This window comes from Microtus pennsylvanicus, chromosome 5 (genome assembly GCF_037038515.1).
Source record: "Microtus pennsylvanicus isolate mMicPen1 chromosome 5, mMicPen1.hap1, whole genome shotgun sequence".
Taxonomy (NCBI): Eukaryota; Metazoa; Chordata; class Mammalia; order Rodentia; family Cricetidae; genus Microtus; species Microtus pennsylvanicus.
Genome location: NC_134583.1, coordinates 33,496,870 through 33,641,048, shown reverse-complemented (window position 1 = coordinate 33,641,048; position 144,179 = coordinate 33,496,870). Strand labels below are relative to the sequence as shown.

At 38.2% G+C, this 144,179-nt stretch overlaps 1 protein-coding gene across 7 annotated transcripts; it reads right to left on the bottom strand.

The window, feature by feature from the left end:
* Positions 1-36,060: 36,060 nt before the first annotated feature.
* Positions 36,061-135,148, bottom strand: Pkia (cAMP-dependent protein kinase inhibitor alpha). Of its 7 annotated transcripts, none has more exons than XM_075971466.1 (4): positions 134,896-135,091; positions 78,068-78,180; positions 42,646-42,823; positions 36,061-39,412 (listed from the first exon to the last, which is right to left on the bottom strand). In XM_075971466.1, exons 3-4 carry the CDS (start codon positions 42,794-42,796, stop codon positions 39,333-39,335), a joined length of 231 nt encoding a protein of 76 aa, XP_075827581.1. In that variant the 5' UTR covers positions 42,797-42,823; positions 78,068-78,180; positions 134,896-135,091; the 3' UTR covers positions 36,061-39,332. The 7 variants fall into 7 exon arrangements, with proteins under 7 accessions (XP_075827581.1, XP_075827585.1, XP_075827584.1 ...); XM_075971470.1 differs by lacking the exons at positions 78,068-78,180; positions 134,896-135,091 and adding exons at positions 46,132-46,263; positions 47,768-47,848; XM_075971469.1 differs by lacking the exon at positions 78,068-78,180 and having other exon boundaries at positions 134,896-135,049.
* Between the last annotated feature and the right edge of the window lie 9,031 nt (positions 135,149-144,179).

Here is a 144,179-nt window from a genome sequence, read left to right as displayed (position 1 = left end):
TCTCTTGCCATCAGAAACTTCAAATAGATTTTAAATTTGGTACTGCAAATCTATTAGGTGTTCATTGAGATCTCCCTATGTGCACATTAGTAGTCTTGGCATGGCAGGAAGTTTCAAATATGTGTCTCTGATCTTTAGGAAGTTCATACCAAGTAGAGGGAGTCCTGAATAAGACATGATGCAGAGCCAAGTCTTAGGTGAAACTAGACTCTCAAAAAGCTAAGAAATGTGGTAGAGCCAGCCACCAAAGCCACAGCTTTAATTTTATCCATATTACTTAACAGATTAAAAACTCTCCTTGTCATAAAATGACTACAGATATGCAATAAAGAGAGATCCAGATAGGAAAAAAAAACTATAAACAGTTTACAGTGTGTTTAAAAATATGCGTAAGCTTGAGAAAGAAAAGGAAGATGCTAGAGAAAATTCCTTTGAAAAAGAAATATAATCAGGTGTGGTTGCACACTTCTTTAATCTCAGCATTTAGGAGGCAGAAGCAGGTGGATCTCTGTGAGTTAGAGGCCAGCCTAGTCTACAGAGTGAGTTCCAAGATAGCCAAAGATATACAGAGAAACCCTGTCTCAAAAAAAATTAAAAATAAAAGAAATAGAATTTTTAAAAAGCCAAATAAAGATGGAAAATATACAGAAAGTCTGGATACTGTATGTTACTGTGGTGTCTCTGAATTGTTTGACTGCTGAGGAAGGAACAACAGTTGCTAAAATACATTTGATTATAGGTGTCACTGGATTAATTAATTCAACCTATATATTTTGAAAATGCCTTAACTTCAAAATTTAAGCCAAAAAAATATGTTACTTTAGAGAAGAGGTATTGCTTTAGTTTCCACAGGAAATGAGAGGCTATGGATTCATTCTGGTTTGTTCAATTAAGACCTCCTGACAAATCTCCAATAGGAGCAGAGGGCCCAGATGATCCAACATCTCACCAATGTCTGAGAGTTGCCTCTGTTGGAGTTTCCTCTGAGTTCTACATCCAGGAACAAGCTCAAGACTGCTGCCTGAGATGATCTAGGCTCACAGAATACTTTAACCATGACTTGACCATAATCCTAAATTTTCATTAGATACCCATAAGATTATCAGCACCCTGATCAGCAGAAAGTAGCCTAGAAAACTATGCCCACATTCCCAAAAACTGTATTATGGATATTTCTTTTTGTTTAGAGTCTTTGCTACAAGTTGTTTTGGATAATGGTCAGGAAAAAATTAAACAAAGGAGATTAGAATCAGAGTTCTTATTTTGAAAAGAAAAAGAAAAAAAAGAGGGAAGTGCTGTGGGACAATGGTCTTATACTCTGTAAAGATTTGTCACTTGTATTGTTTTAATAAAACACCGATTGGCCAGTAACCAGGCAGGAAGTATAGACAGGACAATCAGACTAGGAGAATTTTGGGAAGAGGAAAGGCTCAGTCTGAAGTAGCCACCCAGACGCAGAGGAAGCAAGATGAGAATGCCTCACTGAGTAAGGTACCAGGCCACATGGCTAACATAGACAAGAATTATGGGTTAATTTAAGTTGTCAAACTAGTCAATAAAAAGCCAGAGCTAATAGTCCAAACAGTTTATAATTGTTATAAGCCTCTGTGTATTTCTTTGTGATCAAATGGCTATGTGACTAGGTGGGACATAAACTTCTGTCTGCGTGGCAGGGAGTTTCAAATATGTGTATCTGATCTCTAGGAAGTTCATACCAAGTAGAGGGAGTTCTGCATAAGACATGATGCAGAGCTAAGTCTTAGGTGTCATGAAACAACTGCTAAAAGCAATTTGTTTTAGATGTTTTTATGAATGGAAATATTTGGAAGATTTAAAAGAGGCAGAAGTTAAATTGTACTTTGAAAAGTATCATTGGAGAGATAGGGAGCATTAAAATACAATGATATAAGCCTTGTTAAAAAAAAAACAATGTCAGCCTGGCATATTCTGAGAAATAAAGTAAAGAAACAAAGATTTATGTTCATGTTTACTATTGTGTAGTATTTTTCCTATAGTTTAGGTAATAGAATTTATATGTTTTAATGTCAGATACAAGGAATTGAATTGATTCTACATTCTAATATATCTTTCTAAAACTTTTATAATTTTGTCATTCATTCTCTTTTTAACTCAGTGTAAAGCCCTACCCCACTATGGACACAATTATACTGCTTTAATGCTCTAAAGCAGTGGTTCTCAACCAGTGGCTTGTGACCCCCCCCCAATACCATCAGAAAACATAAATATTTGCATTTCAGTTCATAACAGTAGCAAAATTACAGTTGTGAAGTAGCAATGGAAATAATTTTATGTCTGAGGGCCACCACTGCTCTCAAGTCATAGAAACCTGTGGGTATGAGTGATCTCTTCAATCAAAAATGGTGCTGTTTCATGTGTTTAAGATTTTGATGTATGTGAGATTTACTATAGATTCCTGTTCACTTATAATTTTTTATTTTTAAATTTCCTTTTGAGACAGTGTCTTGTTGAAGCCCTGTCTAGCCTGCAATTACAATGGCTGATGCTATCCTTGAGCATCCAGTTCTCTTGACGTGGTCTTCTGTGTGCTAGGATTGAAAGTATTCATCATGACTCCTAGGTTTGATTTTCATTTTTGAATTAGAAATTTTAATGGATGCCCAGAGATTCACAAGTATGAAATACTGCTCCTTCTGAGTTGTGGACAGTAAGTTACCTATGTGTGTATCACACTTTTCCTTCCCATCCCAGCAGTAAAGAAGAGTCATTTGCTTCTAACTTGCTACTACAATGAACATCTTTGTGTGTGTCCCCTTATGAACCTGGACTCGAGCTCCTCTTGGATGCATTGCTGGGATAGATTACTAGCTCATATTTGTTTCCACTCGTATGGCCAGATTGTTCTCTACAGTGCTGCTCCTGTTAGTGTACACTATTTTCAGTGGCACATGAAGGGTCCATATCCCTACGGCACATTAATAGCTGCTTTAACTCTAATTGGTGTCCAGTTGTTGAAAGTTATGGGTTTATTACTTCCTTATATATACGACAATTCTGATTTGACTTTCAACACTGTCCAGTTTGACTTATGCAGTTTAAGTATTTAAGCTTAGCTACTTTATATTATTTAAAATATTTTTTTCCAATTTATTCATCCTGCCTTTGATGATTCATTGAAAAGAATTCTTTTAATGGTGGCTCAGTCAGATCCATTAACCTAGCGGTCTCCTATATGCACAGGAGATAGATTTCAAGATCTCACTGGATGTCTGAAAGCACAAGTAATACAAAATCCAGGATTCTATGCTTTTGTCTTATATATCTATGCCTATGATCACTTTATTTTATAATTAATATCTATAAGAGAGTAACAATAGGTCAGATATCGCAATATACTATAATGAAATTGCATAGTCTCTACTATTATTCTATTATTAAGTAAGATGAAAATTGCTGAAACATAAAGTCATGACACTGTATCTCATAATGATGATGGCTACTGAATGACTAATTAGTGCATGTGATCTTCAGTGTGGTGTGCTCAACAGAGGGATGATTGACACCTGGGTCAGGACAGAGAAGAGCAGTGTTAGATTTCATTATTTGTAGTTGGTTGTTCTTTTACTCTTAACTCTTTGCTCTTTTGGGGACCTGACACCCAACTCCCAAATAAAGCACACAGAGGCTTATTATTTCTTATGAATGTCCAGCCTTAGCTTGGATTGTTCCTAGACAGCTTTTTAAAAATTATTCCATCCACCTTTTGTCTCTTGGCTTTTACCTTTCTCTAATTCTGTATATCTTTTCTTTCCTTCTTTTGGCTGGCTGGCTGGCTGGCTGGCCCCTTCTTTTCTCATTTCTCTTCTTTTTTTGCCTGAGACCCAGCAAAAATCACTTCTCCCGAACTCATCCCAAACCAAAAAGAAAGCGTGAAACTCCAGGTCTGGCGCATTGCCTGCCTGTAATCACATGAATCGGTTGTTTGTTGTTTCTAAGAGACTTGAGATTTCTTGAGCCTATGTACATTTGTGTTTCTTAGCAGCCAATGGATAAACAAAGCAGAAACAAGAATCTTACGACCTAAGTGCTTACAACACATAACGTGTATATCAGCATAAGAATTCTAGATAATAAATACTGGCACTCAAAGCAATTTAATTTACCTATAACTAATTAAACAACAATTTTTGAAAAATAAGAATATTTTGAAAACTATAGTGGCTATTATTTTATTGAATTTTTGAAAAATACTTGAAATTTCTTTGCTAGTTAGAAAGTTCTTAACCCTTTTTACCTCTGTTATTATGAGCAACAATTACCTTTATTAGCCAGTGTTATTCTGTACCTCTACTGTCCCTTACTCAAAGGTGTTCCCTCAATGTTGACTAATGATCAATAGTTGCATTCTCCTCTAAAGAACTGTCTTCCTTCTAAGGCCAAGCTGAGAAGGTATTGCACACCCATCAAAGTGGAAACCATTGAACAGTGGCTGACTAGCTCACTAGACTCAAGTATATTAAACCACAATCCTCAAGAAAGACTACATCCCCATATATTTTTCTTTTGCCTTACAGATTGAACTTACCCTGATCATGTAGAAGGAACCATTTATTAATAATAGCTTCTACAAGAATTCTGCCTATTTCTAGTGTGTTGTAATTTATTTAAAAACACTGCAACATGATGTGGGATTCCCCTCTGTATGCTGTGAATACGATTGGTTAATTAATAAAGAAACTGCCTTGGCCTGTTGATAGGGCAGAATTTAGGTAGGCAGGGAAAACTAAACTGAATGCTGGGAGAAAGGAGGCAGAATCAGAGAGAAGCCCATGGAGCCATGCAGGAAGCAGGGCCGCAGGAACTTTACCCAGTAAGCCACACCCACATAACGATACACAGATTACTAGAAATGGGTTAAATTAAGATATAAGTGTTAGTTAATAAGAAGCTAGAACTAATGGTCCAAGCAGTTTTTTAAATAATAGTTTCTGTGTGATTATTTTGGGTCTGAGCTGCCAGGCGGCTGGGAAACAAACAAGCAACCTCCCTACAACAGCAACAGGGCTCACATAGGAGGTTTGTTGGAAGGAGAGAGAGAAGGGACAGAGAAGGGGGCAGAAACCAACCCTGGGGACAAGAGTAGGACAAAAGAGAGAGAGAGAGAGAGAGAGAGAGAGAGAGAGAGAGAGAGAGAGAGAGAGAGGCACAGGAGGTGCTATTAGTGGCTGTAGCTAAGGATGTTAAGGATGTATCCTGTCAGGACTCCAAGAGCTGGACATTACAAATGCCTGACTACTAACATAGTGTGACAACAACTGAACACACACACACACACACACACACACACACACACAGTAATTAGGGTGGTACAATGACCACCATTGTTTTTTCCCTGTTCCTTTGACATCTTGCTATCTTAAAATTGCTGAAACTCTTCTTTACTCACTGTTCTACTGCCTCAGCTTTCCAAGTACTAGGATTGGAGATGTATTGCCTAGCGATGGAAACACGTGTTACTAAGAGCAGTTGTAATTCTGGCATTGTACTTTAAAATTTGCTCTAATGTGTGATGATACCTTACATTAAAACTGTTGACTGCTAGATCATTCAAGGGGTTGACTGTGAGTACATAGCCAATCCGCTATCCACTCTTCACAGTTGATGTAATTCTCCACATTCTCTTAGGCCTCTTGGACTTACGATGAATAGTTTAATATTTCAGTTACTGACAGTAAATATTTGCTAAAATGCTAAGTAAATACAAATAAATAGCATGGATTTCTAAACATTTTTAAGTAAATAGATTTTATTTAACACACAATGAGTAGGTATATATAATGTCATGTATGCCATACCCCCATATAATTTGAAACAGTTCTTATAAACTATTATCAGGTACTATGACCCATTCTATGTTAAACACGTTAAGGTTTGTTAAGACTAAGGGATGGTTTTAAAGATAAAGAAAAGGTTAAGTTTTTATTACATAAAACTTTTCTAACTTGAAATCCCACACTTTTTGCCTTTTATTGAAATTAGATTTTTTTCACATAATATATCCTGTTTACAGTTTTCTCTTTTTCTGTTTCTCCCACTTCCTCTTCACATCACCTCCTGTTCAGATCCATTCTTTTTCTATATTCCATTAGAAAAAAACAGACTTCTATGGGATATTAATAAAATATAATAAGACAAAATAAAAACTTTTACATTGGAGTTGAACAAGCCAACCCAACAGAAGGAAAATAATCCAAGAGAAGGCACAGGAATCAGAGATCTACTTATTTTCACACACAGGAATTCTATCAAAACAGTGAACTGAAGGCCATAATATATTTGCAGGGGACCTGGTGCAGAACCGTGCAGGCCCTGTGCTTGCTGCGTCGGTGTCTGCGAGTTCAAATGATCTTTAATTGTGTGAATTTAGAGGGCCTGGTTTCTTGGTGTCATCCATTACCTCTGCATCTTACACTCTTTCCTGCCTCCTCTTCCTTGGAGTTTCTTGAGGCCTGAGGAAAGAGCTTGCTAGGGACATTTCATTTAGAGCAGAATGTTCCAAGGTCTCTCACTGTCTGCATAAATTCTAGCTATGGGTTTCTTTATTCATTCCCATCTGCTATAGGAGGAACCCTCTCTGTTGCTGTCTGAGCAAGGACACTGATCTACAATTATAGCAGAATGTCATTTTATTGATGATTTTTTTTAGAACAGCATTATCTAGCTTTATTCTAGGTCCGTGGGTTATCTAATTTCTGGTTCTTGGTCACCCAAGCAGTATTAGGTATGGGTTCTCTCTCCTAGAGTGGAACTTAAACCAAATCAGATATTGGTTGGTTACTTCCCAAACTTTGGGCCACCTAGCTTATCTTGCAGGGAAGACACCACTGAAGATAAAGATTTAGTGGTTGGGTTTGTAGTTACATTTAATTTTTAGTAGCATGTAGAGTACCTTCCCTTACCAAAGACATTAGCATGTTGGTGTGAAGGGCTCTATGCATGATCAATGAGTTGTGTATGTGTTGTCTTTATAAATAAGAGCTTACCAACCGTTTGTGAATAACAACTTCCACGATTTATGTTGCCAACCAGTTTTGGCAACAGCCTGGGTTGTTTAAGAATTCCTATGGGGGCCGGGCGGTGGTGGTGCACGCCTTTAATCCCAGCACTCGGGAGGCAGAGGCAGGCAGATCTCTATGAGTTCGAGGCCAGCCTGGTCTACAAGAGCTAGTTCCAGGACAGCAACCAAAAGCTACGGAGAAACCCTGTCTCGAAAATTCAAAAAAAGAATTCCTACGGGACCCCTTTGGCCAATAACTCGATTAGATGTAACTTGATCTCAGTACTGAAAACTTCATTTGGTAGCAAAAGGTGGCAAGTTGGGAATCAGTCTCCCCATTTTTTGTGATTTCATTTAGTTTGCCCTCATATATGTATATATTTTAGTAACATTCTATTGTATGTAGTTTTCCAGTCCTCAAGTGGATGTAATTTTAGCTGTCTCTTCCTGCTAGGGTGGTATAGCTGGATCTCATGGTAAGTCGATTTCCATTTTCCTGAGAAACTGCCCTACTGATTTGAATACTTGCTGTACAAGTTTTTACCACCAACAATGGAGGAGTGTTGAATGTTTTCCTTGTTCCACATCCTCACCAGCATGAGCTACCACTTGTTTTATTGATCTTCACCATTCTGACTGGTAGAAGATGAAAACACCAAGTAGTTTTAATTTGCATCCCTATTGACTAGAGATGTTGATCATCTATTAAGTCTTTCTCAACCATTTTGGTTTTCTCTCTTGTTAATTCTCTGTTTAGATATGTATTCCATTTTTAATTGGTTATTTGTTTACTTGATGTCTGGTTTTTAGAGTTTTTTATATATTTTCAATATTAGCCCTTAGATGTGTAGTTGCTAAAAAATCTTTTTACATTCTATAAGTTGTCACTTTTTCTGAGTGACAGGGTCTTTTGTCATACAAAAGATTCTCAGTTTGATGAGGTCCAGCTTGTTGATCTTAGTGGCTGTGTTAATGGTGTTCTGTTCAGAAAGTCTTCTCCTGTCTCAATGAATTCAAGGCTATTCCCCATTTTCTCTTTTGTCATGTTGAGTGTATCTGGTTTTATGTTGAGGTCTTTGATCCATTTGAGGTTGAGTTTTGTGCAGGGTTATAAGTATGGGTCTGTTTGGGTTCTTTTACATGTAGTCATCCAATGTGACCAGAAGCATTTGTTGAAGATGATGAATTTTACCCAATATGTATTTCTGGCCTTTATTTCTTGGTTTTCGATTCCACTGATACTTTTTTTGTTTTGTTTTGTTTTGTTTTGTTTCTGCCAATACCATGTTGTTTTTATTGCTATAGCTCTGTTACCTCCAGCAGTTCTTTAATGATTCAGGATTGTTTTAACTATTCTGCATTCTTTGAGTTTTCATATGAAGCTCAGAATTGAATTCTCTTTTCAAGATCTATGAAGTATTGTGCAGTAATTTTGATAGTGAGTACAATGATCTGTAGTAATCTGTAGATAGCTTTTTGGTAGGAGAGCCATTTTACTCTTTAATTCTACTGGTCCATGAGCACGGGAGATCTTTCCATCTTCTGATAACTTCTTCAAATTCTTTATTCAAAGACTTGAAGGTTTTTTTTTAATCATACAAGTCTTTCACTTGCTTAGTTCAAGTTACCCCAATAATATTCGTGGCTATCATGAAAGGTGGTGTTTCCTTGATTTCTTTGTCTATTTGTCATTTGTATATAGGAGGAATACTGATTTATCTATCTATCTATCTATCTATCTATCTATCTATCTATCTATCTATCTATCTATCTATCTATCTATCTATCTATCTATTTATTAAAGATTTCTGCCTCCTCCCCGCCACCGCCTTTCATTTCCCTCCCCTCCCCCAATCAACTCCGCCTCTCTCATTAGCCCAAAGAAGAGCAGTCAGGGTTCCCTGCCCTGTGGGAAGTCCAAGGACCTCCCACCTCCTTCCAGGTTTAGTAAGGTGAGCATCCAAACAGCCTAGGCTCCCACAAAGCCAGTACATGCAGTAGGATCAAAACCCAGTGCCATTGTTCTTGACTTCTCAGCAGTCCTCATTGTCCGCTATGTTCAGCGAGTCCGGTTTTATCCCATGGTTTTCAGATCCAGTCCAGCTGGCCTTCATGAGTTCCCAATAACCCCTATAATTCGTGATCCTAGAGAAGCTAAATAAGAAGGAGAACCCAAAGAAAAACATATAGTCATCCTCCCGGATATTAACCTTCATCAGGCGATGAAAGGAGACAGAGACAGAGTCCCACATTGGTGCACCAGACTGAAATCCCAAGGTCCAAATCAGGAGCAGAAGGAGAGAGAGCACGAGCAAGGAACTCAGGAATACTGATTTTTTGTGAGTTAATTTTGTATCAGATACTTTGCTGAAAATGTTTATCAGGTGTACGAGTTCCCGAGTGAAATTTTATGGGTATGTATACTTATGTACACTATTATAACATCTGCAACAAACATACTTTTACTTCTTCCTTTCCAAATTGTATTCCCTTGATCTCCATCAGTTGTCTTATTACTCTAGCTAAAACTTCAAGTATTATCTTGAATAGGTATGCAGAGAATGAACAATCTTGTTTTATTCCTGATTTTAGTAAAAATGCTTTGAGTTTCTTTCCACTTAAATTGATGTTGGCTGTGGTCTTGCTATAAACTGCCTTTATTTTGTAGAGGTGTGGCCCATTGTTGTGGAATATTAGTTTGAGATGTTACATTTGTTAATGTTGTGGAATATTTAATGATGCAAAGATGTGTTGTATTCTTATGCTGCATTTGTTTAACTCTGTAAAGCTGTGTTACTTTTCCTGCCTAAAACACGTGATTGGCTTAATAAAGATCTGAATGGTCAACATCTCAGTAGGAGAGAAAAATAGGCAGAGCTGGCATGCAAAGAGAATCAATAGGAGGTGAAAACTCGAAAAGTGGGAGAAGCAAGTAAAAGAGGAGAGGGGGATACCAGGGATCAGTTACCAAGTCACACAGCCAGCCATAAAGTAAGGGGAAAAGGATATATAGAATAAACAGAGGTAAAAATCCTATAGGCAAAATGTAGTTAATAAAGAGAAATGGGACAATTTAAGTTAGAAAACTGGGCTAGAAACAAGCCAAGCTAAGGCTGGGCATTCATAAGTAAGAATAAGTCTCCATGTATTTATTTGGGAGCTGGGTGACTGGTCCCCAAAGAGAGAAAAAACAAAAAAACCAACTACATCCGTTGCATTGCTAATCTCTATAGGACTTTATCATGAAAAAGTGTTGGACTTTGTTAAAGCTTTTTCCGCATCTAATGAAATGATCTTTGTTTTTTCAGTTTGTTTATCTCAAAAGTAAAATAAAGTCATTAAAAATAAGTAGATTTTAAATCTCATTGAGATTTAAAGGTATTTCTCTAGTAGGACTAGATGAACTGAATTTCTTGATGTTAGCTAAAACCTTAAATATCAGAAATTACATAATAAAGATAATGGTACCACATTAGACATTATGAGATTAGTAGGTAATCTTAATTACATTCCACAACATAGAATTTAAAGTAGGATTTTTCAAAACAAAAATCATTTCCTAAAATAAATTCTAGTTTCCTAATTTAAAACTAGTTATAACTCTAAGCCTGTAGCTTTGTTTGTTTGATTTTTGAATTATTTCATTTTCTTAATAAAGAGTAAATGATAATCACTAGACCTGTGGTGTTAAAGGTTTTAGCAGGGATAGGGCAAGTATGACAAAGAAAAGTCGTAATTTAGAGAGTTGTAATTTAGTTGTAACTAAGGATGGATTTTTGAAAAAAAATCCCTATAGATCAAACCAATAAAGTTACTTACTATCCCAGAAGGAAGCAATGATTAGACTCAATGTGTCAAAATTAAATCAAAACAAAACAAAACAGAGGAAAGGCCTGCAGGTGGGGAGGTAATGTTTGGTGGGAGGTTGTCCTGGGATAATTTACCAAAAACAAATAATTGAGAAATCCTGATTAAAAGGTACAGATTAGAACTATGGCAATCTAAGTCTTTCCTTTCAGTATTTATTTAATAAACTTTACTGGTTCGGCAAGATATAATTGTTAGTTCAAGGCTCTATCCCTCTCACTCCCCCCACTCAAAAAAAACATTGACATAAATAGCCTCTCATTCTTTCCAGATTAGTCATTAAATTCTTAGCTAGGTTTGTTGATTCTGGCTGCAGAAGTACTTTTAACTAAAGTTTGAATAACATAGCATTAACATTTTCTGTTTTCAGATTGCAAAAAAAAAAAAAAACAATCATGCTTGGATCTGGACTTGGGTATGGAGTCTTAGTATTAGGAACTTCAAGTACTTTTATTTATATATATTTATTTATATAATATTTTATTTCTAAAATATCCTACTCCTTCTACTATAGCAAGAAATTTCAATTAAATTAAATTTTGCTTTCAAATTAAAAAGATTGATCATATACAAGGGGACATAAGAAAAGCCAAATCGGAAAGCAACATGTTATACTTGGGCTAGAGCTTGTGCTTGTTCCTTTTACAAAGAGTGAAGTTGTTCAGAACCACAGCATGGTTCTTTAGAAACAACAGCAGAAAGACATAGCTAAATTACTTTCACTTTCTAGCTGAGTAATCACCTCTATGCCAAATAATTCTATGAAGGCTGCTGGGAAATTGCCATATCTTTTATATAATGCAGATCTGAGTTTTCTGGAGTCAGTCTGTCTCTAGGACGTTTAATTAAAATGACTGCTGGGGGCTTGTGTAAACTTTCTCACTCTGTAGACTTTGTAGTCCATGGACTATATCAGACTCCTAAGACACAGTTCTTGCAAAGCATCCTCTGTACACATGACCCTTTGTCTCCTCCCCATGTTCCACAAGGTCCTCTGTGTGGCTCCTCAAATCTTCCCTACATGCCACTCACATCAATATTGCATATGTCAGAGATTTAGAACACTATTCCTAAGACATTCCTCTGTAATAGGGAGTCACGTGTTCAGTCACACTACTGTTCATTGCATGTTTTTATAATCATAGTTCTCCCCGATTTGCTCCAGAAATGAAATATAACTCTATTCCTCCATTCCTCAGTCTGCTTTCATCACTTCTTTCTTCTTCCCCTTTTTTATACCTCCCTGTTCCTGCCGACTCTCTTCTCTCTCCTCTTCCTTTCTTTACCTTTTCTCCCTTATTCAAACTCACCCAGTTGCCACTTTTGAGGGCAGTAGCTATGTCTTTATGCTTGAACCTAATCCCTCATTGGATCCAGCACAGTGTCAGATCCTCAACATTGGTTTACATTCATTCCAATATTATTTATGATTGCATAAACATTTGTTGAACTGTCTTGAAAGGAGATAATTGAAGCAACATATAAGGCGTAGTTTAAAAGCCAGGAGCCCACAGTATGCAGAAGCAACCGACCTACCTGTGACAAAACATTAAGAGTACGTTGAAGGTGATCCACACTTTTCAACTTGTTCCATCAAAATGGCATTACTGTGGGCTGGAAAGGGGCCTCAGTGGTTAGACGTAATTGCTTACAAAGTGCTTGTACAAAAGATTGAGATTTGGTTCCCAGCACCAACACTTGGTGGCTTTCTTGTACACTGTAAAGATTTGCCAATTATACTGGTTTAATAGAATGCTGATTGGCCAGTAGTGAGGCAGGTAGTATAGGCAGGATAACCAGACTAGGAGAATTCTGGGAAGAGGAAAGGCAAAGAGATAGTCACTAGCGAGACACAGAAGAATCAAGATGAGTATGCCTTACTGAGAAAAAGTACCAAGCCACGTGGATAAACATAAATAAGTTTTATGGATGAATTTAAGCCATAAGAGCTAGTTAGTAATAATCCTGGGCTAGTTAGTTTGTGATCGGCCAAAGACTGAGAAAATTAACAGTTTATGATTAATATATTCCTCTGTGTATTTATTTGGAACTGAATGTCTATGAGATTGGGCGGGACAGAAACTTCCTTCTACAATGGCTCACAATTGCCTGTATATTCAGTTCCAGAGAACACAACACTGTTTTTCTTCTGGTCTCCACAGGCATCTGTATGCATCATTTTCACACACACACACACACACACACACACACACACACACACACACGTGCGCGCACACACACATACAAATGATATTGTGCTTTTTTGGTAATAACAACTGTACATTTTGTTAAGTAGGAGCTTTCTGCCAGGTATGTTGCATGACAAGTGGTACACAGTATCACAGCTAATCTCTAATCTACTTGAGAGGGTTCGCTGAGGCAAGTTTTCATAGGGTCACACAATTTTCATTTGATAAAGCAAAGATTCCAAATCCAGCATATTTACTAGATATGCATTATGTCTGAAATATAAATTGTTTAGATGTAAAAATCTGTGTGATCGGCCAAAGACTGAGAAAATTAACAAGCTGGTAAGTGTTTTTGTTTATTTGTTTGTTTAAACTGCTTTTTCTCTTGTCGTTGACTTAAATAATTTATTCATTTTAGTAAATAGAGTACAGTTTTACGTAGATGTCTGCTGTTTTTGGAAATGCCAATTTTCAATTTAAGTTTTATTTTACAAAATTCCATACTAAAATTCAGACTTCTGAAAGTTTAAAGTATTTGCTTATAATTATACTATAAAATTGGGCTACTTTTAATGTGAGACTATTTATTTATGTTATTAAGATTTTATGAAATAAACTCTATGGCAGTATAACTCTGTAAATAAGATTCCTACCAACCTGTGTGAGCATAATAATTATCATCATCATCATTACTTAAGTTCAAAAGGGCAGAATAGATCAGCAATAACAAAAAAGAAGCAAGAATCAACCTTTCTTCCCCTACTGTCTGATGGTTGGCAGGAGACATCTAGGTTTTCTTGCTCTCTCTGTTCCCAAGTGATCAGGCTTTTGTTCTTTATCAGATTAATATCAGCAGTGCTGTTTGAGAGAGATCCAGCCTACAGAAGGCAGGTTATAAAAAGTTCAGCTTCCATATTACAGAGATAATTCTGTATAATAAGTTTTATCCAAAAATGTATGTCTTATTGGTTCTGTTTTTTTCTTTGAGAAAATAACTCATTTTTACATTTGAACTTTACTCAGATTTTTAAAGTACTAAAAAACGCTGCATAAAATATGAAGCAAAATAAAAGATTTGGGAATATTTCTGAAATTTTTGTATTTAATTCAATTTTATAAAAATGGAAATATTCAAGAACTCAGATGGTTATCACACATTATGCATACACTACAAAAGAGGAAAGGGAAATGATGCTTAGCTGCCCCCTAGCAGTTTTCATTAGGAATCAATTAGGAGAAATTTCAGTTACATGAAAGAAAATCTACATGGAAACCTTCTTTTCTTTTATTAAAATAGTTGAAGTTATTGGGGATATATGATTAAATTTAACAATATTCCAGGGACTAAGTAAATCATTGCATAAGTAGAAAATAAAAGAATTTTATTTTATTTTGTTTAAAGTTAATTTACTTTAAAAGTTAATAAACTTTAAAAGAAAATTTTGTTAAAAGTTAATTTACTTTTTCTTTTGATAAAGAAAATGGGATGCTATAGTAAAGTGTATAGCAGTCTGAATCTGGCTTTATGACCATAAAAAGTTGATCATTAAATTTTTCCTATTTGAAAATATTACATGTAGTAATAGTCTCCTTTCATTCTGATACTGTAATCAATATAGATAATGTATTTATGAATCTGTGTCTTGTGATTCTTTTAATGAACCAACCACTCTATCATTTTTTTCCATGTACACTTACATTTCTCTTTCTTTTGTCGTTTTTTTTTAAACTTTCTAGTCACCCTTGTGGGTCACGCACCCAAATCCCCCTCATCCCCCCTCCCTTTGTAACTGCCCTTTGCCCTTGCAATTACCCCTTCATAATAAAATGAAATTTCAAAATTTTCCTTTTAAATATTGCCATGGAAGGAGTAGTGTGCACCCTCTAGTCCTTATATTTTTACTTGCAAATGTTCATTTCAGCAAGCCCTCGGTCTGGGTTAAGGCCTGTGGCTTCTGCTACGCTATCAATATTGATCATCACTGGAACTCCTTTGTCCTGGAGATCCTGCAGCTTTGGCTCTGCAGGACGAGCACCTTCATGTTCTCTGGCAGCTCACAGATGTGGTCGATATTGCAGAGGGCTAGCTCCTAGAACTGTTCTGGACCTGGGTGGTATCTGAGTTGGCCAGTCTGCCAACTCTCCCACATCCTCACCACCACACCCTCTCCAACATGGTCTCAGCTAGCTCAATCAATGTTTCAGGCAGCAAGAGACAGGGCCAGTCCTCACACTCTTGCCCTCTGGACTGACTCACCTATACCCACACCAGAAGGTTGCTGCATTTGGTAAGGAACAGGACCAGCTCTCCAGCTCTCATGTCTCTGAGACAACCAGCAAGTTAATATTTTCTTCAACTTTAACCATCATTGCACAAACCAACCTATACTCAGTAGCTTGTACATATTATCTACTACAGAAGTACATAAGATGTTTCAACAAATATATGATCTCCTATCAGTAGCTTTGACACACTGAAACAAAACCAGTTAGAAAATTTAGTGGAAGAAGATTCTATTTAGTGAGATAAAACAAAACTAACCAAATAATGATAGATAAATCTCAAAATTTGACATAAATTTAAAAGAATTGTCTTCAATATATTTGACCAATAGCATTAACTGCTTATGTAAGCTACAAAAGCAAAAATTAGAAAAAATGGAAAATAAACTGTGCTTTTGAAAAGAAAAAATATCATCAGAATGATGTCATCTCCTTCTCAGGTTTTCCACTTAACACAAGTGTAGTTAAGGTCCCTCCAGAAATTTTCTGGAGCTCTTCTCATTTCTTACAATGGTCACGTGAGAGGACAAACAAACCAGCCAGGAAAATCACTAAGTGAGGCTTGCAGCGGCGCGGGGCAGGGGTAGACTGCAGGCCTAGGCAAATGGCAAAGCATATTAGAAGAAAGCAGTAATTGAAGAGTGCTTTGCCTTTGCTTGACTAAACATGCTAAATATAGAACAAAAAACAATCTCCAGAAGTATCCCACTGCATATGGAGTTTAATAGACAGTTGTGACGTGTCAAAGTGTGAGGTCACACAAGTATTTAAATAAGTGATACTGAGACACTCAAATCTATGTCAAGATAAAAGTTCTTGTGATAAATTCTAAATGTGTCAGAGTTACAAAGTATTAAAAAGGTCAAGAGGATCAGAGAATGAATTAACAAATTACTTTACAAATTGGGAATGAACAAAAACTTAATGTTAGTTAGAAGAAGCAAATCTAAAAGGGCTATACATACTGTGTGCTCTTATCCATGTGCCATTCTCTAAAAGGGCTGTACATACTGTGTGATCTTATCTGTATGCCATTCTCTAAAAGGCAAACCAGGGATACAATAGAGAACAGCAGTGACTGGTTAGAGTTTTTTGATGATATATATACATATACTTATGTGTGTGTATTATATACACACACATAAGTATATCATTTATATATATATAATACACACATATATAATTTACGAAGCTGGAGGATCTGAGGGAAAGAAGGTAGACCATCAAAAAAAAACTTAATCAAAATTGTAGCTGCAACTACATCCTCATGGTGTTGGTGGAGAAAAAGGTGTTAATCTAAGTAACCCTGAAAATAAATGTTTTAAATAGAAAGGAACAATGCACATATGTGCTGGGCCCTAGTAGGTAGATGTATGTTGTATGTACATACAGAATTAGTGTTCTAATACAGCTCTATATGAACACTTAAATAGTAGAATTAAATAAATGAGGGTGATGTGTATGCCAGTTTCTCATTGCTGGAATGGGGATTTATATGTATGTTATGAAGGAGGGTAGACTATTGTCTGTAATGACGGTTTGAGTCAGAGAACAATATTAACATAGGTATATAGAGTATAGATGTGTTAGTTAGCAATATAGAAATACTGATAGATGTTCATTATACTAAAATAAAGTATCAGTGAGATCATGAAGGATCCACATCTTGTTTTTTGTTGCCATTCTTCATTAAAGAACCAGAATTTCTTAATTCTTTAATGGCTGAGTCCGAGGCTGGCCAGAAAATGTATGTGAATCCTCTGTTTCGTGGTAGTGTCAGGAGGTAAGAAAGCAAGGAAAGCATATTGTTTTGTCACGTGTCAGAGGGCTCAGAAACCAACTGAAGAAGGTTTCTATTAATTGATCTGTCACATTTATTAATAGTTTCAAACAGCATTTGATGGAGGAGGTCATTGGTTAAAATAAAAGAAGCTGCTTGGCTCTCATTGGTTAGGAGATAGGTGGGAGGAGTAAACAGAACAGAATGCCGGGAGGAAGAGGCAGTGAGGTCAGACTCGACAGCTCTCCTCTCCCGGAGCAGACACCTCAGAGAGAGACGCCATGCTACCTGCTCCAGGGAAGACGCACGCTATGAAGCTCCAACCCAGGATGGACTTAGGCTAGAATCTTCCCGGTAAGCGCACCTAGGGGCGCTACACAGATGATTAGAAATGGGCTAAATTAATATGTGAGAATTAGCCTAGAAGAGGCTAGATAGGAATGGGCCAAAGCAGTGTTTAAATGAATACAGTTTGTGTGTAATTATTTCGGGGCATAAGCTAGCCGGGCAGGCGGCTGGGGTATTGGGGACGCAGCCCCGCCGCCCCCATATTACTACAAATGGCGCCCAACGTGGGGCTCGAACCCACGACCCTGAGATTAAGAGTCTCATGCTCTACCGACTGAGCTAGCCGGGCAGGCGGCTGGGGTATTGGGGACGCAGCCCCGCCGCCCCATATTACTACAAGCATTGATTCAGATATGATGTATAAAATAAGTATCTTTCAGTCAACAAGTGAATAAATAAACTAGGTGAGAAGACACTTCCCCTTGATAAAGAACGGCAAATTAATTTTGTAGAAACTCTCCCCCTAGTGAAGGGTTGGAAGACTCGCCGCAGCTCAGCATGGAAGAGATACTGTATTTTCTTTCTAAATGACATTATATAGAAAGAGAAAAGAAAATAACTTTCAGAGGAGACCTTGACAAAATGACCTCTTCCTGATGATTAAGGTGATTAAGTCATTACCACCAGTGATGATCATTTTGATAGACTATGTCCCGGTGTGATTCAGTTAACAATGGTAGTTTGCAATTGTATATTTATACTGAAAACCTAGAATCCCAATATAATCATAAAAAATTGGAAAAGTATCAACCAGACATCCTACAAAGTATGCCATTAGTATCCATAAAAACTATGAAATCTTCACCAACAAGGGAGTTTAAAAAGTTTTTAGAGGCAAAGTTAACCTAAGGAGATCCAGCACTATATATAAAATTTTGTATACCAAGATTTGAAACAAACAAACAAATGCAGACCGTACGAAAAAAAAGGACAAGGAGCCTGGTATAACCCCACTACTCAGAGGCAGAGACAGGTAGATCTCTGAGTTTGTGGCCAAGCTGGTCTACAGAGTGAGTTCTATGACATCCAGGTCTTCAGAGAGAAACCCTGTCTTACACAAACAAACAAACAAAACAACAAAAAAACAAACAAACGTATGAAGAAATCTGATTATGAGTGGATTGTACTTAGTCGTCCAAGATTATCACTGCTGCATCACTTCCAATTTAGCCGCCATATTTTTGGTAGATGTCATCAACAAAGGAAGCTGTAAGATCTCTCTATGATCTGTTTAATAAATTTCCCATTACTTTTCAAAATGAACAATTTTACAAAAGCAAATTGCTTCCCTGGGTTTTAAGAGATAGAGGTATTTTTTTTTGGCTTTTGAAAATGTTATATAACTAAACTAACGTGGTGGCAGATGGGCACCCATAGAACTTCCAGGTACCACTGAGAGACCACAGGGGATCACCGTGCACCTTCGATTTCCTGTGCTGTAGGCAATCAATCACACATTCCCATCCTCGTTTTTTTTTTCTTTTAGATTTTCAACTTCACAGATGCTTGATAGGACCATGGAAATGGAAAACTTAGATGAGACTCCAAAACAGGATTATTATGGCTATACAGCCATAATAGAATCAACGAATTTCCTGTATTAGACTAAATGTAGTGATCTACTAAACTATAGTTATATCATCTCATGAAAGTATTCTAAGAATACTCTAAGTGCTAAAACTATCTTGGGTTGAACTGAGCTCTGAATCAGCCCTAAATTTCTAAGCAATGTGACCCTGACCTAAATGTTTACTGCCAGACCACTTAACTGTTCTCTCTTTTTGTAAACAACACTTGCTTGTTGCAGATATCCCGAGCTGCCTTTCTGTGTACTGACACTTGTGTTGTTTTGCCCTTAAAAACTCAAAGCAGCTAGAGGTCAGAGACTGTTTTCTACTAATCTGCTTGGTACAGCCCTACTGGCAGTTAAAAAAAGCTCCATTTGGCTTATTTAGGCATCTCAGGAGTTTTCCTCTTTAGTTATCCCATCACATAAGGAGAATCTCTCTAAATTAAAATGACTGGGTGTTTTCTAAAGTGGGAAAGATTAAAACAAATCTTGAAAACCTAGGTGAGTCACAAAGACCTGAATAAGTTATGAAGAAACCATCTACGAGGGACCTACCCCGTGACTCTAGCCACTCCAACAGCAATCAAAATGCCTAAAGACAGATACTGGTTCATTACTCTTAAGCTCATCCTTGAAGACTGTAAGGTAAAATGAAGTAAAATTCCCTAGACAGAGCCCAAAAGACAGATGTTATTACACTCATTGTTGTCATCAGCTGCAGAGTCACGAGGAGATTGAGAAAGTTCCCTTAGATAGTAACTACTAAAACCGACTGGTACCTACTTGAAAAGGATACTGATGGGCTTTCAGACTCCCTGACCACCATCTATAAAAAGAGGTTCAACTGTTGACAAAAGACCTTCAACAATATTTCTGAGATGCAGGGACATTGTCTACAAGGTACTTTAGAAAAAGTAGGATGCATCTTATCCTGACACTGTGGAACAATGGAGAACAAACCACCAGGCAGTTGATCAACCATGTCTTCTGAGAATATTAGTCTGTAACAAGAGGGAAAGTTGTCAGAATTAAAACAGTCCCATGCTTAGCATGTTGCCTTTGACTACAGACCCAGCCCTTGAGAAGCTAATAAAGTTTGAGGTCATCTTAGGCTTCATGATGAAATTGTCTCTTAAACCAATAAGTTGGAGCAGGTTGTGCCATCCCTCCCAAAAGCAATTAAAAAACAAATATGGTTTTGGTTGTGAGCCTAGCCTTTAATGGCTGAACCATCCCTCCAGGCCTGGTCTACAAGAGCTAGTTCCAGGACAGGCTCCAAAGCTACAGAGAAACCTTGTCTCAAAAAAAAAAAGCCACAAACAAACAAACAAAAATAACCTACACACAAATATTATGAAAAAATGTTTCTTATTCATAGCTACCTGACACTAACTATATTCTAAATTTAGTCCTCACTTGTATTCTGTTAATTGTATGTGTTTCAGACATAGAAATATTTCACCTCAAGATAGAAGTGTTATAACAGAGTATGTAACTGGCCTGTAAGAGATAAAGGTATTTTAGAGATACATATGTCCCTCGGTCTATCAGATTGTTCAAACAATGGACCCTAAAAAAAATGACAGTTTCCCTCAGGAATCTCATGTTGGAGAAGGAAAAAATCTGACACTAGACAGAGGAGAAACTCATCTTTTGATAAAGAGGCCTCACATAGCTCTTAGACCACAAAGTCCGAGACTGAAGTCCAGACAATGCAGGGTCATCTGTGAATGGGATCATACCTTGGCCTGGATTACTTAGATGGGTAATCCCTGCCCGTCTGTCTACACTTTAACTTCACTTTAGGGAAATGGATTGGAGGAAGGGGCTCACAGGCACTTCATCCACCTTCCTAGTGTATTTACATTTAATAAATTCTGTTTTTTTTTCTTTTCACTATTTAAAAAACAAAACAAAACAAATCAAAACAGAAACTTTCCTATGGCACCAGAAGGCAGATATTTATTAACATCTGCAAATCTAAAAAAAATATTATGACAGTATTAATAGAAAGTACTTTCAATGGCTTATTAATAACCATGGTTGATAGATCTGTAAGATAATTAAAATCTTGGCCAGTGACTTTTTCATAGCCAGAAACTACTTTTTTTTTAAACTGTGATAAAGCTGTTACCATTAGACATAAAATAGTTCTTACATTTCAGAGACACTAATGTCATTACTTAGTGTGAATCTGTCTTTCCTCAAAATCACCCAGTCTCTGGGATTCATGGGTCTGTAGATGAAAAATTTCATCTAAGGATGCTGGACATGAATGACATTGGAGCTATGACAAAGGCTAGGTGGAAGTTCATTTTACCTTTTACTTGGGTAATGTTTACATTTTAATGACATTTTAATATTTAAATTTGTATTAGACCAGCACCATAAATAAATGAATGTTTGTTTTTGCAGTCAAATGCATTCATATCCCAGTGACTTGAATTTTCAATTGCTAAGACAAGCATTCTTCTATAAAAGCACAACTGTATATCGTCTCAAATCAATAGTAAAACAGGAAAGAAAACCTTTCCAATTGTGTCGATAGAAATAGTGTGTAGTTTTAATGGGTTTGTTCAATGATTTGGATTCAGATAAGTTATTTGTTGTTTATCACATATACCAAGTACACCGAGTCACTTCTCCTCCATCAACAAACACTTATGAAAACACTGTTAGTGCTTAAACACAATGTAAACACTATCTGTGTCTCTCACTGAAATTCTCATATTTTAGTCAAACTGATTTAAGAGCTTAAAATTTAATCTTGAGCTAATTCATTTGAAAGTTGAAAACTTGAAAATTAATTTTAGCCTTTTGTATATTAAAATGTGTCTTTACTATGCCATATGCTAATATGTAGTTAAGATAAATGTTTATTACTTTCTCAAAGCATAAGGGTATTTTGTTATTTTTCTTATACAATGACACTTAAAATTACATCAATTTACAGTTTCAAATAATCACCTTAGTAAACACTATTGTTTTGGAAAAACCTTCACATTTCTTTCTCTCTCTCTCTCTCTCTCTCTCTCTCTCTCTCTCTCTCTCTCTCTCTCTCTCTCTATTAAACCAATAAGTTGGAGTAGGTTGTGCCATCCCTCCCAAAAGCAATTAAAAAACAAATATGGTTTTGGTTGTGAGCCTAGCCTCTTTTTTTTTGGTTTTTCGAGACAGGGTTTCTCTGTAGCTTTGGTGCCTGTTCCGGAACTAGCTCTTGTAGACCAGGCTGGCCTCGAACTCACAGAGATCCACCTGCCTCTGCCTCCCGAGTGCTGGGATTAAAGGCGTGTGCCACCACCACCCGGCCACAGTTCTTTCTTTTAAAATTACTATTTATTTATTTTCCTTTTGATTTATTATTGTATCTCATACAATGCATCCCAACCGCAGCCTCCCCTCCCTCTATTCCCCCCAGTAGCCCTCCCCACTATGGCCACCTCTCCTCTTGCCAAGATCCATTGCTCTTCTGTTTCCCTTCAGAAGAAAAGAGCAGGATTCCCAGGGATGCCAACTACAGCAGGGCAAGATGCAATAAGAGGAAGCACAGAAGCTCTCATAATAAGGCTGGATGAGACAGCCCAGTAGGAGGAAAAGGATCCCAAGAGGAGGGAAGAGAGTCAGAGATACCCCCACACCCACTGTTAGAAGTTCCACAAAATCCCATGTATTCAGAGGACCTAGCAGAGATTCATGCAAGCTGTGAGCCTTCAGCATTTCTAACTTATAGATCTGTAAGGAATGTGTGTTCATGTGAAATCATGTTGGGTACCTGTCAAGGGTAATTCTATTGAAAAGCAGACACTTACTTGGTCAGGTCTGATTGACAAAGATGACTTTATATAAGGAGAAAATACAAGACTTATGATCTACTTAGCTAAAGGAAGTCAAGGCATGTTGTACAACTGGCCTAAGACTGGGGGTTTTAGGGGAAAATATTTTTAATAAAAGTCAAAGTTTTAGCCCATTTCTGGTTTTCTTGAGAACCTTTTGCCATTTTGTGTGTTATATTTATGGATTATACATCGAATGAATCACAAAGAATTTGTTATGAGCTATGTTGTCCTTCAAACACAATCCTGTTGGCTTACAATATTGACTTTTCCATTTATTGGAACAAAGCAAGCATTGTGCCACCCTTCAAAAAGAATTGTTTTCTAAAATAAAATTCCTGCAATGTGTTTTAAGAGACAAATATATTAATTTTTCTTAAAATATGACATGTGACCACCAGGAGGCAGATATTCCTTACTTATCATTTATCAAATGTTTATACAAACAGATTTGAAAATAAAAAGGTGGAAATAAGTAAACATAAAATATGAGTATATTGCTTATTTTGCCTTGAGATGTATGAATACTGGCTTAATTATTGTTAAACAACTTTTGGTTCTTATCTTTCACATAAATATTTACTCCAGGGCAATTATAACTGATATTTGACAGACCAGAATGTCTACATTTGTTTACACCTAAAGTAAAAATGCTTTTTATTTTACTAATGCTATAATTAAATGAAAAAAAATCAAATTTTCTAGTTGAGTAAACAGTTTGATAAACATCATGTCTTAGTTTAAACATTTTGTTTACATATATCCATTGAGTGAAGCCAAGTCAGGAAATCCAGCAGGGCAGGGACTAGAGTCAGTAGCTGATGCAGAGGCCATGGAGGGGTGCTGCTTACTTGTTTGCTCCCCAATGCCTGCTCAGACTGCCACCAGTTCAGGGAAGGCACCACCCATAATGGTCTGGGTCCCCTTCCACCAATCACTAATTACAAAAATGCACTGTAGGCTCGCCCACCATGGTCTAACCTGATTGAGGCATTTTTTCAATTGAGACTTGCTCCTTTCTGATTACTCTAGCTTGTGTCAAGTTGACATAAAACTAGCCAGGATACATCACGATCTGTGCATATGCTAGATGAGAAATAGACTTTAGGATTATCTTTTTTATAGAAAGAAAACATTTCCCCAGTGTACTTGATTGCTGAGTGTTATGTGAGTTACATAAATAATGCTATGTTTTAAAGTAGGCATGGGTTTAAAGATAACTTTTATAATGTGTCTCATTTGGCAAAAAAAGTGTCAATCTAGAATTGGAGGGGAGTCCACAGAAACAGAGGAAAAGTTTTTTTCTTTTTATCTAGAGAAAATAATAAGCAAGTGGAGATTCTGGAGAACTATTGAAGTGAACCAGCACAACAAAAAACTTCACTAGGTGCCCAGACATTTACACTTTCTCATTTTTGTCCCAGTTCTTACAAACTGGGCCTGATCTCAGTTTTACTCAGGGAACCAAAAGAATGGGTTTCTGTCTGCAACTGAGTCAGAACACTAAGAAGAAAGTGTTTGAGGTTTGAGAGGAAAGGAAATGTTAACAAATGACTGAACTGCCCCTTGTTTTCTCTCTTCCTTCCCATGTCAGTGGAGATAGCCTTATTCCCCACAGTGATAGGAGAGTGTAGGTATCCTCTACTAACTACTAACCTTGTGGGCTAGGAAAGAGTTGCTAAGGAAAGATCAGGGTGAAGTTGCATTGGTTCCTAGATAGTCTTGAAGTATTAGGCACCCCTCCCATCCCCAACTTCAAATAGACAAAAATCTTTACTGATCCCCCTTCAGCTTTCTGATGACATTTTCTAACTTAAGACCCTGTTTTCCTGAATTCCATCTAAATCAATATCATGACTGTGACTTAATTGTTGGATAGCCAACAGGATGAAAAAAAGAAAAATTCAACCTTTAGTATTCTTAGAGACTATAGTAAACATTGTCATGAGATGCTCTTGGTTTGTAAACAAGATTCAGAATAGTTAATTGCCAGTTAATAGTCAGGGTTCTGAGTACATGCTTGAGAAGCTACCGTGTAGTTCCTAAATTTAATGTCTGGATGAAATAAAAGTGCGACACTAATCACTTTAATTTTTATTTATTTACTTTTTATTTTCCTCCACTCTTTTTTCATACAGTGCATCTTAATTACAGTTATTCCTCTCCTCTAGTTTTGCCTGTTCCACCCTCTCCACTCCCATCCAGAACCACTCCCTTTCTGTCTCTCATTACAAAAGAACAGGCTTATGAAAGATAACAAAACATAACAAAAAACTTAATAAAACAAAACCCATCACATCAAAGTCTGATAAGTCAAAACAAAAGAAGAGTCCCAAGAGAAAGCACAAAAATCAGAAGCCCACTCACCCAAACACTCAGGAGTCCCACAACATAATGAAATTCAACTTGGTGTGAACCTGTGTCCACCCTGTGCACGCTGCCTCAGTCTCAGTGAGTTCATATGATTGCTCAGTTGATTTAGAGGCCTTGTTCTCCTGGTGTCCTTATCCCCTCTGGCTCTTACATTCTGCTTCATCTTTCCCTGGGTTTTCTGAACTCTGAGGTGAGGAATTTGATGGAGAAATCCCATTTAGAGCTATGAGGTCTCTCTTTGTATAATGTCTAGTTGTGGGTTTTGTATTTGATCCCATCTGCTGTAGGAAGAAGCTTTTCTGATGATGGCTGAGCAACATATTAATCTATGAGTATAGCAGAATATCATCAGGAGTCATTTTGTTGTTACTTTTTTTTTTTTTAGACCAGTAGTATTTGGTTTCACTTAGGTCTCTAGTTTCTGATTCTTGGGCTCCCAAGCAGTATCAGGTATGGGTTCCATCTCATGGAGTGAGCCTTAAGTCAAATCAAATCAGACATTGGTAAGTTACTTCTACAAGGTACCCATTGCTCTAACATATTTTGCAGGCAGGACAAACTTAGATCAAAGATTTAGTAGTTGGATTTGTGTTTATGTTTTGATCTTTTGGTACTTTCCTGTTTCAAAGACAGTACTAGAACACAGGGGTGAAGAGTCTAGGTAGGCACCAACTTAAACTCTTCATGTTCAATGAGTTGTATGGTTGTTGTCTTAAGTTATAGGATCATACTATCAGCTTGTGAAGAGCAATCTATTGTCTTGGTCTGCATTGTTTTCGGGTTTCTATGGGACCTCTTTGGACAACAACTCAATTGGATGTAACCCAGTTAAGGTACTGAAAAGTTTTGTTTGGCTACAAGAGATGTCCAGCTGGTACTCTCTCTCTTCCTCATTATTTGGAGACTTCACTTGTAACACCTGATTCTATGTTACCCTCTTGATACAGTTCGTGCCCGCCACTGTACCCTACATGAGCCAAGCAAGGACCTGGAGATTGAAAGAACACACAAGAGACCTGGGTCATTTGAAAGGAGATCAGCAGAATGATGTTTATTCAACCTTGGGGAAATCCTTAAATACCTAGCTGCTGCATGAGAAATTCCTCCTAGGAAGGTGGGAAATTGCCACGTTCAAGATGGAGTAAACAATGCCCTACAGCTAATGACTAGACAGGGCAGAGGGAGCATAGAAACAAACAGAATGTTTTAGCTGGCTGACCAGAAACTGTCCTCAATATAAACCCTAGAAACAGGGGTAGGCCTGGGCCCTACATTCACTAGGATCATCTTCAAACATTTTAGGGAGTTTCCACTGTATTAGATTTCCATACCATCCCTCAAATGCCCCACAATTCTACCTGTGTCTCTCTGCATGCCCTTGCTCAACCCCATGTTCCCTTCCCCTCCCCACCAGGTTCTCTATTCCTGTACCCCTGCACCTTAGTTCTTCTATAAAATCTGTTATATTTGTCTTCCCAGGAAGAACAATGTGTCCTCTCAACCCCTTCCTTTATATCTAATATCTCTGGATATACAACGTGTAGCTTGGTTGTCATTTAAGACTAGATCAAAGGTTTTGTAGTTGTATTTGTGTGAATACATACAATATTTATCCTTCTGGGTCTGTATTACCTCACCCAGGATGATTTTCTTGTAGTTCTATCGATTTGCTTGCAAACTTCAAGATGTCATTCCTTTAACTCTTGAGTAATACTCCATTTTCTTCATTCATTCTTCTGTTGAGAAGCATCTAGATTGTTTCCAGTTTCTGGCTATCATGGATAGAGAAACAATGAATATGGTTGAGCGAGTGTGTGATATTAATCTTTGGGGAACTTAGATCAGTTTGGAGTTGTGGCAGCAGTTGGTGATGATTACACCTGACCATTCTGTCATACCTGATGGAAGACTCTGGGGGAATTATTTAATGGTTGAAGTGAGGGACGCCTGAACAGCATTGTTACTTCTTTAAGCTCTGCATTAAACAGAGCCTTAGCTGTTTCCTTACTTGGACCAGACTTGATATAGAGTCACATATAAGTAAATTAAGATTGGTATTCCCTTTCTGGTTTTCTTTTTTTCTGTTACATATGTTGAGTAGTAGTTGGGAAGAGAATAATCACTTAACACAACACTGTAAGCAAAATGACAGGGAGGAAACTAGGCTTGGAGGATGGAGTCCAGCAAGCAACTGTGTACTGTTGACTTTAAGAACAATGAAGAGATCAAATGAGGGCACATGGAGATATGTGAGTAGGAGGGAAAGAATGTGGAAACACGTGTATGTGAGAAAGGCGGAGTGAGAAACTGGTGGTAAGAGGCAGGTGGGCTGGGTGGGAGGAAGGCAAATCAAGTGGGAAGACAGCTGCCACAGGCCACTGTCAGACTGAGCCAAGTAGAGGGAACAGATGGCCACGTTTTGCCTTTCTCAATTGTAAGTGCTGCCTTTGCAAAGTCAGATCCATTCAAAATATTCTTTTACGGGCAAGAAGCACAACAGAGCACTGTTCTGATTGAAAAGAAATGAAGCTCGATTGTAAAGCAATTCCAACAAATGACAGGCCAGATGTTTGTGTGAATTCAGTATGTCTAGAATGTGCTTGTTCAGTATTTACTATAGGAAGGGGACCAGGAATTCAAGATGTTTTTTTGTCTCTTTCCTCATACTGAGTGGAGCTGCGATACATCTTAATAGATGATTATGCCCTAAATTTGTTACCGGGGAGACGTCCATTGAAGACACTAAGCCTGATTTTTTTTCAACTTTTTTAATGTGAACAAGAGAACTAGTCAAGATAAGCAAATGGTATTTCTTCAGATCAAAGTAGATGGGCCCAGTAAATTGGTAATGAGATAGAAAGTTGAGAATTATAACAAGGAAAATAGAACAGGCTTGGGAATTCTGTTTAGTTTTATACAGTAAAAATTTCAAGTCTGAGTGGGGCCCCATTGCCAAGAACAAAGGGGTCCTGACCCACAGGTTGAGAACTACTGTTATAGTCTCTTTGGCACAGGAAGGTACTCTGCAGGCTACTGAAAGAGAATCATGGCCATCAATCCAGCTACAAACCTTAGCCCTATAATCCATCTTGCTTGCCAGATGTGCTGGGAAAATGTGGTCCAGGACTTGTGGGAGTTGCCAACCAGTGTCTGGTTAAACTTTGAGGCCCATGCCACTAGAGGGAGTCCATGCCCGACAAAGCGTGGATGACCAGGAACTAAAGGCTGGATGGTCCAGAGACCAAGGGTAAAAACAAACAGTTCTGGCAAAAAGCAAAATAAAAATAAATAGATAGGTAGATACATAGGTAGATAGACAGCCAGGCAGGCAGATAGATAGAGATAAATGATTTCTAATGATAGTCTTCTGTACTCATAGATTGTACAGTCATTATCAGAGAGGCTTCTTCTGGCAGATGGGACCAGGTGCAGAGACCCACAGTCACACATTATGCAGAGAGAGAAAGAAAGGGAGCCTAAATCGGAGGTCTCCAATGTTTCATCTCCTCAGAGATGGGGATGTCCCTCTCAAAGAGGGAAAGGAAAAGTTGTAGGAGTCAGAGGGTATGAAGGACACCAGGAAAACATGGTCTATTGAATCAATAAAGTAGGGGTCACAGAGAGTCATAAAGCAGGCACCATGCCTGCACGGGTCTGTACTAGGTCCTCTGTGTAGGTTCTGTGGCTGTTAGCTTGGCGTTTTTGTAGGACTCCTAACTGGGCGCAAAAGAGTCTCTGACCCTTGCCTGCTCTTGGAACTCTTTTCCTTCTGCTGGTTGCCTTGATGTGAGGGTTTTTACCTTGTCTTAAGTATCTTGTTTCGCCCTGTTCAGCTGTTGTCTCTTGGAGGCCTCCTAAGGAAAATGAAGTGGGGTGTTGAAGAGGAGAGGTGTGGGGGAGGGAGAGTTGGGAGGAGTGGGAGGGGGACTGTGGTCTGCGTGTGTTGTATGAGAAAAGAATCTATTTTCAATACTGGTTTCACAGCATTCTCGTCTACGTGATCTATGGCTAACTAAGTAGGATACAGGGCACGGAATACTGGGCATCAGCAAGACTGGAACAGAAGAGAAGGAATATGATAGCCTGGGATAGAGTGAAAATGAAATGGATGGACCTGGAGATGGAATCCTTTGAAAGGCCTATGCTCTCAGGCATTTATGTATAGGGGGTGGGATGTGATAGAGACAGCCAGGTTGATATCAACCATTTGGCAGGATTCTACAGCGGGGCCGTCTGAAATGAACACTGATGGGCTAGCTGATGGGTTAGACTGGATTTAGCTTTGAAAGGATAGATGGATATGAATCAGTTTACCAGTTACAGGGGATTTAGCTTTTTCCAGAGGTGGTGACTACAAAGAAATATGAGGAGGATTCTAAGTGTTGATATATTTGAATTCTCAATCTGGATGATGTTTACCTGAATATTTATTCTAGAAAAATACACAGACTTATTTTATTTTTATTTTAAAATGCATGCTCATTTTAAATATTCATCATACTTCAATACAAAGTTTAAAAATACTGATACCTAGGAGTTCACATTACAATTAAATTAAAAATTGTATAGAATAAATCCAGTTCCTTATATGTTTAAAAGTTTTCCAGGTGATTGTGACATGAAGTCAAACTTTAGAAGCACTGAGAACTATGTGAACATGTCTACAGCATAGGTCCTCTCCTTCAAAGTCAGCACTTCCCATTTTGAATCATATGCAGCAGAGTCTGACCCTTGGTCATGTACTGTGAAATGTAACACCAAGAGCACATTTGGGTTAAGCTACACTGTCTGTAAAATACATACCAGAGTTGGAGGAACTGGTATTGAGAAACATAAACTTTAATAAAAGAATTTAAAATATATCGGGTTATTTTAATGCTTTCTTTATATTTTTAATTTAAACTCTAGAGAATTTAAGGTTACATGTTCGGCTTATATTATTGCTTTGTTGCAAAGTTCTTGTTTAGTTGAAAGCAGAGGTATTGTCAACTGAGAACATCAACTTAAATTTTAGCCCCGGTTTTCAATCCCCAAACTACATTTTTCTGAGTGTGACTTGTATGCATCCCACATTGTTCATTTATGAGATAAGTATTTTTCTCAGATTAAATGTGTGTGTGTGTGTGTGTGTGTGTGTGTAGGGATACCATGTCGTGCATTTGGTGGTCAGAAGACAATTTGCAGGTGGATACTTTCCTTCCATCATGTGAGTTCCTGTGGTCTAAGGCAGGTGTTCAGTCTTGGCACCAAGTGTCCTTACTTGTTGGGCCTCTTGCTGGTCCTAGACACATTTATTCTCTTCTTTTAGAGTAATTTGAGAACTATAGTTAATATACTTGAACCTCTGATCCATGATCAGACTATATTACTATTACCCAAAGGAGAAGTAAAAGACCTCCACTTCAATCCTATGGTGAGAGTCATTCTCGTGAAAATTGTGTTGTTGGCAGTGAAACATGGTTACTTTAAAAATGGAAGTGTGGATCAGGGCATGACAAGAAATTAAGGGAGCTCAGCTGTTGCTCATTTTCCTTCTAAAATTTCTTTGGCCTTTTCAGCTGCTGAATTCCTAACCTTGAAATAAGTCCTAGGACAACTTTCATGTCTAGCACTTAGCATTCCTTCAAAATCCCACACCCACAGGCAGAATTCTTTCCCCACTGCTGCAGGCTGGACATGGGCTCCTTGTACCCTGACTTCCTGCTCTTTGACTCATCTCTTGGAGCTGATCTGGCAGTCAGTGCTGGGCCACATGAGACACATTCAACTGCTTTAAGGTTTTCCAGGTTTTCCTGCAAGGGTCTCAGGTTCCTACTTCTCCACGTGGCCCATTTGCTTTCCCCATACTTCACAATTATATGATGTGCTTTACTTAGCTTCATTAATTAAATAAATATAGGAGTCTCAATCTGCTACCTGTGAAACTAGTGCAGAACAACTAATTTTCTTTCAATGAATTGTTCTCAAGAAATATGCACATTGATCTTGTTTTGTTTTCTTTTGAGTAATATTTCTCCTTGGGAATCTACTTGGCATGTTCCATATTCTTCTATTGTTGTTTACAATAGTCAAACATTTATTAATTAATGTAATGAACTTTAGTCCTCATATGTTGTAAGTGAATTCATTTTAATAGGCATTAGAGTTCCATGCTATGTCGACTGTATATATACTAATTGAAGAACTCCATCTAAAACCCAGGGCTCACTGAAAAGTATTGCTGATATTTATTGATGTAAATTTAGTAGTATTAAAATGTCTAGCTCAGAGCATATAAAATGGTCCTTTTCCTTCTTTTCTAGTCTTTAAAAAAATCTATGTACTAGAGCCTTTTGTTAATCTCATTTAGAAACCCCTTCAGTCCTTGTGCAATCTCCTTTAGTCATAAGCTCTCAAGTGTACATGTGGACTTAATTAGCTTAGTGAAGACATACTGTTGTCAGCTCCAGGAACTACCTTTGCACCCAATTGAGAACAAATCTCGCATTGATCCTTCAAACACAAGGCTTGCTTTTTTTCCCATTACTCTTCTCTACATAGTAATTCTCTAAAATTTTGAATTTAAAATGGGAATAAGATACACACAAAAGTTTCAAAAATAAAACAAAACAAAACGACACAATTGTAGTGAAAAATACCTTTCTAAATAAGGATAGAGAAGTGATGCAGGAAGTTTGGTAACTCTAGTGGGAAAAATGATAATCTTCATGTCTTCTGGTTTGTATAATTTCAATATCCATAATTATGTGTTTCTATTGTATAGTTTCAAATTCTGTTGTCAATTCAATTCTGAGGATTTTGTTTTCTAATTTTCCTACTAGGGAGACTTACATCTCAATAACTGCTGAGCTCTTTCGCCTTATCTAGTTTAAGTTACATTAGACCTTATTTAGGATCTTCTGAGAATGCAGATTTTGCTGCCTTGTCACCTTCTAGCTATAGTCATTTTTTTACATTGCTTTTAACCCTTAGAACTCTGTAGGTCTGTGGGCTAGGAGAAATAAAATGCAATAGGGCAGTCACAGTAGTCCTATCACCTGCTTTTGCCGCTGCCAAAGCCATTTTGCACATGTATGTTAGTTAGGAACTTCCCTCTTCACAGCAAGCTTTGTTTCCATCCCTCTTTTGAGTAAAATAGAACATGAGGGTTTCATTTTTTCTCTCTTCCTCGCTTTCCTCCCTTCTTCCTTCTTTGCTTCTTACCTCCTGTTTGCTTTTTTCCTTTAAAAAGTTGTCTTCTTACATGTCAAAGCTGTGATCAGCCTAATTATTCAGTATGATATAGCCAAAGCCACCATCAAACATGTGAGAATCCTCACATACAAAATACTTCTTTTGTTCTACTAGACTTAAAGTGCAAATTTAATTATCAGTATTTTACGAACGATCCAATCTTTAGGAAGAGAGACCTCAATGTTATATAATGTGCATTTTAGTACACATCGTTATTTTTTTCCTTGAGCGTATGAACATTTGAACCTTAGTCCTTTTAATTCTTTTCTTTTCATTTCCCTACCATCAAAATCCTATTAGTCTCATCAGAAATACCATCTCTTTAGCCTATCAGGGTATTTTCAGTAAACCATATTCTTAGAAAGCCCAGAACATCCTTGTCTACGGTTCTCAGCATCCTTCATGGAGCCCTTTCTGAGGTGCTTAGGTCAAGGAAGGAAGATATATCTCTCTTTGGATAGATTAAGTTCAGCAAATTTGGGAGAATGCAGGTTATAGGACTCCCGCAAGGAGTTTTAATGGGATCATTATATATCACGGTGCCTTTATTCTAAATTTTTCCTTTGTTTCACACTGGTCTTTGACATCTCACTTCTGCAAAGCATATCAAATATGTAGATACACATGTAGCATAGAATTTCAAAAGTATTTATTTTATTGTAAAAAAGAAAAAATGGTTTGAATTTTGGGCAGTAAGGAATGTTACTGATGTCAGCAGTTTCAACTATCAGCTTTATGCCTGAATTGCATTTATTCGTAGTTGATCTGTAAATAAAGACTGTCTCCCCTAATGATACTGTGAGCTCACACATTATTTACAAATACTTACTAAGTGCCTAACAGATAATGAAGATGCAAAGATAAGTAAAGAAACAATACAGTTGCTACAATCTTTTATTCATATTTGACTCAAAGAATAGAACCATTAGAAGATAAAATGTTAGAGAATTAAGAACAGGGGGCAGCTAATCCATTACAAGTGGGGTATTGAAAAGGGGAACGAAGTCAAGGAGATTTTAAACTTTAAAGATTTTGAGAAAAGATGTAAAGATATAACATCTGAAAAAATTAATAAACATGTGTCAATAAGAATTCCCAGATAAAGGAGGTATATAGAATGTGATAATTAACTTTTCAGATCAAGGAGGTATATAGAATGTGATATTTAATAAATAAATGGTTTGTCTTTGTTCTCATGTTTTGAGAAATCCATGCCCAATTGTCCAATAGGTCAGGTGAGTGGGAGTGACTTGTGTACTGGAGAAGAGAATATGAGACTTACCATGGTGAGTGTGATCTTGATGGTGTTGGAGTGCAAATTATCAAAGAAAAGACAGGAGCTGGTAGAAAGGTAGCCACCTGGCTTTAGTCCCAACACTTCACCTTGCCATACACACACACTCACAATAGAGAGACTACCATGAAAAACAATATTTAGTAGGGAAGTAAAGAATGAAGAAGTAGCTAGAATGAGTTATTAGAAAGAAAGGAACTCAATAAGTAAACACACTTTCAAAAAACAATAAACTAAAACCAAACCAAACCCAACCTATGAAGGCAAATGAAGCCTATTTGTTAGGCCTAACTCAAAGTACAAGGAGGCTGCGGTTTTACCAAAACATGAGGGCGCTTGAGAAAAACTGATGGTATCATCATGAGTCATCCAAGAATCAAACTCCTAGCAGCACTTACAGGACAACCTGGGACATCTCTGGATGGCTAAGTTTGAGGCTGGCATTCTTTGTTGCAAACACCCTATCTGAAGAAATGGGTAGTGTGGGGCCTAAGGATGCAGTCAACAATCATAATGGGAGGTCATGATCATAGAGTAGTGACCTGTCTACATCTCAGAAGGTTTCTGGGGAGGAAATGCATTTGGTGGACAATGTATATTCTACTTTGAAGAAGAGACAAAGTTCTCCTATATTCTGTCATGTAGGCATCAATTAAATTTATAAATACACTTTTTATGTTAGTCCTTGGATTTAATATTACTTCCTTAATTTCTACATTTCAGAAATTTCTGACTTCATGACAACTGATTATCTGGGAGTTATTGGTGGTGAGAAATGCTGCAGATAGCAGATGGATAAGGGATGAGAAGGAGATGCAAGAAAGCATGGAAGAGAGGTCATAGCTTTGAGAAATATAAAGAATGAATCTAAAGGGGGGGCATGAAAACTTGAGCACATTTATGGAAAGATAAAGTTAGTAAAAAACAAAAAGACAATTAGGTTGTCTTCAATAAAGGCTGTGAGAAAATTAATGGTCTCAAATGAAGGGATAAATCTTAGACAGGAAGCAGAAAACTTTTCCATTCCTTCCGGTATCAGAGAGCTATACTGTACTCGAGTCAAGATGGCCATTGCTAATGAGTACACATTACTAGACATTTTTTAGCATAATCTAAAAGGTGAACAAAAACAAGGGTGGGATAGTTTTGGTTGCTATTAAATTGAGCAGATTTGCAAGAAAGACAACAAATAATTTGCGGGTACTGAAGAGGAAAAGTAATGATGCAATCCTGCCTAGAATAAGTTGTTGAAGAAATGTTCATCTTCTTGCGGAAAGAGACAAAATAGGGTGCAAACAGAGTTAGTGAGTTACTGTGAGGTCACTGTGGTAATTTTATTTTATACCAGGAAGTAGCCAGGATACCCACTCCTAATATCATAAATTAGACAGTCATAAGAAGTACAAGGGGCATGTTTCATGTGTGTTCTGTTTTAGTAGCTTGAGGAAGACAAATTTGAATATTTACAAGTCCCTTTGTGCTGGAGACCAGATCCTGCCTGATGGGTGGCTAATTTTATTTGAGTCTCATGTTTTCTTCTTGGTCTTTTCTACCTGCCTGTGATGAAAGTATTGTAACTAAATGGAAATAGTATACAGATAAAGGAAGGTCTATTCAAATAGCTTCTAACACCAAATGCCATCAACAACACAGTGACAAGAGGTGTCTGTAACAATGTTTGTCATTGCTGACTCATCGGAAATCCTTATTGTAGAAGGGCAATGTGGATGATGTCTCAGGCCTTGAACTTCTACTTCTCACATGATCAGAGTGTGGGTGGGAGAGAAGAAAGTTACCAAAAATCATGTAAAATTTAATTTAGGGAAAGGGAGTGTAACTAACGGGTTCTCTCTGTCTCTCTCTCTGTCTCTCTCTGTGTGTGTGTGTGTGTGTGTGTGTGAGAGAGAGAGAGAGAGAGAGAGAGAGAGAGAGAGAGAGAGAGAGAGAGTACTTACTGGAGAATGTTTTAACATCTTTCAGCATGTTCAAAATCCTTCTGATAACCAAGTAAGAAGCAGAGGTATGACGGCATTTTGGATCTGAGAGAGGGATGGTTATGGTAGAGGGAACACTGAAGGTGCTGAGCTTCTACAGTAGAGTGGAATAGAATTTTCTACAGTAAAGGACAGGGAATCGAAACTAAGAGGCTGGGGCCATGCACCACAGATGCCTTAGGCTTGAGTTTCTCTTTTACAACCTTTCTCTAGCAAAATGTGTATAGTAGATAATAAATAAACACTCTTGATAGACTACATTTCAGAAAACAAGTGCTGATTTTAATATCAATTGTGTGAGCATGCAACATTGCTAAATACAAAAGTCATAGAAGCTCACAAATGACTTCCAAGGCTGTCATTCTTCAAAGAACAATGCCGGGTTCCTAAGACATCGTCAATTATGTATCCTTTATTCTTTTTCATTTAAAACATTTTCTCCTTACTACTGCAGGTTTAACTCAGAAGCCTGCTGCCCATCAGTTACATCTTTTTTCCTGTGTTATTTCTCTGTGAAGAAATAGAAATGCCATTCATTTTCTAAAATGGTGCCTTGCTGCCACGTCCAAGGAAGGCTCAGTGGTAGGGCAACAGTGGAGTACTGTGTTAGGATTTCCAGAAAAATGAATGTCATGATTCTTTTTACAGCACAGAGAGCACTTCTGTGAACTCGGGATGAGCAAGCATTGACATAGGATGCTCTCAGTTGAGAACAGGTAAATTAAACAACTTCTCACTCATCGTTAATGTATCAAAAACCAAAATCTTTATGTTTCTTGGTAATTCAATAAAAACCATAGAATGTTGATACACATTCATAACATAAACCTATGCAAATTTTTGACTCATATGCCAGAAGTAAACTCTCAAAATAAGCTTTAATTGAATATTTAAAGAAAACCTAAAACAAAAGAAAAGGTGGGCTTAGCCACATGTGACATTGACCCATCTGCCATTCACAAGAGAGACAAGTCCCTTCTGGAACTCACTGTGCTTTTCCATAAAACACAGCTGAATGAGGGCATCACTGACCCTTTCCACACAGAGAAATATGCTGTGTAATTAGCTTTAATTTTGTGACATGTGGAATCAAAGTTCTGTTGATAGATAAACATGGGATCAAAATAGCTTTCCTATCTTGCAAAAATTAGTCCTTATTCATGTTCACTTCCCAGTGTGTGAAAAGGGAGAAAGATTGAACTCTAAATGGTGCATTCGAATTGTTGAAAGAAAGGGTTTCGAAGTGACTCAGTTGGGGTAGTTAACAATCACTTGTTTGGGTTGCCCACTCTTCTATTTGTCGTTACAGACTCATTCCCTATGTATTATTACTTACTTGCAAGTAACAGATATTAAATAAAAATTTGAAGATTTTATGCACTTTTGCCAAAAAAATTGATACAGTTTGGGAGCTTGAGAATGTTTTTTTTTTTCCTTCCCAGAGTGAGAATACCTCTGGGTTTAAATACAGTATTACAAAGTAGTAGTAAGAGGCCAAACCAAATCAAAGGCTCCATATGACTTTTCCATTTAGCACTTCTTATATATTTGAAGACAAGCATGGCACCACATGCATTAATAGTAATATGTCACACAGGTATATAAACCTTCCACATAGACTCAGCACTGCTTTTAAATTTTACAAAATGCACGTGAAATCAGTTTGGAATTCCACAACGTTAAGAATGAACTTCATATTCACAAGAAAGCTATAAGGATAATTAAACAAGGACGTTGAAAACTGTTGAATGTTTTAGATAATCAAAGATTGTCTAAACAGGCCCGGAAGCTTCTGCTCACGTGTTTGAGTCTATCGCTAAGTAGGTTTATTTCACTCCTAACTAGCCTCCAATGAGTTAGACCAAAACAAGGACTCCCACACTTAATCTATTTGCTGTTCTATATCCAGAAAGACATACTTGACATTTCTTGTTTTTCTGGAAAATATTCAGTTGGGAACTAAAGATACTCATGTACTTCCAGTCTGTAAAAATGCACTGTACAGGAAGATGTGAGCAGGCTATGACCTTCCATTTTGTGAGTGACTACAGACAGGCTGAGCTCCTGTCAGCTCCACAGACTGCCTGTTGAAGCACTGCTCTCTACTTAATCCGGAACTGTGGCTATGCCCTCCAGCGCACTTAGGGGATTGTTTGCTGCAAAGGCCTCCTGTCATCTGTTATTTATCCCACAATTCATGAGCCTTGGGCATCTTACTGGATCCTTATTTATTATCATAGACAGTTGGCTTCATAATACTGACCAGAAGGGTTACACAGGTCAAAGAAATTTTCCGTACAAGAGTCACGATGTCAAAACACACCATAGGCCACCAACAGCATCAGTAAAAGTGTGGTTAGGTGATAATTACTGTATCAGAATGCAATTCACACTAATTATTAGTAAAAGTTTACAAACATTAAAAAGTGCATAATAACATCTGGATATGAAAGGGCTGAAAAAGGACATGGTGGGACACAGCACAAGGGCTCCACGTCTAGGCCTGATCCTCAAGGGTTGGGTGGAGAGAACGTTCCTCATAAGCCAGCCTCCGGATTTAAACAGTGGCACACATCAGCATAAGAAAACTGACCCACAGAGCACGGTCTTTCCAGTTCTTAGTATTATCTGGCTTTCTTTTTCTACTTCCTCAATTTCTAAAATTCTTATGAAAACTCAAAATATTAGCTGAAAGAACATCTTATTTAGAAATAAAATCAATATTGATAAAATTCTTGTCTGTGCAGAGACCGAGAAGACTGAACTCGGGCAATATTCACATTAATGGATATTTCCAAATGCCTGTATAATTAGCAAAGGGGTCTTGGTGAGTCTGGTGGACTTAGGCGTCAGCACACAGTTATCATGGGAGAGTAGTGTTTACAAAAGTATGTTCTTCCCCGTGCATGCCACAACACTATGGGAAATGAAAAAGGCAGCCCTTTAAAAAATGAGTGGTATAAAAATTCACAGTAATGTACATCATTTGTTTCACACAAGCAGTCAAAGGGCAGTGCTGAGCAGGTATACTGTACGATACAAAACGGTGTGAATAACACAGCACTAACACACAGGGACACAATGCTAACAGTGCTCTCTGGATGGTTCTTTTACTGGGTGAATACTCCAACCAGAGATAGTTAAACTCTGGGGTTCAGCCAACCCTTTTCAATTAGACACAATTAAATCCTCTGACATCATGAGGGGCCAGATGCTACAGGAATCATCAGCGAGGTCGGTGCTACTCTCTACAAGCATTTCATTATACGGTCAAGTGAAAAGACCCATACAGAAAACGAGATCCAAGCACAGGCCAGGTGATTTCAACCATTGCTAATGACAGAGGTAGGGAAACGGCTGTCTGCAGACACAGGCTCCGCCCCCACTTTTAACATGGCAGCGAACTGCTTCTGGCCACACAGCGCAGCCATTTTCTTCCCCTCTCTTTCACTCATGACAGCAAATACATCCGAGCAATGCCAGGAGATTCGCCACATTGTCACGTGTTGTTGAAGGTCAGAACGGAGTGTTGTTAGCTTTCAGATTTGGCGGCTTCTCCTTGGGCTTCCCCACTTTGTTCTGTGGAGCTTCTCTGTCCATTGTCTTCACCTTCTGTAAAAGATAAAGAAAGCGGGGAAGCTTGTGTTTACTGACTCTTACCGTCTCATGTTGCAGAGGTCAGACCTATCCACGAAGTCTGAACAGGTTTTAGAGACAAGTGTGTTTTCTTGGTAGTGCACGATCAAGAAAATAGTGTGAGTGTTCAGAGCCTGGTACTTTCTGTGACACTGGCACAATAGTCAGAAAAAAATAACTTGTGAAATATTCAATTGTCAATGATTGGCTGTGCTTTTGATAAAGGAAATCTCATGGCCAAGCTGATCACTATTAAATGTGCTTTTACAGTCTATAGAAAGCAGACCAGGGATTGTGTCCTGATCCTCTAATTTGAAGAAATATTTAAAATTTATCTTTGCTATTATTTATGAAGCTTTAGGATTACTCACCTAATTTCTCAAAAGTTTTATTAACTGAAAATTTATAGTAACAATAGAAGATAGAAGGTTTTTTTTTTTTTTTTTTTTTTTGGTTTGTCTTTTGTCCAAGAGTTTACTGGTCTCTGATCTGTCCTAATCAAAGGAAGGGAGTCAGATCCAGACAGATGACAGAGAGGAGAATGTTGAAAGATGAAAGTGACTGCATTATTACAATGAGGACCCATACTCCTATGAGGGTGGGTGGGGATTCTATGTTTGAAGAAATTGGTCGGGATTTAACATTACACTGCAAACAGACATTGTGAAATGGTTCTTGTTATCAGGAGCAATGATATTGCTAAATATATATTATAAGAAAACAGAGACAAAACTGATGAAGGATGTCCCTCCAAATCCTCAGAGGTATTAAAGTTACTGTTATGAATGGCATGTTCTGTAGCTTCGAATTTCATGTTGATAATTCACATTTCTTTTTTGCATGGAGAATGGTAAAGTCAGAGCTGTTAACAGCTTGCCTCTTTTGAGACTTAATGATTTGAAGAGAAACTAAAATATTTGCAAGGACTTAAATAATTAGAAATAGAGTGCAGAGTTGTTTAGAAAAGAAGATATGCTATGACCAGCAATATATTTGAATATTTTTCAAATTATATAATTATAATGCATTTAGTGTAGACTTACATATTACTTTTTGTATTTATGAACATAAATCTCACTACTATTAAAATTACTTATATTAATTTAATATGTTCTCCTGCATAAAAAAAGTCTTGAAGCTAGTAATTCTCAATGACAAGCAAAACATAAGAAAATACTCCTTGGGTCAAAAGTCCCAATATTAAGGCTTCTTGAAATTCATGCAGTCATTTAAAATCGAATGTTTATGTAAAAACTAAAATATAAATCTATGAAAATAAATTGGCAAAATTCTAAACCACAAAAAATATATTTACTCATTTTATAACAGTAAAATGAAATAATGCCCTATAGTCTAATTCCAAATTGCTTTGAGAGTTAAGTACATACAATAATGCCAAAGAAGCAATGAGCCCTAGAATATGCATGTTCTCGCAGCCAAAGTCATGATGTCAACGTTTGTCATTAATCAAAAATTGAAGGGATGTCTATGATATACTGACCTTTAGTAATCACATGACATTCTTCCTTTTACAAATCACACCATAACCTCACACATTTTCCAACAATCTGAAAGTTTTCACACATATATTCTTAGAGTGAAGGCTTACTGAATGTTATAGAATCAGAAATTGCAGGTTATTTTTATGTATAGAACACTGTGGTTCTTTGATTTTGAATTACTTTCATATTTAATGATTATTTTGTGCAAGTCTTTTTTATGAATTTAAAGAACTTATGGATGGAGGAGATATTAAAGAACTTACTTTAACACTTAGAATTAAGGCTATCAAATATTTCATTGCACTAAAATATTTTTTCATTTTCACCAATAAAAGCAAGTGACTTGGATAAATACTAAAACACAGTTTTTCTCAAAACCATTCAATCATGAAAATTTAAAAATTGTTTTTATCCAAGAAACAATAACATAACAAACATTTTATTTTCATTCTCAATAAAAATGGTTCTAGGGCACCTCTTTTGGAATGGTTCTTTGAGTTAAGGTCTGTCTGACTCAATTGAGAATCTTTTTTGGGGGGGGGATTCTGGATTCATCATTTATTGATCTTAGTGCTTTGGGCAGCAATGGTAGGGAGTACATGGTGGGAGAAATCTGCTCATAGCATGAATCAAGGAGGAGAGAGGCAGGGGGGATTGGAGTCAGGTCCTATACTCCCTTTGGAGTGCATCCCTTCAATGACCCAAGGGCCTTCCAGAAAATTATACCCTTAAAAGTCTTCATAGTCACAGGAGCCAATTCCTTATAATACATCTTTGTCAATTGATACACACCCACAATGAGAATCTTTTTAAGTATGTTTGAAATGTAGGAGATCACCAGTGTTATCCATGGCAGGAGTCATAGCCATTTAAGTTTCGCCATGAGGAATTTCAAAGCTTTTGTAGATAGTGACTTTTTTCAATGAAGTGTTTTAATTTTTGAATGTGTGTAGCGAATCCTTCCAAGAGAAGTCACTGAAGAAAGGAAGGATTAAGGAGCTGTCAGGCACTTCATCTTGTCTGAACTGTGCCATCTGATTTCAAAAGAAGATTTTTTTTTTGCTTTTACTTATGGTTTTATTTTATTATTACTATCACCACCACCATCATCACCATCATCACCATCACCATCATCACCATCATCATCACCACCACCATCATCACCATCATCATCATCATCATCACCATCATCATCACCATCATCACTACCACCATCATCACCATCACCACCACCACCACCATCATCATCATCATAACCATCATCATCATCACCATCATCACCATCATCACCACCATCATCATCATCACTACCACCATCATCATCATCACTACCACCACCATCATCATCATTATTTCATCATCATCATCATCGTCGTCGTCGTCATCATCATTATCACTATTGTGTGTGTGTTCTTTTTTTTTAATATTTATTTATTTATTTATTTATTTATTTATTTATTTATTATGTATACAATATTCTGTCTGTGTATATGTCTGCAGGCCAGAAGAGGGCACCAGACCTCATTCCAGATGGTTGTGAGCCACCATGTGGTTGCCGGGAATTGAACTCAGGACCTTTGGAAGAGCAGGCAATGCTCTTAACCACTGAGCCATCTCTCCAGCCCCCTTGTGTGTGTGTTCTTATCTCATGTAGGGAAATGCCAGATCATTCCATGTTCCTAAAGAGGTATACACTGAGTGACTCACCTGTCTTGTTGATATCAAGACCTGCTAATTTCAAGGCTAATTCATTGCTGTTGCCACTTGCAGAGGAAACCAGGATATCATGTATTGCATTTCTTCTACCTGTTCTTCCTGAAGCAATAAAATCTGCATATGTAGTTTCCACATCAGTCATTGCTAACAAATATCCACATATCAGGGACTACAAAGGAAAAAGGAAAAATTAATAGGTGAATGTAATGATAATCAGTGGTGAGCATTTTTTAATATTTATTTATTATATATACAATATTCTTTCTGTATGTATGCCTGCAGGCCAGAAGAGGGTACCAGACCCCCATTACAGATGGTTGTGAGCCACCATGTGGTTGCTGGGAATTGAACTCAGGACCTTTGGAAGAGCAGGCAATGCTCTTAACCTCTCAGCCATCTCTCCAGCTCAATCAGTGGTGAACATTTAACAGAAAAACATTACTATTAAATGAATGGCTTATAAAATGAATGAGAAACAATTGTTTAGGTTTTGATTCTTTTTTGAAACATTTACATAAAACTACAGGAAAGACCAGCATGACAGAAACACCTTAAGGGTGCAATAATGGCATATGCCTTGGCAGTAAACTCACATCTCTCTGACTGCCACATTATTAAACCAGAATAATCCTTAACTACATTATAAATGTTTACACTTATACTCACAGATGTATAAATGTAGTTCTCCCATCACATCAGGGAAACTTCCTTTTGCAAGGAATACAATTACAGAAAACCAAAGCCAATGAAAAAGCAAAGCCCCTGAATTTCTAATACCAATTGGTCATCCCTAAAAACATACACATGCAACATATTTAATTATAATTAGCTGTTTGCTGTCTTCCTTTCTCCATATCAAAGAGGTAGGAGACCAGCCTGTTCTATGATAGGGAGTTCTAGACACTTTGTGTCTGGGAAAATGGAGCTATTCTCATTCCCAGAAAGCTGTTTCAGCAAGCTTAAGTAGCTCATAACAGTTAACCAATATACATATCTCTTACAGACACTTAAGTCACTGGCCATGTTACTATTGGAGGTGGTGGAACCTCTCGAATGTGAGGTCTAATAAAATACAGTAAGATCATAGAAAGCATAGCCTTGAAGGAAGTCTTAGGGCCCTGGGTCCTCCTTTTCCTCTTTTTTTACTTTTCCAGCTACAAGATGTATGCCTTCTTACGTAATATGGAATGACTTTGATGCTTTGCTACATCTTCAAAGCATCAGAACCTATAATTGGAAAACAATGAAAGCATGGGCCAACTTTATCAGTTGTCTATGCCACACATTTTCTCCCAGCAAAGTAACTAGGCTGTGGCTGTTGTTCTACTGTTCAATCATGGAATGAATCACAGAGAAGCCTTTAACCATATTGCTCTTAATTATTAATTAGTAAAGAAGTGCAGTAGATAATGTGATAATTAATGTGCTTCATGTAAGAGGATGGTTACAATGGTACTCAACACTTCCTCATTTCTGAAATCCTGGATTTGGAAATTCCCTTCTTTGACTAGTACCACATTTCCCTGGCCTTTCCTCTCAATTCTTCCCATGTAGCCATTTAATTCCTTCAATACCTTTAACTTCAGTCTCACTAGGTGCAGTGCCTTGTGAATCAGTTACCCACAGTTCATGTCTCTTCATCTAAGCATTAGGAAGTTCCTTTGGTCTGTTGTGATCGTTGCCTTCATACCTATGTTTCATGCTGAGAAAACAGCCCGGCACACTTTCTTTGAACTCACTACCAGATGGCTGTTACCAGGAAAAGTACAAAATTGTGCCAATTGGCTCAACTAGACATTTCTGACTATTATTAGTCTGTAGGCAGAGCTGCACAGATCCTCTTATTCACCTCTAGGTGACTTTTCCTTGTGGTCTGATCCAAGGGAATTATTCCCAGCCCTTTCCAGTCTAAATATCAGACACAGTCTGTTTTCAGTGATGGCTCCATCAGGATGCAGGGCTTTGGGTGTAGGTTTTATCAAAGTTTGTCTCCTAAACAGTGTCTTTCTGTATTGTCTTTACTGGTGAATTGTTTTCTTTCTTTCTTTCTTTCTTTCTTTCTTTCTTTCTTTCTTTCTTTCTTCCTTCCTTCCTTCCTTCCTTCCTTTCTTCCTTTCCTCCCTTCTTTTCCCACTCCTTCCCTCCGTCTCTTCCTCCCTTCCTTCCTTTTTGATACATGCTATGGGTTTTATTTTATTCCATTTCCAATACCATCATTCACTTGGTGTAACATCATATACCATATAGCACGTTTTTGTTTATCTCTCACCTTTGAAATCAATATCTAATCATTTCTCAATAAATATTGATTTTTATGTCATTTACATTTTCACTCTATTTAAAATGCTGCTTCCAGAGTAATCTCCAGCCATCCTCAAAACCTTCTAAAGCCTCACCCACAGTCTCCAAATTCTGAAGGTTAGAATTCCATTTAAGACTTTCCATTATCTGAATGGCTCCTCCTTTAGCAGATTTTACTTCACCACTCACGTACATGCTTCATATATCACAAAATACAGCACACTGTTTTTCAGAGATCAGTGATAGCGCATTTGTTCAAATCTGTTGCTCCACCTGGAAGGCGGTTCCCAATTAAATTTGCCTGGTGAAACAGACTGAGTCCTCAAAATTCAAGGCCAAATTCATCTTCTTTTTTGCCACCCTCCCTGTCTTCAGAGAGCACTTCATGAGCCTGGATTTTGTCTATTCAGACAGTGACAGCTTTATGGTCACCTCTCTTTCTAGACATATGAAAAGCTATAACAAGTCAATAACTTATTAATGGAGTGGAAGAAACATTGCATATACTCTCTCAGCTGTGGAATGAAAATTAGAGATAACAGAAGTAGAATCCTTTGGAGAGAAAAGGGGCAGAAAGAAAGGGGTTCGGGGGAATGGGAAGGGTAGTGAATGTGAGAAAAAAAAAGCTGTATGCATAAAAATGCCAGTATGAATCCCATTATTTTATTTGCCAGTTAACAAAACTACTAATTTAAAAGGATACACATTTTGTTATTACTTTTAAATATGCAATTTCTATCATAATGACTTGCATATAGTTAGTTTTAAATAAAGATATGACTAAAAATGATGTCTTTTATTTCTGTGGCTTTTATTGCAGCCACAGAAAATACCCCTGCTTCCTGATGTTGGCAAATTAACAAATCCTAAATGCCTACCCACTCCAACCTGTACGATCCTATACACAGAGTCCGAGGACCATATAAGTCAACCTTCTGCCCATCTTTACGTTGTTACCTAAGTTTTTGGAACATAGGCTCCTAAGTCCCAGCACATCCCCTTTATTTTATGAGGCAGCTTCTGAGTCAGTAATAATGTTTTGACCTTGCAGTAATTCAATCCTATTAGCTACAAATACATTGTGATTAACAGAGTAACATTAGCAACATGATGTAAAATTTCTACATTAACCTCAGATTATAGAGCTGAACAAACATATCAACCCAGTGAACATACCTGTAAGTATTAAAGAAGAAATAAAATTAGAGAAATAAGCATCTGCCACAGTTATTTCTATTCTTAATGATTGCCTTTTAAAAGAGATTTCAAATCATGGACTTAAAAGAAAGAACACAACGGCTTTATCATCTGGTAAAAGAAAATAAGAGGTAAAAACAATAGCTTATTTTTAGTTAAAAATACCTCATATTTTAAGTGACCCCTAAATCATATACAGAACCATGGCTTGAAAGTCAGTATTAAACATGTCCAAGGCTTTTTCACATAACTGGTTTTCTCTGCATAATGACACATGTGGGGTTGGTTTATCTCACTCTCCTGCTGATTTAATAGAGATCTGAAGTATCAAAGATGAAGCAGAGAATAGAGGTTACGTTTTCCACGGGAGGGTATAATTTAAAAGAAGCTGAACTAGCCTACTATGTGAACAGAACTGACAACTGTGACCCTTTCATTTAGTGCACTCTTAGCATATTCTGAGACAAATGGGTATGGGCATTATAAAGGGGTATTGTGCTTGTCTTCAAATGGTCGCATACAGATTGCATTTGGATTGAATCACCAAAGTGAGAACACTCAAGGTAAACAAAATTCCAGTACAAGCCCCTCCTCTTAAACATTTCTGATATTATTTATATGCACACACTCTACACATCTAAAGTTGTAAACTAAATATTAAGTATTTAATTACTGTTGCCTCCTTAATTATTATATTAACTATTAATAGGAAATTAATGCTTTTAAAATACTTTATTTAGATCAACAATAGATTTATGATAAGATAAATACATGCAATGTAAAATGAATGCAATAATATTTTTGAACAAAATTCATTGTTGCCTTGAATTCTATGTATGTCTTTCCATTAATATAACTTTTAGTACTACTCTTAGGTTCTTAAATGTGTTTGATTTCACATATACAATGGCTTTTCCTCTAAAGCAAGTATCTAGGCATAGGTCTCTTTATTTATTCAGCTACCAAATATTCAGAGAAACAACAAGCATATTATATCAAGGAAAACAAACTTTTCTTGTGAAATTCCAGAGAATTGTCATCAAAAAATTGTAAATAACAGATACCCAGAAAAAAAAAGTAAGAAGGAAGGGAGGGAAGGAGAGAGAGGAAGGGAGAGGGAGGGAGGGAGGGAGGGAGGAAGGAAGGCGTGAAAACATCATCAATAAACACCAGCAGCTGACAGAGGTTTAGCAGAGGAGTAATTTGAATATGTTCTGACTGCATAAAATAAAGAAAAACTGTTGAAAATATAGTTATAATAGGCTTTAGTCCCTATTTGTGTTGCTATATTTAGAATTTTCTAAAATTAACTAATGATAATTTATTAGACATAGACAAGGGATATGGTGGGTTTTTGTACCCAGTTATACAAACATAAATTAATAATTAAGTCTTTAGTTGGGGAAAGATACCTTATTTATTAAATCTTGAGCTATCCAATGTTAGATTAAATTTTAAAGTTTAAACTTCAAGAAAATGACACTTAAGGCGATTCAATCAAAATTTACAATAATGAATAAACATGCTCCCCACAGCTTGAGCAAGCCCCTCCCTCACTACAAAGCAAATGATCAGGAAATGCTAAATAGTAAGACAAAGTTCTGAACTAACATACCTGATAGGTTTGGGCCCTTTCCTATGATATGCCCATTATTCTTCTAATATATTATTTATGGAAATAAGCCAGACTTTACTCCAGCAGCACTTACAGACTTAGGCAAAGCTCAAGCGTCCCATAATGACATGTACTTACGCCTCCTCTCTTCAAGTGGAGAAGAACCAGAGCCTATGAAGCTGCTAAGATGATTTTTATAGTGACATTGAGTCATGAGCCAAATGGTGACTGGAGAGCATGCTAATTTTACTTCTCTAAATGGGACACATGAAATGAGACTCACAGACTTGGAGGAAGAATGGAGAGACTGCCTCCAGCATACACTGAAGACTTCTCTCTAACGTGAACAATAGGATTTATTATTTTTTTTTTTACAAAAGTTAAAATGTAAGAAACAAGAAAATTCTTCTTGCTCCACTCTTTAAATGCAATGGCAAAATATTTGTGTTAAAATAATGAAATCATGTGCAGTTGCAAAAACCCTGAGCAATTTCCAGTGTGTTCAGAGCTTGATACACATCAGTGTTTGTTGTCTAAGATTTCCATGCATTATGAAAAGAGACCAAGAATGCCGATGACCTAACATTTATGTGGAACAAATCTACCAACATTTGCCATGTGCAAAATGAAAGGAGTGGCCAAATTTAAGTATTTTCTAGTTCACTGAGAGATATCAATATCCTTATTACATATTTACATAAACATTTGTATTGGAAAGGAATTACGTTTTTGAAAGCAAAAGAAATTGATGACAGGAATTCTTTATAGTTTTACATTTGTAACTCTGACTTTTCTAAATGTCTGGCTTAATAGGAGACAGCTGATTCTGCATTACATCTGCTGCAATATGTTGGATTACTTGAAGAAAATCTGGCCCTCATTGAGACTTTTATGTAGGCTGGAAAGTGAAGAGAGTTTTAATAGCCTTTTCAGATAATTGTAGAATTTTTTTATACTGTAGACTATAAAACCATCAAAATGCTTTCCACCTTGTCTGACTAATGTGTGTTCTCTGACCTGCGGCATGAATGGCTCTTCTGTCCTTGCAAGCACATGTGTGCATGCACACACACAATGCCAAGAATCACTCACTTGACATATATTGTTTCACTGGGTATTGAGTCAGGCAAATTTTCCAAATGATTTTCAATTATGCAATATGAAATTGTTATTGATGCCACCTGTATCATCATAAAGATTTCAGAAATGAAAACTTAGAGCTTCATGGGACCAGAGACTACATTTTCCAAAAATTATCATTTTCATTTGAAAGCTTAGATATTGCAGTCACAAGTCCCATTATGCAGTATGGAGCTGCGGGCTGCTTCCCACTGCCCAGCTCCTGCATAACTAGCTTTACCGAAATAACTATACGGAAACTGTATTCTTTTAAACACTGCTTGGCCCATTAATTCTAGCCTCTTATTGGCTAATTCTCACATCTTGATTAACCTATTTCTAATAATCTGTGTTGCACCAGATTATTAGAAGATTCTTAACCTGTGTCTGCCTTGGAGAGGAGAATCATGGCAACTAACTTCACTGCCTTCTTCCCAGCATTCAGTTCTGTCTACTCCGCCTATCTAAGCTGCTGTCCTATCAAAAGGGCCAAGGCAGTTTCTTTATTAACCAATAGACATCTGACCCTCTTCCATCACCATTATTCATTTTCAAGGAAACCTTTGTAAAATATTGAAACTCAAATAACCAGAGCTGGCTTCATATAGATGCTCCCAGGAATGGTGACCAATTACACAATGGGCCGGTTTAGGTTTTTTACTAAATAGTCACAAATTTACAGGAGATAAACAAGCATTTTGGTACAGGATAAAAGTGCTTCATGAGACTCCCAGCTTTAGCATATGAAATACTGAAAAGTAGTGAATGCTAAAACAGAGACTCAATAAAATTAATACTTTATTATTTGTCAAATACATTTAAAAAATATTAACTGAAGTGTGGTAATACATGGGTCCCAGGCAAGTTCATGTCACTCGTTTGATTAATTCAAAGCCACAAGTACTTTTCCCATTTTACCTTGTCAACATGAGTATAACCATCAGCTTAGGTTTTGCTTCTGTGACTATATCTTATGCTGTTTTTTTTATAGATTCTTAAGCTGGTTGATTTTATTTCTATTTAATCACTTCTTAATTATTTTTTTATCAAGACTAACTTCATAATGTTTTGCCAATCAAAAGTTTAAATAAGAGTATTGCCTACAACTCTTAATAAAACCAGGGCCCTATCTATTTTGGGAACTACTTTCCCTCTATTTAGGGATCCAGTGGCTTCAATACTACTCATAAATACTCCCCCTACTTAGTTAATACTCCCCCTTTGCCATTACTACTAATGACAATTTCTGTTGTTTAAATGTTTCTTAAGTCAGAAAGCTTTAAGAGGTCCTCCCATATTAGTTTCTTCAATTCCATTTTCTCTAGAACACATGAACAGCTATCAATGAGTAGCTCTCTTTGTATGGTCCCCTTACAACAGAGAATTTAAACAATAATCTCGGCACCAGAAAGCACTGACCAATCCCTAGCAAACTGAATTTAGTTCATTGTATTCATGGTTATGTTTTTAAGATTTTTATTTTTTATCAAATATTTTTTTCAACTAATGTTGTAAGGGAAAATATATGATTACAGGTTCACACATCTGAAGGTACCTGGTAGGTAAAGGGAGAAATGCAAAGCAAGACCACACTACAAATGTGCATCTTCCAGCATGACAAACAGTAATTGTCCCAGTTGCACCATGGGAGAGAAGTCATCTTGCAAATGGCTAGTCTTTTGTAAAATAGAGCTGGCGACTTCCAATGATTTATTTTGTCCTTATTTTGGGAATTTCTACATAATCCACTGAGTATTGTAAAGACTATCATATACTCTCTGTGATATCACTGCTGAAATGGTAGAGTCTGAAATAGTGCTGGCTTTTATATAAGTAATATTCAATGTACATTATGAATGAAGAAACTAAATCAGACAGATTAATTGATTTCTCTAATATCTTACAAGTGCAGAGGAAATACAGGCATAAGAATGAAGACCAGGATTTACCCACTTCAAAATCCTAACAGCTTTCAGAGCCATGGGCTAGTAATGCTACTCCTTATGCAAATCTCTCTTAAGGCCTTGTACTTCCTTCACCGGCTCTGTATTATTTTGAGGAGTAAAGATACTTTTAAAATAGATACTTTTCTCATAAAACTAAGGTATTTCCCCCTATGTATTTCAGATAAATGTTTAGCTCTTGAAAAAAACAGGGGCCATCAAGATGGCTCAATGTATCTTGCCACCAAGCCTAAGTTTTACCTGAACTCTACTCCTGGATCCATGTGGTGGAAGGAGAGAAACTAGTCCACAAGCTGTCCTCTGACACTCACATGTACACACACACACACACACACAATAAATAATCCACAAAATATATAAAGAACTCAAGAGACTAGACATTAAAATTCCGAATAACCCAATTAAAAAATGGGGTATTGAACTGAACAGAGAATTCTCCTCAGAAGAAGTTCAAATGGCCAAAAGATACTTAAAGTCATGTTCAACTTTTTTAGCAATCAGGGAAAAGCAAGTCAAAACAACTTTGAGATACCATCTTACACCTGTCAGAATGGTTAAAATCAAAAACACCAATGATAACCTATGCTGGAGAGGATGTGGAGTAAGGGGAACACTCATCCATTGTTGGTGAGAATGCAAACTTGTGCAACCACTTTGGAAATCAGTATGGCGGTTTCTTGGAAAACTGGGAGTCAACCTACTTCAGGATCCAGCAATTCCACTCTTGGGAATATACCCAATCATACTACAAAAGCATTTGTTCAACTATGTTCATAGCAGCACTATTTGTAATAGCCAGAACCTGGAAACAACCTAGGTACCTCTCAATGGAAGAATGGATAAAGAAGATGTGGCACATATACACTTTAGAGTTCTACTCAGCGGTAAAAAACAATGACATCTTGAATTTTGCATGCAAATGGATAGAAATAGAAAACACTTTACTGAGTGAGATAACCCAGACCCAAAAAGATGAATATGAACCTCCATCCAGCGAAGGATGGAGATACAGACAGAGACCCACATTGGAGCACTGGACTGAGCTTCTAAGGTCCAAATAAGGATCAGAAGAAGGGAGAACATGAGCAAGGAAGTCAGGACTGCCAGGGGTGCGTCCACCAACAGAGACGGTGTGCCTGATCTGATGGGAGCTCACCAAAGCCAGTTGGACTGGGACTGAACGAGCATGTGATCAAACCGGACTCTCTGAATGTGGCGAACAATGGGGGCTGACTGAAAAGCCAATGATAATGGCACTGGGATTTGATTCTACTGCATGTACTGACTTTTTGGGAGCCTAGTCTGTTTGGATGCACACCTTCCTAGACCTGGATAGAGCAGGACTTCCCACAGGGCAGGGTACCCCGACTTCTCTTAGGACTGGAGAGGGAGGGGGAGGGGGGAAAGAATTTGAGGAGGTGGAAATTTTTAATAAATAAATAAAGAAGAAAAAATGAAAAATAGATTATAACACTGACACATTTTTAAAAATGAATTATTTACTTTTTCAGTTTTAAGCTCACAAGAGGAGTCAAATGTTTATTTATCTGGTCCAATTTATAATAATGAACACAAGAATAACAAAATAGTTATCCAGATGGTGGTGGCACATACCTTTAATCCCAGTAGTCAGGAGTCAGAGGCAGGTGGATCTCTGTGAGTTCAAGGCCAACCTTATCTATAAGAGCTAGTTCCAGGACAGCTAGGGCTGTTGCACCGAGACACCCTGTCTCAAAAAAACAAACAAAGAACAACAAAATAGCTGTGAAGTTTATGAAAGTGAGTACTGAGGAATACAGAAAACTCAAAAGGAATAGCAGGTACGCTGGAAAGTGCACAATGGTAATCCACACTCCTTAACAATGCTATCAACATGGTATTCTTATGCTGAAATAACAGATTGGAATTCTTAAGCCACACAGTCAGTAGTGATCATTTTTCAATAATGCTTTTGGGACATATGAAGCTAGGCTTATTCAATTTTATATTTAGCATCTGCTTTAGTATTTCTTTATAAATATGTAGCTATTTCCATACTTTACTGGGACAGACATTATTTCACAAATGATTGTCTTTTAAATTGGCTATAGAGAGCAGAGAGATGGCTCAGTGGTTAAGAGCACTGCCTGCAAGGGTTTGATTCCCAGTGGAGACAGGGTGGCTCTCGGCTGTCTGTCCTGAGGTCCTGCACCCTCTTGTGGTATGGAAAAAATGTGCTTAAATTAAAATGGCTTTTTCGGGGCTGGAGAAATGGCTCAATGGTTAAGAGCATTGCCTGCTCTTCCAAAGGTCCTGAGTTCAATTCCCAGCAACCATATCGTGGCTCACAACCATCTGTAATAATGTCTGGTGCCCTCTTCTGGCCTGCGGGCATACACACAGATAGACTATTGTATACATAACAAATAAGTAAAATAAAATGGCTATAGAAAATGACTTTTCAATCATATCATTTGATTACACATGCTAATTGGAGCCACTATGTTCTTCTTGATTTCTATGTTTGGTCTACAAAATCTTCTTATCCCAGTCCCACATATCTAATCATTTGAGGATGCTCTTTATATTCAAGATGCCTCACTGTGAAGGTTGTTTAGCTTTAAGGGAATTAAAACACAACTAACAATGACTATACTATGATTTTGAGTAGGATCTATAAAAAGTCCTGAGTAATTTATAATTCCAAAATTATAAACTTGCAAAAGTGAGAAAATATTTACAGTTTCAAAACTGATATTAATGCAGTTCATCAAATGGGATGCCAGTTGCTTCCCATGCCATGTTGGTTACTCCCTTAGATTACTATTGCTGTGATAAAATACCATAACTGAAAATCAAGTCGGAGAGGAAAAGATTGATTTGGCTTATATTTCTATAAGATAGTCCACCTTTGAGAACTCCACAGGGCAGGAACCTGGAAGTAGGAGCTGATGCAGAATCATGGATAAGGGCTACTTATATCCTCTTCCTTATAGAACCAGGGACCTCCAACCCAGGGGTGGCTTCACCCACAATAAGCTGAGCCCTCTTTCATTAGGTACAAATTAAGAAAATGCCCTAGAGGCTTGACTACAGTACAATACTGTAGAGGCATTTTCCCTACTGATGAAATACTAGTTTGTATCAAGTTGACATAAAAGTAGGCAGCACAGTTACTTACAAATAATATTAACTTTTAATTTGGTAAATGTTAATAACATATGTTATATAGTTTACAAAAGTAAAATTGTCTGTGACTAAGAAAGGCTTAAAAAAAGAAAAACAGAAAAAGAGAAAATGAAGGGTGATTGGAGTCAGATAATAAAGATGTGTTTGTAGGTAATATAACCGAAAGAGAACTAAAGACAGAAAGGACCTGGTTATGTTGATCAATTTATTCTAATATGAAGCTGGTGATATTTACCTGTTTTGGATTATCATAGCAACTAAATATGTATTGTTTGTGTTCATAATAACGATGATGATTATAATGAGCTTTAGTCCATTTTTGGGGAAAATGCGTCAGCAGATCCCAGCTTCCCACTAGAGCAGTTTCCTTCAATCTGCATGAGGCAGAGCCGCTAGGCACTGAGGATGAGGGAGCAGAGGCACTGACAAGGCATCTGCACTGAAGGAATGATTAGTGTCTGCCAGAGTGGGATGGTTGAAATTCGAGGGATCTGGGATGAAAATCTTGGAGTGTGTCTAGAGCTCTAACTGGGATAAATAAGCAGATGGCATTATTTGGTAAATGGAAAAGAAACAGCAGTCTGAAAAGTCTAAGAATGGCTCTTCATGATGTCACAATGCTACATCTTTCTGAATGAGTGGAAATGCATTAACTAAACCACACACATTTCACACACACCAATATGAGCTCCTTCTGCAGGCAAGTTCTTTTTGGATGATATCTGAAAATTCCAATTGAAATTGTGTTTATACAACCCAATGAACCTCTTTTCAGCTCAAAATAACACTGGCTGTGACTGTACTTAGCATATTTTAAATATGTGTATAATCCCTGCCAATTATCTGCCTCGCAGATGCTACTTTCTGTACAGTGTTATGATCTCCATTCGTTACTCAAGAGTATGATGAACTGGTTCACTTCACCGATTACTGCTATATTTCTAAAGTCCTTTTAATGACATATACACACAATATCGATACGCATTTGCTATGTGTTATTTCAAGGCTTTTTTTTATATACTAGACTTTCTGAATGCTAATACATTGTCTAAGTTAGTGGGAAAGGAATGGAGGGAAGAGGGTTTGCTGAAGAACAGCAGAATTAACTAAACTACTTTTAAATTAAGAAAATATTAAAGTAAATAAAAAATTTAAAAATATTAATGTGGCCTTGGGAAATGTGTCCATTAGATCAGATACTGATATGTAAATCAGCAGATTCTCTGTCTTTCTATGTGTCTATCTTGGTATCTCTCTTTCTCCTTTCCTTATCACTACAAGATCATCAGTAGTCCAGCCCAGCTTTACTGTGACACACAGCATAGCAGAAAGCAACAAAGAACCAGTGTTCCTACCTCTACCTCCCAAGTACTGGGATTATGGACGTGTGCCCAGTTCAAATGATACTTTCAAATGAGCTATTTCACTAAACAAAATATAAAACATAAGCATAAAACCATTATATCAGTAATATAAAGATTTATATTGAGAAGACAAATTATAATATAAACTTTGCTAAACTGATGATAGATACAAAATAAATACCAAAATCTAAAAGTTCTCTAGTCTTTTATATTGTAGTATAAACTTCTTTGACACATATTCTAAGTGATGATTTTTTACTTCCCCATCATAATTTGAGATTGTCCATAACACGGACTCTACAGGCACATGGAACAAACACCTGAAGAATAACTCACAGCAAAACATGTTTCAAGTTAAAATTAGAATCCTGCATGCTTTGCTGTGCTTCCGTCTAAGTGTGTAAGGGAAAGTGTTCATATGGACGGCACAGAAATCACCCAGGACGCTTATCCATTTACCAATGGCAGAAGTCACTATCAAATCTGGTGTCTCTGACAGAATTAGGATAATTTTTAAATGAGAGCTGTATTTCACTGACTGCAAAGGCAGAATAACATTTTCCACAATTTTATGACAAGGGCAGATACACAAACACCTACACACAAACACGCATGTATGCATGAACATAATCTTCAGTGTTTTCAAATGTTGTGGAGAAGTATGACCATGACTTTTAGTTTATCTTCTTATTTATCCATTTATTAATGTACAGACAAATGGAAACAGTTAAAAATGGACCTTTTTTATGAAAAGTGGGCCTTGTAGAAAGTTTTAGAATAGTAACATGAAATAGAAATGCACATAAGTCTCGAATGTGTTTCCTCTCTAGTCTGTGTCAATACCAACAGGAGAAATCTCTCTGCAATTTAACTTAAGATAGGTTATATTGTACTGATGAACATCTAATTGGATTTTTTTTTAGCACATTAAGTTTCTGTTTTCTTCCCTCTCTCTGCTCTCCCAAGGCAGGCATCAATGCTGCCCAACTTACTATCCTCCACTCTTGGTTCCTTCACTGTAATGTGTTCCTGTGCTTGTGCTGCACAGGAGTTCCAACAGTCAAACTCCAGACAGAATCATTTAGAGAAAGGAAAAGCTCTCATATATTTTAAAAATGTATCTAGAATTTCAGAAGTGAATTGTACAAGGAAGAACCATTTAGAAAACTGGTTATGGAGAAGGTTGTCAGATGAAATCATTCCTCTGAATGTGGCAAGAAGAACAAGCAAAGATGTGGGACCCTTCTTGCTGGTGAATACTGGAAATGAGTTGTCTTTGCTGTCTATGTTATGCCGAGTTCCATGGATTACAAAACATGGGCTTAGGTGTCATTATTGCTTATGTATCATTTGATACTGAGTAACAAAAATTAATTTAATCTGTCTTTAGTTTTTATGCCTCCAAAATACGGGTTCCCAGACTAAGCAAATATTTCAAATATTTTCTAGGTCTCACAGACTCTGACCTTTGCCTCCATATGCCCTTTATAAAGGCCGTGTTTTCACAAAAGATAGCATTCTTTTCTAAGCCTTTGGAGGAAGGGTAGTTATATTTAGAAGGCCCATTTGGCATGCCAGGGTTTCTCAGGTCTCACCGCTATTTATAACCAGCTGTAGGCTAGTAGGACAGCAGATTTGTTTTAACTAATAGTTGTCCAGGTTTCAGAGAATTGAAAAGTTTTTGCCACTTATTTTATGCCTTGATTTAAGAATGAATTAAAAGCTAGACACACCCGTGTGTGTAGTATATGTATTTATGTGTGTATGTATGTATCCACGCACACAAAGATTAAATATTTGCTGATTTCTCAATATTATACATACATATGCATATATTGTGTAATATATGTGTATCATGCATACATGTACATAGACATCAAATAGTTTCTTATTTTTCAACAGTATACATACATATATATGTGCATGTTTATAGTTTATGCATATATGTGTATATATATACATGCATGATCTCTCTCACACACACATTGAATACTTGCTGATTTCTCAGTAGTTTCATGACCTGGTGCCAAACACAATTCAAAAACTCATATTTCTGTTGGGACATTGGATACTTTATCATTTGACAGACATGTTCGATTATTCTGGGTTACTGAGGGAATTCCTTATGATTTGTTTTCCTTCTTAATTTTATCTCCATTAACTCTTTTACTCCTCTTTTTTTTTTTTGCTTTTTTTTGAGACAGGGTTTCTCTGTTGTTTTGGAGCCTGTCCTGGAACTAGCTCTTGTAGACCAGGCTGGTCTCGAACTCACAGAGATCCGCCTGCTTCTGCCTCCCAAGTGTTGGGATTAAAGGTGTGCGACACCACTGCCCAGCCTCTCCACTAATTCTTATCCAAATGTCAATAAATATTTACAAATTCTACAGATATTTTGATGGAGGAAGGTCATTGGTTAAATAAAAAGAAACTGCTTGGCCCTCATTGGTTAGAAGATAGGTGGGAGGAGTAAACAGAACAGAACGCTGGGAGGAAAAGGAAGTGAGCTCAGACTCCACAGGTCTCCTCTTGGAAGCAGACGCCTCAGGGAGACGCCATGCTCCCAGCTCCCAGGCAGACTCAAGCGATGAAGCTCTGACCCAGGATGGACATAGGGTAAAATCTTCCCGGTAAGCGCACCTAGGGGCGCTACAAAGATGATTAGAAATGGGCTAAATTAATATGTGAGAATTAGCCTAGAAGAGGCTAGACAGAAATGGGCCAAACAGTGATTAAATGAATACAGTTTGTGTGTTGTTATTTCGGGCATAAGCTAGCCAGGCAGCCAGGGTTCTGAGGACGCAGCCCCGCCGCCCTTATTACTACAATATTTACTTTTCTTCTTATGAATCGAGTTGTTTTCTTGCAGTAGAGACAACTACATCATTTTGTAGATAATCAACAAAACAAAAGCAAAGCAAAATAAAATACCATTAGAAGAAAATTCATGTAAATGCTGAGATGAAACAATGCCAGGATGATCGAGTGTCAACAGGACACACGCAGGGCTACACCAGAACCTGAAGTCACTGTCAATAGTGTTTAGCATTCCTAGGGTCCAGAGGAACTTTAGCCAAACTTGGGGATTTATTGTTGCTGAGAGTTTTTCAAAAACCATCAAATAAATAAAAAAATTAATTAAAAGTAAAAAGTAACTTGTTTCCCAAACAGTTAACAGTAAATTAGCAATATTAATCCCTGTCTATTCTAAATACTTTAGTGTTTCCTATGAATATACAACAAAATAAAATCATGGAATTCAGAATGCTCACAGGACTCATTGGTAGTATCATGATGTGATCCAAGCATCCTTCGTTAAGGGTTATCATTTAATCCAATGGCACCATGCCCATCAAAAGGATCATCTCAAGATGCAGATGTAGCATTTAACATCTTTTTGCAAATTCTCTTTAATATGGAAACCTTTTTTGGCTTCTTTTGGGTAGCTTGATCCTGAAACCTTTCAAGATCACAGGTAAGTTATGTTTGTAAATCACAGTTTGAATTTATCAATGCGTGGATACAGAAAATGTCGCAGTGTGAAACTGCATTTATACCATGAAATCTTTAGCATATGATATTGGCAAACCTTTGAGTTTACCTTATTTGCATATTAACATTAGTAAATTCACCTGCCTTTCTCACTTTTGTTTGAAGAAACAAAATTATTGTTTCTTCATCATTAATAATTTTTTAAGAGCAACGAGTGTTTTTATTTATTTATTTATTATTTATTTATTTATTTATTAAAGATTTCTGTCTCCTCCCCGCCACCGCCTCCCACTTCCGTCCCCCACTCAACTCCTCCTCCCTCATCAGGGCAAAGAGCAGTCAGGGTTCCCTGCCCTGTGGGGAGTCCAAGGACCTCCCACCTCCTTCCAGATCTAGTAAGGTGAACATCCAAACAGCCTAGGCTCCCACAAAGCCAATACATGCAGTAGGATCAAAACCCATTGCCATTGTTCTTGACTTCTCAGCAGTCCTCATTGTCTGCTATGTTCAGGGAGTCCGGTTTTATCTCATGCTTTTTCAGACCCAGTACAGCTGGCCTTGGTGAGTTGCTGATAGAACATCCCCATGTTTTTATATAAATATCAATACTACAATTAACTCCATTACTTATCTCAGTGTAGACTTTCAATAGAAGTTGATTAGAATTTTCCATTACTTATTTTGAGGACTGTCTTGATCATGTCTTATTTGGTGAACATAGTTCAGTGTGGTCAATATGTTTTATAGGCTTTGATATTTCCAAGTTACTTTAACATAGCCTATGGGTCTTTAGGATCATTTTATATTTTCCCTTATCTGCCTTGAATCAGCCATTTCCTTAAAGCTCCCTGCTTCTCCTAAATGGAGGGTTGTATTTAGAAACCAAGATTGGGGTATTACATGTGGTCATAGCTGTGGGGAAGAAGCTTTGAGACTCTCTCAACAGACAGATCTTTGAGATTAGGTACATACATGCTATGAAAACACATATGCTTGGTCTCATATATTTTATGTCTGTTTGTTTGTTATCAATTTACATTGAAAAATATAAACCATTTACCTGATAAAATGCAAAGATCCGATTTTTTTGTTGTTGTTCATAATTGGTTTTCATTTTTTTATTTTTTTTATTGAGAAAAGGAAAAAAAAAGTTTCCGCCTCCTCCCAGTCACCCATTTCCCTCCCTCTCCTCCCACCATTCTCCCCGTCCCCCCCACTCCTCTCCCCCTCCCTCTCCAGTCCAAAGAGCAGTCAGGGTTCCCTGCCCTGTGGAAAGTCCAAGGTCCTCCCCCCTACATCCTGGTCTAGGAAGGTGAACATCCAAACTGCCTAGGCTCCCACAAAGCCAGAACATGAAGTAGGATCAAAACCCTGTGCCATTGTCCTTGGCTTCTCATCAGCCCTCGTTGTCTGCCATATTCAGAGAGTCCTGTTTTATCCCATGCTTTTTCAGTCACAGTCCAGCTGGCCTTGGTGAGCTCCCAATAGATCAGCTCCACTGTCTCAGTGGGTGGGTGCACCCCTCGCGGACCTGACTTCCTTGCTCATGTTCTCCCTCCTTCTGCTCCTCATTGGGACCTTGGGAGCTCAGTCTACTGCTCCAGTGGGGGTCTCTGTCTCTACCTGCATCCATCACCAGATGAAGGTTCTATGATGATATGCATGATATTCGTCAGTATTGCTATACAATAGGGTCATTTCAGGTTCCCTATCCTCAGCTGCCCAAAGGACTAACTGGGGACATCACCTTGGGCTCCAGGGAGCCACTCTAGATTCAAGTCTCTTGCCAACCTTAAGAGGCTTGACTAAGAATTGTGCTTCCCTGCTCCCCTATCCAACCTTCCTTTATCCCAATAATCCTGTTTCCCCAAGTTCCCCACATCTTCCCCTTCTCCCTTTTCTCTCCCCATCTCCCCTTACCCCAATTCCACCCCACTTCCAAAATCCCGATTTTCTCCCCGGCAATTTTGTCTACTTCCCATAGCCAAGAGGATAACTATATGTTTTTCCTTGGGCTTACATTCTTATTTAACTTCTTTAGGTTCACCAATTATAGATTCCGTGACCTTTATTTATGGCTAGAAACCAATTATGAGTGAGTACATCCCATGTTCATCTTTTTGCGTCTGGGTTACCTCAATCAGGATAGTGTTTTCTATTTCCATCCATTTGCATGCAAAATTCAAGATGTCGTTGTTTTTTACCGCTGAGTAGTACTCTAATATGTATATATTCCATACTTTCTTCATCCATTCTTCCATTGAAGGGCATCTAGATTGTTTCCAGGTTCTGGCTTTTATAAATAATACTGCTATGAACATAGTTGAACAAATGCTTTTGTCATATGATAGGGCATCTCTTGGGTATATTCCCAGGAGTGGTATTGCTGGGTCCAGGGGTAGGTTGATCCGGAATTTCCTGAGAAACCGAAACACTGATTTCCAAAGTGGTTGCACAAGATTGCATTCCCACCAGCAATGGATGAGGGTACCCCTTCCTCCACAGCCTCTCCAGCAAAGGCTATCATTGGAGTTTTTGATTTTAGCCATTCTGCCAGGTGTAAGATGATATCTCAACGTTGTTTTGATTTGCATTTCCCTGATCGCTAAGGAGGTTGAGCATGACCTTAAGTGTCTTTTGGCCATTTGAACTTCTTCTGTTGAGAATTCTCTGTTCAGTTCAGTGCCCCATTTTTTAATTGGGTTAATTAGCATTTTAAAGTCTAGTTTCTTGAGTTCTCTATATATTTTTGGAAATCAGACCTTTCTCTGTCGTGGTGTTGGTGAAGATCTTCTCCCAGTCAGTAATGTGCTTTTTTTTCTTAGTGACAGTGTCCTTTGCTTTACAGAAGCTTCTCTGTTTTAGTAGGTCCCATTTATTCAATGATGCCCTTAATGTCTGTGCTGCTGGGGTTATACATAGGAAGCGATCTCCTGTGCCCATCTATTGTAGGGTACTTTCCACTTTCTCTTCTATCAGGTTCAGTGTGTTTGGACTGATATTGAGGTCTTTAATTCATTTGGACTTGAGTTTTGTGCATGGTGATAGATATGGGTCTATTTCCATTCTTCTACAGGTTGACATTCAGTTGTGCCAGCACCATTTGTTGAAGATGCATTCTTTCTTCCATTGTATACTTTTAGCTCCTTTATCGAAAAGGAGGTGTTCACAGGTTTGTGGGTTAAAATCCGGGTCTTCTATACGATTCCATTGGTCGACTTCTCTGTTTTTATGCCAGTACCACACTGTTTTCATTACTGTAGCTCTGTAATAGAGTTTGAAGTCAGGGATGGTAATGCCTCCAGAAGATCCTTTATTGTATAGGATTGTTTTGGCTATCCTGGGTTTTTTTTTTTTCCATATAAAGTTGATTGTTGTCCTCTAAAGATCTGTGAAGAATTTTGATGGGACCTTGATGGGGATTGCATTGAATCTATAAATGGCCATTGGTAGAATTGCCATTTTTACTATGTTGATCCTCCCAACCCAAGAGCAAGGGAGGTCCTTCCATTTTCTGGTATCCTCTTCAATTTTTTTTCTTCAATGCCTTAAAGTTCTTGTCAAATAGATCTTTCACTTCCTTGGTTAGAGTTAACCCAAGATAATTTATGCTGTTTGTGGCTATCGTGAAAGGTGAAGCTTCTCTGATCTCCCTCTCTACTTCCATATCCTTTGTGTATAAGAGGGCGACTGATTTTTTGGAGTTGATCTTGTATCCTGCCACATTATTAAAGCTGTTTATCAGCTGTAAAAGTTCTTTCGTGAGTTTTGGGGGTCGCTTATGTACACTATGATATCATCTGCAAATAACGAAAGTTTTACTTCTTTCTTTCCAATTCGAATCCCCTTGATCCCCTTATGTTGTCTTATTACTATTGCTAGAACTTCCAGCACTATATTGAAGAAGTATGGCGAGAGTGGACAGCCTTGCCGTGTTCCTGAGTTTAATGTAATGGCTTTGAGTTTCTCTCCGTTTAATTTGATGTTAGCTGTTGGATTGCTGTATATAGCTTTTTTTATATTTAGGTATGACCCTTGTATCCCTAATCTCTCCAAGACTTTTATCATAAAGGGATGTTGAATTTTGTCAAATGTTTTTTCAGCATCTAATGAAATGATCATATGGTTTTTTTCTTTCAGTTTATTTATTTGCTGGATTACATTGATAGATTTTCGTATGTTGAACCAGCCCTGCATCTCTGGGATGATGCCTAGTTGATCATAATGGATAATTTTTCTAATGTGTTCTTGGATTCAGTTTGCCAGTATTTTGTTGAGGATTTTTGCGGCGATGTTCTTGAGTGAGATTGGCCTGTAATTCTCTTTCCTGGTCTTTGTGTGGTTTTGTAGCTTCATAAAAGGAATTTGGTAATGAGTCTTCTGTTTCTATATTGTGAAATACATTAAGGAGTATAGGTATTAGGTCTTCTTGGAAGTTCTGGTAGAATTCCGCACTGAAACCATCTGGTCCTTGGCTTTTTTTGGTAGGGAGGTTTTTGATAACAGCTTCTAATTCTTCGCGACTAACAGGTCTATTTAGGTCGTTCACCTGGTCCTGGTTTAACTTTGGTATATGGTATTTATCTAAAAAAGTGTCCATTTCTTTTACATTTTCCAGTTTTGTAGTATACAGGCTTTTGTAGTAAGATCTAATGATTCTCTGAATTTCCTTTGTGTCTGTGGTTATGTCCTCCTTTTCATTTCTGATCTTATTAATTTACATATTCTCTCTCCGCCATTTGATTAGTTAGGATAGGGGTTTATCAATCTTGTTGATTTTCTCCAGGAACCAGGTTTTTGTTTCATTGATTCTTCGGACTGTTCTCTGTATTTCTATTTTGATGATTTCAGCCCTCAGTTTGAGTATTTCCAGTCTTCTACTCCTCCTAGGTGAGTCTGCTTCTTTTTTTTCTAGAGCTTTCAGGTGGGCTGTTAAGTCTCCAATATGTGCTTTCTCTGTTTTCTTTAAGTGGGCACTTAGTGCTATGAACTTTCCTGTTAGGACTGCTTTCATAGTATCCCATAAGTTTGAGTATGTTGTTTCTTTATTTTCATTGAATTCAAGGAAGACTTTAATTTCTTTCTTTATTTCTTTCTTAATCCAGTTATGGTTCAGTAGTTGACTGTTCAGTTTCCATGAGTTTGTAGGCTTTATGGGTGTTGCATTGTTGTTGAATTCTAACTTTAATCCATGGTGATCTGATAAGACACAGTGGTTACTAATATTTTTTTTGTAACTCTGGAAGTTTGCTTTGTTACCGAGTATGTGGTCAATTTTCTAGAAGGTTCCATGAGCTGCAGAGAAGAAGGTATATTCTTTCCTATTTGGGTGGAATATTCTATAGATGTCTGTTAAGTCCAATTGATTCACTGCCTCCATTAATTCTCTAATTTCTCTGTTACGTTTGTGTGATTGACCTGTCCATTGGTGAGAGAGGAGTGTTGAAGTCTTCTACTATTAGTGTGTGCATTTTGATGGCTGCCTGAAGTTTTAGTAATGTTTCTTTTACGTACGTGGGTGGTTTTATATTAGGGGCATAGATATTCAGGATTGAGACTTCATCCTGATGAATTGTTCCTGTTATGAATATAAAATGTCCCTTATTTTATATTAAGTTTGAATTAAGTTTGAAGTCAACTTTGTTAGAAATTAGTATGGCCACACCTGCTTGTTTCTTAGGTCCATTTGCTTGATAAGCCTTTTCCTAGCCCTTTACTCTGAGTAGGTGCCTGTCTTTGTGGTTGAGGTGTGTTTCTTGCAAACAGCAGAATGTTGGATCCTGTTTTCGTATCCAATCTCTTAGCCTGTGCCTTTTTATAGGTGAGTTGAGTCCTTTGACATTAAGTGATATTAATGACCAGTGGTTGTTAACTCCGGTCACTTTTTTAGTAGTAGAGTTTGTGTGTTTCCCTTCTTTGAGTTGCGCTGGTGAAGGGTCTCTAGATGTCTGAGTTATTGTGGTCATTGTTGGACTCCTTGGGTAGTGATTTTCCTTCTATTACTTTTTGTAAGGCTCGATTTGTGGCTACGTATTGTTTAAATTTGTTTTTATCCTGGAAAATTTTGTTTTCTCCATTTATAGTGAACGAAAGCTTGGCTGGGTATAGTAGTCTGGGCTTGCATCAATGGTCTCTTAGTTTTTGTGGTATGTCTATCCAGGCTTTCATGGTTTCCATAGAGAAGTCAGGTGTAAGTCTGATAAGTTTACCTTTATAAGTAACTTGGCCTTTTTCCTTTGCGGCTCTTAATATTCTTTCTTTATTTTGTATGCTTTGTGTTTTGATTATTATATGGCAAGGGGATTTTTTTTGATCCAGCCTATTCGGTGTTCTCTATGCTTCTTGAACCTTCATAGGTACATCTTTCTTTAGGTTGGGAAAGTTTTCTTCTATAATTTTATTAAATACATTTTTTGGACCGTTGAGCTGCCCTTCTCCTTCTTCTACTCCAATTATTCTTAGGTTTGGTCTTTTTATTGTGTCCCATATTTTTTGAATGTTTTGTGATGAGAGTTTTGGACTTGCTGTTTTCTTTGATCAGTGCGTTTATTTTCTCTATGTTATCTTCAGAATCTGAGATTCTTTCTTCTATCTCTTGTATTCTGCTGGTTATGTTTGTTTCTGTAGTCTCTATTTGTTTACCTAGATTTTCCATGTCCAGCCGGCCCTTTGTTTGTGTTTTCTTCTTTGCCTCCATTTCAGTTTTCAAGTCTTGAACTGTTTCCATTATCTGTTTGATTGCTTTTCCTTGGTTTCCTAGGGTATCATTCACTGATTTTTTCAATTCTTCAAACTTTCTGTTATACTTCTCATCCATTTCTATAAGAGCATTTTTTACATGCAGTTTAAGGGCATCAATCACTTTCATAAAGTCATTTTTTTTCTACTTCTTCTTGATTAAGGTGTTCCTGTCCTCCGGTTGTGAGGTCGCTGGGTCCTGGTGGTTTTATGTTGTTCTTCAGATTGTTGGGTGAATTCCTGCATTGACACCTGCCCATCTCTTCCTCTGAATGCTTCCCTATGTATCTTCTTTTACAGGATCAGGTCTCCTTGCCTACTGATGTACCTTCCCAGTGATGGCCCTCCCCAGTGATGGTTCTCTTGGTGCTCGAGTGATGTCTCTCCTGGTGCCGAGATCAGATCTCTGTGCCCAATGATGGCTCTCCTGGTGCCGAGGTCAGATCTCTGTGCTGGTTGGGTAGCTTGTAAACAAAGCGCCTACCTTGCTTGCTGCAGGCAGGCTATTGAAACAAAGGAGCTCCCGCCCGCTAGGTTGCCCTCGGGATTCGGCCCCAGAGCCCCAATAGGGAAAGATCCTATTTTTTAATATTACCAGTTGTGCTATCTGTTGGGATAATTCAGTGTTTCTGGCCATGCTATTTTTCATGTAGGAGAGTTTAACTTTCAAATGAAGGAACAACAAATCACTCGGTCCAGCTGTTTGTCATTTCAGGTATCTCACTCTTTCATGTTTGGGTCCATTGGAACAGGACCCCAGGTCTCAAACTCTTGTCTCCCATCAGGGATTGTCCCTGTAAAGAACATTATTCTTTAGTTTAGAGGTAAACTTCTCTAATGCCTTCTCATGGACCACAGTTCTCTATCTACACTCAATGTGAGTTTTATTTTGCTGTAATGTAAGCACATTAAAATGAAGATGATTATGGATCTGGAATTCATCCTTCCTGATTGGTCTGCTCATCCTTAACTCAGACTCCTAACTACAGTTTCCCACTGAAGCTGCTCTGTGAATCTCTTATATCAATGTGAACAAATACACCATAAAAGCACTTTATTTTTTCTTTTTTTGCTTCTAATGCAGCAGTTCTCAACTTGTGGGTCATGACCCCTTTGTGCAATCAGATGACCTTTTCAAAAGGGTCATCAAAGACCACTAGAAAACACAGATATTTGCATTACAATTCATAACAGTAGCAAAATTACAGTTAGGAAGTATTAATGAAAATAATTTTATGGTTGAGGTTCACAACATAAGTAACATACGGTTGCGTCATCAGGAAGTTTGAGAACCACTGATTTAATGTGATGAAGTAGGTCCTACTTGGTTATCTAAGTTGTTCTCTTCCTATACCACCACAACTGCCTATCGCTTTTACTCTCGTTTTTCCCATCTCTGCCACTAATCCAAATGAGGTGAAAAACCTTGATTTTTATCCTTAACATATTACTATTCCAAAGTTCATACCTCTGATTCATCAGCAGTTTGTAAAGACTCTAAATTCAACATCTAGCCTGAAGCCATCTGCTTCTCCCTAACTTCACTGAACTCCATGCCATTATTGCTCACCTAGAGCAATCAGCAGTATCAGTCACTATCTCCCACCTTCCTCACTTGCCTCCATATTTATCTTGAACTCTGTAACCAATATAAGATCCACAACAATCTAAAGAAACATGGAGACAGGCGATATCATAGTTCAAACATCTGTCTCTTATTAGAGTTAAAATACAAATTTTACAGCTTTTTTTTCAATGTACATGTCCTCATTCAATGTTATATCTCAGTTTCCAAATGCACTTGCCATTGCTTCCTTAAACCTAATATTTTTCTTCTCAGAAAGTTTTATTTTAACATTATGATCTTTTCACTTGTTTTGGTTGAAGCTTAAAAGATCTATAAGTTCCAAGAAACTAGATTTCAAAGCATTTGCATTTCATTTTGTGCAGACATTTGGGATAAGACATTTTGCCTTTTATTTTGTGAAGACATTTGGGATAAGAAATTTTGGGAAACTAAAGATATTATTCGCACTTCTAGCAATTTGTCTCTTGGATAAATAAGAAATGTGAAGATAGGTCTCAAGCAAGAGCTGCAAATGGTAAAATCCATGTGTTTTAAACAATGAACTTTGTGTATATATATATATATACCTGGCTGCTACCACTGACCAGTGAGATTCATTGAAGACCAACAGATGGTTCATAGTGTGGCTAAAAGGTAAGAGGATAAAGCAAAGATGGGTCCAGGTACCACTCCAAGCATTTTGACTAGTAATTATGCAGATATTCATGGATAACAGTCAGATGACCATATGCATTTTTTAATTTATTGGGTATTAAATATTTAGGTGAATATCAAGGGGAAATGGTAAGAACATTTTAGAGATATAAAAGCATCTGGTGGAAAAGTCTCTACAATAAGTAGCACTTGATAGATAGTCATAGCTTTTGACTGAAAGAGGAAAAGTTTGTAAAGAAGGGAGGGTGGCAGCGGAAAGAATTCGATAAAATATTTACCTATTCATTAAAGAAGGATATCTAGGCTTGTGGTAATCAGTGTTTCTCACTGCCTGAGGAGTAAAATACGAAAAGGAAAAATAACCTACAATGAACCATATGGTGGGTGTTGAATGGAAATGGATCAATTGAAATAAATTGTATTTTTTCTTTTTCTTTTTTTTTTTAAGACAGGGTTTCTCTGTGTATCCCTAGCTGTCCTTGAACTAGCTCTTGTAGACCAGGCTGACCTCAAGCTCACAGAGATCTGCCTGTCTGTCTCCAAAGTGCTGGGATTAAAGGTTTTTGCTACCACTATTTATCTGAATGTAAATGGTTTATATAAATTATAACCCCAGTGGTAATCTATTAAACATTGCATCTTATGTACTTACTTGCTGTTTTAACTTTCCATCTTTCTGTTTACAGTCAGTCCATTGTCAGACAGTGCTATGGTAACCTAATCCCACCTATGTGGGCTCCCTAGCTTGCCCCTTTCCTAATTATACTTATTTGTTGCACAAATTAAATCATATATCTATACCCTTTTAAGGTCTTTTACATAGGCCTACTAGAGAATTGTAGCAACCACCATATCCAATGACCCCACTCAGCAGGAATAAGCCAAATTAGTCCTCATCCAAATTCCCTAAGGACATTTAAGGTTGCATCTTCAGAAGATGATTGATGATGACAACAGATAAAAAACCAGAAGGCAGCTTGTGATCTGAGTTCTTGATCAGTGTCCTTGGCCACAAGTAGGAAATGTACTTGTAGTTGTCCTAACTAGATATTAGAATTACCGTAAGTATTTGAGGGTTTGGTCCCTCCTATTGTTCCTCAATGAGTTTATGGTCTCAACTCTTAAAAGGATGATGTTGCTTATATTAGAAGCCTAGACAATTGAGGATGGATCCCTACCTTCCATTTCCCAGATAACACTAAAAAAATGTTCCTCCTTCAGATTTAAGTTTCTATGTGATAAATTGGTGATATCTGTGCTTTGTTGAGGCCCATTGGTCAAAGCTAAAATTCCTCCTGGTCAAAAGAAGAGGATCTAAATTTTATCTCTGGCCCTAGGTGAAGAGTTTACAATCTAAATTTCTAAAAATAGAACATATCATTTTCTTTTCCTTTTAAGAGTTAATCCTGTGGAGCCTGTTAAATTGGCCAGGAGTTAACCCCAAGAAATACTCACCAGAAGACAAGCTAAGAACTAATTAGCTCCTTAATGAAAAATGTATCCATCCTTTGAAAAGCTCCTCCCTCAGGGTGGAGGCTTCCAGACCTTTCTCACAAAGCACTGTGGGCCCTGTCTACTTTCTTCCATTATTCAGGAAAGTGTAAGACTTCCTTCCTCCCTCCCTCCTTCCATCCCTCCCTCCCTCCCTCCCTTCCTTTCTTCCTTCTTTTCTTCCGCCTCTTCTTTCTCTCTCTTTCAGATGATTGTGAAGCATAGATATGCACTCTGGGCTTTCACCCCATTCTCTGAAGGTCTTTTCACCTATAGTGTGGCTGCTTGTCTATGATGTGATGGCCTTCAGGTCTCAACCAATGAGTGCTTTCTTTTTTGGCTTCCCCACTCACAGTTGTAGCTGTCCCTCTTCTTCCTCTTTTGGTCAAGTGCTGAGTTTACATCTGCTCTGATGCTCTTCTTTCAAACTCTATAAACTGAGCTCAAGTCGCCTTCTGAGTCTGCTTGAAAATTATTTTTATTAAGTAGGCTAAGAACCCAAGAACGGAAACTGTGGTTTCTAGCAGCAATTGGGGGACTCACCAAAGGAAAACAGGAAGTACTCTTCCATGAGAAAGGCAGCAATCAGTAGAGTGCAATGTTTTGAAAGTCAGTGAAACAATTGCATTGATGCTGGCATCACAGAAGTCTATTTTCTTAACCTTCATTCTAAGATGTTTAGTGACCAAGATAAAGGGAACTGACTGCAGAGGCATGGGATTTGTACACATTGCAAAAAGAGAGTTAGCAATTAGGACAGAAACAAAATTCTATTTTTATTCTGTTTTTTAAAATTTTCTTTGAAAGCAATAAATAATTATATCATTTTACCCCTTCCCTTCCCTCCCTTCATTGCCTACCTCGGACTCTTCTACCTCTTCAACTCATGGCTTCTTACTTTAATTGATATTGTTACACACACACAGACAGAGAGAGAGAGAGAGAGAGAGAGAGAGAGAGAGAGAGAGAGAGAGTAAAGGAAGGAGAGAGAGAATTACAACTATATTTAAACCAACTGATTAGTACATATTACTTGTATGTATATGATTTCAGGACTGACTATTTGGCATTGGATAACCAATTAAGTGGTGCAACTCTGCAGAAAACTGTTTCTCCCTCTCTCAGTATTCTTCGGTTGCCTGCAGCTTTTTGCAGGCTTTTTGCTTATGAATGGGGTCTTACAAGAATTTACCCTTCAATGTTAGCATGCCAATTGGTGAAAAACACCATTTTGAGTACAATGTCCATTTAAGACATTGCCGGGCGGTGGTGGCGCACGCCTTTAATCCCAGCACTCGGGAGGCAGAGGCAGGTGGATCTCTGTGAGTTCGAGACCAGCCTGGTCTACAGAGCTAGTTCCAGGACAGGCTCCAAAGCCACAGAGAAACCCTGTCTCGAAAAAACCAAAAAAAAAAAAAAAGAAATAGATACCTCATGCTTAGACATAATATTCTGTGTGTTTATTGCAGCTGCAGCATGCTTGTGGCAGTTGAAGATAAAAGCAGATGTTTCAATATTAACATAAAAGAAAAGAGAAAATACCTGTTTTTTAAACAGATTTTTCATAGATCTCAAATATTCATGGGCTTAAAACATAACATTTCAATCAGAATTTCTAAGTCATCGTACCCATTTTAGAATCATTTAAGTTAAATTGAATTCATATGGCTAATGAATTCATGTTGCTAACTTGAATTCGTATATCTCACATTTCATGACAAAAGAACACAACTTGAATGTTCTGATACATATCATTTCCTTCTTACCCACTCAAATGCTTTATTGAGCACTTGTTCTTGTTTCGATTTTCAGTTATATGTCATTATAAATCTTATGTTCTAAATCTCGGATATAGCTGTATCAATGATCTTACAGTGTTGAAAATTATACCTTTCTGGCTGCAGACTCGAAAGCTATTAGGTGGTGAATTAGCTAAGTATCCTATGTTTCTTATTCTCTCAAAATGGGGACAACACAAGACTCGCCAAAGACTGTAGAGTATTGACAGAGCAGCCTTATTACAAAGATTGGTGTTTTAAGTCATTCAGTAGAAATGCAGACATTGTTAAAGAAAATCATTAATGACAAAATATATTTTGGATTATTTATAAAACTTAAGAATGAATTGTGAATTTCTATTAAATAAAAAGATAACATTTTTACTAATATTTTTTAGTTATTTACTTTTTTAATACAGTGACTTCTTCTTAACTTTTTTAAAGATTCATTTATTATGTATACAGTGTTCAGCCTGCATGCATGCCCGAATGCCAGAATAAGAGTGCCAGGCTTTATTACAGATGGTTGTTAGCCATTATGTGGTCGCTGGGAATTGAACTCAGGACCTCATATAGAGCAGCCAGTATCTTAGCCATCTCTCCAGCCCCAAATTATTTACTTTTTAAATTTCATTTTACATTCCAACCAAGGTTCTCCCTCCACCCCTCCTTCCATTACCCCTTGCTGATGTAGGATTTCCCTCTATATGCTATGAATATGCTTTTATTGACATTGGATAAAAAGAAGCTGCTTTGGCCTATAGCAGGGCAATATTTAGCCAGGCTGAAAGAGATACAGAGTGAGAGTGGGTAGAGTCAGAGAGATGCCCTGTAGCTGCTGAAAGAGAAAGACACCAGAATGCCAGAACCTTACTGGTAGGCCACAACCTCACAGTGATACACAGATTAATAGAAATTGGTTAATTCAAGATATAAGAGTTAGCCAGTAATATGCCAAAGCCATTGGTCAAGCTGTGTTGTAATTAATATAGTTTCTGTGTGATTATTTGGTTCTGGGCAGCCGGGAAATGAAAGAGCAGTCTTTGAGTACACCTTGTCTCCTTTCAGCCCACCCCCAACCACTCCTCCCAAAGGCTAAGGTCTCCCATGGGAAGTCAACTAAGCCTGGCACCATAAATTGAGTCAGGACCACGCTCCGCCTCCTGCATTAAGGTTGAACATGTCATCTCACCATAGGGGATGGGGTCCAGAAAGCTAGCTCATGCATCAGGGATAGAACCTGCTCTCATTGGCAGGGGCCCCTCAGATAGATCAAGTTGCATAAATGTCTTCTATATGCAGAGGGCCTAATTTAGTCCTGTGGAGGCTCCATGACTGTCAGTCTAAAGTTGATGCATTCCCACAAGCTTGGTTCGGCTGTCTCTGTAGATTTCCCCATCAAGATCTTGACCTCCCTGCTCAGATATTCCCGATTCCCTCTCTTCAGTTGGATTCCTGGGGCTTGACCTAGAGCTTGGTTGTGGGTCTCTGCATCTGGTTCCATCAGTTACTGGATGAAGGATCTATGATGACAGCTGGAGTATTCACCAATCTGATTACAAAGGAAGGCCAGTTCAGGCACTCTCTCCACTATTGCTAGGAATCTTTGTTAAGGTCATCCTAAAAGGATAACTTTTACCAAAAAGATATCACTATGTCAAGTAAAAAATCCTGCAATTCCATGGCTCAGTAGCTTAACAATGCATGACACTAAACTAAATATTTTAAATGTGGTTAGGTTTACTAAGAGATTGAATTTTGCTGAATTTATATTCAAATTAACATATACTTATAATATCTATACATTAGCAATGTAGCCCATATATACATATGCACATATTTATTATGTACTCTCTCTCTCTCACACACACAAACACACAGCGAGGCTACAATTTCAGACATTATGGAGGACATTTCCATTACAGAAACTCTGAGCAGAACTCACCTTCACCTTTAAACAACTTTTTTCATATTTATTCCTGTACTATGAGAAAGTCTATTGTTATTAGGGAAGTCAAACTGTTATTATAAAAGAAGAATTGATATTATCAAAAGGGCTGAAAATAAAATCAAGATATAAAGTGTTATCATGCTTTTACAAAGAAATTATAAGGAAAGAGACTGAAAATCATTTCCAATTGTTGGAAAGCAAACTTATTTTGGAATAAGGTTGCACAAAGATGTGCAAGACATTATTCAGAAAAAAAAACCTGATTGAAAATTATGTGTAAAGATAGATCCAGTTTCTGATGGAAATGTTATCTGTAATAGAGGAGGGTTTATCAACCTTTATCATATTTAGTACAATTTAAATACAAATAATTGACAGATCTTTTGTGGAGCTGCTAATTATGAGATTTACAAGAAAGATTAAGTGGCCAAGAATAGCCTAGATCTTCCTAAAGGGCTTTAATGTGGCAGGATTTTAGCTTACTACATACACACGTATAGCTCTATATTAAGCATTATGTGATGTGGCACTTGAGGGCAGTGAAATAAACACATTGAACAGAGTAGAGAGTCCAGAAACTGACTGTAACTTATATGGAATCAGCTAAGTCACAGAGAATTCTTTACAGCTTTGAGGCTGTAGAGAGAAGCATGATAAAGAGCCTGTGCTGTTCTTGCAGATGGCCAGATTTGAGTCCCAATTCCTGTCAGCAGACTCAGAACCACCTACGACTTCAGATTCAGGATATCCAACACCTTCTACTGGCCTCAACAGGCATGACATTCATAAACCCACTTGCACACATACAAACACAATTAAAACAAACTTAAACGTTACTAGAATGTGAATGAATTGGTCTTGAAATGTTTGATGATTCATAAAAATGCATCGAACGTGAATTACATGGCCAGGAGCCATCCCTGATGGTTGGCAGGTCCCAACAGAAAATGTAAGTAGTTGATGAGGGAGTCAGCTAAGCCATGATGGTTGGGAGAGTCTTGCAGCCTGACTGACTGGCAGCCAGAGTGCTTCTTTATTTATAAAGAATTTAGTAAGCAGGGATACATTCATGTTGTTCCAAGCGTAGATTATATCATTTTTGTTTTTGGACCTGTGTTTCACTTCCTTTGGCTCATCTTTTAGTCATTATTAATAAACTATGACAGAACAGAGTTATCATTTCCAATCATTTTCCCTCAAGTTTTGACATCATTGATACAAAGTTATCTTTCATGATCATTTTTACTCATCAACCCCATAACCCAATTTTAAGAATCAAGAGGTGTATGACAAGCTCCTCTCAGGCTAAGTGCTTTTGTGGCTATAATAATATTGGACCAAAATAAACTTCATGCTGTGCCGGGCATACAGCCATGTCCCAAGCAGCGCATTATTAACTCTTAATGGTCAGAGTGCCCAAGAAATATTCTCAGATCAAAGTTGTTGCAGTTATTATTCAAATTCTGGCATAATACAATATTTATATTTTATACCGTTATAAAATAAGTTTCATCCTTCTAGATCATTCTTTGCCCATCAGTATAAGTCTCTATGTAGCACAGAGGTAATTTTAGCTAATCTAACTTCGTTGCTGTATGTGCCATGGATTGCCTGGGTGTATAGTTGAAAGAGACTTGTAATCTGAACCGTGGTCGACTCCTCAAGCCCACCAAATCTTGTTGACCTTTTAAAGTTTACTTTATTTTGATTATCTTGCTCTTGAGTAAGTACAAGGGCAGATGTTTCAAAAATGTCTCAAAGGAGTGTGTCACAACCTCCAAGGCATAAGGAAGACCATCAAGTAGATAAGGATATCTCTCTAAAGCAGGGGGAATAGTATACTCAGGACTATCCTGGGGAAACTTAGAAATAGCATTCCGGAAAGAAGGCATAAATGATTCATAAGAAATTTTCCATCAATCTAGAATTTCCAAATTGTATAAATTTTAAAGTCTCCCAAGTATGCAACAGATGGGGATGAAAACCAAAGGGGGCATGGTGGCCATCATGTGGCTCAGCTTTGCTGGATCTTTGTCAAATGCCTGTGCTGGCTTTATGATTTCTGCCATTCCCATCAGATATGGTTGTGCAATCATATTACATAGATTACTGTCTTGAAAAAAAATCTATATATCATAATATCAGAAAAGAGCATTTTAATGTAAAAAGTTACAATCTGAAAAGAACAATTTGGCTTCATTAACCTTAAGAGTGGCTATTTATCTCCACACACCATTTTCCTACTCAAGACTGGCCTGGGTAAAGCTATTGTATCATAGGTTATTAATTTACCTATATTTGAAAACAATAAGAGGTAAATGAATAAAATAAAAATCTAAATATCAGTAGAAGATATTCCTGCTGCTCCAATATGGTAACATGAGAGCTCTGTCTTTGAAGAGGTACCTTAGGTTAGATAAGGTTGTAATGGCAAGGCATAATCTACCCTGAGTAGCTTTCAAGGGAGGATATTCCCATAAAAGAGTCAAAGCCACAGACATCTACGGGACACAGAAACAGCTCTCAGATTGCTTTGTTTCTAGAACTATACTATGAAAAAAAATCCTTTTATTTAAGTTAAAACGTTTGTAAAGTTGGTTGAAGCAATACTAGTCAAGTATTGCAATTTGAAAGTATCACCTAGTTAGAGAAACCCTGAATGAAACTACAGAGGAGAAGACTACACACACATACACACACACACACACCCACACCCACACACACACACACCACATGCTTACAAGGGGATATTGACATAAATAATCATTAAGTCTTTTAAAAATAATTATCAACATGATGATAAACATGTGCTCATCTCTACACAAGAAAATACTATAATAGTAGTAGAAAAACAAAAATGTATGACTTTGAAATATAATATTGACTTAATAAGTAAAGAATATTATTTAAATATAATGGTAATTCTATAAAACTAAAAATATCACCCATAAAGTAAAAATAATTCATGGATGTTTATATAAAACAAGAACAGCATTATTTCCATGGTGTTGGAAGAAGCTTAAAGCAATGTCATACATTTAAGGTAAATCTTGTGGTCTTAGTCCTAGTTTTTCACTTTGGAGAAGTTTATATTCTTCTTACATTTCAAAAATTACATTTCCAAAATTAAATATTATACAAGACTGTTACAAAAAAATCTCTTTACGCCTTAATTCCTGGAGATAACCATTTCTGCTCCAAAGACCACACACATCCACTTACAAATCTAAGTTTATAGAACTTTCTACACTGAAATTCTTCCATAGGAGGGTCTTAGTTTCATGATGAAACATTATACTTTTCAACATGTATCAACTTAAAGTGGCATGATTCATTTGGCTATTCAGGAAATTTTAAAACATCAGAGAAGTACAACTTCTGTTACCAAGAGAATATAAGAAAGAAAACTGTGGAAATGTGTGGGAGGTATACTTGAGATTGCTTACAAATGCATACTGAGCACAACCCCAGCAGTTAATGCCCGAGCTAGCGAATCAGACATACTATTAGTATACATTTGAGCACCACCCAGCTGTCAAGGAATAAACTCCAGGGGAATATATTTCCACACATTTTGGAATGAGTTTTAGTATGCTCTTTTAGACCATTCATGTTTTAGTTTTTTTGTTAGCTGTAACCTATGAAATTTACATTTCTTTCATTGATTAAGCAGGGTTTTTTTTCCCACTCTCTCCTGGGACCACAGAAGATAACAACAGCCTACATAAACATCATGGCTGCTGAACTATGGCTGTTCTAGCCACCGAAAAGAATGTAAAGCAGAATTTAGCTGATGGTTATTTTAAAATTATCCTTAAGAGGACCATTATAAAACGCTTTAAAAAGTAAGTTTCTTAAAGTAACATGGCTTAGGAGGTTATTACAGGAATATTCTGCTCATATTTCAGTCATCTGGTGTAAGTCTATGTGGATGCTATGTTTACATGAACAGGATGTTATGTGACATTATTATAAACTTAATCTGAAACTGAGATAAACTATCAATTACATCAGTTATGTAGATTAAAGCTTTTATATCACAGCTAATTCTACAACAGACCTTGGCAAACATGGAGTCTGGGCTTCTTGTACAATTTGACTTAGTATCATGAGGATTAATCTATTTATTCAGTAGATTTGCTCTGCATATTCCATGTTTCAGTTACAGTGATGGGTCCTAAGACTTCAGAAGCCAACCCACAATGCACCAACAGGGCGGACACCTTTTATTCCTTCTAAGTTGTTTCGTTCACTCGTTAAGCTATCTCATTCATCATGTGTCTTTGTTTGGAACGCAGACTAGAGGTTATGTATGAAGCTAAATTCTGAGTACTTAATTGCACATGAGAAAACTAGCCCTTGATTTTGGAAGTCACTGTTTCTTTTTTTTTTTTTTGTCTCATAAAATATGAAGGCTCTCTACCTTAAATTTCCATGTCAAATTGTAAGTGAAAAAGAAAATTGTGAATAAGATTCTGACAAATGTAACTACACAAAACCACAGTCTTTCTTTGACATGTCCAATTCTCCCCTCTTCCAACTCCACTTCGCAACAAAACTAAGCGTGGATGGGCCCAGGGAAGAACCAACTCAATTTGCTTATGCGGCCAACTGAAATTATTCCTCACTTGATGTTCTCGGGGCCCCTAATTTTGATAAACAACTGAAGTGTCATGGAAACAACACATGAAAAAGATTTGTCTTCAGAGACAAGATGCAGTGGGCTAATCTACTAGGCTGCACTTGCAGCCTCCTGAGACTGAAGTCCTGAGATTACTAAGTGCACATAGTAACAATGGGCTAAAAATAGAAAAAGTACCATGCTGTTATTGCATTTGCTTCCCTCCAAGGAACTCTCTGGTAAACACTGCCACCTCCAAGGGAATTAATTTAAAGCAAACTCCTCTTAGCTAGACTCTCATCTTTTTCAACGTGCTATTGAGAAACCTGTATACTCAGGATGATTGAATCTGTGATTTTCCTTTGCCGTCCCTACCTGATTGGAAACCTTCTTGTCTTTAATTCATTTACTGCTTTTCCTTAAAGATAATCTTCAGATTTCTACCAGAAATTGCTTCTTGGGACCATCAGACTTTGATATTCAGGAAGCTGAAAGGAAGATGTTAGGTGAAATATTAATAATCTGTACCTATAGTAGATTCCACTGTCTCACCATTTTAACTAAATACCCCCCATATCTTCTAATTTATAAAAAAGGTTATAATTTCAAGTAAATACACTATAATAAGAACATAGGTTACAGTTTGAGACTTCAAGCCAAACAAACAAAATGAGGACAAAGATTCTAGTTTTCTAATTATTTTTTAAGTTTTATTTTATTTATTTCCATCTTCCTCTAGATTTTCTCTCAACAATCTTCATTTAGATTTTTATAAATTACTTTTACTAAATTTAATTTTTTACAAAATAAACATAAGAACCCATTGGAAGGGAATTTCACAGACACCTCTAATACTTTTCCAAGGTTTTTCACACATAAAAGTATGTGTGTGCAGGTCTAGAGAAATTTGAAATAGGATGGTAGAGACAAAATAAATCCATCAATTAGTAATCAAGGCCAGTGGATATTAGGGTGAGTAGAAACAAGTGGAACGTTAAGGTCTTGAGGTCAACATTGTAAAGTAATAATAGCAATTTCCTGATGAGTAATGGAGTGGGTTTCTTAAATTAGAGCCACACCTGTTAGCTACCATCTGCCCAGAAATTTCAAACCTCCATGAGTAGAAAACAAGTGATATTATTCTACTTTGTTCTACCCACATGTCATTCTCATGACAATTGTTATTTTGTAAATTCATGTTGGTTACAAAGAATGACGTATCTTATGCCATCCTTTGCAATACTATAATTTATGGACCTATAAGAGGCACTGGACTACTAGGCCAAAAAGAGTCTGGGATTTCTTAGTGTGAGCCCATCCAGGAGCTGAATCTGAGATGAGACATCAGATACAAACTGTCTAATGGAGGAGATTATCCAGCCAACGTAAAGAGCAGAGTAGGGAACTAGAGATAGGGCCTGGAAGAAAGCAAAGAGAGCCATGTTTCTGAATGAGTTCTGGATGAGTTATTCCTGAAGATACCTGTTAGTCCTTCAAAGGTGTTCTGAGACTCTGTAGAATACAGCTCATTGTTATCCCCATAAAAGGGTGAGAAAGCTGATATGCATATATTCCAAATCGCCTCTCTAATTGGTTTAAAACCCCATTAGGAAACATTAACTGCTAAGGTTTCTGGACTTATCTCAAAAGGCAATTACGTGTAGCATTATGATGCAATGGGTATATATCGAAAGGGCACATACTAGGAGATGTGGGAGCGACATTAATGGCATCAAAATGCCTTGGGATGGACTCTTGTGCAGAATGGATAACTTTACATCCCAAATCAATGCTTTTCTTCTGAGGTATTCCAATACTGATATCAGTAAAAATTTTCTCTTTTGAATCAAGTGTAGAATCCCAATACCCTAATGTTTTAAAAAGTTATTAGTGACAGAATCATTGTGAGGAAATTGAAATACAATTTTAATTTGATCATTCATGTTCAGTTTGCATTTGCTAACCCTCTCCCTGATATATCTGCCAGATCTTTAGTTTCAAGGTGTTTTCATAGTCAGTATTTTAATTTCTTCTATTGAGGACACAATGTAAATCCATAATTATGGCACAAATTATCGTGAAGTGCATTGAACAGCTCGAATTTTAATTCATGAATTTGCTATAAATCTGTAGAATATAAGGAAAGTTAACAGATCTTCTCGTACAATGCAGTCTTGTATAACGGGTAAATTAGGAAGGAAGAACGGGTTTCTGAAGCCAAGGAAAGCGAAATGTATGATGACAGGAGAAATAAAAATACCTGGTCCAGGGCAGAAAGGAATGCTATACATAAGGTATAATGAGTGTCCAGAAGGGTGTGAAAAGGAGCACAATGCAAAGATACCACAGGATACTGAATGACTTATTCCTATGGCACAAGAATGTTGAGATTGAATTCTCAAGACTGTACTCATCCATTGATAAAGTTTTAACTAGAACTATAAAGTTACACTAGATAAATGTTGATTTTTATATGGACTACTGTGCATCAAAGATCTGTGTGCAATTTAGAAAAACTACTGTTATTTTGAAAATTAATTTTATAGTGGAATTGTTTTAAAAATGTGGTTGCAATCTTGTACCTAGGAAAAGAACCTAATAGCACATTACTAAAAGTCAAACAAGGTCAAATTAGAAATAAAGTTATAATTGAAAATTCCCTTCATTCATCTTTCTCCCTTCCCTTCCTCCTCTTTCTTTCTTGCTTCTTTTCTCTCCCTCCAACTCTCTCTTCCTTCCCTCTTTCCTTTCTTTCTCCATTTGCTTCTGTAGCAGGGCAAACCCAAGATGGTTACAAATATTTTAGGTACCCAGGGATGACCGTATCTGCTTCTACCTTCAAAGTGCTGGGATTAGGGGCATGAGCCACAACTTCTGCTTTTATGTGATTTGTGATTCGCTGTTATTTGAATTGATAAAATGTGTGATTTCTGTCTGTTTTCTACATTTTACCATTGTCTTTTCTACCTAGAAATTTTAACAGTTATGTCTGATAGCAGTTATTGTACTTGGGCTATTTGGGGTTCACTCAGGTTCCTGAGTCTCTAGATTTATTTCTTCTGGCAATCTGCACACTTTGTTGACTATTTCTTCAAGCTTTTTGCATCTCGCTTGCTCCCTTTTCAAACTAAGAATTTGATGACACAAATAATAGCACTTTCACACTGTTCCAATGGCCTCTGAGATTATGAGACCCTGGCCTATTTTTCCTCCTTGGTTTCAGTTGTGGTCAATTATATTTTTTCCTCAAGTACGACATATTGATAATGTGTAATTAAAAAATGCATATTTAAATGTCTACCAGATAATTTATTTAGCCTACATATTATAAGTCCAACCTCACTTTACTTGGCAATCATTGTACATCCAGATTTTCATGATTTCCTGGTTGGAGGTATGATGAGTGATTTTTAATTGTATTTTGAAGAAATTCTGAGTACTGCACAATCCTGCATTCTGCTTTATCTTCTTCCCACTTTTTTGCTTTGTTTTGTTTTGTTTTTTTTTTATTCAGACATTACTCTATATTGGGTAATCGTGTCCTGGCTGACTGGGAAAGAATATAGAGATTTTTAAAGGGTTCCATTGACACCAACCCAAAGAAAGTTGAGCAATTAATCACATTAACTGTCTATATAGAAGAGAAGTTCAGCTTGCTCTTTGGTTTTGATGCCATCTCTTTAAATGTGGTGGAGCCACATGCAAACTTGTTTTGTATTCAAGTGGAAGTAAAAGTTAAAATTCTTAATAGGACTCCCAATAAAGAAGAGAGACATGAAGTATTAGCTATGCTTTTCCACAACAGTTTGTTACATTGGAGTCTACCTGTGTGGGGAGGTTCAGTCTCACATAGGATCCCACTCACAACATGTATGGGGTAATAATGTTGTGTAATTTTTAACTCGGAATATCATGCCTTGGACACAAAGCAGACAAGATGCTAAGCTTCTTGTTCGACTGTATGACTATGTGTGGTGTGTCCAGAGTTAAATGGCCACATCTGGCTCCACTTCTTTAATGCCTTTCCATCCTGCTGAATGCTGGAGAGCAGAAGGTTCGCTAGGCAGTGGACTGTACTGAAATAACCCTGATTTGGACTGTGTTGGCTGTTTAGGTAGGAGAGAGGTATCCTGGAATTCAGAATCATCTACTTAGTTGATGTCACTGAAGTAGAAGCACAGAAAATGGGGGACAGTTTTGCCTTAGTATTTTATTGGAATGGTAACAGCATTGTCAAACAGTTACAGGTGTTAACAACCCCAGCTTATATACTTTAGCTATCAGGAAGACATTTGTCTTAAGCCTTTCTTTTGTTTGTGATCAACAGATCAGAAAAACCAATATAACCCTTTCTGGGATATAGAGAAAACAATAAGAAAATATGAACAATTTAATGCCATATCACTCTGTAAGTCTCAAGGTCCTGAGTAATCTACACCTTGCAGTGTCTCTTTACTTATTTAATAAGTTTGGGATTTAGTGAGAAATACCTGGAAAATGTGGTTTCTTTGTTTGGTTCAAACCACAAATCTAGAGTTCTACTTATGTAAAGAAGTTCTGCTTTCTAGTCATAAGTTGAAGTTCAGTAATATACAATGTATTCTCTAGGAATTACTGTGCTAGATATGATTAAATGTTCTGTTGAAGCTCAAATGTAAAGATACACTAGAACAGTCTGTGTGGTTATCTTTCTGCTTAGTCAATGGATCTTTAGAAGCATCAACACTTCAATGGCAATGAGTACAATGTAATTAGTGCAGATATCTTGGTGCATCTAATTCTCTTTGCAAGGAGGAACTTGAGATTCTTGAAGAAATGGTCAATTCTACAATAGACAGACTATGACAAGAAATATAAGAGATGATGTTGGCATTTTGCAATGTAAAAAATTTAAAAAGTGATTTAAAAAATGTAACTAACTGGGTGATTGCTCAGAGGTAAAGCATTTGCCATACAAACATGAAGACCCAATTGTCAATCTCTAGAACGCATGTAAACCCAACTCAGTACATGTGTATTTTGTCTTTTAACTTTTGTCCTGAGATGCCAGGCAGAGACAGAATTTCCAGAAGCTCACTGGCCACTGAACCCATGGAACCCAGAAGTAACAAAAGATTATCTTAGACAGTGTGGAAGATAAGTTCGATTCTCAGTTTTCCTCTGACCTTTCTACATGCTCTGTGGTGTGCATATATCTAAACTCACACATGAACAAACACACACTGATGCATTTATAGCATGAGTCAATTGAATTGAAAGAGGTTACTACTGCCAAGCCTGATCAAATTAGCAAAAGAAATACAATAATTTTAGATTATAGCCAAAACTACAAAAAAACCTACCACCAGGTCTCATCTGTGTGAACAGGTGATTAAATTGATTAAATAAAAATAGTAAGTGGGAAAACACACAAATCTATAATGCTGAAGAAGTCCAAAGCTACTTAACTCTCCATATAGGAAACATAACTCCCCACTGCTTACTGTTCCATTACTCAAAGAGTGAGCACAGTGACTTACTTCCTAATGTGTTTCATAGAAAAAAAAAACAATATAACCACTATGGAGAAACTTGGCAATAACTGCTTCAGCTCAGCGATCAAAGTCATGCACCCCCAGCAGTTACACTGTGATGGCAGTATGTATCCTTGGCTTTCTGTGACAATCTTCCTTTATCTCAGCAGTCTTTCCCCTTAAAACTATAGTTTATTAGTTACTCTTCTATCATTTTAATAAAACACCATGGCCAAGGCAATTCACAGGATGAGAAATTTATTTGGGGCTAATTGTTCCAAAGGGACAAGAGCTAATCACCATCAGGGTGGGGAGCATGGCACCAGGCATTCAGGCTTGTCATGGACTAGCAGCTGAGATCTAATATCTCTGTCACAAACAGGAAGCAAAGACAGCCAACTGGAAATTGCTAGAGTCTTTTCAAACTCCAGTTTGCCCCAGGGAAAACACTTCCTCCAGCAAGGTCACACCTTTTAATCTTCTCCAAACAGACACCAAATAGGAACCAAGCAGCAAATGTCCAAGTCTTATGGAGCACATCTCAAACTGTCACGTAGAATCCCATCTTATCATAAGGAAACTACCCAACAATTTTAGGAGTGAGGTAGGATGTATAGTCTTCTACTAACTTCTGTCCTGAAATATCCAATCATCACTCTCCAAAGTTTTCAGTCTTTAAACAAGGTAAGTCTAAGAAAATGCAACAACTAAATATATATATATATAAAAAGAAAATGCAACAACTAATAGGAGACTGGGGAGCCATGAGGATGAGTGCCGCACAATGCTCTAATGGATGAAGCAACACCCACAGATGATAGCATTGACATGTGGCTGCAAACTTGTCATCTTGTTATTCTAGCAACAGCTATGTAATTTCCTACTAAGTAGATAAAAATTTACTAAATCACTTTCTTGTTGATGAAAAACATGTTTAAAATTTTGTTATGAAAATGGATTAAAGACCTCAATATCAGCCCGAAAACACTGAATCTGATAGAAGAGAAAGTGGGAAATACCCTACAACAGATGGGCACAGGTGATCGCTTCTTAGGTATAACCCCAGAAGCACAGACATTAAGGGCAACATTGAATAAATGGGACCTACTAAAACTGAGAAGCTTCTGTAAAGCAAAGGACACTGTCACTAAGACACAAAGGCAACCTACTGACTGGGAGAAGATCTTCACCAACCCCGCAACAGACAAAGGTCTGATCTCCAAAATATATAGAGAACTCAAGAAACTAGACTTTAAAATGCTAATTAACCCAATTAAAAAGTGGGGCACTGAACTGAACAGAGAATTCTCAACAGAAGAAGTTCAAATGGCCAAAACACACTTAAGGTCGTGCTCAATTTCCTTAGCAATCAGGGAAATACAAATCAAAACAACTTTGAGATATCATCTTACACCTGTCAGAATGGCTAAAGTCAAAAACACCAAGGATAGCCTTTGCTGGAGAGGCTGTGGAGGAAAGGGTACCCTCATCCATTGCTGGTGGGAATGCAATCTTGTGCAACCACTGTGGAAGTCAGTGTTTCGGTTTCTCAGGAAATTCGGAATCAACCTACCCCTGGACCCAGCAATACCACTCTTGGGAATTTACCCAAGAGATGCTCTATCACATGTCAAAAGCATTTGTTCAACTATGTTCATAGCAGTATTATTTGTAATAGTCAGAACCTGGAAACAACCTAGATGCCCTTCAATGGAAGAATGGATGAAGAAAGTATGGAATATATACACACTAGAGTACTACGCTGCGGTAAAAAACAATGACTTCTCGAATTTTGCATGCAAATGGATGGAAATAGAAAACACTATCCTGAGTGAGGTATCCCAGACCCAAAAAGATGAACATGGGATGTACTCACTCATAATTGGTTTCTAGCCATAAATAGGGGTCACGGAGTCTACAATAGGCGAATCTAAAGAAGCTAAGTAAGAAGGTGAACCCAAGGAAAAACATATAGTTATCCTCTTGGATAAGGGAAGTAGACAAAATTGCCGGGGAGAAAAGTGGGATGTTGGGGGTGGGGTGGGATGGGGGTAAGGGGAGATGGGGAGAGAAAAGGTAGAAGGGAAGGAGGGGGGACTTGGGGAAACAGGAGGATCGGGATAAAGGAAGGTTGGATAGGGGAGCACCGAACCACAATTCTTAGTTAAGGGACCCACTTTAGGGTGGACAGGAGACTTGACCCTAGAGGGGCTCCCAGGTGCCCAAGCTGAGGTCCCCAGTTAGTTCCTTGGGCAGCTGAGGATAGGGAACCTGAAATGACCCTATCCTAGAGCAATACTGACGAATATCTTGCATATCATCCTAGAACTTTCATCTGGCGATGGATGGAGATAGAGACAGAGACCCATACTGGAGCACTGGACTGAGCTCCCAAGGTCCCAATGAGGAGCAGAAGGAGGGAGAACATGAGCAAAGATGTCGGGACCACAAGGGGTGCACCCACCCACTGAGACAGTGGAGCTGATCTACTGGGAGCTCACCAAGGCCAGCTGGACTGTTACCAAAAAAGCATGGGATAAAACTGGACTCTCTGAACATGGCGAACAATGAGGGCTGATGAGACGCCAAGGACAATGGCACGCGGTTTTGATCCTATGCAATGTGCTGGCTTGGTGGGACCCTAGCCAGTCTGGATGTTCACCTTCCTAGATATGGACGGAGGGGGGAGGACCTAGGACTTACCACAGGGCAGGGAACCCTGACTGCTCTTTGGACTGGAGAGGAAGGGGGAGAGGAGTGGGGGGAAGGGGAGAGGGGTGGGAGGAGGGGGAGAAGAGTGGGAGGAGGGGGAGAAGAGTGGGAGGAGGGGGAGGGAAATGGGAGGCTGGGAGGAGGTGGAAATTTGTTTTTTTTTTCTTTTCTTTATTCTCCTTTTATCAATAAAAAAATAAAAATAAATAAAAAAATCTGGTATGAGTCATATGACAATGGATGCCTTTAATGATTTAATATTTTTTCAACTTAATCTATTCATTAGACTAGATTTCCAGAATTGGGATTACTTTGTGAAATGTTGTGTAAATTTTCATTGTTTTAGACATTACCAAACTGCTTTTGAAGTACTCATCTCAAACTGGCTTACAAAGATGAGATACTATGATTTTTGATTTCGATAAATTCATAAACTAGAACTTCATATTCTATTTATTTTGAATTTTTAATAACTATAGAGTTTAAACATCATATAAACACTTATTCAAAATACTAACTGTATTTCCATTTGGAAAATTGTCTTTTCTCACTTTTTACCCCATCTCTTTGTGAGGTCTTCCCTGGTATCTGGAGAGAAACTAATGGCGAATTGATCATTCAATGAATAAATAATTTTCTGCCTCAGATAGGCTTTCAAGCCAGCAACTTCCGTTCTGACTCACTGCTTAGCTTTCTTTTATTGCTTTCAAAGTTTGTAAAAAAATAAAGCTTTCACACTGTCTTCACATTTCCTTTGTCCTTGTTACTTTTCCTCTCTCAGATAATGAGCGACCTCAGCTCTCATCCAGGAAAGCAAAGGAGAAAGAGAAAACAGAACCCAGTAAATGAACCACTGTTAAAACTTCTCAACACCTGCCCTGGCCTTTGGACTCTCCTCCACTGTCAGAGCTGACATTAAAGGTTCTCTCCAATGAGCACAATGTGCTTTCCATTTCTTTCACCTTCCTGAGCATGACACAGTTCTTTCTGCACCTTACCTTGCCTTGTGAATTAGTCTCAGCAAAACTCATTTCTTCTAAATGAATAACTCCTCTCTATGTATTAAAAATGACTCAAGCAACATGAAGCTTTCTCCTCCTCTGCCTGGAGCAGCCTTTGCTTTTCACAGCTGTGCCTCTCGAGACACTCTGCATGCATTGCCTCCCAGTCCTCACATCCATTTACTCCTCAGTGCGCTTCCATCTGCTTCCCCACCCCAGGCATCTCTACAGTGCTCTGAAATTCCATTTGCGAAGGTCAATGGGATCTTGTGTGACCCCAGTCAGTAAAAACGTTTATGCTCACATACTGGGCTTATTTCTTTAAAAAAGAAAGCAATAAAAATTCAAAAATGTTATTATGTTTTTATACCTTCTCTATTATCTACCTCAGCATTTTTTTTGCTTAATTTCCCTTAATCTGAGTTCTACACATTCCCCTAGCTTAATTTACTTTCAATGGAATGTATGACTCTGTGAAAGATTATTCTTTTGTTGTTGTTATTGTTTGTTTTGCTTTTTTGAGACAGGGTTTCTCTGTGTAACATCCAGGCTGTCCTGCAACTCACTTTGTAGAGCTGGCCTCAGATGCACTGAGATCTACCTGTCTCTGCCTCCTGAACGCTGAGAAAGAGTATTCTTAATATTTAATTCCCACCACAGTAATGCTAGAGGCAGTAAGTTTGTAATATTTGTCAAGCACCAGACACTTATATAAGAGCTTCATGTTCCATAAGGTGTTTATTCTTCTCATAATTCCGTCTTGTGATTTTCACATCACAGATGAGGAAACTAAGGCTTTAAAAACTTAAGTATAATTTATCAAAAGTCACATGACTAGCAATTGCTCTTCTCTCTCGACAGCATTAATGCTGGATCTTTGAAATGATAAGAAAAAGTATGTTTTAAGGGAGTAAAATTAGTCAGTGCAGTAAATATTTTATAAAAAAGTACTATGTGTTTGCCAGAGCTGAGAACAGGGCACAGAGAAAACAATGATAAGGACAACTCTTCTCGGAAGAGCCAGGAATGGTGATAAAGGGAATCATTTATTATCTTATTTTACATTAACTATTCAGTAACCTATGAGAAATAAATTCTTGTTATCCCATTTTACAGATAAAGACACTTTAAAAGGGTTTAAGTGATTTCCCTTTGGCCAGACAAGAAATCAGGACTGTAGGAAGTATTCTGACTCACAAGTTCAACTAAAAGAGACAGGCCTTTTTTAAATTATATTTTTATTTATTTATTTATTAATTAAAAATTTCCACCTCCTCTCATTTCCCTCCCATTACCCCACCCCCTCCCTCTCCAGTCCTAAGAGCAGTCAGGGTTCCCTGCCCTGTGGGAAGTCCAAGGTCCTTCCCCCTCCATCCAGGTCTAGGAAGGTGAGCATCCAAACAGACTAGGCTCCCACAAGGCCAGTCCATGCAGCAGAATCAAAACCCAGTGCCATTATCCTTGGCTTCTCAGTCAGCCATCATTGTCAGCCACATTCAGAGAGTCCAGTTTGATCATATGCTCCATCTGGTTATGTCTTATGATCTCAAGAAGCCTACTTGTGGAGTTGAAAATTGTATGTAAATAGGTTCAAGGGACAAGGTCACCTAGCCCATGCAGAGTGCATGGTGAGGGCTGAGTTCATGTGAAATACTCTCGGTCTCCAATGGAAAGAGCCACATCTTTTGATATGTGAGGGTAATGTTACCCATGGGATGGTGGTCCTAGATGTAAAAAGAAAGCAGGAGCAAACCTAGCAATCTAGTAGGTGGCACTCCTCCATCAGCTCATTGGTTCCTTCCTCCAGTTCCTGTCCTGAGCTGACTAGACCACAAACTGCAAGTTGTAAGATGACATGCACCCTGTTCTCCCCAAAGATGATGTTGCTCATGGTGTTTCAGCACAGCAAAGGGAACTCAGACAGAAACCAGTTGGTACTGGATTACTCTTATATAGAGAATTAAACCTTAGCAAATACTAGGTCCTGACTTAGAGCACACACAATGTCTTTCAAAGTTTGTGATACTTTTGACTAATTTTTCTTATTAGTCCCGAGAATTCTATTTACTTCATATAAACATGAGGTACAGGGCAGCAAAAGTATGTTTGGGACCTTATGAGAAATTGTTGGAAATTCTAACTTAATCCCAAGACAAAGTTCACTTAAAGATTTGTTTTTTGAGCATCTAGACAGTAATTCACACAATTCACAAAACTGAGCATTTTAACACAATATAATTCGAGATATTTCTATTCTACATGGTGCGTCCCTGTAGAAAAATGACTGTAGAAAAATAAGCGCTGTGTTTTGGAATCAGACCATTATGTTTCTAAGAGATCAGAAAAGTTCCTCTGTACAGTAAAGACCACGTATACGGTAGTCTTGAATCTAAGGTGCTCAGGCAGTGCTTCTTGATATTGTGCAGTGTGACATCATTCATGGTGCATGCCTTTTGCACATGAGTGTTCAGAGCCAAGCCTGCAGTGGTTCCCTAAGGTGAAACACAGGAAAGTACTGCCAAAAACATTTGGGATTCATTGAAGCTTTGATTTTGAATTCAATTTTAAGTGTTGTTCATTTTTAAAGCTCCTAAATTTGTTACGTGTTCCCTCCATTGGGTAAGCCCACAGTTAAAGGGGCTTAAATCTTGTGGCCAAGGGCTGTGGGATAGGCAAATAAAACAGTATGAGGCTGTAAAGTAGTATTCAGTGTTTCTTTTCCTCGTTTTTTTTTTTTTGCCATGTGATTATTAAACTTTCTACTTCAACTCCTAAAAAATGCTCTTGTTATAATGGAGAGAGTATGGCATGTCTTAACTTGCCTTGACCTATGTAGAATATATACGATCACACTGGCACTAAGATATCATATTTTTATTTATTTTGGTCTTAAACAAAAATAGTTTTGATATATACAACTTAGAAACACCAACAGAGAAAATAATTTAAAGCCCAGCCTCTAAGAGGAAAGCAGTTTTTCAGAAGATTCTCCAGCCGATGCAAGTCCAACAACTGCCACATCTCGAGAGATTTGTAGTGAGACTATACTTCTAACGGACTTCGTGCATTTTCTGGCTCAGATAACCTACCAGTTCTCAATGAGATAAAGACACACTCATAAGGCAGAAAACAGCTTTCTTAGGAATCAAGTTGCTTACGTCTTGCTACTTATTGTAACTAGGTAACATTCATCCTTTTACCAAGGCAGTTTGCTACCCAAAATAGGGGCAATCCTATGCCCAAAAGATGTGATCAAACAACACATACAAAACCCTAGATGTACTTCCAGATTAATAAAACACAATTTATAAACATTACATCATCTCCAAGTTCTCTGCTTCCTTGATAAGGATGAAGCTTGTTTTTCCCTTCTTCATGTTTTTCCTTAGAGGTTGTTCTAGATATCAAGTTCATAATTACTTAAAAATTACTCTTGTTCTTTCATTGTTGACCTGGTTTTCAGGGTCTTGTCTTTGATGAACTGAGTTCCATGTTAATAAATAATCCATCACTTCAGCTATCACAGTTCACACATTTAAAATCTTTTATTGTTAGCTTAATCACTACTCAAATGAACAGCTGAGGTGGCTTTGTCAAAGATTCAAGGAGACAAAAACATATCTCGATTATATTTCAAGGAGAATAAAAATAGTGATTCAACATCACTGAATCTTTCATTTTGTACTCAATGTTATTGTTACTAGTTGTATTAACAGGAGAGTTTATATTTGCAAAATTTATATTTAACAATTGTTTTGAAAGGAAGTATCACATACATATATGATAATAAGTTGGCTTTTCTTAAAGAGTACTGTAGATCAGCATTTATTTTTATAAATGTGATAGTAGAAAGGTTGTTCATCAGGCACCTGATTTCTGTTTAAGGGCTAGTAATCCTGAACTGTAAAGACAGCCCATGTTCCAGAAGCAGCAACCGGAAAATATTTCATGTGCCAGTCATGTTAGTGAAAGGTTTGCACACACAGCCAGGGATGGTGCAGCTAAGAGTGAAATCATGGTGGGTGAGAATCAGTTATGTAGATTACATGAAGTAAAGGGAATCAATGAACTTTTGATTCTTTATAGTGGGAGGCAGTCCAAGGAATGCAGTTAGGGGATCCGATCCTGACACTGACTTTGGTGCAAGTGCTTCTCTCCCATCATTACTTAGAGCTCCATAGCTCTCACTTTCCTTGCTGCTGACTGAAGACAACTGTAGGAATTTCGAAAAGTTAAAACAATATTGGGTAGAAAAATATGCATTTATTTCCTGAGTCAGTGTAAAATACTTCAAAACTGATCTTGCTCTGAGTACCTGACAGAACTCTTTAATCTCTCACTTGACCACAAACTGTACATAGTGCTTACCTGTAATTTTTGGTCTCTTTGCTGATATAAAATCAGCCAAAACCTATAATTGGTATAAATAACTCAAAAAAATTTATGGACAAAAAATGAAATTCCTCCCAAAATTTGAACTACTATTCTGTAAAAAATATATGTGACTATTTAATGTCATCAAAATATGTGTTTGAAAAGACATAAATGTGGGCAAGGTATGTGAAGGTGTGGAGGGCAGCAGTGAGAGTGGGAGAGATGGGGGAGCTGGATGACTGTGCTTGGGATGCATCTTATTCATGCATGATATGGGCAAAAACAAAATACAGTGAATAAAACTCTTATTTACCTCAACAGTGAAGACTTTATCAGTTTCACTCCCACTAAAATTGAAATTCCTGATGTCAAGCTCTCTGGATCTGGCAGAGAAACCAGCATTTGCAGGGACTGAATTCTCTACAAGATGGGAATGTTAATATCCTGACATGACACTGTAAAGTTAATTACCCTACCTCACCTTATAACTAAGCCCGTTTCTCTTCCTTAACTCCTTTATTTCCTCCCATCCTGAGTTCTCATTTATTTAATATCAATTTACTAGCAATGTTTTCTTTCTAAACATAGACAATCACGTAACTGCTAGCATAGCGAATGAAGAAAAGAACAGCCTATAAACAGATATTTTTATATGGACAACTTGACTTGTGCCGAAGTGTAACTGAATCCTCTCTGTTATTAGCTACTTACTTAATTAGCTGCTATCAATGTTCACATGCTGGGTGTGTATCATATGTTAAATTAAATACCTGGAAAGTCAGGTGTGGGGTCCTCTCAGGTTGATTAATGTGCAGCATTCTGATGCCAAAACGTCATCATTCCTGCCCTCTGTCTGGCTTATTATCCCAGAGCGTGGCTTCTACTTAGCTACAACACTACTATTCACTATCAGTCTCTCCTTCTCCACTCTCTCCTTATTATAATGAAAGCAGTATCTGACTTAAAGTAAGAGATAAGGGTGTGATTGGTAGGAGATAAATTGGAATGGAAAAATATATAAAAGTAGTCAAATTGGCAGTAACAGAACCAGTGAGCTGGAGTCAGCCAGTAGTTGGGAAAATTTTGTAATGTATTGTAATGGACCAACCAGAGTCAGATTCTCACAACTAACAGAAAGCCACTGGTGGGAAATCCTTTGTTCCTGCCAGGGTCTTTTCATTAGAGTGACTGTCTTCTAACTTATAAAACAATTAAAATTCATTGCTTGTGATTAAATGTTATCAGCATAAGATATAGAAATAGATGAGTCCTATTATAGTAACTCCATACACTCTTACAGAATAATCAATTTCACCTTTAAGTTGTTTGGAAGGAATTTAAAATTTGTGTCAAGTAAATTTGAAGTTTGAATGATTATAAAGAGTTGAAAGATGTGTCTCATTGTTTTGCTTTCCTTGCAGAATTTCTAGCGACATCCTGTTGGTGGTTAGGAGAGACTTCTATAAGAAGGTTGTACTCATATTCATGACCAGCAGGAGAGGCAAGGAGCTGGCATGTACCAGGAAGCGCTGTTTTCCCTTCAAATAAATTACACAATACCCAATGAGGTGACAAAAACCCAATCAATTTTTTAAATATCTTCTTATAAGAGAGTAAACATTGAAAACTAACTTTTATTTTTATTGTAAAATGACCAAAAACTATGAAATTAGTGTTCATGTAACTAACAGAAAATAATTCATTATGTGGTTGTACTGATGGAAAAGCCATCTGCACTCAGATTCCATTTTCATATTACTATTTGTATTATGAATGAGTATCAATCTGTTTGTTTAAATTTATAAAGCAAATATTGAAACTGAATTTTTTCATATTAACTTTTTATTTTTTGTTCAAGCATTGCCAATGTTCTGGACAGGTATTATTACCTACAGGTTGTTTGAAGCACGAAATTCCTTCCACACCAGTGCCATAAAATGAAATGTTTAGACCTAGACAATAGATTAATGGAGTAATTTCTATTGAATCAAATATCACCCATTTGGCAAATGAATCTCATGGGAGTTACTGGTTCTTCTCAATGTATTAATAATATCAGTAAACTTATAAGCCCTGCTGGGTGGATATAAGTGAATTCTGTACAAATATGAACTTACACATGCTATCCTGGTATTTATGTTAATTTTGAAACCTATTTTAGTCTTCCTTTCTAGTACAATGGAGGCTACTTTCTCCAATTTCTTTTCCCTGCCCATGTTTTGAAAAAGGAGCAGCTACATTGTTCTCTTTAGTAAACATAGTTTCTAATTATGACCTTAAAATGATTTCATCTTGTTTTTTTTTTATAGAGTTAATTTTCTCTTTTCAGCTGCATGATTTCATAAGACTAGAGTTATAACTGGTAAGCAGAGATGTTCCGGTATCTAAACATGTCTTCTACCCTATTTAGTTAATGGATGCTTTGTAGACACTCCTTAACATTTTTTTTGTTCATGTATTAAAAATAGAATTTAAAAACTGGGTATGGTGGCACATGCCCTTAATCCTAGAACACACAAGGCAAAGGCAGGTGGATCTCTATGAGTTCTAAATCTGCCTGGTCTACACAGAAAGATGCAGAGAAAGAGAGAGAACACAGAGACAGACTTATTAAACCATGGCTGGTCTATAATCTCAGGCCTACCTATAATCTCAGTTCCTTGAGAGGCTGAAGCAGAAAGCTCACAAATTTAAGACTGGCCTGGACTGCAGAATAAGCTAAGGTCAAACCTGGATAACTTGTTAAGTCCTTGTCGCAAAGCATATCAAAGGCTTAAAAATAGATTGGAAATCTATCTAAGTCACAGAACACGTGTGTAGCATCTCAAGTACTGTAGGATAAATAAATAATTGAATACATAAAGTGTAGACTAGAATGTGAGGGTGGGTGGCCTATAGGTTTGCTTCTATAACTCATGATCTTTGATTCCAGCATCTTTTGCTAGATGTTTAATTTCGAAAAAGTTCATGAAATAGTTCAATGTTCTGAGGTCTCCTAATGCTATTCCTTTTCAATGTCTGAAAAGCATTTTCCTTTCTTTCTTGTCTTGGATTCTGATGCCAAACTAAATATTTATAAACAGTTTTTGGATTTATTTGGCTACTGCATTGGCCAGTATCCAAGATCCTGCTGTTATCTTGTCTGCATGTTTAAGGATGACCTTTTGCTGACTTCATAGAACTTCTTCAGAAAGAAAGACAGACGAGCTTATCTAAGCCTCCTTTTTAGACTATGCAAGAAGATTCCAGTTGTGTTGAAACGAAATGACTTTGTATGAAGAACTGTGGCATATTAATGTTCTCATTCATGTTTCCAGCTTTCAGAGGCTAAAATTCAGCTCTGAATCATATAAACAGACACACAGTTAGCATCAAGAAACCAGCAATAATGTATTTCCCCCACCCTGTGGCAGATACTTAAATACCATTGGTGAACATGCCTAGCCCGCTTAATATTACATAAAGCCAGAAACCAGTAACCAATTCAATGGAACCAATAGTACTTTAGGGCAGACTGATACCACCATGAGCTAATGGATATTGACTTAGAGGAACTAGATTTGCAAAGAATCTCTGTGCTCTATCCAGGATCCTAACCTTATTCCTTCCTGAACTCTTAAATGTTTAATATAACATCAAGACAGTCCCAACATGGGATTTCTTTTTGTTTATAGTGGTAGATAAAGGTATAAAATATATTTCATGGAAAGTGTAAAACTGATTGTGAACATCATAGCTATTATATGAATGCCGATTTTGTATCAAGGTTAATTAATTTGTCTGGCTAATTTTGGTGTTTGATGTTTTTACTTATTTTCAAGTTTTCTTTTTTTATTTAATGAAAAAACAGAAATGAAAAAAAGCCATCCACATGCTTGAGTCTTGATGCATGTTTGAGAAAAGGGACATTCTGTTAAGAGAATACGAATACAAAGTTAGCTCATTCTGTTAAAATAATAAAAATACATACATCTAATGCTCTCAAATAGAAAACATGCTTAGATTTTGTTCCCTATGCTTTTTTCACATTTTGAAATGATTTCAAGAGATGTGTGCTTATGTATCTATATTTGTGTATGGATATTAACATGATATTTTAATTAAAAACAAAAGAATCCAATGTAAGAGATTTCTGATAGTCTAAATTATATAATGTGAAAACAGACATCTGACAGCTAATCAAAACTTTTGTATTATCAACTGTTTTTTATATTTCCTTTATTTTTGAGATTATAATATAATTACATCATTTCTCCCTTTCCTTTCTTCCCTCCAAAACTACCTTGTTCTCTTTCAAATTCATGGTCTTTTTTCATTAACCATTGTTACATGCATCTATACACATGTATATATATATATATACACACACTATTTACATACATATTCTTAAATGAAACCTACTCTGTCTGTATAATGTAACCTTATGATTTAAAGGCTAACCAGCTGATTTTTGATAATCAATTGATGTGCTCTTCCATAGGGAAAACTAGTTCCCCATTCCTAATTATTTTTTTAAAACATTGTTTCTATATGTATCTCAATTTCTTTCAAGATTATGATTGGGGTACAGTGAAGATATTATGCACCTTTTAACCAAACCTTGCTAAATACTCTTTCTTGCAAGTTCTAAATCATGAAAGACTGAAAGTATCAGGTTATTTATGTTTGGCTTGCAACAATGCTCAGAGAACAATTCTTAACTCAAAACACACCATTCCTTCAGGACATACTACCTTCTTTTCTCTAAGATTTAGTGAAAGAATTTTCCTTTTAGGATTTTAGAGATTTTCCATCACTGGTCCCAAGCATGTTCCTGTTTTGGGTGCCTGATTCTGTTGCTAGGCAACAGTATGGTCTTTTCAAGCACAACATGAATTAATAATTATTTTAATTAGCCTGATCAGATATTGTTCCTGTTAGAATGTCCTGAAACTTTTGTCTGAAGTCAGTACAGACATTTTTGTGTCAACTCCAGTTGTGTATGAACATGACTGACTCACTGGTGTTCAGAGCAGCGAGAAGAATGCTAAGAGCCACGTCATTTATCCTGCTGGTAGTTCTTTGTTCATAAATTTGTTTCTGGAAAAAGGTCGAAGTAGTCATATGGAAAGTCTAGAATTTGAAGGAAGTATGAGACAAACAGGTATTTCTTATTGAACTTTCCTTCTCCTAGCCAAACTCTTGAAGAAAAAAAAATTAATCCATATTACTTTTTAAAAAAAGTCACTGAAGGCATAAATTGGTGTACAACACTTACGAGCTATCAGATCACAAAACTAAAATGTTTGCAGAATTCTGTCTGCTTGCTTATTTCCTGGTTGTCCCTCCTTAGTTCATGAATAGCATCCTTTAAATATGTGTTTACCTGAATAGGACTATTAATATTCCTTAACATTCCCTGTTCTGATATACACAAATCATCTCTACCACTACAGGAGTCAACAGACTTCTCAATATATATCAGAAAAAAACATAATCTTAGCCATTGAGTGGTGTAGGAGTGCCTTCTGTTTGTGTGTTGCTTTCATTGGTTAATGAATAAAGAAACTGCCTTGACTTAGTTGATAGGGCAGAACTTAGGTGGAGAAAACAGAACTGAATGCTGGGAAAAAGAAAGGCAGAGTAGGAGAGGAACACTATGGAGCAACCAGAGAGAGACATGCTGAATCTTTCTCAGTAAGCACTGCCATGTGGCGATATACAGATTACTAGAAATGGGTTAAATCAAAATGTGAGAGTTAGCCAATAAGGGGCTAGAGCTAAAGTATCAAACAGTGCTTTAATTAATACAATTTCTGTGTGATTATTTCAGGGCTCAGCTAGCCGGGCGGCTGGGACGAACAAGCAGGTCCTCTCTATGCAACAATTGAGAACAAATTGAAAATCTCAGATACATTTTGTTGCTGAGCAATAACAGAGAATGTAGTGAGTATAAGAGCATCCCCCAATTTCTTTTCAATGTCTGTCCAGCCAGATTCACTGTAATAATGATCTGTTCAGACACAGAGTCTCATAATTTTGGCATCACTTTGAAAACTTTAGAACAACTCTCTCTTCTCTGCCTTCCCCAGCCTTTAGAGGTATGTGTAGAGACTTCCTGATTCTACTCATACTTGAGGGTGGCTCTTCCTTTAGAGCATCAATTAATATTTAAAGCTAAAATTCTGATTGTTTTCTCCCCATTTTCTAAAAATTTTGTTGCAATTTAAGTTTAAGATAGCTATATTAGATAGATTTATTCATTGACCTCATAAAAGTGAAAGAGTGTTTTGCCCTGTGGCTTCTCCAAATGTCTCCAAACATAAGAAGATATAATTTCCCGTGCTTTCCTCACAAATCAAGGATTAAATCATATATGCTAACATAGCTTTTATCTCATGGCATAAATTAAACACAAATCTTCTATTTTTAAGTGTGGTCTACCTTTAGTTTTCTAAGAAAATTCGTCTTTCAAGAATATATAGCCTCTGGTCATATTCCTTAAAGGATCTATTGTTCTAAATAGTTTTAAGTTATTTTCTAATTTCCATGTCGCTATTGCTATACTAACAGTCAGTGCCTACCATATTCTCTGATTTCTTACAGTTCTATTTAGTTCAGCACTAGTTAATTTACTAAATGGTAGGGGTCATTACTCTCAACCATGAGGTTACAAATTTGAACTGGATTGCTAATCTAATTGTAGCGGCGTAAATGAATTCAGACAGATTGTAATAATATATACAGCTTTAATGGGGAAATAAACTTACAGAACCACTGGTTCCGAGGAGAACAGGGAAGCAGAGAGAGCAAGCAGGCTTCCCTTGCCCGATTTATAAGTAAACATTTGCCCGAGGCGAACACGCCCCCTAAGGGGCTGGGCTTATCCCTACAATCTAATGAAATTCATAGTTCAATGGCCTGAATAAAGAACCATCCAGGTGTGGTGGTTCACACCAGTAGGAATTCTGAGACACGAGATGCTGAATTTTAGCAAAGCTTGAGCTCTATAGTAAAGCTTATTTTAACAAGTAAGTAAATATTTAAAAATAGGTGATTCATCATGGTAAATCTCATGGTAGTTGTCTTTTTTCTTCTTTTTTTTTTTTATTTTTGAGGCGGTTTCTCCATAGCTTTTGGTTCCTGTCCTGGCACTAGCTCTTGTAGACCAGGCTGGCCTCGAACTCACAGAGATCCACCTGTCTCTGCCTCCTGAGTGCTGGGATTAAAGGCGTGCGCCACCACCGCCCGGCATGGTAGTTGTCTTAGTTAGGGTTTCTATTGCTGTGGTGAAGGCGAAACACCATGAACAAAAAGCAGGTGGCGGGTTATGGGGGATGGTTTATTTGTCATACACTTCCACATTATGTCATTGATGTAACCTAGGAGAGGAACTCAAATAGAGCAAGAAAACTGAAAGCAAGAGCTGATGCGGAGGCCATGAAGAAGTACTGCTTACTGACTTGATCTCCTTGTTTGCTCAATCTGTTTTCTTAAAGAAGCCAGAAGCAGCAGCCCAGGGACGGCACCACCCACAATGACCTGGTCTCTCCTCCATCATTAGCCAATTAAGAAAATGCCTTACAGGCTTACCTAAGGCTGGATCTTATGAAGGGATTTTCTTAATTAAGGCTCCCTTGCTTGAAATGACTTATGTTGTGTCAAGTTGATAAAAATTATCCAGCACAGTAGCTGTATCTGTGCCACCATGGTGAACAATAAGTCAAATATATACAAATCAAAATGCAAAACATACTGCTTGGGATGAGAAGGGGGGCTCTTCATCTTCTCAAGCTTCTCTGGGTACTTAGCAATTATTTGTGGTTGAGATTTGATTGACCAAAAGTGACTTGAAGATTAACTAGTCAAATGTCTTCCTTCCCAGACTGTTCGCTCTGATTTCCCAGTTTCTGTAGCACTTAGAAAAAAATTTAAATTATGATTTCTTTCGAGGGCCCTAAATGTATATAACCTGAGTTGATCCTAAGAACTTCAAAGAAATGTTATCCAGGAGGGTCTATATTAGCTAACTTATAAAAGATTGACATGGTGTCCAATTTCCATATCTCTATGGGACAGAAGAAACCTAATTTAGATTGTGCCAATTAGCAAAGGTGCTTGGTTACATAGAGTCTCTCTCTCTCCAGCTGGTGTCTTCCAGCACTTGACTGTCAGGTCGCCTGTCAAAACTGTTCGGTCAGTTCCATAGTTTGAGTCTGAACAGTCTCCCTATGGGAACAATCTCTATGAACTCATCTGTCTTCTATATTTGCCTTAGACCCACATCCAGGTTTACTTCAGAAAAAAAAAACTGGTTTTTACCAAATAGTCCACTCTCATGCTAAGGACTGTCTTTGTCAAACTTTGTAACTGCTAGTTAACATCAACCTTTGCTAGTGAGGACTGAGAGTAAAGACTTTACAATGACCCCAAATACCCCTTTATTTAGAAACAGGATATTATAAATGCCAGGTCAGCCTTCATTACATAGATGTATCACTATGCCCTGTTTTATGTACTGCTGGAGATCCAAAGTAGGACTTCTTTTATACTAGGCAAGCCCTCTACCAACAGAGCTATTTCTGCAGCTGATCAACTACTCTTTTAATATAAATAAGTGAACCCTCAAAGTCCATAATATTCTCTTTTATGCAGAATTATTTTGAAAATTGTATTCTTCACTCTTCCTTTTTATGCCTGTCTTCAAGATGACTGTGAAGAAGCCACAGGGAATGCTCACTCTAGTTGTTTTGACTTTTCTCCTGTATTTCAGTGATTTTAATTATTCATAATTATGAAGAAAGTTGGGAGTAATGCACCATGTTAATCTTGTATGTGTTACTTAATATGGTCCCTCATGGCTGAAATCGCTGAGAGATTTTAGGATCAGTTCAAACACCAGAATTCATAATAGTCTAAACAGAGAGGATGTTTTATAGTTGATGTATTCATACAAAAATTTAAGTTGCAAAATGATAACAATTATTAAGTCAGTACCTAAAATTAAACCACCATCAAGAAAGACAGCATTGTGAAACCTTTTTATGAAGTTAAGCTAAAGAATAAAATTGATTCTTAAATTAAAAAAAAGTTTTTCTGCAAACATTTTTCATTATGAAGTTTGTGGCCAGATTTTGGCTTTTACTGTACACAGTTGCTATTGGCTTTTTCTCACCAGAAAAAAAAATTTCCAATTCATGTCAGATGTGTCATATCATAAAATAATAAAAAAAAATAACACTTTAAAGTTAGGGAAACACAAGAGAGTTGTTATTTCCACAATCCTGATAAGAGTATACAACTCCTTATTTTAAGGTACTAGGATTTTGCTGTTTCATTCCTTTGCTTTCCTCACTACATTGAAAGTTTGTGAAGAACATCAGGAAATACTCTATCTTAGATATATTGCTACTTATGAAAAATCCACATCTATAAAAGTTGACCTCAAGGTAAAAACAATGTCAGGTAGAATTTTCCCCTTAAATGTAATTAGTGACAATCTATTCTTCGACTATACGACATGATTTCTAGGATACTAATTTGTACACCATAACAAAGTGTCCCCCTTTGAATGTGTTGGCAAAGAAGCACATTTTCTGAGACAATGCAGCTTTTGAAAGTGGTTTCCAAGGAAACCAATTGTGGTTTTAGCATAATCTTAAAATTAGCAGTTTTAGTTTATTGGTTACTAAAGTAGATGACAAAGTAAGTTTCCACTATTGAAGAAACTGTATTACATGAGCTGTATAAGAACCATCCTGGGGCTAGTTACTGGTACTAATTTTATAAAACATACCAAATCTGGGCTCTTGAAATAATCTGCGTTCTTGTCCTTCACGCTAACAAAGCAGGACTGAACACAGCAGTCCTTGTGGGAAGTTTGGACATGAAGACAATTGCCACATCGGATGACAATCCAGCTGAACAAACAAAAGTAAGGGAGCTGACTCAATTAAAAGGCTTATCAACTTGTGAACTAGCATTTCTCAAACTATATATCAGCTTACACTGTGGAAGAGCTATTTCAACTGGGATCTTGTTAATCATCTCCAATAAAAAAGAAAAAAAAGACAAAAGAGTAAGCCATTCCTTCTCATAAAGTCTTTGGTGGTTGTTAAGACAATAATATTTCTATCATAGGCCACAACTGACATTCTACACTAATTCACCAGAGCAACACAGTTTTGCTCATTAGGTATTGTCTTATAAGGGTTTCAGAAAGTTTTCCAAAATTTCTACAGTGATGGCGAAAACAATAGGATTTCTCACTGCTGAGTAAGAACAAAAATCATACTAGAGGGCCCATCTATTTTCATTTCATAGGCACATGAAGGTACCTTTTCTCCCCATCCCTCTCTCCCTTTGCTGCTTCTGTCATTGCCTTCCTCATTCCTGTCTTTCTTTCTCTTTCCCCATGGTGCATGTTTTCATGTAACGGCAGCTGTGGAGAGTCCTACTGTTTCTTTACTGTGTACAATTGGGAAAACATTTTCCACACGTTATGATTTTAGAGTTTAACATTAAACTGATGTACAGTGGATACAATTTAACTTAATCAGATCCCTATTATTAACAACTTAATTTAAATTTATTTTTCCTTATTGTAGATAAATTCACAAGTCATCCTTAAATGAAAATCTCCTTTCTTATTCTTAATAGTTTAGTGACAATGTTTAATAAGATTAATCATAGGTTGTTTCATGTAGTCAGGGTTAATGAGAAAAAATATATGAGAATGAAGGTCATAGTGTGTACTACTTGATGTCATCCCTATTCCCACAATACATATTCATTTGCTTGTGCAATCCCTGAGTTCATTGGAAGGTTTGATTTCTGAGTTAGTATGTTAAAAATATAAATATTCTAATAAATTTCCAATAACCATCCCCATGAAACTTTTCAAGGCCAATTTTCTTTTAAATGTCAGTGACATTCATCCATTTGAGTAGTCTGTTCATGTTGGATGCTAGGCAATAATCAGGCACATACAAATCAGTGTTCTGTTCTATCAATCATGGCAAAACCATGTAAGGCATAAATTATTAATTTTCCAATGTAGGAATTACTTGGGGTAGGGGTAGAGACAATATGAAGAGTAGGAAAATATAATTCAAAATTAAAGTATCACTTGTATGCAACAACCTTGAAAATTCAGAGCTAATTTCATTCAAGAAATCTTAAATATCATGAAGACACCGAGTTTACTCTATGAGAGAAGAATGTAGTATCCATGTCCCTTCTTTTTAATCCACATATTTGATTAGGATCATTTAATATTTATTTATTAGCTGCAAAGGCATATTATAATAAAATGGGTTTCATGTGCATTCTGCTTGGGGTAATCAAATGCTTGGTAGAGTAGATGACCTGAAAGGTATCATAGAATTCAGAACACTTACCAGCTCTTGAGGTTTGTGCCTTGATTAGCATAGGACAATGAGTGTGTGTGTGTGTGTGTGTGTGTGAGAGAGAGAGAGAGAGAGAGAGAGAGAGAGAGAGAGAGAGAGAGAGAGGTGTTGGAACTGTGTCAAGTTTGGTACAGTAAAAATGCCTGGACTGCCAGGACTTGGAGTTTGTTCCATGTTAATTTAATAGACAATAAAATAACACTAATTTTTGTAGGAAAAAAAGACACAATGAAACACAAAACCAATTTTCTTAATTAAGACACAATAATTCATATCAATTTTCACAGCAGAAAACTACTTCTTGGTTGATGGTAAAGGAATGTCATGGTAAAGAAGTTCTCTGGTTTTAAATTTTGCTGTCACTACATGCCAACTTCTACACATCCAGAAGAGGAGGTAGAAATACTTTAAAAGCCAGAGGTTCAGGACTTGTCTGTAAAATTGTAACTTCTATGTTGAGCAGGAAAGCTACACCCTCAAAATCTTAACAGTATTGTAACCAAAGCAAGACAAAAATGATGGCAATACCAGTTGACAAGACAACTTGAATAGAAGAATCTCACAGAACTCTAATCATAAGTGAAAAGAAATAGGCAATTAATAGCTACTAAAGGGGGGAATAATCAATCATCTCTAAAGGCAAGCCTTCCCCAAAACATAACCATATGAGCTGAACAACAAACAATAAATAAACTCAGCAGGTTGTATTTATATATTTATATGTATGTATACAGGTAACAATATAATTAAGGAAAAGCAGAAAACAGAGAAGATGGAGTGCTGGAGTTGATACAGGAGTGGTAGCAAAGAGAAGCTGAAATGCTGGAGTTGATACAGGAGTGGTAGCAAAGAGAAGTTGAAATGCTGGAGTTGATACAGGAGTGGTAGCAAAGAGAAGTTGAAATGCTGGAGTTGATACAGGAGTGGTAGCAAAGAGAAGTTGAAATGCTGGAGTTGATACAGGAGTGGTGGCAGAGGGTAAATGTGATGGAGATGCCATATACTTGAATAGTAGAGCATTGAGCTATAAGACAGGTACTGGCCTGGAAGACTGTACTGGCTACTTTGCAGAGTGCTGGAAATTGCTATGCATGCTTTTCGAGGAGAAGGTAATCATTATCAGTCTTACCTTGTAGAACCTGCAAGCTACGATGAGCACTGGTCTGGCAAGACATGCCCACTGGTGCAACAGTGGCATAAATATCATGGGAATAACGAACCACTTTCTGAATGGATTTAAGCCCTGCCCTGTATGCGGCACAATAACCAGGCTAGCTTAATACGAAAGAGCAAATTTTAATGAAGGGATAGCTTACAACACCAGGGATCCAGCAATGGGCAGGAAATACATAAAGGACTGGTGGGGCTCATGCCAGCCAGATTTATATGTAAACATTAGCCCGAGGCAAACATGCCCCCCCCCATTGGGCTGGGCTTACCCTACACTGCCTCAGAATAAAACCCATATTTGGCATCATTGCCTTGATGGCCATGACTGACCATGATCCCGTGGCTAGAAAAGTCATATGGCCTAGGGGAAAACCTACTGCCATTATTCTGCTAAACATTACTAAATCAACTCCTAATGTTTTGTTGTTACACCCATAGATTTATGCATCTCTAGCCATAATTCCAGAAGCTCCTATTTGTAGTAGATGGTGACTAACACAGAGACACACAAGTGGTCATGGTAGAGAGAATAAGAGACTGAGAATTCTCATTCCTAAATGGGACATTTATATTAATATCTTGTTTCCTAGGCTCAAGGATCACTTGGGAAGGGAAAGTGCAGTCAGTATAATAGCCAGAGACAATGGAAGACTCGGGGAAAACAGTGTCCTCTGGACATGGCAGTGCAGCTGCGTGACAGTTGTAACAGCATGCACAAGCCTGTGAAGGGCTGAGCCAGACTGCAGTAATATTTTGGCTAGCAAGGTCCCCTTGCTTTTGACCTTCAAGAACATTCATTTTTCACATATCTCCTAGTATTGTAGATTTTAAAGAAATTCAGAATTGATGTGGGAGTGATTTCTTTCTGATCTGTTGCTTTCATTGGTTAATTAATAAAGAAACTGCCTAGGCCCATTTGATAGGCCAACCCTTAGGTGGGTGGAGTAAACAGAGCAGAACTTGGGAGAAAGAAAGCTGAGTCAGTGAGTTGCCATGATTCTCCCACTCCAGACAGATGCAGGTTAAGATCTTTCCTGGTAAGCCACCTCGTGGGCTACACAGATTATTAGAAATGGGTTAGATCAATATGTAAGAGCTAGCCAATAAGAGGCTGGAACTAATGGGCCAGGCAGTGTTTAAAAGAATAAAGTTTCTGTGTAATTATTTCGGGTATAAAGCTAGCCGTGCAGGCCGCCAGGTGGTGGGGAAGCAGCCCCGCCACTCTTATTTCTACACAGAATACTTTGTTGTAGCATGAATTCTAATTGTTCTGAATAATAAAATCCCAGAGTCAGCTACAGCTGAGGAAAGATCAACCACTAGAAAGTTCTTAACCTCTACCAATGCTCAAACCAAAAGAGCGATCCTGTCTCCATGAATCCTCCAGACTGACTGCTGTCTCTATGAAACTTTAGACTGGATCCTCAAACTGCATTGTAATGCATCTGAACTCCTGCCTCCTCTCCTCCCACCGTATATTCCTCTTTCTGCCCAGCCATATCCCTCCTGTCTCTACCTCCACAGTGTTGGTATTAAAGGCGTGTTTTCCCAAGTGGTGGGATCACGTTTGTGTGAGCTATGTTTCTCTTTTAGACAAGATTCAGTCTTGTGTAGCCCAGGCTGCCCTTGAACTCACAGAGATCCATCTGCCTCTGTCTCCCAAGTGATGGGATTAGCCGGGCGGTGGTGGCGCACGCCTTTAATCCCAGCACTTGGGAGGCAGAGGCAGGCGGATCTTTGTGAGTTCGAGACCAACCTGGTCTACAAGAGCTAGTTCCAGGACAGGCTCCAAAGCCACAGAGAAACCTTGTCTCGAAAAACCAAACAAACAAACAAACAAAAAAAAAAACAAAACAAAACAAAAAAAAAACCAAGTGATGGGATTAAAGTTGTTTGCCACTACTGCCTGGCATCTATGGCAAACTAGTTACTTAGCTATATAGTCTGATCTTCAGGCAAGTTTTATTTGTTAGATTACAAACAAAATATCACTACACCTTATCTGAGAAGGGAGTAGATAGTTGTTCATTGATTCAATATTTGTGAATAGCTGTAACATGGAAATCATTTGATGCTAGAAGTAGAAAATAGTCTTTGACTTTGAGGGCTCCATAGTAAAGCTTTGGTTACAAGTTATGTATGAACTTGAAACAAAAATATACAGTGTGGGTTCCTTGGCAACATGACAATGAGGGCGGGAAAGGTACACAGAGAAAGAACAATTTTATCCCGAAATTCTTTAGAACAGGGTTTCTGATTTATGTTTTAAGGAAAGCATAAGAGGATAAAAGACAATACATTATTTTAGAAGAGAAACTCCCAAGGTAGAGACTTCAGCAAAAAAGCACTAAGAGCAACAGTGGTTGGAAGATATGGTAATGGGAAGTATGGACACAGCCTAATACATGTCCATGAGGGGAACACAGAAGACACATGTTGGGTGGCAACTAAACTTTATAATATAATAAGAATATTTCACCATTTCTCCCCATACTTCTCTCCTGTCTTCTCTTCCTCATTTCCTTTATCCTCCTTTTTCTCCTTCTCCTTGTTCTTCTTCACTCTTGATTTTCCACATCCTCTCAAAGTGTTTTTTTTTTTCAGTGTCAATAGTTTCTATAGACCAACAATTGGGAACAGGTACTGCATTTAAAAACTAGTAATGAAAAATGGATACTTTGCCTGCATGGAATTTGCATGCCATTTGTGAAGAAGAGAAAAACCCAGTTCAAAATATATCATTTGTTTAGTGAGGTCAATTATATAAAGAAAAGTATATCAGAGATAAAACACAGCATGATAAGATAAGATACATCATGTTCCCTAACACAAGCAAAAATTAATATGCTTCCCTGCATGTGCATGTACTGAGATTTTGTTGTATAAGGTCATCGAAGCCTTTTTATATGGTACTATTTGACCAGAAGAATATTGAGATCAGTCTAGTCTTCTTATCATACTCACTATCACAATATTCTCTTTATTTGTGCACTTAGATTACTAGGACATTTGCAGCAGCGAAACAGTGAGTGCAAGGAAGGGAGATTACTGCTCATTTGGAAAAGAGCAGGTGCCTGGGGTTTGGGAGAACGTAAGCAGAGTTGGGGTAAGATTAGACAGGCATCAGCACCGGAGGGGATGGATGTGCTAGGAGGCTGGACATTTCCGTCCCTTTGTGGGACTCTTCAACTACTTCAAGAGTAGTCCCTTTGTGGGACTCGTCAAGGATCTATTGAACTTCCTGTATGAGACATCAGATATTTGATGATTTTGTTCAAAGACTAATCTTTAAGCCTAAAATCTTCATGAAGAGAAATTTCACTGAAGTTCTGTAGCTATTTTTTCTTAACTCCATCAAAGTAACAAGGGGGTGAATGCAGAGGATTTTACACTTAGGGAACCACCACCAGGGAATGACATAGAAGATGAGGCTGGCTAAGGAGAGTAAAGGAAACTGAGCTCATATTCTGGGTGATTTGAAGAAGAAAGGAGCTAGCACTGTGCTCATGAGACATGATGGGGTCCCAAGGATTGCAAGAACAGTCTTCCCAATGATGAGCACCGTTGAGTTCTGTGCAGTAAGTCCCTTTCACCATGTACTTGGGCACTGGTGTACAGAAGAAGAGGCAATTGTAGAACCCTGAAGTATTGTCAGAAAGAACTGATTTGTGGGGCTTGATGGGATCTCAAGGTTGGGCTTGACTGAATGTGTGTGTGTGTGTGTGTGTGTGTGCAAGTGTGTTTATATGTGAGTTTGTGTGTGTTTATATGTTTGTGTGTGTATGCATGTGTGTTTTTTAGATACTCAAATGTGACAGGTCAAATAATGAGGTGATTTTGTTCTACTTTAGAGTTGCACTATGTTTTGTAATCATCTACCAGTACACTATATAAATATTTCTGGGTGTGTAAAAATACTGTTTGAGTCAATAGAAACCACTTAGAATTTTTCTTCTAAAGTTCAAAACAATTAAATATAGATTTTTGAGGATAATTGAGTGAGTAATAGTTTGCATTCAGCTTCTTCTATTATGTTCTTTGGACTTTTCCATTTCAGAATCGTAAGCATGTGTAGCTCTTTCAAAGCAACTCATTTCATCATCTCCAGTGTCCTCAATCAGACAGCAAGACTTTTCCATATCATTTTAATGGCCTATAATGCTCCTGATGGAAAATGAACTTCCTTCACAAATTATCTTTATCACATACTGGGTGCAGTGGTTCCTTTAAATTCCTTTTTCATTTTAACTAAAACACACATGCTTACCAGCATGAGGATGCCATTTGTCAGTTATACTTATTACATATCAATATATAGGAAAGGAAATACTCCCAATTTTATGTATACTATATGAAAAGTCATGTAAGTTAATATTTGCTGTGGGTATTTTTACAAAGGACTTAACCAAAATTTAAAGCATAGAGTGACCATAAAGTCTCTTTAGCAGAAAGCAGTCTGATGTCTTGGTAGTTCTTGCAGTTTCTGCAGTTGGTGGATCATGCCTCCTAAGAACAACTAATAACACAAAGTGTTCATCATTTCAAAAAGCCTTTTTTCCCTAAAGTATCAAATTCTTGCGAAGCAATCTCAATGAAGCTCATTCTCTCTTTCTCCCTCTAACACTAAATAGCACATGGTCATAATCACTAATGTATGATGATGATCTTTTGACAGAAATTTGCTTGCCTTGGCTATGGTTATAGAAAATCAATGGCTGGAGAGAAATCATCATTCCTTTAGCAATATGTGTGATGAGCTATTCTCTGATGTCTACTATTAACATTCAAGGCTAGATAAACGATGTTCAATAAGACAAATCCCAAAGAATGCTTTCTTGGGCCTGATCATGTTTAGTTATGTTTCTGTAATATGGATGAATTCCTTATCATTTCTGCTTATACAAGATTTATTCCACTTGAAAAGAAATAAAAAAGTCACACACTGGAAACCCACTGGAGGCTCAAAGTTCTAATTTTCTGAATCTAAGTACCCATACCCTTCAAAGAAAATATGATTAGTAACCACTTCTTTTTATTTTATTTTTAATTAGAAAAAAATCATACAATATATTCTGATCATGGTTTCTCCCACATGCTTCTCTTTGTGAATGTTTGGTGCATAAGGAAACCAAGACACATGTCAGGTAGGATGCAATTTATTATGGAGCAGGAGAATAGATAGTTTGAAAAACAAGAAATTCTTATACTGCTGACAGCAACTTGACCATGTAATTGCAGATAGCACACCACTAATGTTTCAGGACCACTGAGAGAAACAGGACCTATGTTTGTTCCCTAGCACTGCACAGTGGCTTAGACCATCTGTAATCCCAGTTCCAAGTCCTCAGATGTCCTCTGCTGACTTCACAGGCACCAAGCATGCATGTGGTACACATACACACATGTAGAAAAACTACTCGAATATACACATAAAATAACAAAAAATTAAAACCCTAACATACACATTCAACTGAGATTTCATTTGTACATATGTCTCTTCCTTTTTCCTGTTTGATTCTTGATTCAAGAATACTTCCCTAAAAATCTTGCTTGGAAACTGAAGTACAGCATGTTTACTCTATTAATACTTTATTGTGAGCTCCTGGAACCCTGAGTTCCTGATACCTAACTTAACAGAAGTCTTAAGCTTTCTTCCCAGTTTTAGGCTGCAGTACAGGGAAACAGAAACACGCACAAACTGCAAATAACATTTGACTAATCCAGAGTAAATGTTAACATAACTGCAATTACTTCCTATCAAAGACATAGATAACTCTGATTTAGAGAGATTGTAAGTGGCTTATTATAGACATGTTATCATTTTCTGAGTATGTGTATAAAGTTAGATGTTGAGTTGAAAGCCTGTGAGGTTTGCTGTGCTTCAAATGGAGCTTGACTCATTTCCATGGAATCAGCAGCTAAAAGATAAACAAGTATTGGTCTATTCTATGAAGCTGACCCTGCTACATGGAGTGGACACAGAACAGACAAATGTCTGCTATCTATGATCATTTGCTACACTTGCTCTAGAACCTAAGAAAGAACATGGGTATCGTTGCTGGGGACCTTCACACACACAGCAACCCTATGTAATAGTGAATGTGCTAATTTCAGCCTATTGCATCCTTTAATGGAGTTGCAGCTATGAGATGAGTCAGACAGAAGTAGGTTTTTGCACTGGACAAAACTGACTCCCTCCTGATAAAAATTGTACATTTTCTTTAATCTTCCCAATGATGTAAACCTAATTTAAAACCTTATTTGGTAACTGACCATGGCAACCTAAATCTATAATCCTAATACTTGAAAAGATGAGATGGGAAGACAGGTTAACATCATCTTAGATTTCACAGAAAGTTCAAGACCAGTCTTGGGCTATGTGTTGGCCAGTTTTATGCTAACAGGACACAAGCTAACGTTATCTGAGAGGAGGTAATGCCAATTGAGAAAATGGCTGCATAAGATTGGACTATAAGCAAACCTGTAGGACATTTTCTCTCCCCCTTCTTCCCTCTCTCCCTCCTTTCTTCTTTCCTTCCTCCCTTCCTTCCTTTTTTCTTTTCTTTTTTTTTTTTGAGACAGTGTTTCTTTATGTAGCCCCAGCTGTCCTTGAAAACACTCTGTAGACTAGACTGGCCCTGAAATTAGAGATCCACCTGCTTCTGCCTCCCCAGTACTGGGATTAAAAATTTGGGCACCACTGTTCCACATGACATTTTCTTAATTAGTGATTGATGTGGGAGGGTACAGACCACTGTGGGTGGAACTACTCCTTGACTGATGGGTTCAATAGAAATGGGGCTGAGCAAGCCCTGAGGAGAAAGCCAGCAAGTCGCACCCCTCCATGGCCTCTGATCAACTCCTGCCTCCATGTTCTCACTTAGTTTGCCTCCTGCCTTGGTTTCTCCTAATGGATTGTGATTCTGGTTGTGTAAGCCAAATAAACCTTTTCCTTTCTATTGTGGCCTTTATGGCGTTTCATCACAGCAATCTAAACTTTAAGGCAGGTTATGATATCAAGACACACCTTAAAAACAATAAAGAAAAAGCTTACTAAAATATATGCTTTTTTTCTTACAAAAAGTATGTACAACAAGAACTAAATTGAGAGCTAAAGGTGGAACTATATCTGATAATAATTTTAAGAAAGGTAGAATTATTGCTGCAAAAATTACTGTAATTATTCATATTACAATATGAGTCTACAAAGGGTTTTACTTGTGATAATTCAAAATTCATGTGTTGTCTCCATCTGTTAATAGAGACATAATGATAATAAAGGCAGAAGTATTTATTCTATTGAAATCTCTGTAAGCCCTTCAACTGAACTTCACCCTAGGATAGAGCATAAATAAGCAAGCAGGTTTTTGGTATCCCTCCTTCTTCATTCCAGTTTGGTAAATGTTGATAGAACAAAGGGAAGAGGTGGAAACGTTGGTGTTCATGATCGGGCTTGACAATGTGGACTCTCACAACAGATCATCTGGTATTAATCCTTGAATTTCTGTGCAGTCATGGGTAATGTGCTCAATTACTCCATGCCTCGCTGGCCCTTCTGTGAAGAGGAATAATAACGTGTGCCACTAGGGTTGCTGTGAGCGGAAATTCACTTGGCTTTAAACCAGCCTCAGCAGAGTTCACACTGTTACTTCTCACTTTGCTTGTCTAGCGCATTATACATGGAAACAAGGCCCTCAACAGGAGCAGCTGATTGGCTAAATGCAATTATTGCAATTATCCCTTTAGTTTCTTCTTTAAAGATTTATTTTAGGTGTGTGTGTGTGTGTGTGTGTGTGTGTGTGTGTGTGTGTGTGCAGGTGCCCACATAGGCTAAAAGAGTGTTGGATCTTTCATGGAGTAATAGGCATTTGAAAGCAGCTCCAAAGGGCTGCTGAGACCAGGACTCAGATCTTCCTTAAAAGTAGCACATATTCTTAATGGCTGAGCCATTTCTCCTGCTCCAATCTTCAGGCGTATTGCTTTTCACAACTGAAAGAACTAAATTGCTAATCTCTGAAATTTTAGCAACCAATGTGCACACTGAAAATGTAAGTCTTTGAAAAGGGTTCTCACTATCAAACATTAAAGACAATAAGAAATAACAGAGACGAAGCCACATACAATAACGCTTCAGAAAATTCACACAGAAAAGAAACTTCAAGTACTAAGAACACATTTGGTGTTTCAATAACAGCAAGTGACTAATTCTTAAATGAAAACCTCTTGACTAAAGTTAAAGATACAAATTTATTCCTCTTCTTGCTTTCTTGCAGGAGCTGAAAGAATGCCCTACAGAGGTCAGACTATTTGAAAAAGCAGGCTATAGTGGTGACAATTCAGAAGCACTAAATAATACAAATCTCATAAATGAGTTATTTAACTGTTGCATATTTGAACAATGCTTGAAATGAATTAAATTTGTATAATGCAGTTATAGGAGAGAATTTTCTGTGCACTTTGGATATCTTTTTAAATGGGAGATTATAAAGTTATATGTTGCAGTTGGGTTCAATTTACAAAAATAATGATATAATATGGAAAATTAATCTTAAATTGGACCTAGTGAATATGTATATACTTAAATCAAGTAATAAGCTCTCAGTAATGGTCGAATTATACAAGTACAAACTAGATTGGAATTTGTTTAAGTCAAGTTCACCGCTAGCACTGCCTGTGTTTGCTTACGCACACTGCAAACTTTAAGTAGTATGTGTGGTATATTCAGAAGTAATTGATAATAAAAGGTACACAAATTAGGATATGGTTGGGGGTGGTGCAGAAGAGCGAACCACACTTGCAAATCACCTGCCAGAGGTCTTCCTGGTGGGATTTACAGTGAGGACTGCCTAGGAGTTGGTACTCAGTAGCAGATGGAAGCCCAGTTCTCACTTCTGTGATCAGATCTTACTACAGCAGAGAGAAAGGTACTGAATGGGCCATGCCTCAAAATGAGCTTGAATTTGGCTCTGCTCTTTATTGTGGATGGATTCTCCTAAACTGGCTTATTACCTCCATGAACTTCAAGTTCTCTGTCTGAAGCATGAGCGCGCTTCTTGTTCTTTCTGTTTCAGAGTTGGTATGGTCCCAGAAAGCATGGACACTGAAGTGTTCTGAGGATTATGTAATGCTTCTAAAACATGACTGATTGTATTTATTCAGGGATGAAGAATATATTATCTTCCCCTGCTATATTCATAGTTTCAACATGGTGATTCAAGAAACGTATGAAAACATTTACCTTTTTAGGATCTTTGCCTCGCTTTTAACAATATTCAGCCATTAATGCATCTGCAGGAGTAAATCCCCCAAGTGCTGGAAGCAGTGTATAGATGTTAAGTGTACTTAGTACAGCAGATGAGAGCGCACTGACTCTCTGTTTCTTAACAGAGACTTAAGCACTGACAACTGATTTTTCCATTTTCAATCTTTTTGGACCTTTTTCTTCAATTATATGGCATTCAAAACATTTTGTGAATAAAGACTGTTAGTTGCATAGCATTGTAATATTTTTGCTTGGCACTTTATCAAAATGAAATTTTGGTTATTCATATGTATGCTATTTTCTATACCAAGCATCTTATAATTAAAGAAGTATCTATGAGCTATTATTTTAATAAATAAAATAATTTAGTGCAAATAACCCAAAGAAATACATTGGAAATCCAAACGTCTTAAAGAATATCACATTCCTGCACATATAATATTACCAGATGTTTCAAGGATGACGCCAATATTTGTATTTAAATAAAGACCCTATACAGATTTTGAAATATATTTTAATATGATGTTAAAGTGACTGACTCATTGGAAAGCTTATATAAAACTCAAGATTTTTTCCTTTTAATGAATTTATATATTAGATTTAAAAGCAACAGAACTAGAGATTTTAAAATTCTAAATGGACTTTATAGAATGGTTACTTAACATATATTCTGCTAACAATTAGTGAGAGTCATAATCTAAGACAGAATATGCACTGAAATTATTAAGGTCACAATTATATACTATGATAATTTGAAAACATTTAGTATCAAAAACATTTTATCAACAATAGTTACCTATCAGTTTATAAAAGCATTGTATAAGCTATATTCCCCAACCTTACATAATTTTACTATTATCTATATATCACTATTATGATCATCATTATTATTTATTTTTGAGACAGGATTTTTGTAAATTTGTCTGCCCTGGAATTCTCTTTGTATACCAGGCTGGTCTGGAACTCAGAGATCCACCTGCCTCTGATTCCCAAGTACTGTGATTAAAGGTGTGTGCTACCACTGCCTGCCCAAGGGAACATAAACTCAAATGAGAGATTTTTTTTTCATTTTAAAAATTTTTATTCCAGTTCATTCTCTCTTTAAAATTTTTTAAAAACAATCTTATTTTACATACTCCCAGTTTCTCTTCCTCTTTTCTTCCAGCTTCCCCCAAATTCTCCCCACCCCACCCCCATCCACTCCTCAGAGAGAGTGACGCCTCCTATCTTGAGTCAAGAAAGTCTGTCAAGTCACTTGAGGCAGGACGAAGGCCCTCATCCCTGTATCTAGGATGAGCAAGAATTGATTCCAAAGAGCTAGTACATCCACTAGGGATAAATAAATTAATACTGGTTCCACTGCTAGTGACCCACAAACTGCCCATGCCACGCAATTGTCACCAACATTCAGAGGACCTAGTTAGGTCTTATATAGGTTCCCCTGCTATCATCCCAGGGTCAGTGAGCTTCCATTAGCTCAGGTCAGCTGTTTCGGTGGGTTTCCCCATCATGGTCTTGGCCGCTTTGCTCATAATGTTGCTCCTCCCTCTCTATGACTGCGCTCCAGGAGTTCAGACCAGTGCTTAGCTGTGGATCGCTACATCTGCTTCCATCAGTTACTGGACAAACATTCTAAGAATTTTTTAATGATATGAAATTTAAAATAGCAATTCTGAGAAATCATAACAGTAACATCAGTAACCTTCAAAGTTGTTTGACCCTGAAGATGAAGCACTTTGACTTTTTGTTATTAATTTTATAGCTGTACTAAAATTCATAAACTATCGTTGCTATTAATAAAGAGTTTATAAGGACAAGAAGTACAAACCACACATACAGAGTCATGATGTAATAAACCTGCCATGAATAGACAACATCCAAAGCTAACCCGGGAATCACCATAACCCACTGCCACCTGTATACATATACTGAGAATATATACACTAGCCGACAGTGGTTGAAAACAAACCTATTTTATGGTAAACTGCTTAATTACAGTGTGATTATGAGGAACTGTATTTAAAGATAGAAAAAGCATGATTCTAGGGATTTTTGCTGTTAATGTAAACTTCAGTTGCTTTTTAAGTCCTGTAGTGTTGAAAAATCTAAGTTGAACAATCCTAAATTGGGCAATATATATAAAAAATACTTCACAGATTAATAAAGTGTAAACATTGAATAATATCAAAAATATTTGTGCTCTAAAAGTAATTTCTGTTTATACAATTTAGTACTTGATTAAATACACTATAACCATGCCATTTCATTATAGTGCACGCTGAAAAGTGTGTCATAGCGTAGTTCTGTCACTGTGGGACAACCACCAAGGGTATTGTATGAGGATGTCTTCATCAGTAGCTGACATAGTCCTACATGACTAGGAGTGAATTCAGTCAGCTACTGGGCAAAAGATTATGATACATGACTACTTACTTTATAGATTATCAAGTATACATACAGCTATTAGTTCATACATCGTTAATACTAAGAGAAATGTATTATGGAGAAGAGTTTTCAGACAGAGTTTTTTGTCCCTTTCTATTTGTTAGGTCTGGCCCTCAAGCATTTTCTTGTTAGTATCATCTTACTTCGAGGTAATGCAGAAGAACATCAGTGTAACTTTGTAACTCATGGTATTTGTTAAATTAAGTCTTTACACGGAAATGTTATGATTAAGCTGGACATAAATACATATATACATATATGTGTGTGTGTATATATATATATATATATATATATATATATTTGAAACCAGCAATTAGCTACTTTTAAAAATCTGGCTAATATTATCATTGAGTTATGACTGTGAAGACAGATGAATAAATGCCAGTCCAGATTTGGTTTTCTGACTTTAAAAAAAAAATCACAGCTCATTTGGTCCATGTCCTAGTTTGAGCTCAGCAATTTCCATTCTTAGATTCTAGTTTTAGGATGAGGGCACTCTGTCTAGACCAGAAAAGAGTGAACATCGCAGGACACAGCTGACCTCTCCCCTTTCTCTCCAAATTCTCTAGCATATAAAGTAAGGGATCCATAACAAATTCACCCGATGACATGTAGCTGTTGTGACCATGTCTGCTCAAATGTTAGGACTCGAGGGACACTGTGACACATGGCCTGAAACACAGACATAGGAGAAAAACTCCTTTGCATTGGAAAACATATTACGCAAAGGAGAAAATAAATAATGGCTAAAGAACATAGGGATGAAAAGCCAGTCAAATTTAGTATGCTGTTCAAGCTAAAAGACCACGGTGTTCATGCTTCTATTCTCCCATATTTGAGTAGTAGTAATAAGCCAGTAATACACATTCATTAAACATTTAAATAAATATCTATAATTAAAATTTGACATAGTATATGTGCAGATATTAAGATGAAAGTAAGTTTTCTTTGTAAAAATTTGTTCTGAAAAAATGTATTATTCAAATTTTAAGTGAAATTTCACTTCGTAGTGATCAAATATTTGAAATAGAAAGGTCTTGAATACATACATATCCATAATCTATAAATAATTATTCACTTATAACTAGCTAAGGAAAAAGAGTTTAGAGCACACATAAAACACTTCTATTCACCTGTAATAAATGGACAAATGCAGAAATACGTATCATTCATAGAGGTATTTTCCTTGTTCTCAATACAATATTTTAGAATGAGAGTAGGCCCCACATCAAGCCTTTGATGAACACCTAATTAATCTACTGTGCCCATGTGTTGGCTTTGGATTGAACAGATTATTCAGTAATGACTTACGCTTTTTACCTGAGGTAATGATGATACTCTATGCCCAGATAAATATGAGGAGATCACCCAAAACAGTGAACTTGTGCAAAAGTAGCTAGAGCTGCCAATCACCACAGACATCTCAATGATTTTTAACAGAATATATGTATGTGGGTCTGTTTGTGGGTATGTGTATGTGAGTAGAGGGGCCAGAGGGGAGCACTGAATACCCCGAAGTTGGAGTTACAGGTAGTTGTAAGTCTCTGGATGTGAGTGCTGGGAAACAAATGTGGATCCTCTGGAAGAGCAACATGCACACTTAACGGCTGAGCCTTCTCTCCAGCTATGATATATTAATTTTGAACTATGATTTGCATGCTGTATAATACATAGGGCCTTTGCTGTATTTGTAGTAGTTTCATTGAGCACAAATAAATGATCCATGTAATTAAGAGAAAACTCATCCAATGACAGCAAAATTGAAATCTGCTTTTTAATAATTCCCTTAATTGTCATTATAGCAGAGAATGTGTGTTTCAGGCATTGCAGTTCTAAATAACAGTTTAAAGTAGTTGTTAATTAAATGTAATTAGTTGTACCTAGTAACAAAGCATTCTGTGAATATTAAATTTTGTGAGCTTCAAACATAAAAATATGTAACAAGCCAAAACCAGCACCATATCGTTACAGATTAATTTTCCTGTTTGATAAGTTAACTATTTTGATTAGCTATATATAATTTCACCCATTTTTACACATTAAAAGGGAATGTTCAAAATGTGTTGTAGTAAATTCTCAAAAAATTAAATAAAAATTTGTTATAAAAAGTTATGTCCTTTCCCCAGATGGTGAGCAGCAGGCACCTAGGCTCTTCTTCGAGGAGGAGGTGGGCATTAGGAGTGTTTATGGATTAAAGCTGGCCTTCCCTCAGGGAGTCAATACTGTCACTGGGGAAAGAAACAGCAACTGTGTTTCTCCAGGGAAGAGGCAGCTCAGTTTCTTCGTGGCACTTGGCTCCTGAAACAAACACCCTCACATAACATCCACACTGCCATTTCTGACAGACAGTGAGAAGTGCGAGCAGACACGCCACATAATTCAGGGAGGAAAGAGGATGCCAGCCACTTGCGTCAGATTATTCAATCAGCTGCTTGAATGGCAAAAAATAGAAGCTAAGTCTAATTCCCACAGGATTTCAGGATCAGAGCCCATTGCTTTGAAATAGCATCCAGGGAGGCTCAGGCATGTTCAATGCTCGGCTTGGCTGACGTCGGGGGCTGCTGGGCAAAGACCTGGTAATGAGGTCTCATTATGAACTTTTCACAAGAAAAAAAAATACTAAAAATGGGAAGGCTACTCACTCTTACTACTGCAGCTATCAGAATACAGTGAGTTGTGTTTTGCATTGTTTCTGCCTTGGAAACAAGACTTAGCAGCAGTTGCATCCAGGCAACCGTAGTCCTCTTGCCCCAGTCTCCTGAGTGTGTGGATTACAGGCATATACTACCTTACCTGGCTTATTATGATATTTTCTTTAATTATCATGACTACCCTGTTGTCCCTGTTTTTAATTTTAGGAAAAGAAGTTCAGAGCTAAAAGCAACTTACCATAACTCACCTTGGTCGCAAATGAATTACAAATCAGTTTTATTTGATACACTGAGAACCTAAGTGGTAGCCCAAGCTACTCAAACAAATAAACTAACAAAAAGAAACAGAAAGGGAACTAGAGAGCCGAGTGGACCGTGTACATGTTTTAACTAATCTCAGATACAATCAAAGAGATGCATTACGATGCTGTGTAAAATTACTGTCAGTGTTCTGGAAGAAAAGAATAATAAAACAAAGAAATTCACACTACTCTTATACTCAAACATTCTGAAAATCAACTCAGTTTTTTTTTCTTTTTTTCATGATATCATATTGCCTTCTCATCTCGTTTCCCGTGCTGCCCACTAGGAGGGAGAATTTAAACACTGCAAACATTTTGTGTGACAGGTTATTGCCTTTGATGTCTAAGATAACCAAGACATCAAGTCCCATCTCTCTGTTCAATGAGCTTGTCTTCTGTCAGATCATTTTGAATAAGGATTCATTGGGGGTGAATGGTGACTTCACAATGCTGCATGGTGGTATTTGAGTTACTGGCTCAAACCATCATGTAAATGAAATTGAATTCAAATGACTAGGTTTTTGTTTCTCAGAGAGAGGGGGGAAGGAAGGAAGGGGGGGACAGAAAGGGAGGGTATTGACTGTCAGATCCCCTAAGACCAAAGAAGAAGATACAGACAATTGTGAGCCATGTGTGAGTGCTGGGAATTTAACCCAGATTCTCTGGAAAAGCAGCCAGTGCTCTTCTTAATGGCCTAGCCATCTTTCTAGCCTTAGTTTTTAACTCTATTGAGAGCCAAGACATTTGGTGTCAAGGATCTGTCAAAATTCACTTTTGAGGAGACTAGCATAGTCTCTTCAGAATAAATCTTCTCAAAAATCAGCAAGTGTACTTTATAATTAGAAATATAATCAGAAAAAATAACAACATCTTGAATTTTGTAGGCAAATGAATGGAGCTAAAAAACATCATTTTGAGTGAGGTAACCTAGACACAGAAAGACAATTATCACATGTACTCATAAAGTGGTTTTTAAACATAAAGCAAAGAAAACCAGCCCACAAATCACAATTCCAGAAAACCTAGACAACAATGAGGACCCTAAGAGAGACATACATAGATGTAATCTACATAGGAAGTAGAAAAAGACAAGATCTCATGAGAAAATTGGGAGCATAAGGACCTTGGGGGAGGAAGGAGGCAGGGAGGGGAGCAGAGAAAAACGCAGAGCTCAATAAAAATCAATTTAAAAAAGAAATATAAATGTGTATTTTTTTCTGAAAAAGTTGGTATTTTACTGACATACTACGAGTTAGTAGTTAAAATCTGCTAGTCTTTAAATCTAAGCTCAGGCTTGAGGACTAGGGAAGATTATTACCAGTGTTTCTTTCTGACACCCACCAACTCTTAGGGGCACTTCAGTGATGTCTAGCAGGATGAGTTTGCAATTGCAAAGAAGTTTTGAGATCTGGCTGTTCCCTTCCTGTATTACAGTTATCAAGAGAAGCTGAGCACAAAAGGACAGGGATGAAAATATAAGAAGAGGCAATAAAATATTTGCTGACTTTTCTGTTTATTCAGTTGAATTCAAGGTTATACAGAAAAAGGAATTCAGGAGATTGTGTGCACTGTACTATGATCACAATGAAAAGCTTAATGCTTGTACCTTTATTCTCATAGCTACTGCCATGTATTGTTTAAGAAGTGCCTATGCTGTTCATATAGGAAAAGGTCAGAATGGGTATTCTAAGTTTGCTTTTCTGAGAAATAAGGACAGTGGCAAGTAAGAGGAGAACTGTTCAGCAATAACAAAAACATCCATAAAAAAATACCATCACTACCTGTCTAGGGCCTACTTTGTGGAATGATTTTGTTCATTAAACACAAATTCTTACAACCAATTAGTTTTAAATGCCCCTTAAATATACATCACAACATCTATTCTTTCAACTTTATATTAGAGTATTTCCCCTCCCCTGCACAAGACAGCTAAGATACACTTTGGACAGTGAGTAGGCACATCCCTGTTCCAGCTAAGATACACTTGGACAGTGAGTAGGCACATCCCCAGTTCCAGCTAAGATACACTTGGACAGTGAGTAGGCACATCCCCAGTTCCAGCTAAGATACACTTGGACAGTGAGTAGGCATATCCCCAGTTCCAGCTAAGATACACTTGGACAGTGAGTAGGCATATCCCCAGTTCCAGCTATGCTTACCATGTTCAAACACTGGCAGATTTCTTTAAAATTGTGTTTCAAGAAGAGAAATTGGGGAAGAACTTTAATCACATTGGCATAGGGGATAATTCCCTGAACAGAACACCATTAATGCAGGCACTAAGATCAACTATTAATAAAGAGGACCACATAAAATTGAAAGCCTTCTGTATGGCAAAGGACACTATCAACTAGACAAAATGACAATATAGAGTGGGAAAAGATCTTTACCAACTTCACACCTGATAAAGGGCTAATATCCAAAATAAGTAAAACAACAACAAGAACAAAAACTCAACAAACTTGCCCAGGAGAACCAGCGTTGGGGTGAGTTTCTGGCCCGCGGCGCCAGCCAGGGACAGGGATCTCGGGGGTCCCTTGGCCTCCTGTCTTTCTTGGGCTCTCTGCAGGACCTATATTCCCTGGGTACTGCCTCTTTCTTCCTGGCCCACCCAGCTTCCGTCCAGAGCCCTCCCCACTTGCCCCCCCCCCCCCCCCCCCCCCCCGCCCTCTTTTGGCGCGTGGCATTGGGAGCTGGGTCCCAGTCCTCGGGGCGGCCGGGCGGGCTGCACTTCCTTTGTTTTTGTGGCCTGCCTGCACCAAGGAGGGTAGGCGCTTTGTATGCGAGCTGCCCAACCAGCACGGAGGCCTGATCTCTCGGCCCCAGGAGAACCAGCGTTGGGGTGAGTTTTTGGCCCGCGGCGCCAGCCAGGGACAGGGATCTCGGGGGTCCCTTGGCCTCCTGTCTTTCTTGGGCTCTCTGCAGGACCTCTATTCCCTGGGTACTGCCTCTTTCTTCCTGGCCCACCCAGCTTCTGTCCAGAGCCCTCCCCACTTGCCCCCCCCTGCCCTCTTTTGGCGCGTGGCATTGGGAGCTGGGTCCCAGTCCTCGGGGCGGCCGGGCGGGCTGCACTTCCTTTGTTTCTGTGGCCTGCCTGCACCAAGAAGGGTAGGCGCTTTGTTTGCCAGCTGCCCAACCAGCACGGAGGCCTGATCTCTCGGCCCCAGGAGAACCAGCAGTGGGGAGAATCAGCATTGGGACGAGCCAGGGTTGGGCACGGAGACCTGATCCCTTGGTGCCAGGAGAGCCAACATTGGGGAGGCCGCGTTGGGTAGGCAAGGAGACCTGATCTGGTAAAAGAAGATCCATAAGGGAGTATTTGGAAGAAGAGATGGGCAGACGCCAAGGCAAGAATTCGCCCAACAAACTGAAAAGCAACATGAAGCCACCAGAAACCAGCGACCTCACAACGGAAGGACATGAACACCTTAATCAAGAAGGAGAAAAGATTGACTTCATGAAAGTTATTGACGCCCTTAAACAGCATGTAAAAAACGCCCTTATAGAAATGGATGAGAAATGTAACAGAAAGTTTGAAGAATTGAATAAATCAGTGAATGATACCCTAGAAAACCAAGGAAAAACAATCAAACAGATAATGGAAACAGTTCAAGACTTGAAAACTGAAATAGAGGCAAAGAAGAAAACACATACAGAGGGCCGGCTGGACATGGAAAATCTAGGTAAACGAATAGAGACTACAGAAACAAGCATAACCAGCAGAATACAAGAGATAGAAGAAAGACTCTCAGATTCTGAAGATACCATAGAGAAAATAAACACTATGATCAAAGAAAACAGCAAGTCCAACAAACTCTCATCACAAAACATTCAAAAAATATGGGACACAATAAAAAGACCAAACCTAAGAATAATAGGAGTAGAAGAAGGAGAAGAAGTGCAGCTCAATGGTCCAGAAAATATATTTAATAAAATTATAGAAGAAAACTTTCCCAACCTAAAGAAAGATATACCTATGAAGGTGCAAGAAGCATACAGAACACCAAATAGGCTGGATCAAAAAAAAACATCCCCTCGCCATATAATTATCAAAACACAAAGCATTCAGAATAAGGAAAAAATATTAAGAGCGGCAAAGGAAAAAGGCCAAATTACTTACAAAGGTAAACCTATCAGACTTACACCTGACTTTTCCATGGAAACCATGAAAGCCAGAAGGTCCTGGATAGATGTACTGCAGAAACTGAGAGACCATGGATGCAAGCCCAGATTACTATACCCAGCCAAGCTTTCGTTCACTATAAATGGAGAAAATAAAATTTTCCAGGATAAAAACAAATTCAAACAATATGCAGCCACAAATCCAGCCTTACAGAAAGTAATAGAAGGAAAATCACTAACCAAGGATTCCAACAATGACCACAATAACTCAGGCATCTAGAGACCCTTCATCAACACAAACCAAAGAAGGGATACACACAAACTCTACGACTAAAAAAAAATGACCGGAGTTAACAACCACTGGTCATTAATATCACTTAATGTCAATGATCTCAACTCACCTATAAAAAGGCACAGGCTAAGAGATTGGATAAGAAAACAGGATCCAACATTCTGCTGTTTACAAGAAACACACCTCAACCACAAAGACAGGCACCTACTCAGAGTAAAGGGTTGGGAAAAGTCCTATCGAGCAAATGGACCTAAGAAACAAGCAGGTGTGGCCATACTAATCTCTAACAAAGTTGACTTCAAACTTAAATCAATCAGAAGAGATGGAGAGGGGCATTTTATATTCATAACAGGAACAGTTCATCAGGATGAGTCTCAATCCTGAACATCTATGCCCCTAATATAAAAGCACCCACGTACATAAAAGAAACATTGCTAAAATTCAAGGCAGCCATCAAACCGCACACACTAATAGTAGGAGACTTCAACACTCCTCTCTCACCAATGGACAGGTCAAACAGACAGAAACCTAGCAGAGAAATAAGACAATTAATGGAGGTAATGAAACAAATGGACTTAACAGACATCTATAGAACATTCCACCCAAATAGGAAAGAATACACCTTCTTCTCTGCAGCTCATGGAACCTTCTCAAAAATCGACCACATAGTCGGTAACAAAGCAAACATCCACAGTTACAAAAAAGTATTACTAACCACCTGTGTCTTATCAGATCACCATGGATTAAAGTTAGAATTCAACAACAAGGCTACCCCCGGAAAGCCCACAAAGTCATGGAAACTGAACAGCCAACTACTGAACCATACCTGGATTAAGGAAGAAATAAAGAAAGAAATTAAAGTCTTCCTGGAATTCAATGAAAATAAAGAAACAACATACTCAAATTTATGGGACACTATGAAATCAGTCCTAAGAGGAAAGTTCATAGCACTTAGTGCCCACTTAAAGAAAACAGAGAAAGCTCACATTGGAGACTTAACAGCCCACCTGAAAGCTCTAGAAAAAAAAGAAGCAGACTCACCTAGGAGGAGTAGGAGACTGGAAATAATCAAACTGAGGGCTGAAATCAATAAAATAGAAACACAGAGAACAATCCAAAGAATCAATGAAACAAAAAGCTGGTTCCTGGAGAAAATCAATAAGATTGACAAACCCCTATCCAAACTAATCAAACGGCAGAGAGAGAATTTGCAAATTAATAAGATCAGAAATGAAAAGGGGGACATAACCACAGACATAGAGGAAATTCAGAGAATCATTAGATCTTACTACAAAAGCCTATATGCCACAAAACTGGAAAATGTAAAGGAAATGGATACTTTCTCAGATAAATATCATTTACCAAAGTTAAATCAGGACCAGGTGAACAATCTAAATAGACCTGTTAGTTGCGAAGAATTAGAAGAGGTTATCAAAAACCTCCCTACCAAAAAAAGCCCAGGACCAGATGGTTTCAACGCGGAATTCTACCAGAACTTCCAAGAAGACCTAATACCTATATTCCTTAATGTATTTCACAATATAGAAACAGAAGGGTCATTACCAAATTCCTTTTATGAAGCTACAGTTACTCTGATACCAAAACCACACAAAGACTCAACCAGGAAAGAGAATTACAGGCCGATCTCACTCATGAATATCGATGCAAAAATCCTCAACAAAATACTGGCAAACCGAATCCAAGAACACATCCGAAAAATTATCCACTATGATCAAGTAGGCTTCATTCCTGAGATGCAGGGCTGGTTCAACATACGAAAATCTATCAATGTAATCCAGCATATAAATAAACTGAAAGAAAAAAACCATATGATCATTTCATTAGATGCTGAAAAAGCATTCGACAAAATTCAACATCCATTTATGTTAAAAGTCTTGGAGAGATTAGGGATACAAGGGTCATACCTAAATATAATAAAAGCTATATACAGCAAGCCGACAGCTAACATCAAATTAAACGGAGAGAAACTCAAAGCCATCCCGCTTAACTCAGGAACACGACAAGGCTGTCCACTTTCGCCATACCTCTTCAATATAGTGCTGGAAGTTCTAGCAATAGCAATAAGACAACATAATGGGATCAAGGGGATTCGAATTGGAAAGGAAGAAGTTAAACTTTCGTTATTTGCAGATGATATGATAGTGTACATAAGCGACCCCCAAAACTCCACCAAAGAACTTTTACAGCTGATAAACAGCTTTAGTAATGTGGCAGGATACAAGATCAACTCCAAAAAATCAGTCGCCCTCTTATACACAAAGGATATGGAAGCAGAGAGGGAAATCAGAGAAGCTTCTCCATTCACGATAGCCACAAACAGCATAAAATATCTTGGGGTAAACCTAACCAAGGAAGTGAAAGATGTATTTGACAAGAACTTTAAGGCATTGAAGAAAGAAATTGATGAGGATACCAAAAAATGGATGGACATCCCTTGCTCTTGGATTGGGAGGATCAACATAGTAAAAATGGCAATTCTACCTAAGGCAATTTATAGATTCAATGCAATCCCCATCAAGATCCCATCAAAATTCTTTACAGATCTGGAGAGGACAATAATCAACTTTATATGGAAAAACAAAAAACCCAGGATAGCCAAAACAATCCTATACAATAAAGGATCTTCTGGAGGCATTACCATCCCTGACTTCAAACTCTATTACAGAGCTACAGTAATGAAAACAGGGTGGTACTGGCATAAAAACAGAGAAGTCGACCAATGGAATCGTATAGAAGACCCGGATTTTACCCCACAAACCTATGAACACCTCATTTTCGATAAAGGAGCTAAAAGTATACAATGGAAGAAAGAAAGCATCTTCAACAAATGGTGCTGGCACAACTGGATGTCAACCTGTAGAAGAATGAAAATAGACCCATATCTATCACCGTGCACAAAACTCAAGTCCAAATGGATTAAAGACCTCATTATCAGCCCGAAAACACTGAACCTGATAGAAGAGAAAGTGGGAAATACCCTACAACAGATGGGCACAGGTGATCGCTTCTTAGGTATAACCCCAGAAGCACAGGCATTAAGGGCAACATTGAATAAATGGGACCTACTAAAACTGAGAAGCTTCTGTAAAGCAAAGGACACTGTCACTAAGACACAAAGGCAACCTACTGACTGGGAGAAGATCTTCACCAACCCCGCAACAGACAAAGGTCTGATCTCCAAAATATATAGAGAACTCAAGAAACTAGACTTTAAAATGCTAATTAACCCAATTAAAAAATGGGGCACTGAACTGAACAGAGAATTCTCAACAGAAGAACTTCAAATGGCCAAAAGATACTTAAGGTCGTGCTCAATTTCCTTAGCAATCAGGGAAATGCAAATCAAAACAACTTTGAGATACCATCTTACACCTGTCAGAATGGCTAAAGTCAAAAACAACAAGGATAGCCTTTGCTGGAGAGGCTGTGGAGGAAGGGGTACCCTCATCCATTGCTGGTGGGAATGCAATCTTGTGCAACCACTGTGGAAGTCAGTGTTTCGGTTTCTCAGGAAATTCGGGATCAACCTACCCCTGGACCCAGCAATACCACTCTTGGGAATTTACCCAAGAGATGCTCTATCACATGTCAAAAGCATTTGTTCAACTATGTTCATAGCAGTATTATTTGTAATAGCCAGAACCTGGAAACAACCTAGATGCCCTTCAATGGAAGAATGGATGAAGAAAGTATGGAATATATACACACTAGAGTACTACGCTGCGGTAAAAAACAATGACTTCTCGAATTTTGCATGCAAATGGATGGAAATAGAAAACACTATCCTGAGTGAGGTATCCCAGACCCAAAATAAGAACATGGGATGTACTCACTCATAATTGGTTTCTAGCCATAAATAGGGGTCACAGAATCTACAATTGGCGAACCTAAAGAAGCTAAGTAAGAAGGTGAACACAAGGAAAAACATATCGTTATCCTCTTGGATAAGGGAAGTAGACAAAATTGCCGGGGAGAAAAGTGGGATCTTGGGGGTGGGGTGGGAAGGGGGTAAGGGGAGATGGGGAGAGAAAAGGTAGAAGGGAAGGAGGGGGGACTTGGGGAAATAGGAGGATCGGGATAAAGGAAAGTTGGATAGGGTAGGGGAGCACGGAACCACAATCCTTAGTTAAGGGACCCACTTTAGTGTGGGCAGGAGAATTGACCCTAGAGGGGCTCCCAGGAGCCCAAGCTGAGGTCCCCAGTTAGTTCCTTGGGCAGCTGAGGATAGGGAACCTGAAATGACCCCATCCTAGCGCAATACTGACGAATATCTTGCATATCATCTTAGAACTTTCATCTGGCGAGGGATGGAGATAGAGACAGAGACCCACACTGGAGCACTGGACTGAGCTCCCAAGGTCCCAATGAGGAGCAGAAGGAGGGAGAACATGAGCAAAGAAGTCGGGACCACGAGGGGTGCACCCACCCACTGAGACAGTGGAGCTGATCTACTGGGAGCTCACCAAGGCCAGCTGGACTATTACCAAAAAAAGCATGGGATAAAACTGAACTCTCTGATCATGATGAACAATGAGGGCTGATGAGACGCCAAGGACAATGGCATGCAGTTTTGATCCTACGCAATCTGCTGGCTTGGTGGGAGCCTAGCCAGTCTGGATGTTCACCTTCCTAGATATGGACGGAGGGGGGAGGACCTAGGACTTACCACAGGGCAGGGAACCCTGACTGCTCTTTGGACTGGAGAGAGAGGGGGAGAGGAGTGGGGGGAAGTGGAGAGGGGTGGGAGGAGGGGGAGAAGAGTGGGAGGAGAGGGAGAAGAGTGGGAGGAAGGGGAGGGAAAGGGGAGGCTGGGAGGAGGTGGAAATTTGTTTTTTTTTCTTTATTCTTCTTTTATCAATAAAAAAATGTTAAAAAAAACTCAACAAACTTGACATCATAAAATTAAATAATGCAAACCAAAAAAAATGTGGTACAAATATAAACCGATAACTTTCCATAGAAGAATCTCAAATGGCTGAGAAACACTTAATGCAATGTTCAACATCCTTGGCCATCAGGGAAATGCAAATCAAAACAACGTTGCGATTCCATTTTATGCCTGTCAGAATGGCCAAGATCAAAAACGCAAGTCACAGTTCATGCTAAAGAGGATGTGGACCCAGGGGACCACTCCTCTACTGCTGGTGGGAACGCAAATTGTACAGCCACTTTGGAAATTAATACAGAGATTCCTGAGAATTTGGAATCAATCCACCTCAAGACTCAGCTATAGCACTCCTGGACAGAAACCCAAAGGATGCTCCATCGCAGTCTGATGACAATTGCTCAACTATCCTCATAGCAGCTTTACCTGTAACAGCCAGAAGCTAAAAGCAACCTCGCTGTCACTCAGTTGAAGAATGGGTGAGAAAATGTGGTGCATTGTCACAATGGAACATCACTCAGCTGTTTAAAAACAAAACAAAAATGAAAATAAGCAAAACATACACATGCCAAAACAAACAAACAAAAAACAACAGCCAGTCTTTGGTGGCTCAGGCCTTTAATGCCAGCACTCAGGAGGCAGAGGCAGGCGGATCTCTGAGTTTAAGGCCAGCCTGGACTGTAGAGCGACACAGAAAAACCCTGGCTGTCTTGGAACTCACTTTGTAGAACAAGCTCAGAGCGAGTTCCAGGACAGCCAGGGTTAGACCAAAAAACCCCGTCTCAAAAAACAACCAAAAAAAAAAAAAAACCAAAAGTAATATCATGAAATTTTCAGGCAAATGGATGGAAGTAGAAAAAAATATTGAGTGAGGTAACCCAGACCCAGAAAGACAAAGATTGTGGGTACTCACTTAGTAGTGTAAAGCAAAGGATAACCGTGGGACAGCTCACAAACCCAGAGAGGCTAAGTAACCAGGAGGACTTAAGCAGGGTGAGGGGTTTGGGGGGGGGGTTGCAAGGATCCCTGGAAAGAGGAAATAGAAGAGTGTATGGGGATGAGTGGGGTTGGTAATAGGAGGAATCCAGTTTGGACAGGGAGGGAAAAATTACTAGAACCCCTGGAATTGGGCTGCATTTCGGGGGCAAGGTGGAAACCTAGCACAATGGAAACTCCACAGAATCTAGGAGAGTAACCCTAGCAAATGGGGGATACAGAGCTTGAACAGGCCATCTCTGTAACCAGGCTAGGCTTCTTCAAGGGGAGGAATTGGGACAACAACCAACCACATAACATCTCACCTACAGTTTGTGTTGTTATTGGAGGGTTCTGGAACTGGAGCCTAGCAGAATCAGCATGAACAAGATCAGAGAGACTTCATCCAGCAACTGATGGGAGCAGGTGCAGAGAGCCACAGCCACACATCAGGCAGAGCTTGGGAATCCCCAGGAACAGCAGGAGGAAGCATCTGAGGAACCAGAGGGGTTAGGGACACTCCAAGAACATAGCCCACAGAATCAATTGACTGGGACTCATGAGGGCTACAGAGGTCAGAGAGCCTGTAGGGGTCTGACCCAGGTCCTCTATGTATCTGTTATGGCTGAATAGTTTGGTGGTCCTGTGGTATTCCTAACAGTGGGAGCCATTTCTGCCTTGTTTGCCTGCTTGTGGAACGCTTTTTCTCCTGTTAGTTTGCTGTATCCAGGCTTGATGTGATGGTATACACCAGGTCTTATTGTAGCTTGGTATGCCTTATTAGATCTGCTCTTTTCTGAGGGGAGGTGGATTTGGGGGGGAGGGAAGGGGAGAGAGACGGGGAAGGGGCAAGAAGAGGAACTGTGGCCAAGATGTAATATATGGAGGAAGAATAAAACAAACAAACAAACAGAAAGATAGATTAAAAGGCTACACCAGTACGACAAGGTAGAAGATTTACCATAAAGCTGGTCCATAAATTTAAACCTAAAAACAGAACATGTTTTAGATTAGGCTAGATACAAGTATTCATTTCTGGAACTTAAGACAAAGAAAAATTGCTTCAGATCATTTTACATTAATTCATCGTTCTTACAAGACTTGACATCTGTGATGCACTGGCACCATTCTGAAATGACAAAATATGTGAGCCTTGAAATCTTCCAATATTTATGCAGAGTGTTTTCCTTCACAAACTACAAATGACAAAATGTGAGACTGTCTCCTTACTCAGATCATGCGAGATGGATTCCCTTTTATTACTGGGTTCATTTACAAGATTGCTGGAACTGGTTCAGCAGTAAACATAAATACTATCTGCTGAACAAGATCACAATTTTTTTAATTAGCTTACATATTCAAATGTAAATGTTTAGGCAGTATCCCACCAAATGTAAAAGGCATTAACTTTTATGTTATATGTAAACAGTATGTATAACTTCATGTTATATACATATAAACTGCTTATCTATAATAATTTAAGCATGACTTGAAATCACCACAAAATTTTGAACTTAATACATAATTATCCACTGATTTTGGCTGGATAAATTAGGACATACACATAGAAAACCGGTAAATATCACTTGCTTTCTAAAAAGCAGTATAAAATATAAAGTACTGAAAGTGTTCTGCTACCAAAAATTACAAAATCTAGTATAAGCCTAGAATAAAATAGCTTTAAATTGAAATAAAATCCTGGCACATAGTGGAATGGATAAAATCTGAAGGCATTGTGTTAAGTGGAAAAAGCCAAATAAAATCAGACAACGGATATAATATTTCCACTTTTTGTGACACAAAATAGGAAATTCTATGGTCACAAATAGAGAGTGGCCTGCGGCCTGAGGGGCACAGAGAACGATGGAGAGTCTGTTAGGGTAATGAAAAAGTCCCGAAAATGGATGGTGCTTGTAGACCATTGCAAATATAGGTAACTAAATGAGTTAAAATGGTAAATTGATGTGTTACATGACTTCAAATTTTATATAGTTAAATTACTACATTAATTTTAAGATACATACAATCTATACACTCTTGTGGTCTATTTTCCTAATGTGTGTACACTCGTCACGCTTTAAAAATTATAAAACATACTATAAAATGTTAATTTATTTCACAAATCACCAGCAGCTATGTCAGATAGCTCCAGCCTCCTTACATTCCAGCTTAGACTTTTAATGCATTTTTATTTATTCAAGGCGCTGTGTATCTCCTTAGCCTGTCTGGCAGATGAACATAATTTATCATTGTTCCTTCATTTGACTATGACAAATAAATTACCTCATATAGCAGTATTAAGAATAAATTACAAGTGAAGGCGATATCCATTTTTCCGATGATGAATGGGTGTGTCTAAAAGTGGACTACTGCAGTCAACTTCTGGCCATGCTTGTCTAGATGCTTGTCGCACAGTCCTTTTGTCCCGACTAATTCGTGACTATGTCCCTGGACACACACCTGGGCACTGTGAAAAAAGCCACAGGTAATATGCTAATTGACTCCCAGACTTTGTTTTAGATGTCTGTGTTTGATAAGGACACAGTGCAAGTTCACACAAAAGGGTGCAAGACATAAAATCTATAGAAATTTAAACATGAGGAAGAAAGTTTATCTCATCAGAGGAAGCTTCATGGAAGAGTCAGAGGCAGTGGTGAACACATTTCAAGACATGGCAGGACGGCTAACCAGGCCTGCAAGAGGAGACAAGCATAGGTATGAATTTATGTTTGGCTGTGTGTAGGGGCAGCCCCAGCCAATCACCTTGCTTGTAGGGCGGGGTCACCTGAGGATATTTTTTACTAATAAATATTGATGGTGTGCTGTCCCCCGCCCCTTCTGCTTTCCTGTTCTCCGCTGGAACCTCTGGTTCTGTAAGTCTCTTTCCCAATTAAAGCTGTATATATTATTACAATTTCTGTCTGCCTTCATTTAACTGCTACAGCTGTTGTGTGGGATACTTTGAGATGGTTACTGAACTGGATGACGAGCTATCACTCTGCATAGTGTATATCAGTTATTATAAATACTGAAAAGAGTATTGTGGAACTCTATCCATTAAAGCACCACTGGTAATATTCAAAGTAGCTTCTGTGTTTGAGCCAGGGTCTCATATCTAGCCCAGACCTCCAATATAATACCATTTTCCCTACTGATTCTCACTGGAGGAACTGGATAAACAAAATCGACATTTCTTCCTTCATCTTTCCACTTTTCAATATTTCAACTTAAGGCTATTTTGGATGTAGTTAAGAGCAGCAAGACAAGACTGCAGCTCTTCTTTTGTCATGAGAAGTCAACTCCGACCTCTTTGTTTGCCCCTGTGTAGGCTCTGCTATCACTGCTTGCTAGACAGTGTTCAAGAGGTTGGAGAGCAATTGATTGACTTCAATTCTATCTTGTCAAACATACAGAAACACTCCAGTAACACTGATTCTGTGAAGGAGTCTATTCTCCACCTCATTTCTGAACATCAGCAAATTAACGCCTTTTTTCTTCTGAGAAACTTGCAAAGTAAAGAGAATACAGTGATAAATTAATCCTAGTCACAGCACCATTTATGTGTGTGTGTGTGTGTGTGTGTGCCATGCATGTGTGTGAGTACATGTGAGTGTGCTGTGCGTGTTGAGTGTGTGCGTATGTGAATGGGTGTGTGCATTTCTGTGTGTGTGCATGTACGAGTGTGTAAGTTTGTGTATGTGTGTGTTTCTACTGAGAGTTCTAAATTTATAACTATTTCTCAAAATTGTTTAAACGTAACAAGGTCCAAATCTGGAGTTCCGCATGTGTCCTGTCCTCCTCATTCATACCAGAATGAAAATTATATCTTTAAGTTACTTTCTTCCCTACAAGGTGCCCTTAACTCCAGTCCTTAGTGAATCAGTTTCCTGTGCAAACATTGGCAGGCATCCTACCAGTTCACCATGCACCCGCCCCTTGATACTGAACCAATTTCTTGCCAGACAATTCCTTTTCCTCAGAAACCAAATAACGGAGCCTTAGAATTTTAATCACCATTGGAATGTTCTTGGGCATCTCTCTCTTAACCAAAACATATAGCTCTCAACAGTATAGAGATTGTTTTTGTTCCTGTAGAGTCAAATGATCATTATATAATTGAACTTCAATTTAGAATATATCGAGCTAAGTTTTAAAGAGAGAATTATTTATATTTATCAGTTATTTTTCAGAAAAAAAATGATTGAGTCATTAAGTATTTTTAAATCAGTAAAGGTCATGGAAGTGAGGACTCCCACCCCCATCTTAGTCTTTGTTTCTTTTACTAGAAGATGCTATTGAGTCAAAATTCTAGCATCTCAAGTGTTTAATACCTGAAATACAAACCATATTCAAAACACAACAACCTCAGTAAACAAACAGAAATGGCCCTTAGTTCCTGAAAATCCCCAAGACGGTGTGTGGAGTGGGCCATTTTGTGGTGGGCATCCCTCCCTCTGACCTCAGAGACTGAAGGTGCAGACAAAGGAACGGACTCAATCTTCAAAGAGAGGATTTCTCAAAAGCGAATTTGTAATTAGAAAAGTGGTACCAATGCACCCTAGAATTAGCCTGGCTTCAGAGAATCGGCAACACTGGAAAGGGGAAACAAGCAAAGGTGCCATTGTAGGTTAAATTATGTCTTCTTTTTCATTGCTTTACCTATTATACTGAATAAAATGGCAAGGCTGTTGAGTCAAACTGTCTTTCCAATTTCAAGTGTCGGATGGCAGATCATTTAAATGAAACAGAATATCAGCTCACAGACTCCCCACAATCTGCCTTTCTGCAACTGCTATCTGATGGTGAAGTACACATTTGCAGGATCCACACCAGCCATCTTAACTGCTCCCATCTTATTCAGAGGTATGTCACTAGGTGACAACAAGAATAAGAATTGAGCTGGGGCAGGGGTGGGGAGAGGGTGCCTATGTGAGGAGACAAACCTGGGATGAACAAATAATCCAAGCCTAGGATTGGGCAGACCCCTGTCTGTCTGTCTGCCAATGGGAATGCCCCAGTTGGAGGTTACTGAGGAATCCTGGGGCAAGAACACTACTTGTTGTTTGGAATGGTTGCCCTAAACTCAGCTAATTTTCTTACACCCCAGTGAACTAGAAATTTTAAAGAGAACTGGAAAGACTGCTGTTCCCAGCTTTCCTTTGCCTATGCCTGCACAGAGAGAACTGTCTGCACAGCCCAACAGTCTATTTTCCCATTCAAGCCTTTGTGACTAGCTAAACAGAGTGACTGCAAGAAAGGTATGAAAGGCAGTTAGAGAAAACCACGTTGGTCCTGAGTTGAAAGCAGGGCATTTTATTCTATGTCTGGGGAATGGAGAAAGTACACCGGTGACGGTGTGTTAATGATATTTCCAATAAGGAACCCTGTGAGAGCAATGCCCTTTTTGGGTCCTTGATGAAGTCAGTCACGGAACTGAAGGAGGATAAGAGACGATGAGTTGACCTGTGAGTAGATAGAGCATCTCTGAAGATCAATGAACTGACTGACAGAGAAGATGGAAATGAAAGAAGCTGCTAAGTGCAGCTCACACCAAGCAGAACTCAGGAGGGCAGCGAAGTTTTCCTTCCACCCAGAGGGACTCCCAGAGCAAAGCATCTAAGCAAGCAGGTGGTATGACATTGAGATGAGTGAAGGAACACCCTGATACCAGGGATGACAGAGAACCAAAGAGGACAACAGAAAGGCGAGATTATTGATGACCTCCCCAACTGCTTCCAAGGAAATGGTGCCCCAAGCCAGGGAGCAATGGCATGAAGGTTGAAGACACAAAGGTGAAACAGGAGCTCAGACTGTTTTACGTTTCGGAATACTCCTCAGTGTCTACCAACAGGCTACGGAAATGGTTGATCACCTTTAAGAGCTGGAGGCTGAAAGCCCCTTTGTTTGTTCTGGAACACCTCTCTCCTCCCGTGCTTGTCCAATGCAAGGCTGACCAAGCTTTCACTCACTTACTCCTTTTCCCAATGCAGAATGCAGCAGGGCTATCCCTTCTTTCCCGGCTCCTACAAAGCCAGTCATCAATCTGGCGGAAAGCCCGGCTCAGGGCGGCTAGCGCGGGCCCGCGGTTTACCTTCGGGATGAAGAGGCGCGTCTCGCTGCCCTAGGCTGCAGTCCGGCCGACCGTCCGCGTGTGCTGGGATCTACGGGCTCCTGCGGCCCCCGCCCCACCTGCAGCTGCTGCTGCCGCTGGCTACTCCTGGCGGGCCGAATGAAGTCATCCCCCGCCGGAGCAGCGCACTCCGTGCGAGCCGCGGGGGGAGACGCTCCGCTCTGGGTCGCAGGCCACAGCATCTGCCGGCTTCAACCGACACACGGTGCCCCCCCGTGAGAAGGCTGATCGTCTGTGGACGATTTTACACTCAGGCGGCCTTGCCGGATTGAGCAACAAAAGAGAAGAGACAGTTAGACTTGGTCTGCAGGGAGTCCTTGCTCTCTGCGCTCCCCTGTCACCGAGGCTGTTTGGACAGCTCCATCTGACTGTGTGGGTTTCCCACCCTCTCCATCTTCCTTATCAGTACTGTTCATTTCGCTGAATTTGAGGGCTGATTGTCTACTGAGATAAGCAGTCAAATACTTAGGAAAAAAATTTAAGTGGGCAATCGGTCTTCTTAAATCCCGCACAGGACGATTCATTTGTTTTTCACACACACACACACACACACACACACACACACACACACACACACACACACACACACACACACTCAAAACAGTTATGAAAGCTGAAAGCTTTGGACCTTTGAATTTCTTCCTATTGTGATAGAATGAGGATCTCCCAACTCAGTGAAGAGGGGCAGAACAGAGAAATTACTCAAGGACACAGAGAAGGGTCATCCCAGGATGTTAGTGCTGTTCCCTTGTGGACAGCTGTTCCTCCCAACACCCTGCTCTCCCCTGCTCTTCTTATCCTCCAGTCCCTGCATTTTTGGGAAACTGCCTGGGTGAAAGCCATAATATTTGAAAACCAAGAGTCAGAATTCATATATAGAGATGAGTGTAACTCCCACCGGGTTTCTCAGAATTTCCGTTGGAGAAAAAATAAACGCCGGGTGCACACAAGCCTCTTTCTTGTTTTTGCCTCTTTAAATGTTCTCGCTTTTGTTTCCTCCAGTTAGTGCCCGAACCACCATTGAGGGACTTGGTAGTCTTAAGGGGGAAAGGCAGCTGAGATTTTCAATCTTTGTTGTTTGGCCAGGGTTTCTTTCTCAATCAAGTCATTTCTAAGGAGGGATTTTCCTTACATCAGCATTCTGCCGGGTGGCGGTTCCTCATTTGACTTATCTTGGCTTCCTCTGTAAGATTCATTATGTCTTGTTGGTATTACCCTGAAAATCTGCCCAGCATCTTACACTGAAGTTGTATAAGGTCACAGAAGACACTAAATGAAAAATTCCTACTCCTCTATCAGTTCCAGAGCAAAGGAGGTAGTGTAGCCAGCAGAGATACAAAACAAATAAAATGAAAATAATAACTCAGAACTTGGTGTAGGGTGTGTGCATTTGAAATTTGGGACAGCTTAGTCCGTCCCTATGACTCATTTTCCATAGATAAAGCCCTCCATCCTATGGTAGAATGCGGAATTCTCAACTGCCATCATAGGCCTATGTGCATAAATCTCATAATTATCGAATAAGGTTGAGAAATAACATCTTAATTTCACTATTATCAAGCTTAAATTAGCCTTAAATATGTACTTTAGAGGTAAATGTGGGTAGAACCCTCAACAGTAGTGAGCATGTTGCAAGGTCATCACTAGTAGAAATGGTAGATGATCCCTCAAAGCACTGTTTGGAGCTAGATCACCATATTAGGTTTTTCTCAGAGTTTAGTAGGTGTCATTTTAGCATGAGGTTGATGTATAGGTTAACCGGAGATTTAGTACAGTTTCCCACAAGTCACACTCCCTCTCTTCTACCATGAAACACACAGAAATACAGCAGCTTCCTTACCTTAATAACTGGCACTCATGCATTAACTAAAGGCTAATACCCATTTCTCTAGATTCTCCAGTGCCTTCAGCTCTTTTCTATACTTCTGTCCAAGATACCTCACTATATTTAATTGTTAGATCCCTTAAGATTCACGCAGGCTGTGACAGCTTCGCAGGTTCCTTGTTTTGATGACCTTGACAGCTGACCGGCAGTAGTCAGTCATTTTGTGGAACGTCACAGTAATACAAGGTAGCTGCCGTGTTTCTTGTGATAAGACTAGGGATCTAGGCTACGGAAATGAGGACCACAGAGGTGAATGGCCCTTTCAGCGCAGCATCTAAGATTACAGACCACCACAGTGACATTGTTGATGCTGGCCTTGGTCAGCTGAGAGGCAGCTGGGGCTTTCTGCTGTAAAGCTGTGGAGACATCACTACTGGGCTGTTGGAAAACAGCCACCTTGTAACATCAGCACCTATGGGGAGCTATGTTCAGCAGTGTGAAGATTGTGTGCAGGATGTGAAATAAGTGGGATTCTTCCACATAGTAGCTTTGTCTGTACTCCCCATGTGTAACTCCTGATATGCCAGTGGGTCCTCCAACTGTAAGGCCTGCGCCTGTTACTCTCGGTACAGTTCACACACCGCTGTATCCTATGCGAGCAAGGAAACGGCCTGGAGACTGAAAGAACACACAAGAGACCTGGGTCATTCGAAAGGAGTTCAGCCCAATGCCTTTTATTCAAGCTTAGGAAAATCCTTATATACCTAGCTGCTGCACAAGGAATTTGCCCCAGGCAGGTGGGAAATTGCTACACCCAAGATGGACTAAACAATGCCCTACAGCTAATCACCAGGTAGGGCAGAGGGAGTACAGGAACAAATGCTGGCTGGCCAGAAACTGTCCTCAAAATGAACCCCAGGAGCACGGGTAGACCCATGGGCCCTATACCCATTTAAAATTTAGTTCAATTGGTTAATATAGATAGGGGTTCTATACATTTGGTAATGATCCGATGTTCCCTTATTTATTTGTTCAAATATTTCAGTTATCGAGAGCTCTGTTGGTTTGTAACTGCTTAGTAATTTTTTGCTCTTAATCATCTTAAATATGTATAACAATTCCATGAGTTTTCAAGATATCTTGGGTTCTGAACTGCCTAGAACTTCAAAGAGACCTTTCTTCAAAGAGGCCCATTTCCTCTTATTGAGGAATAATAACAAAAACTAAGGTATGGACTCCAAGTTTGTTTCTAGGTAATGCAATGTTGATTAGGCCTTCAATACAAGAGAGCCGAGTTCTGTGTATGTGTACTAACTATGTGTATATACACACCAATAAGTGTTTCTGTATGTACCATGTGTGCCTCTAAACATCTGTAAACCAACTGAAAGCTATAGGGGCCTCAGCTTACTCTTTTATCACAAAGATCCCTCTAGCACATCTCCCTCACTAATCTGTGAATGCTAACTCCAACAGCAAGAGATGAGACTCTACCACCTACTCTTATTTACTCAATTGCTGAATTCCAGTGTCTTATACAGGCACATCAGCCTTATTATTATTAATCCATCTTTCTAATAATCATATTTTAGGTATGTAAATAAATAAAGTTACGACTATATATGACATTTGTTTGTTTTTAGGCAGGGTCTCTCTACGTCGCTTTGACTATCCAGGAACCCTTTATGTAGACCATGCTAATCTTGACTCTCAGTGATCTGCAAGCCTCTGCCTCCCTACTGCTGGGATTGAAGTACCATATCTGGTTCTACTAAAAGTTGCTTAAAGAGTTTCATTGTCTGTTCATCTCTGTATCATGATACTGTTTCTTGAATACTTTGATTACTGCACTTAGAATTAGTAGCTTTCCCTGTAATTCTATAATGCCGTGTTTTTGGTACCACCTGCATTATCGTTACTCTTTGCCTTTCCTTGACTGTTTGCATAAACTTCCCACTCGAAAGTTGTAGATGCTTCAGAACCTGGGCAGCCATAACAATTTATAACTGAGAAGATAACTTTGTTAGACATAAAGTGCCACATAAAGTTGAAGGGAAGTGGGGGTGGGTAAAGGTATCGAGAAAACTTAACTATGAAGCAAGGCTTCATAATTGGCTTGTCACTCAGCCTGACTGTTCCCGCACCCACATGTGTTTATATATGTGAGTGTAGGTATCTATGTGTACCTGTTGAAGTTCAGAGAAGAGAGCAATTTCTGGTGTTAGTCTTCGCCCTACACCTTTTTCTGAGGTGGGGAATACTAGGTTAGCTAGACGGTAATGGAGCTTCAGGGCTCCTCCCATCTCCACTTCCCATCTTCGGGGAGCCGGGGTCAGATCTACTATCAAGCACCTCTTTACTTGACTTCTGGGAATCTGTTCTCTGATACTTACCTTTTAAAGACAAGGGCAAACTATCTCCAGAGCCCTGGGTGTTGCTATTTATTTATTTGTTTGTTTCAAGGAATAGAATCAGGGTGTGAATGCTGCCAGGGAGATGGCAAATGTAGGCATTGAATGGTAGGATTTAATCCTTCATGATAACAGCATGATGAGAGGCAAAGGGAAATGGATAAAAAAAAAAGGAAAAATGAAAGGGAATGTTTTGTTTCAATACACAGTGTTAATGTCTGTGTTCTTAGAAGCAGGCACTTGCTAGAGACCATGTGAACAAACAGACAAACAATAAAGAGCCTTCACCTCAAAAGAACAAGAGACATTTACTTTTGGGCCAAATATGAATGACTGGGAACTCAGATTTAGGTTACTCAAAACTCCATTCAAACATGGTAATGATCTGATAAAGTTATTCTAGTAACAAAGCAAAGAGTCATAATGTACTTTTTCAATACATTAGTAGAAACATAAAGTAGATGGGTATGATGGCCTGCTTTGTCAGCTTGACATGGTGTTCCTGGGAAGCAGGGATGTCCTTTGAAGTATTGTCTCCATCAGAATGCTCTGTGGAACTTTTCTGGATAACTGATTGATGGTGGAGGGCCTCTCTCAACTGTAGATGGGTACCATCCCTGGACAGGTAGGCCTTAGGCTGTATAAGAAAGCAAACTGAGCCAAGTGGTGGTGACACACACACACACACCTTTAACCCCAATACTCAGGTGGCAGAGGGGGGGTGTGTGGAATCTCTGAGTTTGAGGCCAGCCTGGTCTATGGGACCAGTTCCAGGCCAGCCAGGGCTACAAAGAGAAAACCTATCTCCAAAAAACCAAAGGGGGGTGGTAGGAGAAAGAAAGAAAAGCATACTGAGCAACTTAGTAAGCAGTGTCTTCCATGGTCTTCCCGGCTCCTGCTAGTGGAGCTCCTCCTGCAAGGACTGCTAACTGGCAGCGTAAACAGACATAATCCTTTCCTCCCCAGGCTGATTTTGGTCACGGTGTTTGTTACTGAAACAGCAAAGCAATTCGGACCCACTGCTTTAGGCACTGTAGGGAAACCTCAGCTGTGGGCCTCAGAGGCTGTCTGAAGGTGTTCTTTTGATTGGGGAAGGTAGGTGTTGCCTATACAGTCAAGGGATTTGCCTCATGGTCACACATGGGGGAGGGGCGACCCATCGCTATTAGGAGGAAACATGGGTGAGGGGCGACCTATGGCTTATTAGGAGGCGAAAGATGGCCAGGATCGTCTGGTTCTGGACGTGCAGCATTGGCATCCCTGAAGTGCGGATCAACTAATCAGCCATGCAGAAGTTTAGCTCAGGCACGGTGGGACCTTCCGCTCACTCCAGCTAGGTGGTTTCATCTCATGAGCCAGGTGGAAGAGTTATTTTCATTTGTTTTTGTTCTCCGAGTTTTCAGTGAACGCCGTGTATTAGAAACGGAATCTAGTGGTCAAGGGCCTTTGCTGCCTTTCTGATGTCCTCAATTAGAGATCAAGCGGTCCATTGATACCAGCAAGGGACAGTGCAGGCAGAGAGCTAGAGCCCAGCCAGCAGGAGAACATCTTCTTCGTTAAAGGAGCCCTTCCAGAGCATTCATTTATATGTAAATGTTTTATCAAAAGGGTAACTGAGGATTTCATTAGCAGACATTAACAATTTAGCAGAGATTAGCGTTTCAGATTTATAATTGAGAGGGACTTCCTCCCAGCATCTGTCACCCCATTGACAGCCAGGTCTCCAACCCTCCACACTCCATAGGGGGCTTTGGAGAGCTGGGACTCCACCTACTGGGAAAGACTTCAGTGCTTGGTGCAGAGCAGTCCCAATACTGTTGTCCTTAACCAAGAGTGGCGGAAGGGGGTTGGGCTCACAGGAGCGCTTCTCTTTATCCTCTCTTTGTCTTTGCGAGTGTGGCTACGATTGAACTCTGATTCATTCTACAGACATCTGATTTTATGTTAAGAATCTTGCTTCTTAAAATATGTTAAAAACCATATTATATAAGGTGTAGGCAGGATAATTTGAGCATACTAAAGCTAAGGGACATACTCTGTTATAGTTATACTAAAGAAATAATGTAATCTAAGCTACTTTAACATTTACGGTATAGTTATACCCAATAATATATAGCCAGAGAGATAAAAATTCCCTATGATACAAGTTATAAGAACACTAACTTATGTGAAGGTTGATATTAGGTACTAGAGCGTCAACGGATTTGAGCAGATGCAACAGAAATAATTCATTGAGAGGATAGTGATGGAAAGGAGCACAAAGAAAGCTGCATCCTTAGCTCCCACTCCCACCTCCTGACTTCTTATTGGTTCCTTTATCCTGGTTAGGAGTTGCCATGTAACCCCTACACAGTACGGTATAAGGTGGAAATTGGAATCTCTGTTCCAAAGTGAGATGAATATTTCCTTAAGTGAAGTGCTTACTGCCCAAATATCCAGGAATGAGCTCAATCTGGACTATGGGAGAATTATTTCTAGTGGTTCAATAAACAGCAGGATTCCTCAGGAACTTGTGAAATGGTTCCCATCTGCCAAAAATAATATTTCCCTTACCTCTATCTGAATTTTATTTTTAATATATTTTATTTTATATCTGTTCATAATGCATTCTGATTACTCTACCAAGCCCCTGACCTCCCTCCTCCCCTAACACCTTTCCTTCACACAAGTCCTTTTCTCAGAATCATATTTTCGTTTTGCTTTGTGACCCGTTGAGTCTGCCCAGGGCTGCCTGGGTGAACATGGGTTTGGAACTGTCCATTGGCTGCTGTAGGCTCACCCATTGGTGTGGAGCAGAAGACAATGATTGCTCCCCCAGAATCTGTGAGAAGGATGAGGCCCTGTGAGTCCCTCCCCATTCGTGGATCTTTCTAACATGTTGCAGGAGGTGATCTCGGATGCTGTGGATAAGGGTCGCAGTGGCTGTGTCAAGTTCGGAAGGTAGCATCTATAGCTCTCTTGATCTACGTGCTCTTTCGTTCCTTCTGCTCTCCCATCCATGATGTTGCCTGAGCCTTAGATGGGGAGGTATAAATGATGGGCTGAGCACTGCACCATCCTTCTCACCACCTAGAGCAGCCGTAGGTCTCTGTGTCTACTAGCACTCATTCCAAGGGGAGCTTCTCAGATTACAGCTGAGTGCAGCATGTGTCTGGATTGGAGGCCCATATGTGTAACTCTTCAGTGACTTTGGCTGCTTCAGTGACATCAAATGTCTCACAAAATTTTACCCAGAACTTTAGTAACTCTCCCCTAACTTCACTGCAAGAAGGACCAGAGCAATGGAGTCATAATTAAATTAGATGTAGGAACAGGAAAAGGCTTTTGCTTGTTTGTTTGGAGATGGACATTTTTATGTTTTTGTTTATGTTTTTAGAGAACATCTATGGCAGAGGGAAACACTGACATGACAGGGAAGAGGACACACTCTATGAATAAGCTGTGTGTGTGTGTGTGTGTGTGTGTGTGTGTGTGTGTGTGTGTGTGTCCAGCGAAGACAGGAGGGTTTGGTTTTGGATCAGAGACAAACATTTATTTTAGTAAAGAAGGAAGGACATGGAGTACACAGCATCCGTTGGACCCAGACACAACAGTGGACCTGTTGTTTGTAAAACTTGGAAACTGAGCTGGTGATCTGAGCTGGTGATATGTATGCTCCCAGTGATAAAAAGATAACAAGAAGCGGCTGAAACTTTAGAGGGAGAAAATGTTGGGATTTGTGAGAAAAGTGAAGTTCTGTCATGTTCCTCCATGGCGGGGAGAAGGAATCGGTTTGCATTCAGATCCTCCTGAGCTCTGAGTTTGCTCAGAGTTGATGAGTAAGAATTTAAACATGATCAATGGCAAAGGTGCTAGGGTTTCTCCAGCCCTGCTTGTCTGTTTGGTGCAGGTGCTGAGTTGCCTTAGGGGGTCTTAGGCTTTTGCTTGGCCAGTCCAGCTGAGGTTGGTGGCCATTGTATTAGTGTCAGAATTACAAATTTGTTCCAAAGTATCCACAAATTCTCATCCAGGAGTTAAGTCATTTCAAAGTCTTTCACTGGTTTTTCTTTTCTTTGATTTTGACTTTATGTAGGATCACAGAAGTCGAAGTTTTGGCTTCCAATGACATAGCAAGAACAAAGAGCTCACCCTGTGTTCTAGCTGACCTTAACTGTCCACTTGACACAGCCTTGAGTCAGGATGGCCTATGGGTGTTTCTGTGGCAGACAGACCTTGTTGATTGCTACTTGTTGCAGGGTCCCTGCTCTCAGTGGGTGGGGCCATTCTCTGGGCAGGTGCTTCTGGATACATAAGCAAGTTGAACATGCACACTCAAGTGAGTAGGTTTTGCTTCAGGTTTTTTGCAACATTTCTGCCCCAATTTCCCCAATGATTGAATGTAACCTGCCTTTGCCCTCTTTAGGGCCTTTTCCTCCATAAGTTACTTTTTTTCTTAGTGTAATCTATCACAACAACCAAGAGGAAACCAGAGACCCCTGCACCCAAGGATTCCCCACAGTGATTTCTTGAATCTTAAGCCAATGATGTTTATTAGGTGAAGGATGAGGTTTTAGTAAAATCTTTTTGAGATGTGTTTTATGAAATAACTTTTAGTGACAGATATTCCAATATCCCAACTTGATGATGATTGAACATATGCATCAAAATATCAGACTATTTCAGTATACCCATAACTGTGCACAATTAAAACCAATTTCAAATTGAAGTTGCCCACATAGAGATAAGGATTGCAGAACTTGCAGTGTTTTCTAACTTGTTGCTCTTCTGTAATTCTATCCATGACTTTTTTGTGCTTGATGACAAATATATGTGATTTTTCTCTGGCTCTGGGAATAAAGACATATAATAAAGTTAAAGAAACGCTACTCTCTAAAACAGATTCAATGTTGTTACTGACTCCATTTTTGCTCTTTCACATGAATCTGGTTTTATTATTTCGGGGCCTCTCCATTCTATGCATGATACAATTCTGCCCTCTGGTGGCGCATTGTGGAACTGTTGACATGATT

Bases quoted from the DNA above. Each gene is read 5' to 3' on its own strand.
- Pkia (XM_075971465.1), bottom strand. From the start codon at position 135,116: ATGCTGTGGCCTGCGACCCAGAGCGGAGCGTCTCCCCCCGCGGCTCGC. The intron at 78,181-134,895 runs GTAAACCGCGGG...TCTTCCTTTCAG, and splicing joins CGCGCCTCTTCATCCCGAAG to CTTCCTGAATATCAAAGTCT.